Here is a 144,179-nt window from a genome sequence, read left to right as displayed (position 1 = left end):
TTAGGAGTTCTTGTAAAATTTACTAAATTTATATGTATGTATTTCAGATGAATTGGGCTAAAATCTTTGTCTGTGTCAACACAAGTGACTTACTAATTTATTTTGTGTAGAAAGCTTTATAAAACCTGTGACTATGACAAGGAAATTCATGAAAATTCAATGCCAAAGAGTCCGGCCTTGATGTGGTCTTTTTCAAGACTGAAGTTATTGACTAACACCAAGGTCGAGGATCCATTTCCCAAACATTCTGATGGACAGGTGAGAAAACACAGCTGGCTGCCCATTTAACAGCCCTGCTGTAAACACAGGCCAAAGTGGAAAGAATTGAGGGCTCTATTTCTCTGCTTTCTGAGAGAAGATAATCTCTTGCCTTCTACTGCAGCTTACTTATTTTAAATCACTGTGAAATGAAGTTCTCACAACATAAGATGCCCCCACACTCCAGTTATGGACAGGGTTACACGGGAATCAATGTCAGGCACCCGGAGTAGACTCTGAGGTTACCTCTTGCTGGTACTCCTCCTGCTGTGTTCCCCCAGCCACACAGCCCTGTTAGGACCATCTGGGAGGCAAGGGGTTTTTTCTTATTTGTAAAAGTTATAGTAAAGGGTTTATTCCTTTCATTTTAAATGGCAGTTTATATACATACTAGAGGCCCGGTGCATGAAATTCGTGCACAGAGGGGGGTTGTCCCTCAGCCCAGCCTGTACCCTCTGCAATCTGGGACCCCTCAAGGGATGTCCGACTGCCCGTTTAGGCCCGATCCCTGGGATCGGGCCTAAACGGGCAGTCGGACATCTCTCTCACAATCCAAGACTGCTGGCTCCCAACTGCTTGCCTGCCTGCCTTCCTGATTGCCCCTAACCGCTTCTGCCTGCCAGCCTGATCACCCCCTAACCACTCTGCTGCCAGCCTGGTTGATGCTTAACTGCTCCCCTGCCAGCCTGTTTGCCCCCAACTTCCCTCCTCTGCCAGCCTGGTTACCCCTAACTGCCCTCTCCTGCAGGGTTGATCACCTCCAACTGCCCTCCCTTGAAGGCCTGGTCCTTCTCAACTGCCCTCCCTTGCAGGCCGGTGCCTCCCAACTGCCCTCTCCTGCTGGCCATCTTGTGGTGGCCATCTTGTGTCCACATGGGGGCAGGATCTTTGACCACATGGGGGCAGCTATATTGTGTGTTGGAGTGATGATCAATCTGCATAGTACTCTTTTATTAGATAGGATAGAGGCCTGGTACAGGGGTGGGGGCCAGCTGGTTTGCCCTGAAGGGTGTCCCTGATCAGGGTGGGGTTCCCTTGGGGCGTGGGGTGGCCTGAGTGAGGGGCCTGTGGTGGTTTGCAGGTGGGCCACACCCCCTGGCAACGCAAGCGGAGGCCCTGGTATCTGGAATTTATTTTCCTTCTACAATTGAAACTTTGTAGCCTGGAGCAGAGCCAAGCCTGGGGCTCCCTCTGAGGGCCCGCAGCCATTTGTGTTGGGGTTATAATTGAAACTTTGTTGCCTTAAGCGGGTGGGCCCGGGCAGGGTGTGTGTAAAGCTTTGCTTCCCCTGTTGCCGGCGGCAACCCTGGCCTGCTCTCTCAAGCTCCATTCTGCCGCCATTTGTTTGAATTTGTTTACCTTCTATAATTGAAACTTTGTAGCTTGAGTGGAGGCTTAGGCCTGCAACGGCTGGCAGAAAGCTTGGCTTCCTCTGTTACCTAGGAAACCTTGCTCTCTGTGGCTGTAGCCATCTTGGTTTGGGTTAATTTGCATACTTGCTCTGATTGGATGGTGGGCGTGGCTTGTGGGTGTGTTGGAGGTATGGTCAATTTGCATATTTGTCTATTATTAGATAGGACTAGAGGCCCAGTGCACGAAACTCGTGCATGTGGGTGTGTGTCCCTTAGCCCAGTCTGCACTCTCTTCAATCTGGGACCCCTCGAAGGATGTCCGACTGCCCGTTTAGGCCCGATCCCAGTAGTCAGACATCCCTCTTACAATCCAGGACTGCTGGCTCCCAACTGCTCGCCTGCCTGCCTTGCTGATTGCCCCTAACCACTTCTGCCTGCCAGCCTGATCACCTCCTGACCACTCCCCTGCCAGCCTGATTGCCCCTAACTGCCGTCCCCTGCAGGCCTGGGTCCCCCCCAACTGCCCTTCCCTGCAGGCCCGGTCGCTCTCAACTTCCCTCCTCTGCCAGCCTGTTCACCCCTAACTGCCCTCCCCTGCAGGCTTGATCACCCCCAACTGCCCTCCCTTACAGGCCTGGTCTCTCCCAACTGCCCTCCCCTGCTGGCCTGATCGCCCACAACTGCCCTCCCCTGCGGACCATCTTGTGGCGGCCATCTTGTGTCCACATGGGGGCAGGATCTTTGACCACATAGGGATAGCCATCTTGTGTGTTGGAGTGATGGTCAATTTGCATATTACTCTTTTATTAGATAGGATATATGTATGTGTGTGTGTGTATGTGTGTGTGTGTGTGTGTGTGTGTGTGTGTGTGTGTGTTTTCCACCCATGGTTGGGAATCCGTGAATGCTAAGGGCCAACCATGGTTATACAGGGATTTTTGGCTGCACTGGGTGGGGCACCCCTAACCCCAGAATTGTTCAAAGGTCAACTGTATACATACTTGTACACTTACTCTGCAGTATAGTCTTTGTTTTAAAATAATCAAATCCTTTCCAGGAAGTATACTGATGGACAAATATTAAAGATTTTATGAATATAGATTTCATATTCATTCCTAAAACTATCCTTTCCTCTGACTTTCTTCCTTCCTCTATTCCTTTTTCTTCTTAGCTAAATGATCAAATGACTCTCCTGCTATTTTACATTTTGCTGATAAGCAGTTCCTGTAATTAATAACCTTATCTTTCTACATATGAGAAAAACAAATTTAATGCATTTTAATAAGGAGGTTGGAAGGGCAAGGAGACATTTTATTGCCATGTTGATTTTGATAAGACTAGAAATAGCTCAGTGGGCTGATAACTACATATGATAAATAGTATTTATGCACAAATTTTTTTGTTACTCTTGATTTTTTGTTTGTTTATTAATCCTCACCCAGAGGATATTTTTTCATTGATTTTTAGAGAAAGTGAAAGGGTGGTGGAGGGACACAGAGAGAGAAACATGGTTGTGAGAGAGACACATCAATTGGTTGCCTCCCACATGTGCCCCGACCAGGGCAGGATTGAGCCTGCAACCGAGGTACATGCCGTTGACTAGAATCAAACCCACAACACTTCAGTCAGTGGGCCGATGCTTTAACCGCTGAGCAAAACCAGATAGGGCTACTCTTGATATTTCTACTTCAATGTTTTTTATAGATATATTTCTGAATAGCTATATAATGTAGAATTCTTTAACAAGCAAATCTCATTGAATAATAAGATGGTTTTAAAGCACTTTATCTTTTTATCTGATTTTAATCTTGTTTGTAGTTCTCAGCTGACTGACCTGCAGGGCTGAGAATCAGAAGACATGGCTGCAGCTCTCACCAAAATTTGCTCTTGACTCAGAGAAAACAGCCTGATTATGATTTTCTTATCTATAAATTGGGTAGGAGGAGTTAGTCCCAAGAGATCTCTAAAGTCTCTTCCAGATCCAGCATTCTACAGTTGCAGCTAATTCACTTGAAAAAAAAAAAAAAAGCCTATTAAAAATTTACACTTAAAGCTTTTAAAATTAACGATCCTTTGAAATGTGAGTTCCTGGGTCTCCACTTATCTGGGGCTAAATTTTTGTACATCCAAAACGAATACTGGATAAAGCCCATTCCTTTGGTTCCTTTGTATTTGTGAGATTATAATGGGTCCCTCACAGAAAGAGCTCTGTGCAGGGCTCAGAGTGCTTTCTACCCTTATTTCCTATCCACTCATACAGCAACTCCTGTGAAGTGAGTGTACCTGTAATTTCATTCTTCCAGGGGAAAACTGTTGGTGTTGCAGAGTGGTTTGTTACCTTGGGCAGGGCCATTGAGAACCACACAGCTAGAGAGGAGGGTTGGACAAAAATTCCGATGTTCCAGACTGTGGTGATTTTTGTTACAAATCTTGCTTGTGGGGTGTTCCCAGAACAGTTCCCTTCAAGAGCAGAAACTGAGTGAGAATGAGCACCCAGTGAACACTCCTCAGATAGGGTTGCCCTCCAATGAGGGAAGTGGATGGAAGAAAGTTGCCCTGTTTTGTTGGACTGACATGGGAATAGTACCCTCCATTCCCCCATCCTCACATCTGACTTCTTTCCACTCCATTGCATTTCTCATCTTCCATTTGTATTGATACGTGTATTCATTTCTTTCAGGGCAGGGAAAAGATTTAGAATTGTTGTATCCTCCTGCAGTACCCAGCACTGTGTCAGGCTCTCTAATAGTTTGCAATTCTGTGACTCCGTGGGCTCTCAGTAACTACTTGCTGATTGGCTGACTCCAGGAAAAATGAGAAGTTTGGATTTGGTACCCTTTGATAAACTACTTTAGACTCTACCCCATCAGCCTCTTTTGAAAACTGACTCCTTAGTTAATACCTCAGGGTCCTTGTCATCCTTGTTAAAGTGGAGGTCAAGACCCAGGTACTGTGGGCTTTAATTACGGTTTAAGGAAACAATGCCTCCACTTTGGCAGTCTGTCTAATTAGTGATGCTCTTACTGGAAGATTCCAGCAGGTTACCACACGGGGGTTCCTGGCAAGTCTCTACAGCCTTTAAATCCATCTTCAAATAGTGTTAACCACACCCCTTCCAGCTCTCATTCCTTTCTTCAAAGGGCAATGCTTAACCATTACTCAGTGTTACACATTTTTTGAGCTTGTATTTTGAACCATTCACCAGGTGTGATGAAGAAAAACAAGATGTTTGTTGAAATAAGTTGTTTACCACAGTAAATTCTAATGATCAAACAGAGCAATGGAAATTATATTTCTGAGCATTTGGTCATAGCTTCAATAAATAGCCTCTCTTTAAGAGTTTATCGTAAAAGGATTTCACCCACATTTATTCTTTGGCAATTCTGAATATTAAATTTTACTGGTATTTCTCTGAGGTCAGCAAGTTAAGACAGTATCATTATTGATTTCTGCATCATGTTAGAGCAAACATATTTATTTCTCTTTTTTACTCCAAAGAAATAAAATCTTTATGTGCTCTGCATGTGGGGTTAGGGAAAGTCACAGTGAGGGGATTGTTCCAGTCCTTGGTACTGCCTAACCTCAGAGGTAAGGACTGTTATTCTTTCAAGCACTGTCCTCTAGTGGAGAAAATAAATATTAGGGCTTTTATTTATTTATTTTATCTTTATTGTTGAAAGTATTACAGTTGTCCCCTTATTTCCCCCCGGTGACCCCCTCCACCCCACTCCCACCCCCTCCCCTGGTCTTCCCCAGACTATTGTCATTAGTGCTTTTAGAACAAGTGTTGCTATTCAAGTACTGGCTAGCACTTGGGAGATGCCTTCCACTCACCCACCCAGTGCTTCTCCTGGGAGAAACGACCCTTTTAACAATGTGAGTTAAAGTAACTCTTAACGAGAGAAATTCTGACAGCGCATGTACCTTTATTTCTCAGTGTTAGGTCATCAGAAATCACTGAGTAGAGGGGAGAAGGCTTATAGCACAGAATTTGGTAAAATGTAAAGCAATAATATAAAAAGGCATAGTGTCATTATTTTTAAAACCTGTACTTTATTAAAGGAAGATGTCATGTTGACAAACTTGCTATTCTGAAATTAATTGCAATGTGGGACAAACATGCACATTTCTTTTCATGTGCAACTCACGTCTGGCTGGCTATCTAATGGGGTAGTTCAGGGTTTGTCTTTATAAACTTCCCTTTGGGGGTCTAGTGACTATTCATATTTTCCAGATTATTATGTCTTAATTTTATTTGGTGTAATGCCTGACTTTAAAATTAAAAGCGACTATTTATGGGGTCTATCAGTTAAGGCTCTAGGGCATTAGATTCAGACAGACCTGGCTTAGCCATTCATAGTGAGTTGGCCTTTCTACACCTCAGTTTCCCCAAGTGTAAAATGAGGATCACAACAATGCCTTGTTCAAAACACTGAATCATGAAGCTATGACATAATGCGTGAACAATACTTAACACGGTGTCTGGCTCTTCGCAAACAATAAACAGATATTTATTCTTTTAAACATCTTTTGTAGTTTTGTTTTTGTTTTTGGCACGGCACCCAGAGAGCTCTTTATTCCCTAACTAAGCTCCCATTTCCCAATGGAGCGTTTGGGAGACTATTTAAAAGTCGTTACAGAGTTCATTTTTACCAGTTCCAGTCTTTGCTCAGCTGGACTCATGCTCCTTCCTCTCTGTTGAATTTTTATGCTTGACACCTCCTTAGGGGACAGTTTCATATCAGGTGTCATTTCAGATCAAGAAGCCAAAATTTGTGATTGCTTGCATACACTCAAGAGTTTGAACACAGCCAAGCTGACTGTTTCCACTGTCAGTTCCCAAAATAGTGACCCAACCTCCATGCCCAAAGGAGCAGGAACCACAGACTTGTAAAAGGGAGGCTAAGCATGGGAGGGAGCCGTGAGATGTTCGTGGCGTCGCAGATTGTGTCTGATGCTCTGCCAGGTTATAAAAGATTTGGCAGCGCATCTCTGCCATAAACTGCCCCATCCTTCCATAGACCAGGCCAGGGGCAAAGCTGGGGATGTTTGTGCAGGACAGCGATGGCTGACGGGGCTTCAGCATACCACCTCCCCTCTGCTTTTCTCTGAAAGGTGCCCTTGAGTCCTTGCTCATTCATGCTCAGTGTCCTGTGAAAGATGCTGAAGCTGCCACCCCCTGATCCCAGTGCTTCATTAGCGCCGGACCCTGACCTGGCAGTTGACTCTGCCCTGCTCTTTCCCTCATAAACGAAGCTCCAATCGCCCTTGGACTGAAGAAGGGGTGATGGCTGAGGTTAGAACAGGGGTCAAAAATCTACAGAGGAGTCCAATTACCGTTTTTGCAGAGGCAAAGCCCATACAAATTCTCCAAAGACAGGTATGCTGACCTGTGCACAAGATGGGGGAAATCCCGACTGGAAAACAAAAGGAAGGGCACATTGACGCAGACAGCGTCCTGATGTCTTTCTCATAACTGACATCCCGGCACAATTTAGAGAAATGTCAAAGCCTACTATTGTACCTGTCAGAGCGCATGAGCTCCAGCGAGAGCAGGAAAGGGGAGAGCTGAAAGGCCTTCCCGATATTGCGCTAATTCTTGTAGAAAAACGAAAAACGTCTGGCCAGGATGTGACACATTCATGGACACGAACTCCAACTGCTGCATGTGTTTCTATTTTTAAAACAAAATAAAAATAGGCTACTACTTCAGGCTTTCCTCAAGCAAATTGTTCTCCAGAGAGTGGTTTTTCTCCTTGGACATCGCAGGCAGGACTATTATAGCACAGAAATCCGCCTTCAGTCATGGACTTGGTGTCGTTTTCTCCAGAGTAAAAGCAGTTTGAAGATGAGCAAAGAACTAGTTTTAATGATTCAAAACCAACCCTACGTTAGAAATCGCTAAAAGGGAAGAACAGTAGTGATTCTAATAGCATTTTTTTCAGAGGATGGCAAATTACTTGTTGACAGCACAGTGAACTTCATTTCTAGTCATATCTGCAAGGAAGGCTAGGAAATTGAGTATATAGTACTTAAAATACAATTGCCTTCATTACTAGAACTTCATTTCTAGTCAGTTTTCTATCAGCATTATTTCCTCACACTGACAGCTTAGGAACAGTTATACATGCAACAAGTATTATTTTGCAGGTATATTGAGTGCTGAAAAGAAAACAAGAGGATTTTTTTAGAGTGGATCAATAGGAGGAAGTAATTCCCTTTGAAATATCTCTTAGAGATAGATGGAGCCATGTTTAATTATTTAAGAATGGAATTCACCCAAATGCTTCTGGTCTTTGGGAGACATGAGATGTGAAGGAGAACCAAGTACCTGTGAGTACACACAGGAAGCCCACAGTTCAACAGATGGCACGCCTCTGCCTCATCGACTTCCATCCTCTCCTTGATGACAAAATTCGGGGAGGATGAACTGCAAATGTTTTGACCACATTTTGGTGGTTGGGGCCAGCCTTCTTCATAGATCACATCCTGCCCGAGTAAGGGATTCAACACACATGCATCATACAGGATCAAGCAGCTGATGAGCCCAGGTAAGAAATCTGACATGGCTCTTTTTTTGAGCTAAGAGTTTAGGTCCCTTTCCCAGCATCTTCTTACTGTGGCCTTTGTGATCTTGTAATAAAGTGAGCATGGAATTTCATCACATTTAGGGAGCTTCCGTGTTTCATTTCTTTGACTTCCTTTGAAACTTCATGAAACTTTTTCTTCAAGACATTTTTAGTGGCTGAGTCAGGTTTCAGAGAGCCATTCACATGAAGAGCTGAAAATGCATCTTGCAGAAATGAATCAAGGACACAATTCAGGAGGCAGCTCCTTATACAGTTACATTATTCTTTCAGTCAGCAAATATTGATTGAATGCCTACTATGTGCTGGTCATTGTTCTAAGTTCTGGAGATACTACAGTGAATAAAACAAAAACACAACTATTCCTGCCTTCTTAGTCTTTATGTTACAGTATTATTGATTATGATAATTTCCACACTGTATTTGCATTATATAAGAATGCATTTGGCTGCAAGTAAGAGAAAATTCAACCAGTAGTAGTTTAAACAAACAGGCTCTCTTTTTTACTTGGCAAGAAGTCTGGATATAGATTGTCTGGGGATCTATGCATCAGCTTAGCCATATCGTGGGGGATTTAGGTTCTCTCTGTGTTAACACTTTGCCGTGCTTAGCATGATGCTTGTTTCTCATAGTTACAGGATGGTTGCGGCAGCTCCTGGCATTCTGTCTGAGCTCACAGCAGGAAGAAGGGGAGATAGGTGTGAAGCCAGCTGTGTATATGCTTTATTTAAAGAGGTGAGCAAAATTTTCACCAAAACTTCACTAGCATACTTCTACTTATGTTTCATTGCCCAGAACTGTGTCACATTACTACCCATATCTGCAAGGGAGGCTAAGAAATTGAATATATAGTATTTATAATACTATTGCCTTGATAATGAAGGCAATTAAGAAAATAATGGAGTTGGAAAGGGCTATCAAATTAGCTAACCTGCAGCCTAGATCACAACATTGATTATAAAAACAAAACAAAACAGAAAATCCAATGCCATCTTATATAATAAAGAGGTAATATGCAAATTGACCATCATGCCCTCACAAGATGGCTGCTTACGACCAGGTCACCAGGGGGGCTAGTGAGGGATGACCAAATGACTGAACAAGCAGCTGCGTGGGGCAACCAGGCTGATGGGGGGGGGGCTGTGAGGGGCGACCATGCTGGCGGGGGGGGCAGTTGGGGGTGACCAGGCAGGCAGGCAGGTGAGCGATTAGGAGCCAGCAGTCCCGGATTGTGAGAGGGCCTAAACCAGCAGTCGGACATCCCCTGAGGGGTCCTGGATTAGAGAGGGTACAGGGGACACCCCCCCATGCACGAATTTCACGCACTGGGCTTCTATTTTAAACATAAAACTGGTTGATTTTTGAATCTGCTATTTTTTTAAATGTGTGACTAAATGCTTGAATGCCTTGTCAAAAGTACACAGTATCCCACACATAACTGAATGAATGAATGACCTGAGGCAACTGGTACATGCAAAATATTTTCCAAAACTCTGCGTGGACTCTATCCATTGCTTATTTCAGTGAAAATTACTAACATGCCTTAATATAATCTTGATTTTCAAAGTTAGCCTGTTCTTAAAAATTCCATTCAATAATAACTTATCAAACAATGGTTATCAGCCAGGTGCTATACTAGGCCTGGGAGATGCAAAGAAAAATAAGACAAGATTCCCATGCCAAAGGAGCAAATGGTCAAGAATGAGAAAAAGATAAGCTAAAGGTGGCATGGGGATACTAAAGTGAGCCACCTAACGCTGCCTGGAGGAATTAAAGTTTTTGTGAAGAGTGGTGTATGTGCTTTTCCATGGTGTGTGGCAAGGGGGATTGAAAAAAAAGGAAGAGAGAGGCAGTTGGAGGCTTTTCAGGCAAAGGGAGCAGTATGTGAAAATCACAAAGCCATATGAGTACCTGGCAAATATTTTGGTATGGCTGTGTGGTACAGTACAATGTTACCGAATGTTGGAATCCAGCATACCTGCATTTGAATCTCAATTCCGGTTCTTCCTTGTTGGGAGACCTGTTAAGCTCCTGAACATCTCAGTTTCCTCACCTCTAACACGAGAATAAAAATACCTCTGTGACAGGAAATTTGGAGGATGAGGTACAATAATATATTCACAACACAAGACAAAATATGTGCTGTGACTATATTTTGTTGCTGTTATTATTATCGTCTTATTAGCAAGGCTGGACTACTGTTTTGTGAGAGGAATGAGAGACGAGGAAGAAGAGGTCAGCAAGTACAGGGCAGGAAGAACACCTTGCTACAAGGTGGTAGATTGCAAAAGATGGTCCCAAATTTCTCATCGCCCGGGCAGCGCCCCTTGGCAACGTGATGCTGCTGTCCCTTCTATCAGGAGATAAAATCAATTTCTCTAACACCTCTTATCTGGGCAGGTCTTGTGACTTATTTTTACCAACTGAATGTGGAAGAGGCGATATTGTGCAGGCTACAGAGAGCATCCCGCTTCCACTTTTACTCTCTTGGGATCCAGCTGCCTCATGAGAAGACCCCAGCCAGCCTGCTGGAGAGTGCACTCGGAGGAGAACGGAGGCACCCAGCCGCAAGCCCCAGGCAACTGTCATCTGGGCCTGCCAGTCCCTACTCCATCTGCCACCTGACCACGAAATACACAAGTGAGCCCACAAACACACAGGGAGCCCAGACAAGCTGTCAGACCCAGAATTGTGCGCATATCTGTGGTGGTTGTTTTAAGCCACTAAGTTTTGGGGGGTTTGTTAAGCAGCAACACAATGAGAGAGAAGGTTAAGAAGTCTTACTTTATCTAGGAGATGATGAGAAATTATTGAAAGGTAATGACCTCAATAGATTTTTATTTTAGAAATTTCACCTAATGCCAGTACAGTGAATAGGATGTTACTGAAGGCAGGTAGAGAAGATAGGAGATGTTAGGAGAAAGAGTTAAGTAGAATTTTATGAGGGTTCGGAAGATAACAGAGCAGCAGGGATAAAGTGACTTTCATGAGCTTACAGTCTCAGGAGGGTTTAATGCTCTACAGAATCCTTCTTGAAATTCTGAATCAATTTTAAAATATATTTTTAATTGATTTCAGAGAGGAAAGGAGAGAGAAATGGAAATATCAATAATGAGAGAGAATCATTGATCGGCTGTTTCCTGCCAACCCTACTGGGAATCCAGCCCACAACCTGGGTATGTATGCGCCCTGATCGGCTGATTCATTGGTCGATGTTTAACCATTTAGCCACACCGGCCGGGCTCTTAATCATTTTTGAACAAGAAACTTGCATTTTTATCTTTCACTCTGCAAATTGTGTCACCTTTCCTGAGGAAAGAACTCACAGTGACAGCCCTGGGCCCTACGTAAAGTGGATCTGACACAGTATACTTTTTATTGTGGCAGCTTTGAATTGTACAAGGCCTGCGGGTTGCAGTATCCAAGCGAATGCTTGCGTCTTGCAGCGGCAATCAGGCTTTGAATACTCCAGCGCTAACCTTAGTGGCAGTTCCACACAACGGAAAGATCAAGAATAGGAAAAACATTTCTAACCTTCTCTCTCTGAAAAGCTACCCGAATGGCCTTGAATGAGTCCAGCTTTCTCATTCATGAAATAAGGTGGCATTCCTGTCCCAACACAGCTCACAGGATTGTGACAATTAAGCAAACATGTGAATGAAGCACTTTAAATTCCCTGCAAAGGAATGCATTCAACTAAATAGAAGTACTAAAAATAGTTCTAGTGACAACAGTAATCCTCAGGCAGTGTCCTCAGCCCAGGTCTTTCGGAGGTGGCTATGACTGTGGACTCCTTAGAATACTTAGAATCAAAAGGCCCGATGCTTTTCTAAGAGATAAAGAGAAGACAGTAAATACATGAACATTTGATCTGGCTGGATATGTGGTAATATGGCATTGTTTATTTACACTGTGCCAAAGTTTAAATTGTCTGCATTCATTTATTCATTCTTCAAACATTTATTGACTATCCTACCAGGCAGCATTCTAGGTGCTGGGAAAGAAGAATCAATAAGAATCCCTGCCCTCAAGAAATGCAATGTATATACACTAAAGATTGATATAGATATATAAAACACTAAAGGATAATGTGCCAGTGGTAAAACAGAATCATAAACCACATGTTAGTGGAAAACACAGAAAGAAGCTAAAGTGGGTGGAGGAGAGAATAAGGGCTTCCCTGAAGCAGCAACATTAGGTTGCCAGGAATTAATTTTGTCATGTGAAGAAAAAATGGTATCAATAAAGAGTAAATTTTTTAAAATTTCTTTATTGATTAAAGTATCACATAATTGTCCTCATCCCCCCATTCCCATCCCAAACCCCTCCCCACGTATGCCCCCACCCCCTTGTTGTCCGTGTAAATTTTTAAGATTGGAAAATAAATCCAAAATTTGGAAATAATCTGACACTGATGATGCTCTATATGCATATGGGCATTATTATTTTATTTTTTCAATTACAGTTTATATTTAATATTATTTCATATTAGTTTCAAATATACAGCATAGTGGCTAGACAATCATATACTTTACAAAGTGTTTCCTCCAATATTTCCAGTATCCACCGGGCACCATATTATTATAATATTATTGACTATATTTCCTGTGTTGTACTTTACTTCCCCATGACTATTTTGTAACTACCAATCTGTACTTCTCAATCCCTTCACCTTTTTCACCCAGTCTCCCAAACACCCTCACCTCTGACATCTGTCAGTCTGTTCTCTATAAGTCTATTTCTGTTATGTTTATATTATTCTTTAGATTCCAAATATAAGTGAAATCATATGGTATTTGTCTTTCTCTTACTGACTTATTTCACTTAGCATAATGCTCTGAGGTCCATCCATGCTGTGGCAAAAGAGAACATTTTCTTCTTTTTTTTGGCTGAGCAATATTCCATTGTGTAAATATACCACAGCTTTTTTATCCACTCATCTACTGGTGGACACTTGGGCTGCTTCCAAATCTTGGCTATTATAAATAACACTTCAATGAACATGGGGGTGCATATGTTCTTATGAATTAGTGTTTGGGATTTCTTCGGATATATTTCCAGAAGTGGGATCGCTGGGTAATAAGGCAGTTCCATTTTTAGTTTTTTGAGGTAACTCCTTACTGTTTGTTTTCCACAGTGCTGCAGCAGTCTGCATTCCCACCAACAGTGCACGAGGTTCCCCTTTTACCACATCCTCAACAGCACTTGTTGTTTGTTGACTTATTGGTAATAGCCATTCTGACAGGTGTGAGGTGATATCTCATTGTGGTTTTAATGTGCATTTTTCTTATGTTTAGTGACATTAAGCATCTTTTCATATGTTTATTGGCCATCGGTTTTTCCTCTTTGGAGAAGTGTCTATTCAGATCCTTTGCCCATTTTTTAATTGGATTGATTGTTTCTTTTTTTGATATTGAGCTGTATGAGTTCTTTATAAATTTTGGTTATTAACCCTTTATCAGATATGTCATGGAGAATATCTCCTCTCATTTAGTGGGGTGTCTGTTCGTTTTATTGATGGTTTTCTTTGCTGTGCAAAAATGTTTTAGGGTGATATAGTTCCCTTTGTTTATTTTTTCTTTGGTTTCCCTTGCCCAAGGAGATATATCAGAAAAAATATTGTTACATGTGAAGGGAGGGCTCTGAGCAAGTCAGGTGTGTGAGGAAAAAATGTCCTCCTCCCTAAAGCTACACAACTCAGTCTGTTCTGGATTCTGCCTGGACATCCTCTGGAGTTCAAGCTTGGCAGGGCAGGGCCACTAGAGCTGGGAGGGTGAAGCTAGTGGATCTCCCATGGTGGGGGCAGTTCCCATCAGGCCCATTGGAAGGAGGAGGAACAGCCTTGCCCCGGAGCCATACAACTCAGTCTCTAACACCCCCTGAGTCTGCTTGGACCTCTACACCTTGGGCCCAGGCAGCTGACTCCTCCACAGGGTGTGAGCTCTGCAGGCGGTGTGACCGGGTGGGGAAGGTGGGGCTATTGTATTTCCCCAGGCTAGTCCCCCAGGAGGAAAGTGCTCAACTCAAGAAAGATGGCATCTGTGGGTGTTGTGGGAGAGAAACCCAGCACAGGGACCCTGGCAGCTGTTTCTTCAGCGCCGTCCTTGGAGCCACACAACCCAATCCCCCTTCACACGATTCAAGTGCCCAAATAGCCCTCCTTCTGCCAGCCCAGGGTGAGTGGCTGCAAATGAGACTTTGTGTATTGGCCTTTCAAAAAGGTGCCTGGATTTCTAGCAGACTCTTGCCTCTCCCTGACAGACAGAATCCGGCTCATTTTCACAGCCAGATGTTCTGTGGGCTCCTCTTGCTGTCTCTGGTGCTCTGGACTCGGGAGCCTGGCATGGGGTTGAGACTCCAGGGTCCTCAGGAGGGACCTTGACAGCTGAGATATCCCTGCAGCTTCTGAACCGCTGCTTTTGGGTGCTGAACCAGTCCTTTTCACATCTCTACCCTCCCTAGCAGCCGCATTGTGGCTTCTCCGGCAAATCCTTGGTTATTAGACTTCCGATCAGCTAGTCTTCCGTTGGTTGTTCAGGTTGATTGTTCTATATTGTGGTGGTAATTCCAGTTTGGTTTTGGGAGGAGGTGAGTGTAACATTAACCTACTCTGCCACCATCTTGGATCCTTCGGCACTATTTTTTTGTCACTATCATATTGTTTTTGTTTTCTATAAAGCATTTATTTGGTGCTGGGTTTATTGTTTATTTCTTTCTTCATAATTTAATAGTGAGTTGTGTGACTTTGGCAATTCACCCCAGCATCAATGAATGTTTTGAGTTTATTAAGCTTCTGAGCCTTGGTTTCTTCCCAAAAATGAGATTTAGAAATAGGTAATGCATACGGTGGTTTTAAGATTAAAAAAAATTCCCAGACTGATTTTTAAATGAATATATCAGGACTTATACTTGTGAAAATGATAGAAATTTCAATATGGCTACTTACATTCCAATGGTTCCCACTGTTCAAAATATTTTTTGCAAGTATATTTTGGAAGTTATTTTATAACTCGAGGACTTCCATGGGAACAACCCAAGGAATAGGGGGTAATTTTTCCCTAGGAAAATAAATTCCTTTGGAAGTAAAAAATCAGAGTTTTCATCAGGGCTCTATCTTTCTGGCCCTCAATTTCTTCTAAACTAGGTCTATAAGCATGCACCCTGCTTAGCCTAAAGAACCACAAGGTTGGTTCGAATGCTAAGGTTATGTGAAACTGTTATCATGAAGCATAATACAAATATCTTCCTTTGAGGATGAACTCCACTTCATGCTTGAGCCAAAAGTCAGAGTAAATGTCAGGTAAATAAAGCAGAAACTATTTTGGGTCATGAATAAGCAGTGATATATATTTTTTGACAGCTCCTGCCCCAGGTTTATTTATATAAATAGTACAAGAGGACACCAGCACCTTGCAGGCAGTAGTCTGGGGGGTCACACCAGTCCATCCATTCTCACACTGGCAAGCAAAAGGCCTCTATTCTGCTGCCTTCACAGAGGCCTGGGCACCTTTGGGAGCCTGAGCCTGTGCTGGAGCCAGAGCTGCAGTGACAGCCTGGGCCTTAGTTTGAGTCTTGGCCTTGGACTTTTCCAGCAGTGCCTGAGACCTAGGCAATGTGGGCAGGAGCACATTGAGCACATTTCCCAAGCTTGGGGTGAATGGTGTAGGCAGGTCAATGAGCTTGCAGCTGCCTCCCTTTGGGACCTTGGGCCTGACCTCTTTGGGCTTTATGAGGGCCCTGGTCACCTCGACACATGTACTCAGGGCCTTGGTGTTCAGGCCCTTCTTGTGCTTCTTGGCAAAGCACGTGTTCCTCAGGAATATTTACAGTCCATACCCTTGAGGCATTTATATTTTTGTGATCAGGGTTTCTTAGTGTCATTTCTGTGCCATTTTTGGGATTCATTGCACAGAGTGTGGTTCTTTAGCTTGGCCATATCTGCACTGACACCCATGGTTCTGGAAGCACCTGGGACCGGAGCAGTGATTTTTGAGACTGACTTTTTTTTTTTTCAACTTGTGTATATGTTCTGAAGGTAACTCATTGAGGTGACATTTTATAAAGTACAATGGCTTCCTGTTAGTTTGAAGATAAAATATCCAAAGATGACTTTTTTCAGGTGTTACCAATTTAAAAACAACCATACTACCAATACTAGTCATGAGTTATAAAGTGTGCTTTATGTATGATTTCTAAAAAATGACCAAGGATGAAAATAAGTGTTGTAACTAATTTTTACAAAGGAGTGAGCTGGTCCCAAAAAGTCCCAATGATCACTGGTATGAACTTGAACCATTTAAAAAGTGCTTTGTATAGCATTAGCTGGTGTGGTTCAGTTGGTTGAGCATTGTCCCATGCACCAAAGGGTCGCCTGTTCAATTCCTGGTCAGGGCACATGCCCAGGTTGCAGGCTCTATTCCTTGTGATCAGGGTGCGTATGGGAAGCACCAAACAATATTTCTTTCTCATATTGATGTTTCTCTCTCTTCCTCTCTCCCTTCCTCTCTAAAAAAAAATCAATTAAAAATATTTAAAAAAATAAATAAAAGTGCTTGATATAAATCATCTTATTTGAGCCTAATAACAACAGTTTACAGATAAGGAAATGGAGGATTATCTGTAAAATGATACTAGGCCAGTTGTAATCTTCTTGGGTCTTCGATTAGTCGCAGGGAAGAGTTTCCAGTCCCATAAATCCTGAATCTGAAGTCCTCCCATGCTCACACACATCTTCATTGCACTGATGAACTTATTAAAGCTATGTCAAGCTTGTCTCAGTGTCTGGAACTCTCTGAGCAGCCACATTTTCTCACCCTCTCTAGATGCCAGGGATCAGGGTTCATGACATGTTTTAACACATTGGGCTGTTTCATATCATAAATTTCCACCCAGTGACCAGGTGGCATGGTGACGAACGGATCCTTTGTGAGGGTCGGGAATGGGTACAGACATTTGACTTGGTAATTGCCGACCTCTTCCTTCGAGCTCTGGCCTTGAAACGAGGCGCCTGGCGTTGGTGCTCACACCACAGGCTAAACATGTGGATGAGGCAGGGTGTCCAATGAACTCCTGGGCCCCAGCTGCAATTCATCTTGCTCTGGCATGCTAGCGTCCCCCCAAACTCTCTTGTCTTCCTTTCCACTCTCATTCACTTCCTCCTTTTGTCACACACTCTAAGTGTCCACAGATGTCAAGTGTAGAAAAAGACATGTGGTGTTAATGCTTTAGTGCTGGCACAAAGGCACTTCCTGGGGAAGATATGGCCCCTCCCAGTCTGCCCATCTATATTTATCACTGCCCAGTGCTGATTCTTGATTCAAATAGCCTGACAACTTGTGAGCTGGCATGATGCCACCCAGGATATCAGTCAACGGGCCATCTAGCCGTATCAAGTGCGGCTGTTAAGGACAGGAATCCTGGCCAGGAATTTCTTAACTGTTGTCTGTGAAGAGGTTCTACGCATGTTGGCTAGGGAAAACTTCCAAAAATAAAAACTAGATACCGTGGCCATTTGTTTGGACTTTGTGAAAGAGTTATTAGTCATTGTGGGAGGGGACAGGATGGCAGAGAACACAGCATGAAATTAAATCTAATTAATCACTCTGACAGGCAGGCAAGAACTGAGCCCATTCTTCCCAGAACAATCATTGGAAATCTAGGAAATGGGGGTGGGGGAACCACTAACATTTAGCTGTACCAAATTGTGTTTATTTGTTGGGAAACTGGAAAGCCCAGATGAAAATAAGTGCATGGAAAGTAAAGAATGTACCAAAACATGAGGCATGTGCTCACTCTTTCTTAGAATTTAGATGGAAGAGAGTCAGAGTGATGTTTGTTTTAACCTCTGTAATTTACTTACTCCACATGATGTGTGCTAATTTAGACCTTCCAGATGGGAGATCATATTCATGGCTCTTTCAAGTTGGAGCTGTGAGTGGCTTTGAGGGTCATAACCCTTTGAAAGTTGTAAAGTCATTCATGGGGCATTTGAGTAAAACCAAACTCAACTCAATTCCTGCTTTTCCAGGAAAAGTTTTTTTGTGTTTTTTTTTCCCTTTCTATGCCTGTTTCTGAATCTGTTTCAAAGTGATAATAGTAATACAACTTCATGAGATTCTTGTGAAGACTAAATAAGAAATATTAGACATAAAGAGCTGCCTGGCAGCCCTGGCTGGTGTGGTTCAGTAGGTTGAGAATGGTCCTAAGCACCAGAAAGTCACTGGTTTGATTCCAAGTCAGGGCATATGCCTGGGTTTCAGGATTGATCCCCAGTAGGGGGCATGCAGGAGACAATGGATCAATTCTCATTCTTTCTCTCTCTCTCCCTTCTGCTCCCTCTAAAAATCAATAAAAACATATTTTTTAAAAAATATTAGACATAAAGAGCTGCTTGGGGAGAAACCAAGATGGCAGCATAGGGTAAACACCTAATTGTTGCCTACCACAACAATTTTGAAACTACAACTGGAAAACAGAGCAGACATCGTCCAGAACCACCAGAAAGCTGGCTGAGCGGATGCTCTACAACTAGAATAAAAGAGAAAGGGACGCTGAGCTTCGGGAGCTGTGGAGGTGCGGAGATCTGTGAGCACGGAGAGGGTGGGCAGCTGAATACATGACTGGCTTGCTCGAGGCGCGTGGAGAGGGCGGGCACCAAGTGCGCGGCTGGCTTTCTCGTTCGGGAGGAAAACAAAGCCTCCCTATTACACTGATTTCCAGCGCCGGTCAGCGAGAGGCCAGCCTGTCTGGCAGCAGGCAAAACTCGAAAGCAGCCTTCTCTTAGAAGGGCACAGCCATTGTAGCGGGATATGGAAAAGAAGGCCCTCTTAGGGCAGGGCTGACGGAAAATCAAAGCTTGTCTGCACCAACCTGAGACCCCGCCCCATCCAAGCTGAGCACAGAAGCCCTCCCAGTAGCTAGCTTTCTCATTCGCGAGAAAAACAAAACCTCCCGACCGCACTGATATTCACCTCCAGTCAGGGAGAAGCCAGTCTGTCTGGCAACAGGCTAAACTCAAGAGCAGCCTTCTCAGAGGTGCGCGCAGCCATCACCTTGGGACATTAGGGCGGGGCTGACAGGAAACCAAAGCTTGTCTGCACCACCCTGAGACTCCGCCCCATCCAAGCTGAGCACAGAAGCCCTCCCAGCAGAGACACTGCTGATACTCACAGCCAATTAGCTTGGAGATCAACTCCCCCCAGGGATACCAACAACAAGCAAGGCTTAACTACAACAAGACTGCACATACAGCCCACAAAGGGGTGCACCAAGAGGATCCACCCCAGGTAACTGGGGAGGCTGAGCTACTGGGCTCTGCTAAGACACCTAACACACAAAGCAACTCCATCAACTAAGGGAAGCAGCTAAAATGCGGAGACAAAGAGGCAGGCCACAATTAAAGGAAATGGAGGAAAGCAAAAGACTGGATATAGAGTTCAAAACCACGGTTATAAGGTTTTTCAAGAATTTCCTAGAAAAGGCTGATAAATTAAATGAGAACCTCGAGAACATGAAAAGGGATCAACTAGAAATAAAGCATACACTGACTGAAATAAAAAATATTATACAGAGATCCAACAGCAGACTAGAGGATCGCAAGAATCAAGTCAAAGATTTGAAATACCAAGAAGCAAAAAACACTCCTCTGAAAAAGCAAAAAGCAAAAAGAATACAAAAAGTTGAAGATAGTGTAAGAAGCCTCTAGGACAACTTCAAGCGTACCAACATTAGAATTATGGGGGTCCCAGAAGAAGAGAGAGAGCAAGATACTGAAAACCTATTTGAAGAAATAGTGACAGAAAACTTCCCCCACCTGATGAAAGAAATAGACTTACAAATCCAGGAAGCACACAGAACCCCAAACAAAAGGAATCCAAAGAGGACCACACCAAGACACATCATAATTAAAATGCCAAGGGCAAAAGACAAAGAAAGAATATTAAAAGCAGCAAGAGAAAAACAGTTAGTTACCTACAAGGGAGTACCCATACGACTGTCAGCTGATTTCTCAACAGAAACTATGCAGGCCAGACGGGAGTGGCAAGAAATATTCAAAGTGATGAATTGCAAGGACCTACAACCAAGATTACTCCACCCAGCAAAGCTATCATTCAGAATTGAAGGGCAGATAAAGAGCTTCACAAATAAGAAAAAGCTAAAGGAGTTCATCACCGCCAAACCAGAATTATATGAAATGCTGAAAGGTATTCTTTAAGAAGAGGAAGAAGAAGATAAAGATAAAAATTATGAACAACAAATAGGTAACTATCAACAAGTGAATCTAAAAACCAAGGGAATAAAAAATCTGATGAACAGTACTAACTGGTGAATATAATAGAATCAGGGGCATAGAAAGGGAGTGGACTGACAATTCTCGGGGGAAAAGGGGAGTGGGGGGTGCGGGAAGAGACTGAACAAAAAGTGTACACCTATGGAGGAGGACACTGGGGGGAGGGGTAAGGGCAGAGGGTGGGGTAGGAACCTGGTGGAGGGGAGCTATGGGGGGAAAAAAGAGGAACAATTGTAATAATCTGAACAATAAAGATTTATTTTAAAAAAAAACACAAAAAACGAGCTGCCTGGCAGTAAGTTCTCAGTAACTATTAATGAATATCTATTGATCATCGTGACTTTCAACCTTTTTTTATCTCATGACACACATTAACCACTAAAATTCTGCAGCACACCAAAATATATTTTTTGCCAATCTGACAAAAAAAAAGGTATAATTTCATTCACACAAGCTATTGCTATGTTGGCAGTTGTCATTTTTTAAAAATTTGACAATCTGAGGGGAATGAGGTCAGTGCTCCTGACTAAATAGTCAGGTATTGTATGTTTTAAAAATTCTTAAAGCACACCAGTTGAAAATTGCTGCCCTATGCACATGACTCACATAGGCTAGGAGTTTTTGTCTTTGCCTAGCTAAATGTTCTTGTGGATTTTTATGCCTGTTTTCTTTTTCCTGGTCTTGCAGTGGTGCGCTGAAGTCAACTTGTACTGGCTCACAAGAGCCTATTGTTAAATTATTAGGAATTTTGATATCTGCCAATACTAAATTGTAGATGGAAAGCAATATATCCTATATAATCAAGAGCTAATATGCAAATCGTCATCAAGCCCTTATGCCGTAACAGCTCAGACACTCAAGACTGGGGAGAGAGGAATGGGGACCAGCTAGGCACAAATGAGCTCGCGAGAGAGGAATGGGGACAAGCCAGGCTGCAGCCTGGGAGAGAGACAAGCCACAAGTCCCGCAATCCCGGGTGCCAGCAGCTGTGCCTGCAGCCTGGGAGAGGGACAATCTGCATGCCTCACAATCCCCGTGGTCCCGGGTGCCAGCGGCTGCGCCTGCGACCCGGGAAAGGGAGAAGCCACTTGCTAGGCGGTCCCAGGCGCCAGTGCCTGCAGCTATGGCCCAGCGAAGCCACCTGTCCACAGTCCCCTGCAGCTGCAGCTGACCCAGGTGAAGCCGGCCCAGGTCCTGGCTGCCTGTGGCCGGCCAGAGGAAGGGAAGCCAGAGTCCCATGTGCCTGCGACTGGCTGGAGGAGGGAATCCTGGGTCCTGGGTGCCAGGTGAGGCAGAGGCAGTTAGGAGTGATCAGGCCGGTAGGGGAGCAGTTGGGGTAATCAGGCAGGCAGGCAGAGGTGGTTAGGGGCAATCAGGAAGGCAGAGGTGGTTAGGGGCAATCAGGCAGTCTGGCAGGTGAGCAGTTAGGAGCCAGCGGTCCCAGATTGCAAGAGGCATTCGGACATCCCCTGAGGGGTCCTGGATTGGAGAGGGTGCAGGCCAGGCTGAGGGAACCCCCCACATGCACGAATTTCATGTACCAGGCTTCTAGTAATTAAATAAATTATACTTAAAATAAAGCTGGTAAGTACTGAAAACTCACCACTTGCTAATTATTTTACTGCACTTTACTATTATCTACATTCTTACGTTTATTTGTGTCTATTTTATCAGTATGATAAAAATACTGTGAAGAGTGAGCTACTGTGCATCTCTTTCTTGCTTGTGTTCAATGACATACTCTAGTGACTTGAAAAGTGGCTTGAAAACAGACATCCCTCTAGTGGCTTTTGTAGTCCATTGCTCTACAAAACTAGGCAAATACTGTAGTTCAAAACTTTTCCCCCAAAGAGCTAATTATTAAACACTTACCAGCTCACAACTGTCTATGATCATCTAAATATACAAGCCAGTTGATACAAAAAGAATTAACCATTGATTTCAATTGGTTCCTTTGGAATTTAGTTATTTTCAAAATAAGGTATTTATGTATACACAACCTAAATGGAACCACTTCCTACAGTCTTATAGCAAGTCTGTTTCAATTACTTATGGTACTTGTCTAAGGCCTATATTAATTTGAGGTTTTGACATTTTTATTGCTTTCTGTGAAACCATCTCCAAATTCTTAATCTCTTATTTTTCCTCAGAGCCCACTATCATATCTACTTTTACATATAGGCATTTCATAAATATTTGTTGAAAGAATAAAATATATTGCCACTTATAACTTTATCTTTATTAATTACTCACATTAAAAAGTTGGGTTAAATTTAAGTGAGGTCATATAAAAACTTACTCTGATAAACATTTTATGCTCTGTAGGAGTCAACTCTTAATAATGAATCAAACATACAACATATCTCAATGTAATTTTTTCATGAAGTAAAAGAAAATATGCCAAGCAACAAAATTTCCATTTTTAGTGAAATGTATCTTGTATAAAATGTGACACTTTAAAAACTTTAAAATTGGTATTCATTTATCAAACATTTGCTTTCTTTCTGGTTATTTATTTATTTTTTTTAGTATCAACATGTTTGCTTATTCTTGATTTTGGAAAATTACTAAAAAATTCTTAAGTTAGTATTATTTCTCTCCAACTATGTGGAGATAAGTTTTTAAATTAAAACATTAATGTGTAAGTGTGCATCAATGATGATTTGTCTTTAAAATAAATATTAAACCTAGTGCCTGGCACAGATTGGAAATGGAATGAAAAAAGGAAACAGAATGAGATTTACATTTAGAAGATTTGGATTCAATCCCTGATCATCATTTAAATGCTGTCATCTTGGACCAGATATCAGTTAGTCACCTGTAAATTTAGCATAATATGGGTATGTGAACATACCCTGGGTTGTGAGGACTATATGAGGGAGTCTGGCAAGTAGTAGATTCTCTAATAAATACTAATTTACTCTGGTATTATTTAGTGGTGAAATGAGTCCAGATCAACTGGTTATTAAAGAACCTCAGTATATGCAAGCAAAGAAATCTAGAAGACCAACCTTATTTGAATAATTCACTTCCTTAATTCTGTCTGAATAAAAAGATGTGTCCCCTAATTCAATAATCTGATTCTCCCTGGACTCCTTGACCTGACTTCCAAAGTCCTCCCAAATCCCTCTTCACTCTGCTTTTCCTAAGCTTCACTGGTGATCCAACCAAAATGCTCTATTCCAGCCATGCCTGGTCCTCTGTATACTTTGATTCAGCCATTGTTTCTCTCTTTTTTTTTTTTTACCCAAAATGTCATCCTCTCTACTTACGCATGTAGGAAAATGATAATATTTTCCATCACAATTATTCATATAGACTTCTTGGTGATCTTACACCAAGCATGTCAAACTCAAAGGCTAACATGGGCCAAATAAACAAGGTTTAAGTTTATGTGGGCCGCAAAAAAACAAAAGCTTCAATTTTCATAGAAATGTAGGTTTATTTCAGTAGAGACATGCTGAATACAAAGGGCTGAAATAAATGAGTAATTGTTAACATAAAATAATAGAACATTTTAATAAAAATTAATATTTTTCTTGAACATTAACTTACCAGACACTGAATAACTGCACAAATTAATAAGCATAATGCAAATAAACCTATTTTTCTTGTTCTCTGAAAGCAAAATATTTCCTGTTGTGCATACCAAACAAGTCAATCTAAGACTAATGACATGGCTATCGGCTGCTAAAATATTCACTGCTAGTATTAGTAGAGAGATATGGGGCGCGCCTTCGAGTAAGGCACATAAGGGAAATGAATGCAACATGATTATAGTGATCAGTCATTAGCAAATGTTGTAGTTCGTTAATAATTATGTGTAACAGGAGATTGTAAAAATTAAGTTACAAAATTTTGATTAAAACGTTTCTTATATACCCTTAATATTGGCTGCACCGCAAAATTATTTGTTGTGGGCCACGAGTTTGACATGCTTGTCTTACACCATCAGGGCTCACTACTGATTTCTTCAACCTTTGAATTCCTCAAGTCCCTATTAACAACACCTCTCATTGGTGCATTGGTTTTCCAGCCAATTGGTGTGAGTGTATTTATCTCATCACCTAGAGCAGGGGTCCTCAAACTTTTTAAACAGGGGGCCAGTTCACTGTCCCTCAGACTGTTGGAGGGCCGGACTATAGTTTAAAAAAAACTATGAACAAATTCCTATGCACACTGCACATATCTTATTTTGAAGTAAAACAACAAAACGGCAAAAACACCCGCATATGGCCCGTGGGCCATAGTTTGAGGATGCCTGACCTAGAGGGAAAACTCCTTTCATAGTTTTGATTTTCTGTAACTCTCTCATCACCCAGTGCCTAGCACTGTGCAAGGCAAAAAATGCACATTAGTAAATGTTGGGATCTGTATTTGTCTGGTGTCCAATTGGTTCTTTCTCCCCAACTATTTTTTTCTTCCTTTACCTTTTCCTAAATTTGAGAGAAAAATTGAAGTCTGGGAGTTTAATATTCCAGAAATATCTGGTTTTCATCCTATATCCTAATATATAAAAACCCTGGGTCTGTCACATCCACAACAACCTGAGGCTCGACCAACCGGAAGTCAGTCCTGCAGTCAGCGCTGGATTGCCGTGGCGACCCAGCACTGACTGTTGAGGGGGCTGTGAGTCAAGCCTGGAGAGAGGCCTGAAGAGAGAAGCAGGATCTGATCCATAGCCTCTGTGGCAGCTGTTGATCAGCACTTGCCTCTCTCTTTCTCTCCGGGCTTGGCCAGCAGCCACGCCTCCATTTCTCCCCAGGCCTCCACCAGGGCTGCTGATCAGCCCCGCCTTTCTGATCAGGCCCCATTGATAGGCCCAGAGATGCTGACTGGCACAGAAACTGAGAAATCAGAATCAAATTGGCCAGCAGAGGAGGGCAATTGGGGGTGAGATCAGGCCTGCAGGGCAGGGCGGTTAGGGGTGATTAGGCCGGCAGGGGAGGGCAGCTAGGGGGGACCAGGCTTGCAGGGGAGGGCAGTTGGGGCCGACCAGGCCGACAGCGGAGGGCAGTTGGGGGCAATCAGGCCAGCAGAGGAGGGCAGTTGGGAGTGACCAGGCCAGCAGGGAGGGCAGTTGGGGGTGAGATCAGGCTGGCAGGGGAGGGCAATTGGGAGTGAGATTAGGCCAGCAGAGCAGGGCAGTTGGGGGCGATAGGCCGGCAGGGGAGCAGTTAGGTGTTAATCAGGCTGGCAGGGGAGCGGTTAGGGGGTGATCAGGCTGGCAGGAAGAAGTGGTTAGGGGCGATCAGGCAGGCAGGCAGGCAAGCAGTTAGGAGCCAGCAGTCCCGGATTGTGAGAGGGATGTCCGACCGCCTGTTTAGGCCTGATCCCAGGGATTGGGCCTAAACCAGAAGTCAGACATCCCCCAAGGGATCCCAGATTGGAGAGGGTACAGGCTGGGCTGAAGGACACCCCTCCCAAGTGCACAAATTTCAGGCACCAGGCCTCTAGTTATACTACAAACGGCTAATATTCAAATCGACTGTGGAATGACCAGTCACTATGATGCCCACTGACCACATATGCTCAACACAGGAGCTGCCTCTTGGTGGTCAGTGTGCTCCCACAGGGGCAGAACTGCTCAACCAGAAGCCCTGAGCCAGGGTCACGGCTGGTGAGCTCAGCGACAGTGGTGGGAGCCTCTCCCACCTCCGTGGCAGTACTAAGGATGGCTTAGCCATCTGTCAGACATCTCCTGAGGGCTCCCAAACTGCGAGAGGGCACAGGCTGGGCTGAGCCCCGCCCCCCCCAACATGCATGAATTTCATGCACTGGGCCTCTAGTTTAATATAAAACCTTGAGCCTCTGGCTGTTCACAATTAAAATACCATAAGGTCACTAAATACTTCATGAAAGTACATGCTGCAAGGTATTTTTCCTACTAGTGAGTAAGAGCTACTTTTTGCTTATACAAATCTAAGATCAAGATGGATAAATCAATTTGTAATTTAATATCTATTTGATTGGCTCTCTTTACAAATAACTGGATATATCTTAAATTTACTCAGAAACTTTTTGAAAATGAGGAAAGTTTCTAGTTGAATAAATAAATGTAACTAGTAAACAGAAAAATTTAAATTTCATATTTTTTTCTACTCAGTTTCTCATAAAAATTACAGAATATTAGGGTAAAAGTGGGACGGCTAATTAATGTTCATCAATTTATATTTGGTTACATTTATTCTCTTTCTTTTGAGTTGACTTATTTTTCAGACCCCATGGGTTCTGTTTAATTTAGTCTGCTTATAATTCTTTCCTCTTTCAGCCCCTACCATTACCCCAAATCCAGAAAAACACAGAGGAATGATTTGCAATTTTCTTTCCTCTTTCCAACTGACCTCTTCTTTTTCTTTTTCTTTTTCTTTTTCTTTTTCTTTTTCTTTTTCTTTTTCTTTTTCTTTTTCTTTTTCTTTTTCTTTTTCTTTTTCTTTTTCTTTTTCCTTTTCTTCTCCTTCTCCTTCTCCTTCTCCTTCTCCTTCTCCTTCTCCTTCTCCTTCTCCTTCTCCTTCTCCTTCTCCTTTCTTCTTCTTCTTCTTCTTCTTCTTCTTCTTCTTCTTCTTCTTCTTCTTCTTCTTCTTCTTCTTTTTCTTCTTCTTCCCTCCTCTTCTCTCTACCAAGCCCTTAAGATAATCATTATAGAAGTACTATTGTTATCAGTGGAAATGGGATGTCCACTGGTGGAAGTGAGGAATCCCTTCCCCACTGGGTGCTCAAGATCAGGTTCTGAAAATATTTCGAGAAAAAAAATTTTCTCAGAGTCCCACAGGAGGATGAGTGATTTTTATTTGCATGGAATCATATCCCTTGGTTTCCAAAGTCCCATTTCCCTTAATCTGGTCCTGGAAGAGGTATACGGGATTCAGCAGAGCTAGAAGCAGAGCCAGCATCGAAAGTTTCTGTTCCATGATGGAGTTGGAACAGCACTGCTGGGGGCTAATTCCAGCAGGTCATAAATGCAAGAAATTCATCAAAAGGTTGGTGAACCTTGAGGCTTCAGCAGGGTTAAAGATACACATAATTGCCTGCTGGGCAAACAGCTGAACAGCCAAAAGCATTTCCCCAAACCTGAAAATCTGCATATATTATTGCCTACTGCCAGACAGCTGAGGGCAGTTCCCCCAACTTGATACCAAACCTTACCTTTGATATATATATATATATCTGCTTTTCTATAGGGAAAAATGTGTGAATAAAGAGCCCTGGGTACGGAGATAGGGAGAACTTAGTTACTAAAGCTAAGCTCCATCTGGCTCCCCCAAAATGCCTTCCAAATTTATATTTCATGTCTAGTCTCTTTATTAATTTACTTGCAGCCCTTCTCCAGATTCCTGAACCTTTCTAGATGCTGAGAAACACTCCGGCACAGCACAGCATTAGGCTAATTGCAGCCCATTAGTCCACATGGCCCTGGACTATGTGGGCAAATGCAGGGGAGCGTGAGAGTTCCCAAGCCAGGAGTCAAGTGCAACACTCCAAGAGGCAAGAGGGGGAACTACTTTTTTTGAGGAGTTTCAGTATCTCAAATCTTCCCATGCTCACAGTGGCTATGCTTACTCTGGCCAATGACCTGTTCCCAGGTGCAACTAACAAACAAGTACCTTTCCTATGCCACCCAGACTTTACTGGGCCTGGATCTATTTGGCCTTCCCTTTGCTCCTTTCCAGTGAATCATAACTAGGTTATTACAATGGTATCACTCTGAGTATTCTTTTTAGAGAGAAATATATTTTTATTGATTTCAGAGAGGAAGGGAGAGGGAGATAGAGATAGAAACATCAATGATGAGAGAGAGTCCTTGATTGGCTGCCTCCTGCACATCCCTGCTCCCCCACTGGTGATGGAGCCCACAACCTGGGCATATGCCGTGACCAGGAATCATCTGTGACCTCCTGACTCATAGGTCACAATGCTCAACCACTGAACCACCCTGATCAGGCATGAGTACGCTTTTTAAAGTACTGTTTGAGTTTTCTAGAACGATGCAGTTAAAAGAGAAATACAATATAATTAATGTAGACACAAATTCATGCAGATTCAAGTTGGTTTAAAAGAAAATAAACATGCATGCCCAGCAGGTGTGGCTCAGTGGTTGAGCATCGACCTATGAACCAGGAGGTCACAGTTCGATTCCCTGTCAAGGCACATGCCCATGTTGCGTGGGCTTGATCCTCAGTAGGGGGTATGCAGGAGGCAGCCGATCAATGATTCTCTTTAATCATTGATGTTTCTATCTGTCTATCCCTTTCCCTTCTTCTCTGATATCAATAAAAAAATATATTTTTAAAAGAAAATAAACATGGAAAGAGACAAGAAAAAAAAAGATCTTTCATGCAATACAACACTAATGTGATAACAGGAGATACATAGCCTTATGATTCAACCACATCCTTCTTTGCTTTGTGTACTAAGCTTTGCTTACAACTTCATTAATCAAGATGTGTCACCTTCATAAAACTTTATCCATGGTTGAAAAATAGTTTGTGGGAGAGAGTGTAGTAAACATGAATTTGGTATAATCAAAATTCAACTGGTTCCCAACATGTAAATTTTTCATAGCAGATTGAGAGGGCATCTTTAAATGATAATTCCCTTGCTGCTTATGGAATTTGAGCAAGGATAACCACAGGTACTTTGCAGACTTTAATTATTCTGTCCTTATCTGATCAAAAAATCATGAACATGTTCTTTTATAAACATGAGAATTACATAGCAGTCAGTAAGTAGTCTTTTTTTAAAATATATTTTTATTTGTTTCAGAGAGGAAAGGAGAGGGAAAGAGAAAGATAGAAACATCAATGATGAGAATCATTGATCAGCTGCCTCCTGCATGCTCCACACGGGGAATCAAGCCCACAACCCAGGCTTGTACCCTGACCGGGAATCGAACCATGACCTCCTGGTTCATAGGTCGACACTCCACCACAGAGCCATGCCAGCTGGGCAGTAAGTAGTCTTATTGGGGATGTCCAGTGAAATGTAATAAAATGAAGAATTCTGATATCATTTCTTCTTGTTAAATTTGCATCACAGAGTCCCATATTTGTGTGTTTTTCCTTTGCACTAAAAATAAAGTCAAATTGCTTCAAACAAGTCAGTGATTCTAAGCATATAAATGAAATAACAAAATATATATATTATGCTCTTCTCCTTTATAAATTGCTCTGGCTGCATTCTTATTTCCTGCCAATTTGCATCTGTTTAAAATGAAAGTTCTGGCCATTTAGAAGTAAATTTGGCTTACTATTCCTATGACTGCCAAGTAAATTTAGTCCAGCAACTCAAATAGAGGCGCTCCACGTTTTAGAAGAAAATGAGAACAGGAAGAACCGCATCTAGAGCCCCTTCATTTGACTTGTAAATAGGAAATGGAGCAAATCCCTTTCCTCTCCCTTCAAATAAAAGCTGGAAAAGAGACCCTTGGCTACAAACTTAATCACAGTTTTGCAACTGACCACCTCAAAACTTGAGCTGGGTCTTTGCGCAGGTAGAAGAGCAGCCACGGGAAGCCTCCTGTGATTCAGACTCGGGTTGTTTAGTTTCCAGTCTCTCACTTCTAACTCTCCTAATCCTCTATGTAATATCCGTGTCTGTTTCATTTTGTTTAAAAAGGGAGTGTTCATACATAAGAAGCATCTCACTTAAATATGAAGGAAAAGAAAGCTACCTTAAAATATCCTTCATTGTTGTTGTTGTTGTTGTTTTACTAAAAGGAACATGTAAGCCAGAAAATAATTTTTACCAATATTTGGTGTCTTTTTTGGTATTATTAATAAATACTTCAAGTAAAAAAAAAATAACCTATAAGACATTTGGGGAATACAACAAGGGATTAAATTGACCTCTGGTATCTATTTGAATTCCATAAATAATAGTTTCTAAAATGTGAAACCTGGAAATATTTTTAGAAAGGAGTATATGAGAGGAATCCTGAACCACTGAAAATCATGAGCATGTCCCATTTATGGGAGACTTTGATCTATTTATGAAAACAAAGTTTTAACTCAGCTTTTTCTTGCTGTCACCCTGACAGTTGGACCATAAACTCTGCTAGAATCTGTTCTTATTTTATACATTATAAAACTTATTTTACATATTTTTCTTAGAGAAAAAAACTTTCCTTCCCTTATTAAGTCATGCTAATCTGATCTGTTTCACTGCACAGGAGTATATATAACAGGACAATGTTGCCCTCACCAGACCAACTCTGAGCAGCAGGCTCTAGCATGGGCCCCTTTTAAATGAATCATCGATTTCCTCTCAGCAGATCACAAATTTGCTAAATTCCTTGTCGTCCTGTGTGTCATTGGTTTAAGCAACTTCAGCTCATTTCTTTGACTTCTTGTCTGACTTTTCTGTTTTTCACTAACTAGAACAGAAAACACTGGCAACTTAATAAACAATACAAAACAAATAAGCAAACGAACAAAGAAAAAGCTGTAATTGGGCCCTGACTCAGTGTTGTTTTACATTCATGAACAAGTTTGCTAATAGCTGATCTTATGAAACACCATAAACATTGCATCAAATTGATCCTTGTAACTCCTCTCAATCCCCCTTCCTGTGATATTTTTCCTAGTTTTGTTTAATGTGGTCTAAGATGTTCTTATAGTTGTAAATGAATAGATTAGGACATTTGTAGAAATGTTTGACCCTTACAGAAGATGGAGACACTTCGAAGCCAAAGGAATTTTTTCCTGATTTAAAGAAACAAAAATTCTTTAGACAATGAACCATCAAATTAAAGTGTAGGTCTCTTAAAAACAATTTATATTTAAAATTTTCTTTACCAGTTACTACATGTCACATGGGTGCTAATAAAACGTACCTTGCCTAATGTACAGCTGTTATTATTGGGTAAGCTGAGTGAAATGGGAGAATTATGGCCAGCTGCAGAACACATTCATGAATGGCGAGGAAACTAGCAGCTGGTGTTCCGCTTGCTATAAATATTTTTAATTAAAATTTGCCTCCTGGTTTTCAATTTGTGTAATAGCAGGGATTTTTACTTAGTTACTTTAAGGCTAAAGGGATGTCTTTCTATTGAAGAATAGCTTTTTAACTCTTTTATTGTTAATAGTAGTAACTATTAACAATAATGGTGGCATCCTGCCGGTTAAGAAAATGAACTACGTGATGAAACTCTCATTCTTTTCTAGATCTGCACCCAAGAATTTCAAAGTTTTATTTATTTTTTAAACTTCTATTTCCAGATGGAATCCTGCTGTCTACCAGGGCTTCTTATAAAAAGTGAAGAGAGTGAATAGATGTATCTTAGAAATACCTAAATGGGACCTGCATTAGATATTTATCACACACACACACACACACACACACACACACACACACACACTTTCTTACTGAAATTCTTTCTTTTTGGCTTATAGGATTCTCACTCTTCATTCATTGCAAGTTCTCTTTCATCTCATCATCAATTTGCTCTCCAACATTGCTGCTTTCTAGAATCTAGCTCCCCCAGTCACTCCTACTCTGCATGCTCTCAGATATATTAAGCTTCTTTGTGGTATTAACCATGATCTATATACCAAAGAATGTCTCATTCTCTAGCCCTACCTTCCCTCCTGAGCCCCAAGGTATGTCTGGATTCCCCTAAGCACTTAAAGATCATTCATTTCCTCGTATCTGCTTCTAAACTCAATTACTGGCACCAGTGCCCACTACATCACCGAAGCTACAAGCTCCGGAGTCACTTGAGATTTCTCTTGTCCCCTCACATTCTTAACTACATCTGATCAGTCTCCAAGCTCTTATGATTTTACTTCTTAACTCTTTCTCACTTTACTCCACCTTCAGAATTCTGCTGAAATCTCCCGCCCAACACACATTCATCATGTCTCTCTGAGATTAAGTGACATTTCCACAATCTTAGGAATGGACCACTTGCTATTCAAAGATTCATATCAGAAAGAAGGGGCCACACGATGGACAGTTACCTGTAATAGTTTACGGAGGGTCAATTTTATTTTCCGTAGAGGTTTACACATGACCAGAGGGATGGAGAAAAAGACGGAGGTGGACACTGACAGGGGTCTGTTTTTTTTCACAAGGGACATTTTCCTTTCAGTGGCTCAACCCGTATTTGGTACTAGCAGTGGATTTTCATTTCCTTCCGAATGAAATCAATGAAGAGTAGCAAGTAAATGTTCCTTAAAGAAATCCTCGGCGGTCAGAAAACATGTTCTGAGGAGGCCAGCTAATACAGGATTCTCGGAGCCAGAGCAGTGTCACTGTTGCAAGCAGGCTCACACTGCCCCCTGGTGGCCCAGTGAAAAGTAGCACGAGTGCTGCAGTGCTCTGGGTTCTGCCCGCAGTAGAAGCCAACCTTGCACTGAGACACGCTTTCAGGCTTGCCCTTAGGTGGCGTCACGTTCTGTAAGATTCCATGTTTATGGGTGCGTTCCAGGGCAGGTCACTGTCTTGACATTTCTCACTGTAAAAGCTGAGGCCAGTTCCCAGTGCAGTATTTCAGGGAGTATTGATTGGGCGCCTCAGCCATGCCCAGGTCACACCACAGCAAATAAAGGGTTTGAAATAACTTGTCCACCTCCCTGCACTGTGTGCTTGCTTTAAAAAACATTACTATAACAGCCAAAGCATATTTGTGAAATCCTCTTGACCATATAAACAAGAAAATATTTTTTTTTAGAATTAAAATGTTGCATAGCTCTATAATGCCATCTAAATTCATAGTTTTCAAAAAATGGGATTATTCTATATCTCCAGTCAGTTTTTAACTTCATATGAGCAATTATCCCGTCCCTATTGATGTCCCCAAATATGTATTTTACTGCTACACAGTATTCGTTCTAAATCTTGTATGAGTGACCTGCTTCTGTGGTTCCTGCTACCATCTTCCTTCAGCCACCAAATATCTTTTTTTTTTTAACATGGACTTAACCTACAGTCATCTCCAGGCAGTTTCCAAATCTACAATTATTTACAAAACTTCCATAAGCCCTCTGTGCAGACATTTTCTCCTAAGATGCCAGGCTCTTCACACCATATCTGATTGTCCTCATTCAATATAAAGCTACACTAAGGCAAACTGCTACTCAGTTAAATCGCACTTAGGCCTTTGTACAATGTTTGGAATATGGTAAATACTCATCCTTTATAATAAAAGCCTAATATGCAAATTGACCGAATGGCGGAATGACCGGCGGAACAACCAGTCGCTATGATGCACATTGACCACCAGAGGGCAGACACTCAGTGCCGGAGCTTCCTCAGGCCCCAGGCCAGCCAAGGTGGGTGCTCTTAGATGGCCCCCCGATCACCCCACTGGTTGCCCCACATATCGGCCCTGATTGCCGGCCAGCCTAGGGACCCTACCCATGCACAAATTTCGTGCACCGGGCCTCTAGTTACTTAATAAAAAGAAAACACTATGAATCTGAACAAGTTACTTACTCACATTGGCAGAGAACCTTAGCTCTCCATTGAAATGATTTTTCTCTCTTAAGGGCCGAGGCTAAACTGCCTTTCCCAGCCCCTGTGTGGTCACCCCACAGTCATTTGTTTCCAATGCAAGAAGAAAGAGACTCATATGTGCCATTGCATATACCTGGCCCATGATGTCCTCCCTTGTGCATTTTTCCATGGTTTCTACACTTATTCTGATAGATGCAGAAGGCTTTGGTGTCCTAAGGATGAAGAAGTCACATGGTGGGAGAACTCTTATTCCCTGAATGAGCAAGTCTGTTCAAACTCAACTCCCACTTAGCAATGCTTTTTGCAGTCACAGGTAGTGATGTGCTGTGAAATTGTAGGAGATATGTGGTCATGCACCATAAACTGAAATGTAGACCTGGATCAGGTTGGACCTCCAGCAGCCATCAGGCACCAATACACAGCCTTGAGGATGGACAGCAGCTAGCAAGTGCTGGGGCAGAATATCAGATGATGGCCTTGTGTTAGGGTGGACAGTCGACACTCAGCAGGGACTGTCCATGTCTGTAGTTCTCTTCCATGACAATGACAGGAATCAACCTCTTGTCCATACTTGTATCATCCTGGATTTTCTTTTCTGTTTAGAGAAACCCAATGTTAAAAGAACCACTAGCTTTTACTTGAAAAGTGTGTGAACCTGGATGAGTCACTTCCTGTTCTTAGGACACATCTTTGTACCCACATGGTAGACGAAGGGGTGACACCATCAGTAGGATTCTGAAGACCCCGGACTTTGATGCATTCCACCTCCATGTCTTTTTTTTAGCCGTTGCTGAACCACAGATTCTTTTTTCAGAATGACACTTCCTCCCTTGATTTAGAAGTAAGGCAGAAAATCCTTCACTTGCTGCAAAGCATAGAGGCCCTCAGAGCGACTGGATGCCTCAGCGCTTATAGGAAGGCCAGAGGGTGCTCCTAGCACCCCTGCAACATCGACCACAAGGAGCTGGGACCCTAAACTGCTTCCTGGATTCACACAAGTTTTAGCAGTTTCTTGTCTAACCCACCACTGTACAATTACATAACCGAAGCCCTGAAGATACAGGGTGATGTCAAGTCCACTCAGAGGCAGAGCCCTTAGGGCAGTGGTTCTCAACCTTTCTAATGCCGCGACCCTTTAATACAGTTCCTCATGTTGTGGTGACCCCAACCATAAAATTATTTTTGTTGCTACTTCATAACTGTAATTTTGCTACTGTTATGAATCGTAATGTAAGTATCTGTGTTTTCCGATGGTCTGAGGTGATCCTGCTAGCGGTTCTCAACCTGCTGTAGAGCCTAAGACCATCAGAAAACACAGATATTTACATTATGATTCATTAACAGTAGCAAAATGAAGAATGTAAGCCACCCAGGACAGGGTTGAACTCTGCCAATGTGATTAGCTTTGGAAAAGAGAACTGCCTGGACCCCAGCCCACCCCACCCAGGTGCACTCTCTTCCACTGGGAGTATACACTGGTACACACAGTCACACATAACCACTCACATAAAAGGAGAAGGAGTGTTAAGGCCTGGGTTTAGAGTAAGAACAAAGCCTGGGCAGTTGAGAAACACACAAAAAAGAAACAAGTTGGAGACTTCTGTTTCTTCCTTCCAGGACACGACCGCAAGATCTGTACACTATAGTGTGTGTTCACCACTCCAAGTCAAGTCTCTAACACCGTTTATGCCTCCTATACCCTCCTCCACTTCCCCCCATGTCCATGTCCATGAGTTTTTTTTTTCTTTTTTGCTCAAACGCTACACCCACCCCCAGACTCCCAACCCCACCCCAACCCAGCACCTGTAAGCCTGCTATCTATCGGTCTACAAGTCTGTCTCTATTTTGTTCATCAGTTTATGTTGTTCATTAGATTCCACATATGAGTGAGATCATGTGATATTTATCTTTTTCTGACTGGCTTATTTCACTTAGCATAATGCTCTCCAGTTCTATCCATGCTGTTGCGAATGGTAAGAGTTCTTTCTTTTTTACAGCAGCATAGTATTCCATTGTGTAGGTGTACCACAGTTTTCTAATCCACTCATCTGCTGTTTTTGTATCTTAGCTATTGTAAATTGTGCTGCTATGAACATAGGGGTGCATATATCCTTTCTGATTGGTGTTTCTAGTTTCTTGGGATATATTTCTAGAAGTGAGATTACTGGGTCAAACGGAAGTTCCATTTTTAATTTTTGAGGAAACGCCACACTGTTCTCCACAGTGGCTGCACCAGTCTGCATTCCCACCAGCAGTGCACGAGGGTTCCCTTTTCCACCACTAATTTTAAAAGATAGGCTCATGGGACATTACAGAGTGACATGCTATGTATGAAAAAAGAGTGGTTTTCCACCTGGAATTTTCCTTTAAAAATTACCCTTTGCTCAGAAGAAAATCGGTAACCAAAGCTTCCAGAGGTTATTTCATTCCTAACTCAAACATTTTTCTTAAGCACAGAAATGGCCTTGTCTCGGGCTGTGTTACTAAGCAGGCCCGTGCCAGCACAGCACCGATTCCTCCGTGGCCAGCACATTCCACCTTCACCTCCCAAGCTCATGAGGTAGGAGAAAAAGCCCTTCCTTGTCAGGTCCCTTTTAGTGTGAGCAAAGCCAAGATGTGAAGTCCCAGATGGGAGGGCCCCATCCGCATCATGAATTGTGAGTGTATACTCATACCAAGAAACTGATGATTAGGTTGCAGATGATTGAACTGTGTTACAAGCTCAGGGGGAACATTTTCTTTCTTTCTGGTTGCCAATTAGTTTACTGCTGATGCAGCAGGAAGGGACCCTTAGAAAGACTATGCTGATGCTATCGCATTATCCTCTTTCAGTTACATTGTTAGTTGATATAATCTTTTTGTTGTAGTTGGTATTTGTCTTCTTCAATTAGGAGGCAAGCGCCATGAGACCAGCAACCTTATCTGTCTCATTTAGCGTGATATACTCTATGCCTAGAACTGTGCCAGATGTACAACAGAGAGGAAATAAGTTCAATAAATTTATTGAGCATGAATAAGTGAGTAAATGAAGGAATACATGCTGTTTTACCAGGACTTTTATGTAGCTAAAAACTGCATCCTCTAGAAGGAATTACCCTCTCCACTTTAACCACACTATTTCTCATTTTATTTCTCTGAAGGAATCTTCTATTTCATTTAGCAAAGAGAGGACACCAAGAGCTATTTTAAATGATCCTATTTTAAATATTGATAGGTGTTTTGCATATCTATTGCTGTGTAACAAACATCCTGAGAACACAATGGCTTACCACCACCCAATACTTATTAATTCTCCTGCTTCTGCAATCTGGCTGAACAGTCCCTTTGGGCCATGTGGTGTCAACAGGACCTGAAGTGTCTAAGTTGCTTCTTCACTCACTCATGGCCAGAATGTCAACTGGGATGACCGGAACCTCTGAGAGTTGGCCAGGCATGTCTCTGTCTCTCTCCACATGGCCAACTGGGCGTCTCCCAGAGGGGAGGTGTCAGGATAGTTGAACTTCTTGCACTGCAGTCTATTCCAAGAGAGAGTAAGTAGAAGCTGTCAGACGTCCTGAAGGCTTGACCAGGAATTAATAGTCATATTCACAGCATCCTATTGGTCTAAGTAAGTCTCAGAGCCAGTCCAGGTTCAAGGGGGAGGAGAAGCAGGCTCAATCTCTTGGTGTGAGGAGTAGCATGCATGTGCTATAAAGTGAGGAAAGCATTAGTGGTGGCCATCTTTGGAGACTTTTTATCACAAAATGTGGTTCTTGTAGGGTTGCCTTCCTGACTTCCTTAGAATTGCTGTGCCTATGTATCAGCATGTTCCAGGCAGGGATGATGAACACAGCAGTGTATACAGTAGGCAAATATTATATCCGCCCTGCTCTTAACTTCATGCTGCTGATGTGTGTACATTTCTTCATTGCTTTGGTGTGGCAACAACTCCAGCCAAGTCACTATAGCCAGACACATGCCCATCTCTCCTAAATTATGACTAATTATCATTATAATGATTCTTCAGCTTTATTAAACACCTATTTTCTGCAAAATCCAATAAGATTCATAAAGACTTCCTTATCAATCATCACAGCATACCTGTTGAGCGTTTGAATGAGGTAGGTGTATTCTCATTTTAGAAAGGAGAAAGGTGAAACAAAATGAAGTTCTAGGAAGGTTAACCAAAGATACACAGCTGGTCAGCTCAAACGAAGGAAGGGAAGAGGCAATGTGTGTATATGTGAAGATGTGAGGTGTGTGTATGTGTGTGTATGAGAGAGACAGAGACAATGAGGGAAGAAGAGGGGAGGGAAGGAGGGAGGGAGCAAAAGAGGGAGGGAGGGAGGGAGGGAGGGAGGGAGGGAGGGAGGGAGGGAGGGAGGGAGGGAGGAAGGGAGAAAGAGAGAGAGAGAGAGAGAGAGAGAGCACCCTCTGGGGGAAAAAGGAAGAAGAAACATCAAAATTATTTTTGTTTCTTTTCCAATGATATATGGCAACCACTTTAGGGTCTTAATATATTGAAAGATTTCTAGAAGCAACAAACTTAGAAAGCAATAATCAAAGGCTGAACTGTCCTCCCCAATATCATTGTAATGAGGTTCCACCTGTATCAAATTCAAATTTGTTTTGATTCTTTCTAGCTAGCTGTATGTCCTTGGACAAGAGACTGGCCTTCATGTGTTGATGGGAGTGTTCAAAGGTCTATCGTGCACATTAAATGAAAAGAGACATAGCACATCATGTATGGGAAGTACCTCAGAACAGGCACCCAATAAATAAGATCTAAAGTAAGTTTCTTTAATCTTAGGGATATAATTATGTTCATTGAAATAGGGAGATTTTTATAAAAGCCTTCTCTCTTTATTCTCTACCTAGTGATTTTTAAAGATAACAGAATTAACGGAGCTGCATATTAAATGCAGCTGAGTTCGTGCATTTAGACCCAAGTCTGTGTGACCTCACACCAGTCAGGTAATGTCTGTGGGCGTTAGAATCCTCATCTGTAACTCAACGGAGCTGGACCACACTGAGGTTTTTTGCATCTCTGTTATCTGCGGTTCTTTACTCAAGCTATCATTTGTGACCATTTTGCCCTCTAGTGGCAAGAATCAAGGAAAAAAAATTCTTTCTAAGAAGTTTCATTTCCATAACCTTATCAAAATCTGATAAATGTTTTAATAAATGCTTAGGTTTGCTTCAATGTTGTTTTAGTAACTAGGTCTACGGAAAAATGATCGGTTTACGTCAACTTTTATATGGTTTCTGAAGTTAGGATTATGTGAGCACCTTAGCTGGGTGCTGGCTCAGGGTCTCTCAGAAGCTGCAACCCGGGAGTCAGGCAGAGCTGCAGTCATCTGAGCTTGCCAGCTCTCTCACCAGGCCGATGGCAAGAGGCTGCCATTCCTTCCCACGGGGACCTCTTCATAGGGCTGCTCAAGACATGGCAGCTGGCTTCCCCCAGGGCGAGCATCTGAGGGAGAGACAGACAGACAGAGACAGAGAGGCCAAGACAGAAACTGCAATGTCTTTTTCAAACTAATTTAAAAAGTTATATACCATGGATGAATAAACTAGAATTACAAAAACTCAATATGAATAAATCTCAAACAAACCATTCCACAAAAAAGCAAGTTGCACAAGTATATACAGAATATATGTGTATATAAGATTGGGAATATATGTTTTATATGTATACAACTAATATAAATATTTATGTAATTACATGCAAGTTTATTAATGCATAATATGTAAGTATGTCATAAAATACTTAAAGCCTACTTTATCTTGTTTAAAGATTGTGTGTGTGTGTGTGTGTGTGTGTGTGTGTGTGTGTGTGTGTGTGTTAGCCAAACAAACAAGAATATTTATGAAAGTGTAAACACCCAACTTTCATCTGAGGGAAAAGGGGAGGAATGAAATTAGGGAGGTGTGAACAGGGACCTTAATTGGCAATATTTTATGTCTTATGTTTAATTATGACTATGAAAGCATTTGTTATATTAGTCTTTCTGCCTTTCTGCCTTTCTATAAATCATTTAAACATCAAATCATATAGTTATTGCCTCTAGAAGAGAAATCGGACTGTGGAGAGAGTGACTTCATTTTGCATATGCATAAGATTATATTATGCACACCTTTATCTAAAGCTGGAGTAAAAATGACAAAATATTAGCATTTATAAACTATAGGTGGAGGAGTCTTGGATTATGGTTGCATAGTTCCTTGCATTTTTCTTTTTTATTCTTTTTAAATTTAAGAGAAAAAATATAGCCATTTCCTGTAAGGAAATATGCTGCATGAGAGAATAATCATTATCAAAGGGAGATACACCAAGTTATTGCAATTACAGCAGATCACATTTTCATTATCACCACACGTGCCTGGAAGAACATTAAGCAACTTATTAGACCAATTGATGCATGCTTTAAAACCTCACAGCAAATATGAAGAATTATTACCCCCACCTCCCCAAACAAAATTTTAGCCAGTAATTCCTCCATCTATCCTGTGACTGGGCCTACATAACTCTTTAAGTGTGTGGCTTAGTTTGAATAAAATGGTGGCATGGGAATGAGGGATGGTGATGAATAAAACCTGAAAATGTATCAATCCCCTGGATAACTTATTACACTTACTGTGGTTCACTCTGGGGTTTGCTCCTTGGCCAGCATGCAGTCCCCTTCTTTTGGCAGCAGCTCTCAATTTTCCCTTAGGAATCATTCCTTCCCATTCCAGACCCACATGGTCCATATGGGTGTGACCCGCCTCTGAGACTGGCCACTGAGCATATTCCTGGGACTTTTGGTGGAACTCCTAGGGAAAAAGAGACTCCTTCTTTGGGGGATTTAAATCTGGAGCTGCCAGTAGACATCTTGCTTCAGAAGACAACACAGAAAAGCAGAGCCACAACATAGAAGGGGTGTGGCAGGAGGAGAGAAAGAGGGAGAGAAATTGAGGAAGAGCATGAATGTCTTTGACATTGTTAAGGTCCTAGATCCAATTCCCAGCTATGCAGGACAATAAATTTTGTTACTCTTTTTCGTTACTTTGCATTTCAGTAACTTGAAGTCAAAGGAATCTTGAGAAGTATACCTGTATGCAAGGACTAAATCATACCAAAATTCTCATTGTAAAAAGCATGTGCTTAAGTATTAAGGTAAAGGAGTCCCTCTGCCCCCTCAGTCTCTCTTGGGAGCTCCAAGAACAGCAGATTTGAGTGCTCATAGGATCAGGTCCAGGCTAATGACACACTCCTCCCATGCTGCTTTAAGGCAAGAGTCCTCCAGGGCTTTTTGTGTGTTTTTTTAAAAAATATATATTTTATTGATTTTTTACAGAGAGGAAGGGAGAGGGATAGAGAGAAGCATCGATGAGAGAGAAACATTGATCAGCTGCCTCTTGCACACCTCCTACTGGGGATGTGCCCGCAACTAAGGTACATGCCCATGATGGGAATCGAACCTGGGACCCTTGAGTCTGCAGGCCGACGCTCTATCCACTGAGCCAAACCGGTTAGGGCTCCTCCAGGGTTTTTATGAAAGAGCATGGCAGATGTGTGAACCTCTCATCAAATTTTGGGTAAAATGTTATGTACCCAAATATACGTGCTTTTCTGGCCCATAGATTTCATCACAGCAGTAGAGTCACTGGTAAATCAAAAGAGACTAAAATAACTGTTAGGTGATCACAGGCAGAGTGTAGTGTTAAAGTCTGAATTTTCATGTATCTGTGGTGCTAGGGTATTTAATTAGATAATTTGAAACAAAGAATAAGCAATGTCACATTTTGAAATGGTGACATCATACAATGCCTTGTTAAATAGAAACCCATTGCATGTTTTGTTTAAAACCATTCATCTAAACAGTTCATTTCATTGCAGGCCATCTGCAGTTACCACTATCTGAAGGATGGGAGAGGCATACAGATTTAACAATTGACTAGAAATCTCCTTTCTGGAAAAGTTCCTATGTTCTCCCAGTGTCATGTCAACAAATAAAAGATTGTAGTTTGATTGTTCTATTTTCATAAAATAATAATTCTCAGCGGTATCAATACATTTCACATGCCACTGATTAAATCTTGAATATTCATGCATGCATTAAAAAGCCTTCTGTTGCTATGGTGGAACCTAATACCATAAATGTGTCCCAGCTTCTCTTTAGGGAGAAGAATAGTATACTAAAATTAAACCAAAGCTGTTGCTTATCAACAGGAAGAGAAAGAAGAAAGATTGTCCTGGAAATAGCAATCTTTCCCAATAAAATATTAATGTTTCATGGGCCTGGGGCCTGGAGAGACTAATAGTCAAGCGAATGAGTGTCTTTAGACCCCAAGCACCCACTGCATGTACAAGTGCCATTGTTTGTTTGGGTAATGAGACAACAGAATTCCAGAATGACAGGAGCAGAGCTGAGGGAAATTAAGCAGGATTGCCCACTGAGGAGGCCAGCATAAAGAATAGCGAGCGCTGCCCTAAGTAGATAAATACAGCGGAAAATGACCGCTTTCATGGCAGGCCTGGTTAGAAGTGAAGCACTTACTGACCCTTTACAGTAGAATCACAGAAATGAAGACCAGCTATAGATGGAAGTTTCTCAGTCTTGGCACTGTCGACACTTTCGAGTTGGATAATTCTTTTTTGTTGGGGCTGCAAATTCTCTGGCAGTGGCAGCAGCAGAGGTGTGATGGGGGCGTCACCTTCCCCTGATTGCCGGGTCGCCTCCCGCCCCTGAGGGCTCCCAGACTGTGAGAGGGGGCAGGTCAGGCTGAGGGACCCCCCCTCCAGTGCATGAATTTTCATGCACCAGGCCTCTAGTGTTAAAATAAAATGATATAGTTGTGATTGATATATGACTATTGTTACTTAAATTGCAATCCTTTGAAATGTTGCTACACTGAGAGGTAATAGTCAACCTTTTGTTGACTATCATTTTATAGATCTCCCTATGCAGGCACATACACATAGACAGTTTTACATGAACAAAGTCATATGCCTGATGTTTCATAATGAACACCTATCATCTCTAGTCTTTTTTTCCTACTTGCATTTTCTTTCTAATCACCCTCATCCCTAAGATAGGCAGCCTTGAAAGTTTAATGTATTTCTTTCCAAAGAGTTTTTCATTGTAGGATTATACACACACACACACACACACACACACACACAAACTAAATGGCCAGATTATTATGATCTCTGAACACATAATAATCTGTTCATTCAGTGTACTTCTCTTGAGTACCTCATTTATTTCATATCAAAGATACTATAAATTGTGCACCTGATCAGTTTTCCCCTTTGCACTGGCTGGTAGAAAGCTCAGGGCAAATAGGTGGTTGATCTCCAGCAAATGTCTAGAATACTTTTGGTACCCATTTGAGATACAAATACACTGAGTGGCCAGATTATTATGCGTTTAGAGATCATAATAATCTGACCACTCAGTGTGTGTGTGTGTGTGTGTGTGTATAATTAGTAATGTATAATGTAAAATAATAATTATGTATAATTATTATTATATCCAACACATATAACATGACAAAGTATTTAGAACAGCACCTGAAACATTATAGATGCTCAATAAATACTTGTTGAATGAATTACTGATTTGTTTGATAAAAATGGGATAATTATATATGTATATATAATTATTATATAATTTTTAATGTAATTATAATTATGTATATAATTATCCCATCTTTCTGTATCTGGCTTTCATCACTCAATGCCTCTAGGTAATCTCTCCATATATATTTAATTCTTATGAATGGTTGCATAATATCTAATAATCATGAAGGTAACATCAATTTACTTAACTGTATCTCTAATTGATAGTCAAGATGCTTTATTTTTTGCCACTATAAATAATAGCTAATATCTACTGAGTGTGTTCCATATGTAAATCACTTTTTTTTTTAGCAATTTACATCATTAAGTCACTGAGTGAAAGTTATTCTCTCCATTGTAGGAAACTGAATAGGGGTGGGTAAAAATTTGCCCAAGCCTACATAACCAGTAGGCACTAAACTATCAGTGTGGCTCCAAAGTACCTTTCAATGAACTACTTCCTTTTTTGTTGTTGTTAATCCTCAACCGAGGATATTTTTCCATCGACAGAGAGAGAAACATTGATGTGAAAGAGACACGTTGATTAGTTGCCCCCCACATGAGCCCCCACCAGAGCAGGGGATTGAGCCTGAAACTGAGGTACATGCCCTGGACCAGAATCGAACCTGGCACCTTTCAGTCTGCGGCTGATGCTCTATGCCCTGAACTAAACTGGCTAGGGCCTGAACTACTTCTATACAAGACAATAATCAACACAATTGTATATACTTCCTAATGGGATGGTGCTTTATTTCCAGTTGACAGTTTCCCAGCAACGAAATTATTATGGAAGGATATATATATATATATATATATATATATATATATATATATTTACATTGATAGATTGCTTTGTAAAAAGACAGTAACAGTTTACATTTCTACCAGACTGTCTAAGGCTGCTCTTTCCTCTAGCAGATTATCATTAAAAAATATTTTTATTATTTCTTTTTGCCAATCTGGTGGGTGAAAAGTGGTATTATTATATCTACATGTTTTTCTGACAGTGTAATATTTTTATCAACCATTTGGATTTGCTCTTTATTGGTCAGGGTTTTCCAGAGAAACAATAGAGAGAGATTATATTCACATGATTATGGGGGCCTGGGAAGTCCAAAATCTTCAGGGTGGGCCAGCAGCCTGGAGACCCAGAGAACTGTTGCTGTTGCAGCTAAAGTCCAAAAGCTATAAGGCTAAAAACCCAGCCCTCCTGTACCAGAGCTACTAATGGTCAGACTGCCTAGATTTCAAGTCCAACTCACTACTAGGTTTTTCTGGGAATATTGAAGGAATTGCTTCTCACTTTATAACTTTCATCTGCTATTTGTTCTATTATAGGGATTTGTAAATTTTTTTTTTTTTAGCAAATTGTAAGAATATTGGGATGAAATCACTGCCTATAAGACACAGGATAAAAACAAAAATCTTAACATAATCATGTCTTGAGATCTTCTGTCCCTAAGTAACAATTTGTTTTCTACACGTACCTCATCTCATCATCTTTTATAGACGATAAAATCCACAAGGGTGGATTTCAGATCATTGTTTTCCCATTCCACAGATGAGAGGAATTCAACCTATCAAAGACTTCTTCTATTTGTGCTGCAGAAAATATTTTAAATAGCAAGCAATAAGACCAATCATCAGAAGAAGTGTTATCTTTAGTGAGTCTAAGAACTTTGAGATTCCTAGAAGTGTAAAGATTTGTAGTAGTGATGAACCTCACGTCTTGAGGTCAGCTAATATGCAGTGTAGGGGTAGCGTGGAGTCATTTTGGGAAATCTTAGGCGAAGTGAAATACTTCAGAAGTGCTGCTTAGTTACTGTCCTGTTGACTTAGAGAAATATCAAGACCCTAGGAAAATCACTATCAGAAGCAAGGACTTTGAAAACTTACCTTCCATAAAAAGTATCAATCTTGTTTTGTTTTAACTTTAGTTTCTCACTTCATAACTTCGGTTTTTAGGACTAGATATAATGCACATAACGTACCCCGAACAAAGTAATTTCATAATAAATGGGAGTTATTACTGTCACTTCTTGCCATTGAGAACCATATATCCTCATATCAGTACCTTCTCCTCGCCAACCACATATTTGACTATCATATAAGTATTTAGCAAAGGAGTGGCATCAGTGATCGTCACTTAGCACTCTGCGGCCAAACCCTGCAGTCCGTCCTCCGGGGTTGGACTCTGAGGCCATGGGGAAAGTACAGAAAACCCATCTCCAACTTACAATGCTAAATAAACTACAATTCCCAGCATGCAGGCAAACTCCGTGGTTTCAGTGCATCCTGAAAAGGAAGTCCCTGACTCTCCATTGGCAGCAGGAGAAGCGCCGTAGTTGACACAGATCCGCGGGTTCTAGCGTAGGCACGGAGACTGTCCGGAACTCCTCGTCTGAGTTCTACGGCACTCATTTTGGTACAAGGACTTTAGCCGGAAGGATTTAAGAACGGTTCCACTTCCGGTAACACCGGAAGCGATTCGAAGATGGCGACCTCCGAAGGGAACGAGCCAGCGCTAGCGCCTGGGAAAAGTGAATTTCGTAACCAGAAGCAGAAGCAGGAGAACCGAGGTAAGGTGGTGTGAGCACCGAAGCCTGGGTTTGGAGGTTTAGTTGCGATCGTGTAACGCCGCCTCAATTTCTCTGAAATTGAGTACCTATGAGAACTGGTTTTTAGGGTTTTTGGCCTGGCCTGCGAAACCGTCTGGCGGATATAGTGTCGGTCAGGTGTTCCTAACTAATCGCTTTTTGCTAAAGGCCCCCAAAATGAAGGTGTTGCGGAATTCGTCTTTTGTAAAATGATGATTAAGAAATTGCGGAGGGCACACCTTAGACCCGCGGCGATGGCTGCAAGTCTTTGGCCAAATGAGGGATGCCGTGGGAGTAGGAGATGGTTCTGTATTTGAGTTAAGGGCTGATAATAAAGGACACAGACATACTGATGAGGAGATTCAGATTCAGTAGGTCTGGGGTGGAGGCCAAAAATTGCATTTCTCACACTTGCAGTTTATGCTCATGCTGCAGGCCTATGAATGTACTGATATAAGTTACAGCTATTGGATTTAAGAGGTTCCTAAAATCCGGGAGTTTTAATAAATGATATGGAAGATAATTTATGGCCCTTCAGAAGCATTTTGTTTTAGTGAAAGGAAACCTTTATGTCCCCTTACGCAAGTCACTAATCTTTTTAGACTGAATGTCTTCTATAAAATGGGAAGAATAATAGTGGTTCTTCCTACCTTTCATAGTTGTCATGACGAGTATACAGAAATAAGGCTCATGAAAACTCTATAGGAAACCTAAAACCCTATACCAGTGATTATTAACTGAAAGTGTACACCAGAGTATCAGCTTTTTTAAAAAAGTATTTTTTAAATTGATGTCAGAGAGAAAAGGAGAGAGAGAGAGAGAGAAACATCAATGATGAGAAAGAATCATTGATCGGCTGCCTCCTGCACACACCACACGGGGATCATGCCCGTAACCGGGCATGTGCCCTGACTGGAATCGAACTGTGACTTCCTGGTTCATGGGTTGATGCTCAACCACTGAGCCAAGCCAGCCAGGCCACAGTATCAGCTTTTAAAAGTTTTGTGCACATGCAAACATAGTATATATACACACACATACTCAGGCTTCATTTCAGTAAAATTTGAAAGGTTACTTATAGTTAGAATAGCCTTGTAAACAAAATGCTATTTGAGTCTTCAGCTCTAACACAGTGTAGTGCAGTGGAAGTTACTTGAGTACCCACTATCTGTCAGGTGTGTACTAATTAGTGTGGATCCAAGTTGGGTCCTTGCCCTTAAGGAACTTTGCTTTATGAAGCCACAGAAATGTGTACAAGTAGTTTTAATAGTGTGTTGGTAATGATAGAGGCCTGTTCTTTGACTGCTGAGTAATCTAAAAGCATAGGAAAAGGAAGTGCAGAGGGAGTATTGGGAGCTTGTAAATGTATGCGTATAAATGCCCAAAAGTAGGTTAAAATCTGATGTGTAATTTTTTCCTGTAGATGAATCAGAGCTCCTCACTGTACCTGATGGTTGGGAGGAACCAGCTTTTTCCAGAGGACAAACCCAGAGGACTCTTGGAGGGAAGCAGTTTTGCAACTCTGTTCTCAAATACAGAGATTGGCAAAAGTAGGCTCACAGTTGTTCATATGGAAAAAGACATGCAGGTTATGATTATTACAATCACTTTATTAACTCAAAAGAATGTCACAATGCAACTGTAAACTTACCCCTGTATAGAGAAGCTTACTTGAAAGAGTGCTGGCCGTTGGTACAGAAAGCCTTGAATGAACATGTATGCATATTTTATGTATTTCTTTGAGATTTTGCTCTGCTGATACCTTTACTTTTAAGTAAGTATTGTATGCTGGTAGGTTTTTTTAAAATATGTATTTTTTATTGATTTCAGAGAGGAAGGGAGAGGGAAAGAGAGATAGAAACATCAATGATGAGAGAGAATCATTGATCAGTTGCCTCCTGCACACCCCCTACTGGGGATAGAGCCTGTACCCTGGGCATGAGCCCTGACTGGAATTGAACCATGATTTCTTGGTTCATAGGGTGATGCTCAACCATGGAGCCACGCCGGCTGGGCTCTCTCTCTTTTTGGTAAACTCATAGAGATCCAGCCTTACGTTGAATAGTTTATCACTCACTATATTGAAATATTCTTCAGAATATGTTCACATGTCAAAAAATAGCATTTTTATTTGCTTTGTTGAAATCTGGTTCTTTGTACTGAGAGTTGATGCATAATTTTCCAATTATTGCTTTTTTTTGAACTTATGATAATTTGTTTTTTACTTTGTTTGTATTTAGCTAATAGAAACCAGCTTGGAAAAAAGTTGGAAAGGAAAGGAAAATCTATTCTCACCCTAAGGATAAGATGGTGGATTTGAGTTAGGTCCAGGATAGGGAAGCCATATAGCTTTGCATTTTTACCTTAGATGTTAAGTATGGCCTCATATGGATTGATATATATATATATATATATTTAACTAGAGATAATATTTATTACGTTAAGTATAAAGTATTCTAAAATCAAGTAAGTATAATGGTTTCAATTGCCTGACTTTCTATATTCTTGTATGAAGATAATCAAGCATTGTTTTTATTAATTACCCAGCTTCTTCAAGGAGAAAGTTGATAGAATTTTAGAGAGAGATTAATTCCTAGTAATTACTAGTTAGATTAGGATAGGTTATATAAGTATCTAAAATGGAATTAATTTTTAGACAGCTTTTTTGCTCTTTCCTTTTTGTAGCATGTTAATGCAACCCTGGACCTGATCGAGGGCAGCATGACTGTTTGTACAACAAAGAAGACTTTTGATCCATACATCATCATTAGGGCCAGAGACCTAATAAAACTATTAGTAAGGAGTGTTTCATTTGAACAGGTAAATTTGCAGTTACAGAGATTTTACTTTCTTTGTGCCATTAGAGATGATAGATATAGCATTGTCTCTATCCATCCCTTTCCTTCCTCCATAGAGTTTTCATTATTCTGCTTAGATATCAGTGTGGGCTTTGAAAAAAGAAAAAAGTATTTATAAAGACTATCGGTCAAATATTTTCTTTGTTTTTTCAAAAGGCAGTACGAATTCTTCAGGATGGGGTTGCATGCGACATCATTAAAATAAGTTGTTTAGTAAGAAATAAATAAAAGATTTGAAAAAAGAGGATCACAGCTTATTGGTCCCAAAGGATCTACATTGAAGGTACTTTTTATCAGTAGAAAACTTGAGTATCTTCTTTGTCATTAGTTTTTCAGTGTATTTCAACTGAATTTCAACTTATTGTTCTTTTGATATAGGCACTGGAACTCTTAAACTGTTACATTATGGTTCAGGGAAACACGGTATCAGCCATTGGACCTTTTAGTGGCTTAAAAGAGGTGAGAACGACTTACTATGTTGAGTTAATTTTCAGCAGAGAACAAGTTAAATAACTTGGTAATTGTGTTTTTTTTTTAATGATTGTATTGTTTTAGAACGTGCTTTGTTTGATTTCCCATTAGTAAATGCTTTGTACTTCATGGAATTTGAGGGAGTCATTGCTCCTGGACCCTAACATGTTATGGCCAACCTTTGACAATTACAGACATCCATTTTTCAGTTTAGAAGGTCTGCATACCATTACTCCTTCCATTATACATTTTAGATACATGTGCTTAAATATTAGTGAATGAACAGATGTTATTTGCAGGAATGTATACAGCCAGTTGAGGTCAAACTCAAATTTTCTTGTTTGAATTTATTATGTTTTCATGAACATTTATTTTAACTTGTTATGAGGAAATCTGCCAAGCAGATACTGTTCTAATTGGCTCTCTTTGATGCTATTGTCTGGATCTGGCTGTGAGGTCTTGCTTCTTCCTCTCCAGGGCCTTTCATAGAACTCTTTTGGACCTTATTCTTAGAAATGAACTGCTTTTTTCTCATGGGGCAATAATAACTTAAATACATTGAATACTTTGTAATTCTATAAAGTGTAAATATGTTATTCAGTTCTTACAACAGACCCTTGAGGTATCTTCATTTCCACATTGTAAATAAGAAAGCTGAAAGAGGAAAATTAAGTGTCTTTCCCGTATAAAGTGGCAGTCCCATTATTCGAGCCCACATATTTTTTAAAATATATTTTATTGATTTTTTTTACAGAGAGGAAGGGAGAAAGAGAGAGAGTTAGAAACATCGATGAGAGAGAAACATCAATCAGCTGCCTCCTGCACACCCCCTACTGGGGATGTGCCCACAACCAAGGTACATGCCCTTTACTGGAATCGAACCTGGGACCCTTGAGTCCGCAGGCCGACGCTCTATCCACTGAGCCAAACTGGTTAGGGCAAGCCCACATATTCTGACTGAATCCTGCTCTCTTATCCCTAAATTGCAGTTGCAGAGTGTTACACTCGTTCTATATATCACATTTTCGCAGTACAATTGAATAACATTATTGTACTCAAGATTGACTATTATGAAAGATCTAGCAGCCACTGACTGCCGAGGGGGCTACGGATCAGGCCCGGAGAGAGGCCCAGAGAGAGAGAAGCAGGGTCTGATCTGCAGCCCCCGTGGCAGTCAGTGCTGGGTTGGCACTGCAGACGTCTGTCCTGCAGTCAGTGCTGGGTCGCCATAGAAACCGATCAGTCAGAACCAAATCTGGGTGAATTGTGAGGAGCCAATGGCTGCCTAGGAGGCGGAGCTTTTGACACTGACTGGAATAGAAACTGACCATTCAGAACCTAATCTGGGTGAACTGCGAAGGCAGAACCTAAGGTGAGGGCTGAGGAGGGGTTTTAAGGGCAATAGCTGTTTGGTGTAAGGTGTAAGAAAGCTGTTCAATTTTTTAATGACCACTTTGGCAGTATAGTGCATATGGCTGGCTATCAGTCCAGATACAGGGGTTATGTATTTTTGTCTGCCAAGAGCATCTCCTCCTGCTGAAAAAGGCTCCCCCACCCATTTAAGCAAGCCTATCCTATATAATCTATCTATACTACTAAAAGGGTAATATGCTAATTAGACCAGGTCAACCAGCTATCTTCTGGATGTCCGACTTCCTTACGGACAAAGCCATGGTGGTGGGGGATGAGGCAGAGGCAGTTAAGGGTGATCAGGTTGCCAGGGGAGAGCAGTTAGGGGCAAGATCAAGCCTGCAGGGGAGGGCAGTTGGGGGCAAGATCAGGCCGGCAGGGGAGGACCGTTGGAGGTGAGGTCAGGCCTGCAGGGGAGGGCAGTTGGGGGCAAGATAAGGCCTGCAGGGGAGGGCCGTTGGGGGGCAAGATCAGGCTGGCAGGGGAGGGCAGTTAGGGGTGATCAGGCAGGCAGAGGCAGTTAGGGGTGATCAGGCCAGCAGGAGAGGGCAGTTAGGGGCGATCAGGCAGGCTGGCAGAGAGTTAGGGGCAATCAGGCAGGCAGGCAGGTGAGCGGTTAGGAGCCAGCAATGCCAGAGTGCAGTCAGACATCCCCCAAGGGGTCCCCAATTGGAGAGGGTACAGGCTGGGCTGAGGGACTCCCCCCCCCCCCCCCCCCGCCACACACACACACACACACAAATATCATGCACTGGGCAACTAGTATTAAAATATTTCCTCTAATTAACTCTCTTTTAATGTGCATGAATTTCGTGCACCGGGCCACTAGTCTATTATATTTAGAGATGTGATCTTTCAAAATTCTGCCTTTTTCTATTAAATAAAGCCTGGATTATTTCAGATTGTATTGAAACCTTTTTTTTTTTTTTTTTAAACTTAACACTCAGATTATTTATGTTAGCCTTTTGAGAGAAATGTGATATCACTGTGTGCAAAGTTCATGACTGTTCTTGGAAATGTAACCATGGTATAATGAGCTGTTTTACTAGTATTTATGATGGATATTTGATGAACAGTCCACTTAAATTTGGTGATGTTAAGTTTAAAAGTCTCTATTAGATTGATGTGAAAGAACAATTTTGAGTTACATCGGTATATTAAAGATAAAGAGAGCTAGTCATGCATCTGATTCCTGGTTTGCATCCTCTTGTGTACCAATGTCTATAAATTTCAAATGGCATTGACTAGGTGGTTGAGTTCTGTTAAAAAGACCTCTAAATACTATCATATTACTATTTTTTTTAAATATATTTTATTGATTTTTTTACAGAGGGGAAGGGAGAGGGATAGAGAGTTAGAAACATCAATGAGAGAGAAACATCAATCAGCTGCCTCCTGCACACTCCTGCTGGGGATGTGCCCGCAACCCAGGTACATGCCCTTGACCGCAATCGAACCTGGCACCTTTCAGTCCGCAGGCCAACGCTCTATCCACTGAGCCAAACCGGTCAGGGCAAATCTTGTTTAAAAAATTCTACTGGTCATTCATTGAACTAATACTTGGAAAACTTTTAAGTTTTTATGGGGTATTAAATGAAGTATATTTGACCTATAATTTCCTAATTAGTTAATTAAATTAATGAAGCTGGAAGGACTACATGTAATATTCTTCATGAAATATAATTTTGCCCTGGCAAGGTAGCTCAGTTTTTAGAGCATCATCCTGATAACACCAAAGTTGCGGGTTCAAATCCCAGTCAGGGTACATACATACAAGAATCAACCAATGAATCATAAATAAGTGGAACACCAAATAGATGTTTCTTTCTCCCTCTCTCCCTCCCTCTCCCTCCCTCTCTCTCTCTCTCTATCATCAATAAATAAACATTTTTAATATGTAATTTTTAATTATTTTAGCATGCAAGATGGAAAATTGGCATATTAATGAGTAATCTAAGGTACCAAAATATAGAAAATAATATAAGTAAAAATAATATGATTTCAAGTGTGATTTAAGGGGAAAAAATGTAGTTGCATCCAGTTAAATCCAGTAATTGGTTCAGATAGCTAAACTAGAATGCCATTTTTATGTATATATTCACTAATTATTTTTAAAGTATTTTATTATTATTATTTTCTCTTAAAGACATTTCTAACTTTCCTTTAGGCTGATGGCAGGTGCTTTATATTTTATAGCATTACCTTCCAATTATAATAGTATTCTGATTGTACTAAATATATATTCTTTATGTTTTATTTCGTAAAATCTAAAGAATTGTGTTTTTTATTTGTCTAGCTTCTATTGAAACTAAAATTGACATGGCTGCCATCAAGGTAAAGGTTAAGAAAGCAAAGATTAAGAAACTGGGAGCTCTCACAGCTGAAGAAGTTAAGCTTAAGATTGAAGCAGATGAAAAGAAAAGAAAAAAAAGTAATACATACACACACACAACTTGAACTAGAACCTAATAAGCTATCTCTTTTTATAAAGGACTTTTAGATACTAGGGCATTAGTTGCCTTATGTGTAAGAAGTAATACTCTGATTATTTTTTTCTGAATGTGTTTTTTATAAGAGTATTTATATGTATGGCTATTCTTTATAAATATAAATTATTGTATTCTCTATGTATTTTTTGAACAATGTTGTACTAGAGAGCGGTATATATGTCTTTGTGTACTTGGCACCTAATCTGTTCAGGCAGGCTTTGTCTAGCATAATTTTAGGAGTAATTCTTTTTTTTTTTTTTTTTTAATCCTCACCTGAGGATATTTTTCCATTGATTTTTAGGGAGAGTGGAAGAGAGAGGGAAAGACAGAGAGAAACATCGATGTTCTGGGGATTGAGCCTGCAACCCCGGGCATGGACCCTGACCAGAAATGAAATAGTGAACTCCTGGTTCATAGGTCAATGCTCAACCTCTGAGCAACACTGGCCAGGCAAGTCTGTAAACTGGTGTGTTTTTTTTCTGGATTGTATTAGTCCAAAAGAACTAAATGTTTGTACTTGACCAAGATGGTAATAATAGCAGCCAGGATTAGTATTAGTGGACTAACAATGAAAAAGAGAGATAGGTATCTATTACGTAAATATAACGGCCAGTCTGGATACACAATAGAGTAGTAACCTGTGAAACAAACATAAAATATCCTTTTAAACATTGTTTTTCATAATGCAGTAACATAATCCACAAAGACCTTAATGAAACAATTAAGATTTATATACTTACGTGTGAGTTTGTCTCGCTGTGGGCTAGCTGTAAAATCAGAGAGAAGAAAAAAATTAAAAGAGTAGGTACTGGGGAGGCTTTTGTTTTATTTTTAAAAGCCAAGTTTCTAATTATAACCATTAACTGTTGCTTTGGCTTTACTGCAGTGATTTTCAAAGGTTACTTTTTAAAAGATTTTATTGTACTAACTGTACTCACTTGATATTTTTAAAGCATCTTTTATATAAACTAAACTTTTTATGTACCGCTACTGTAAATCATTTTACATACCATATCTAACAGATAATGAATCCAATTAAAATAAAAATTAAAACATTAAATTTTTAAAATAAAAAATATTAGTAATATTGAGTGTGAGCAATTTATTAAAATATTTTCCTGAAAATAAGTTCCTTCCTTAGAAGAATGATACTGTTTATCAGTCAGTAAAAGAGAGAAAGTGGCCTCTCTCATCCATTTCAGTATGTCGGTAAATTACAAATAGGGCCATTTGGCAACCATAGTCATAATTACTCCTCTCCCTTCACTGAGCTTTTATTCAGAATTTGACATTGGAGCACTAGGAAGAAAACTTTGCCTTTTATAGTCAAGACACTTTTTGACACCAGTCCTACTCTAGCTGCTATTGGATCCTGTGGTGGAACCAAAAAGGTGCGGGTCTCTGGGCACCTGTGAGTATCCCTGATCATCACACCTGGGCTTTTCCTATGTTCAGTTACGGTGAAGCTGCTGCTCTAACTTTTCTTGGCAGTTATATCCATGAAATCAATAATGTGATGTGCTACTTACATTTTTTCTGCATATATATTTTTTAAATGTTAACTATTCAACTTAAATATTAAGACAAATGTAACCGTGTGCTAGCTAAAATCCCCTCGTGTTCCATCCAGTATACCCAGCACATTTTGCAAAACCATCCTGATTTGGCTTCTGGGTATTTATTGAGCCTACCAACAGTATCTAGAAGACCACAAAGGATTTTTCCCCAGTATTTCCCATAATTTGTCAGAGAAGGAATCTGTTGAATAAAATATTTTATTCAAACTCTTACCCGCCATGCAAGTTAGTTTGTCTTTTCCCTTCATCTCTCTTAAGAGCCCAGGGTCATTTTATTATTGGACTACAGCCTCAGTTTTCTGAATTTCATTCCACAAGATGAGAGACCATTTCAAGCTGGATCTCCAATATCAAAAGCTAAAACTAGCAATTTTTTGTTGTTGTTATAATTGTGTTACTAATTAGCTAGATTTTTTAAAGGAATTTTTTTTGTTTTTTAAGAAACATGACTCTATAAATGCTTATTTGCAGCCAGAGTAGGTACCGTGGCTACAAAGGTGATTTAAATAGGCATAATTCCTACCTGTTTGGAATTTAGAGTAGGAAAGACAGAAAAATAACCAATGGCAACAATTAAATTACTCTAAATAATTTAAAATAATTGTCTCAGTTTGAATCACTGATTTTAAGAGAATTGATCATGGGCATAAAAATATCACCTAAAAATTTGAACATAAAACAACAAGAATAAACACCAAGAGTAAATTCAAGATTTGGAATTACAGAGAAGAGAAATTTGGGGATAATAGAAAATATTTATTGAGTGCTACTGTATGACAAGTCCATGTTCTAAATATATACAATGTGTGTGTGTGTGTTGTTTTTTTTCTTTGAATTATATTATCATCAACACGTTATTGAGGAAATAGGTCCAGATAACTTTCATTTTGGACATGTGTCTGTCTCCTTATTTTGGCTGCCTCCCTGTGTTTGCTTCCATATATTAGGTAGAGCTGCTACTTCTCTCAGTCTTGGTAGAATGGCCTATGTGTGTAGGTGTCCTGTGGGGTCTAGTGTTGCACTCTCCCTGGGTGCTCTGGGTATGTCCCTTGGGTGGGTTGTGTGTGCCCTCCTGTTGCAGTTGAACTTTGATTGCTGTTGGCACATCCGTGGGAAAGATTGACCCTCAAGCTGATTAGTTATGAGAACTGTCCATGACTACAGTTGAGCTTTTGTGTAGGGGCTGACCCTACAGAGCAGGATTTGCTTTAGCAGGGTTCTGGTGCTTTGTCCTTTGTCCGGTGAGTCTGTCCTTTGTGTTGTTTGTGGAGTGGTGCTCTGGTGGGGTCTGAAGCTGGCCTCCAGGTATGTTGACATGGGGGCCTCTTGGGAGGTGCAGGCCAGGATTAACTGCTGCCTGTACCCTGCTCTGGGCCACCTGGGATGAAGTACAAAGTTGTTTACCACTTGTGCTGGGCTTGGAGGTGCCTGGGAGAGGCTAAACTTCTAACCTAGTCTAGCTGCTGCTAGTGTCGGGCCTGAGGACACTTAGCAAGAGGTATGGGGCACCCGAAGCCAGATGTTGCTTGTTTGGGTTTGTGAGCCTTTGAGAGATTTTAGGAAAGTCCAAAGCATGAGCCAAGAGAGGCCATTTGTGTGGAAAAGCCACTGGAAGCAGCTTAGGTGGGTCCAAAAGTTGGGTGGGTCAGGGTCTGAGGGAACCACCAGGGCAGGGAGAATTGTGTGAGCCAGGTTAATGGAAACTTAGATAGGGTTCCTGCCTGTGCCTGCAGGGGGGGGCGGGGGGCGCTCAATAAGGGAGCAATGGCTTCTGCCAGCCCTTCTCTCTGGGAGCAGGCTGCCCTCTAGCCCTCGCCCTGAAGCCAGATAATTCATTTCCTCCCTGTATGTTTCTGGCACCTTTTGAGCTGCTCTCCAGGGCTGGATGTTAGAGGGAATGAGTCCAAGTAAGTCCACACAGAGCCTTTTAAGAGGAACACCTGGGATTCCAGCAGCTCTCATCTCATTCATCCACAATCTCCACTGGTTCACAGCCAGAAGTTGTGGTGACCTCTTCCCAGCACTGGAACCCTGGGCTGGGAGCCAGGTATGGGGCTGGGACCCAGGCTCCTCAGGGGGACCTCTGCAGTCAAATATCCCTCCTGATTTTTAACCCGCACACATGCGTGGGGGGCCAGGCAGTTCCCCGTCTCCTCCCCTTCTAGTCTCAATGTGGCTCTGTAAATTCTAAATGATCCTATATAATAAAGAGGTAATATGCAAATTGACCCTCACACCCTCACAAGATGGCTGCCCCATGTCATCACAAAATGGCCGCCCCCAAGTTATCAAAAGATGGCTGGCAGGGGAGGGCAGTTGGGGGCAACCAGGCCTGCACGGGAGGGCAGTTGTGGGGACCAGGCCTGCAGGGGAGGGCAGTTTGGGGGGGAACCAGTTCGGCAGGGGAGGGCAATTGGGGGCAATCAGGCCAGCATAGGAGGGCAGTTGGGGGTGATCAGGCCAGCAGGGGAGCAGTTACAGGAGTGATCAGGCTGGCAGGCAGAAGTGGTTAGGGGCAATCAGGCAGGCAGACAGGCAAGTGGTTAGGAGCCAGAGGTCCTGGGTGAGAGGGATGTCCGACTGCTGGTTTAGGCCCGATCCCGCAGAGATTGGGCCTAAACCAGCAGTTGGACATCCCCTGAGGGGTACCAGATTGGAGGGGGTGCAGGCTGAGCTGAGGGTCATGCCCCCCAGTGCATGAATTTTGTGCACTGGGCCTCTAGTACTAAGTTTCAAGCCTATCTAATAAAAGAGTAATATGCAAATTAACCATCACTCCCCTATGCCCACAAAGCCAATCAGGAGCGAGTATGCAAATTAACCCAAGATGGCTACAGCCACGGAGAGAGTAGGAGGGAGGCTTGGGATTTCCTGGCCATGGAGGAAGCCAAGCTTTCTGCCTGCCCTGGCCAGCCCAAGCCTCCACTTAAGGCTACAAAGTTTCAATTATAGAAGATAAATAAATCCCAATAGAAATGGCTGCCGCCATGGAGCGAGCAGAAGGCTTGGCTCCGCTCCAGTCTACAAAGTTTCAATTGTAGAAGATAAATAAATCCCAGATACCAGGGCCTCTGCTTGGGTTGCCAGGGGGCGTGGCCGGCCTGCAAACCACCACAGGCGCCTCGCCCAGGCCGCCCCACACCCCAAGGGAACCCCCACCCTGAACTGGGGCACCCTTCATGGAAAACCAGCTGGCCCCCACCCATGCAGCAGGCCTCTATCCTATCTAATAAAAGAGTAATATGCAGATTGACCATCACTCCAACACACAAGATGGGTGCCCCTATGTGGTCAAAGATCCTGCCCCCATGTGGACACAAGATGGCCACCACAAGATGGCCAGCAGGGGAGGGCAGTTGGGAGGGACCAGGCCTGCAAGGGAGGGCAGTTGTGGGCAATCAGGCCAGCAGGGGAGGGCAGTTAGGGATGACCAGGCTGGCAGAGGAGGGAAGTTGGGGGTGACCGGGCCTCCAGGGAAGGGCAGTTGCGGGGGACCCAGGCCTGTAGAGGAGAGCAGTTGGGGGGGACCAGGCCTGCAGGGGAGGGCAGTTAGGGGTGACCAGGTCTGCAGGGGAGGGCAGTTAGGGGCAAACAGGCTGGCAGGGGAGCAGTTAGGCATCAATCAGGCTGGCAGGGGAGTGGTTAGGGGGTGATCAGGCTGGCAGGCAGAAGTGGTTAGGGGCAATCAGGAAGGCAGGCAGGCGAGCAGTTGGGAGCCGGCAGTCCTGGATTGTGAGAGGGATGTCCGACGGGCAGTAGGACATCCTTCGAGGGGTCCCAGATTGGAGATGGTGCAGGCTGGGCTGAGGGCCCCCCCCCCCCCCCGTGCATGAATTTTGTGCACCGGGCCTCTAGTTATATATATAAGTCTGTCCAGCTAGACTTCACACAGTTTTCAACATTGGTGGTTCTGTAGTTTAGTTGTAATTTTGATGTGTTTGTGGGAGGAAGTGAATACAGCATTTACCTATGCTGCCATCTTGGCTGGAAGCCTGGGCATATTGTTTCTAAAACTATGGTTTTAACTCCTATGCTCTAAAACCTAACTTGTAAAACATAGTCATTTGCTTTGTAGTGTTGTAGCAACATGAAAGGGAAGATTCAGTAAATACTGTATTTTCCGGCGTATAAGACGACTGGGCGTATAAGATTTTCCTGGGTTAAAAAGTTGTTTCATACGCCAGAAAATACGGTAGTCCAATATATCTAATCCATTATACCTAATCCCATCAATATAGTCCAACATACTGTATTTTCCAGCGTATAAAACGACTTTTTAACCCAGGAAAACCTTATACGCCCAGTCGTCTTATACGTCGGAAAGTATGGTATATTGATACTCTGAGAAGAAGTTTGTTGCACTTGGACTACACTTTACCAAGTTCTCTTAACAAAACTGATGTGAGTAAAATAAAGAATGCTTGAACTGGGGAGAAAGGACTGGCTCAGAAACCTGGTCAATAAAGTGTTATTGTTCTTGGAGGGAAGATGAGAGTTAACTGTTTACATCAGGAGAAAGGGAACGGGCATTTAAAATAATTTTGCAATTTTAGACCTGGAAGGGGCCTTAGAAAACACATAAGCAGCGGAACGCTTTTGCCAAACAAAATTTATGCAGATAAACTCGGTCCACTCTGTCCTGCCTCTGTTATAAGAACCCCACCCTGACCCTGGAGCTCTGGGAGTTCAGTGGGTTACAGATGTGGACACTAAAGTACTACACAAAAGGATTTGCACAACTTCAACAGCTTAACTGAGTTTTCTTCATATCATAGAAAAAAATTTAAAAACATAACTGGGATGAAAAGAAATGTGTCTGGAAGAGGAACTTATTAATAAACTTGGCCAGTTATGGATTATTATTTCAAAATTACAAAGCAGAATTTTGCTAGGATGTTTAGTAAAACATCCTTGAAGTTACCTTCAGTGGCTTTCTGCACCATCCTCATTAAAATATTGTTGTTTTGCTAATTTAAGAAGTGCCCCATTACAGCTTCTTTGATTTATTCTCCAGATGAAAATGCAGCCTTGAGTGCCTCGGACAAGTAGTATCACAAAATTCAGAATACTGTTCATTTGGATAGCTTCATTATACAAATGTTTGATCTTGCTGAAATTAGCAAATTTTGGGTCTATAGTTTCCAACACCATAGTCATTTTTGTGTTGTACTGATTAGAGCTAAATAAAAAGGATACTAATTGCTTCTTTAAATTTATATTAAAACTTACAGTCCTAGGACAATAATAAGCCATTGGTTTGATTGCAACCTAATAGCTATTCCTGAAAATAGCTATTAGGATAAAACAAAGGTTTGCATTCTTAACTGTAGACAGCTACAATCGTTTAAACACATTGTATTATGGGTAGATTGTTTCTTTTACTCACCGCACAGATTGTCCAAACAATTGTCATTTTGGGGGCAGGCACTGCAAGTGGATCCTTTTTTATATGGCCAAGTGGGGTAATTTCCTCTATAAGGTAGAAGAACACTGTCCATTAGGAGAGGTTTGTTGTTGTTGTTGTATTACAATTACAATTTACTATGAATCCTTGACTAAACCCATAGGATGGAAGTCCAGATTCAGAGGGTTGGTAAGAGAAGTGGAGAGAGGAAAGCAGAAATGGAAGCCTGTTCATATTTAGAGTTTATTCTGTGTGCCTGTGTCTGTGAACCTATGTCTTGGTCTACATCATTTAATTCTTAAGACAACTCAGGGAGGAAGGTATTTTTATTTCCATTTTATAGATAAGGAAACTAAAGCTCTAAGGGAATTTCTAAAGTGCAGTTTGTGTTTACATAAAAGCTGTGATAGGAATAATAGATAATAATTACTGAGTCTTCCTTATGTGCTAGGCACTGTTCTAAGTCCTAATGAATTAACCTCAGCCCTATGAGGAAGATACGGTTATTTATTTATCCCCATTATATAGCTAGAGGCTGAGGCACAGAGTGCAAGTAATTGATCAAGGTCACAGACTAGAAAGTGAGAGACTATCCAAACATTTTCAATCCCCGTGAAGATCTGCAGAGTATCAGTGCGGAGCTGTGCATTTATTTCAGTGAACTTGCAGGTACACTAGACCTTTTTGGAACTCTGCTTTTAGAAAGAAGTTCTTAATTTTTTATGCCTGGGACCCTTTGGTTGCCTGGTGGGGTCTGTGGACTCTCTGAAAATAATTTTGTTTTTTTTAATGTATAAAATAAATGTTATAGGACTGCTAGTATAAAGGAAACCAATTAAATTGAAAGTTGTTAAAATGGTAAAAATATTTGTGATATAGTAATATGTACTTCTCTATTAAATATTAGATACAATCAAGCAGGGGGTTTAATAGTTATATTAATTTCAAAGCAGTGATGGATAAAAACTATTTTGCGATGATCTACAGCACCCAGAATGTGATATGAAAATATCTGTGATATTTACAAAGATATAGTGCCAATATGAATGCACAGGTATTGCTGATGAAGTGTTCTCTTCATTCATAATGAAATGTTACTTTCAGTAGAGGTTAGTGAAAATAAAGATGTTACTTTTTCTAATCCAAGTTCAGGGACTCCCCTCCCCTAATACTATACTTTTACCTCTGAAGTTAACCCCTTCTTTAGAAACATATTAACATCTCATTTCCCACCCAAAAATATATGTTCTAACTTCGTTTGGCTCCACATTAATTTAGGTTGTTTTGGAAATTAAATTTACCCTCATGCTTACTCTATGCCATGGAAATTAATCAAAGGAATGTAGTAGAGATTCTGATAACAATTATAAAAGATGTCCAAAATGGACATTAATCATCGGAATATCTTTCATTGTTAACACAATACTCATTGAGTGGTTACGTACTTAATAAAATTATTTATGCTACTTCATTTTTTGTCTAATTGTGCATTACACATAATAAAGAAGAGGGGGAAATAAGCTTCAGAAATAAGCTAAAAACGAGGCAGTTGCTATTCTAGGGAAATGGCAGAATTCATCTTGGGAGGAACGGCTGCTGGCAAGGCCTGGATTTGTCTAGCTGGGGAGAGATTAAGACAAAGCGACCTAAAGTACTCTGCCCCATAAAGAAGCAGGAAGTTTTAGGGTTTCCCTTGGTAGCCTGAGAGATAAAGGATCAGGGCCCTGGGGGTCTGCAAAAGAACAAGATTAACATGATAAGGGTCCCCAAGGCAGTGGTGGCTAAAGTATACTGGGTACTGTACTGTTTGATAGTCCACATTGTCCTGTCCTCTACTATATTATAATCTCTTCGGTTACCCAGCATAGCGGCCCAGGGGAATGAAGGAGAGCATTGTGTCTGTGTTTGGGATAATACAGATGAGAGAGACATGAAACTGCCAGGAGGCGAGGGGTCAAAACTGTCCTGAGCAATCGGAAGGAGGTGAGGGTGTGATTCGGAGCTGGAGGACAGGTGTGCCATGCAGAGCAGGGACTCCGGAGCCAGACAGCCAGGGCAGAGCCTGGCTTCGAGGACACTCCCTAACTGAGGGACCTTGGCAGGCAGTTCACCTGTCGGTGCCTCAGTTTTCTTATCTGCAAAGGGGGTAGTAACAAGCTGTCTCAGTCTGTGAAGATTACATCGTTACTTAGAGCAGTGCTCAGAGCATGAGGAGCAGAATACAAGCATATTGACCTGGGACACGGTCATGGTATAACTTTAAGTAAAAAAATAGAAAACATGTATTTCCACGATCTCAGTTTTTTAAATAGGTGTATGACGCATAAGCAGGCATACTTAAACTTTAAAGGAAGTTGGGGGAGAGGTCATGTGTCTTCCTGTTTTCTAAAAGGAGACAAATTATAATTTTTTAAAAGAAGAATTGTCAAAAATAAATGAAATAAGTTATGTACATTGAGAAATTCAAATCAGAGTTATTTTTATTTTGACAATTGTGCAAAATTTCCAAGTTTTCAATAAACCAATAAATATAAAGTAACACCAATCCTCTTATTTTGTGGTGTTATTACCATTTCCAACCCGTGTCCCTGAAAACATTTTAGTCTTGCTACTGTTAAAAATGTACATATGCATTTATGTAGTATTTATAAAGGGTGTATGCACACCCCACAAACACACAGAAAAATGTACCAGAATGTTAATGGAGTAGATTTCTAGGTAGAGGAATTAAGGCTTATATTACTGTTCTTCTATACACTTTATTTCGATTTTTAAAAGTGAAAATAAATACTTGTAAAATAGAGTTAATTTTTTGTTTGTTTTTTTTTTTAGAAAGAGGTTGATTTGAGTACTTACGCTGGTCCGTAGTTGCATATAAAATGTGCAGCATTGGGAAACTGTAAGCCGGTAACTGTAGGACAGAATTGTACTGCACAGCCAACTTTGTAACTATCTGCCCAAACAACCTGAAAGAGAGCGAGAAAGAGAGAGAGAGAGAGAGAGAGAGAGAGAGAGAGAGAGAGAGAGAGAGAGTTAACATTTGATTGTGATTAGGCCTTCATAAACATGGTGAGGTATAGTCACTCTAGTGAGGTAGAACACTTACACCACCAGGGAAGTTTTAGGTGCTCAGAACTCAGGTGGAAACAAGAATTGCAAATTATTATTATTTGGAGGGGGGGGGGGTTGTCTGTGTGTGAAATATATAAACAATAACAAAGATCATTTTTGACAGTTGGTGTAATGAAGAAATAAAGCAGGGTCACAGGATAGGGAGTGACTGATGAGAGGAGGAGGCTGCTTTAATTTGGGTGTTCAGGCAATGTCTCTGGGAAGTGGCATTCCAGCTGAGACCTGAGGAGGAGAGGCAGCACTGAGGAGGACCATGCAGGCCAGCTGTGTGAGGAGGAAGAGCCCGGTGCAGGAGGAGCACGCAGAGTGAGGGCCCTGAGAGGAGAGTGGCTGGGAGAGGAGAACAGCTGGGATCCAGTGGTGGGGGGGTGGGGGGGGGGAGAGGAGATTCAGAGGCAGAAGAGCAGGTCACAGGGAGTCTTGTATGCATGTGAGTCATGGGCCTTTTTCATGTCCTGGAAAGATCCCTTTGGTTGTTCTGAAGTAAATGGACTGAGAAGAGCGAGGGAAGTAAGAGGGCGGAAGTGTGGGAGGCTATCTCGGTGGTACAGAAAAGAGAAGGTCACACTTGGATTGTGGAGTGGAGTTCTTGAGAACTGATCAGGCTCATAGTTCCAGTTAGATATAAAGCTGATAGGATTTCCTTTTGCTTTGTGTAACTATTTTCTCTCTTTTCCGTGTCCAGCACGGCTAGAGAGCGGGTCCAATTCCTGAGTAGAGGCGGTTGGGGATTGAGAAATAAGAGAAAGAAACAAGACACAGAGATAGAAGGAAAAAGCTGGGGCCGGTTGGACCACTGCCCTCTTCTGATGGAGAGACAGTGACCCAGAGCCGATGCAGCGTGTTTATTTTATACCCCCAAATACCAGGAAGTTTCACCAAAAGGTCAAGACAAAGGAGATTATTTGCAATCTTGAGTAGGCCCTGAGCATTCCTGGTGCTTGACTGGATTTAGATATCAAAACCCACTTCCCCACACCATGGGCTGAAATGAAGGTCAAGCTGACAACACCCTTGCCCTTTTGGCAAGGCGTGTTCCCAGGGCGTGGCTTTGCCGACGCCACTGGGTTCAGCTGACAATAATTAAAGAATGCCCATGTGCCTTCCCAGGGGGCCCTCTACAGCTTTGAGTGTGGGGTTAAGAGGAAAAGATACAAATCAAGTTAACGTTTTAGGCTCAAGCAGAATTTACTGAGATGGGGAGAATCACCAAGGAGGAGGATGGGTGGTTGCATGGGTGGGGTTCTGTCCATGTCATGGGAGTTTTCAGATGCCTATCAAATGTCTGAGTGCACACTGAGTCGGCTGCTGGATAGAACCATCTGCAGTGCAGAGATGCAAATATGGAAGACATGTAACTGGATCAGACTACATAGACCAAAATAATAGAAAAGACAAGTGAGAGCTGGGATCAAGCACAACCACCAGCCAGGAGATTGAAAGGAGAGGTCAGTAATGCAGGGAAACCAAGAACAGAGCCAGCTTCAGGGGGAGGAGGGGCCCTGTGATCAGAGGGCTGCATACTTAGTTTAATTCAGTACTGTCACACGTTTTAGTACCTTTAGTGGTACTTTCCCCCTATTTTTGAACAAGGGACTCCACAGTTTTATTTTGTACTGGGTCCCACAAATTCTATAGCTCTTCTTACCATAGTGTTTGGTGTCTCAGAACCTAAAGAAAAAAGGTATCTGGAGCCAAGCCAGCCATTAAAAGTACTGTTTTTTTGTGTTTTTTTTTTTACAGTGATACCATATTGCATTTTAAATTATTTTTACTCAAATTTTTGCAACTCTGTGACAAGAACTGTGCTGAATATGGAGGATGCAAAGGTTAATGGGCTGGAGCCAGTGGGTGCCTTCACAAAATGCCAAGGAAAGCTGTCATCACATAGGGTTTCATGCTGTGCAGGGGAAGCAGAGGGTGCTCAGGGGGTACATAGCATGGGGCCCTGTCTCTCCCCCTCCCCCCCCCCATTAGTGAGGTGGAGCTGAAGCTGAAGCTGGAGGGAATGGGTCTGAGAGAGCCTGGAGAAGTCTTCCAGCAGAGGGCAGCATCCCTGTGAACCCAAGGTGAGAAAGACAAGGCCATTGAGGCTGCAGAACAAGACCAAGTTTAGGTGAAAAAATCAATATTAAAAACCACTCCCTGGGGAGCGAGTATAGGGTGAGGAAAGAGGGGAGCTGAGAATGGAGTCTGAGCTTCTCCAAGGCACAGTGGTGGGGTAGGAGGCTCATAGGGACTTCCTTTACCTCTATAACTTGTTTCTTAAGCCCATTTCTTCTACAAATAACTTCTACCTTTGTGATTTTCCAAATAAATGTTCTCTTATAGTTTGAAAAGAAAAAGGGGTGCTGGATTTTATCAAGTGCTTTTACTGCATCTATTGATATGATCCTGTGGGTTTTATACTTCAACTAGAGGCCCGGTGCACAAAATTCATGCATGGGGGTGTCCCCTCAACCCAGCCTGCACCTTCTCCAATCCGGGACATCCCTCTCACAATCCGGGATCACTGGCTCCTAACTGCTCACCTGCCTGCCTGCCTGATTGCCCCTAACTGTCCCCCCTGCCAGCCTGATCACCCCTAACCATCTCTGCCTGCTGGCCTGATCACCCCTAACTGCCCGCCTCCCGCCAGCCTGGTTGCCCCCAACTGCCCCTCTGCTGGCTTGGTCGCCACATGCAGCCTGCTGTTCGGTCGTCTGCCCAGTTGTTTTGATCGTGACGGCCCCTGGCTTTTTATATATTAGGATTTCTTTATGTGATATCACGTTTATTGATTTGTGAATAGTGTACCAACCTTGCATCCCCAGAATAAATCCCACTTGAATGTGGTTTATGATCTTTTTAATATGTTGCTGGATCTGGTTTGCTAATATATTCTTGAGGATTTTAGCATCTATGTTCATCAGATATATTGGCCTATAATTTTCTTTGTTGTGTCTTTATCTGGTTTTGAAATTAGGATAATGCTTGCCTTGTAACATGAGCATGGGAGTTTCTCCTTTTCTTGAATTTTTTTGGAATAGTTTGAAAAGGATAGTTGTTAATTCTTCTTTGAATGTTTGGTGAAATTAACCTGTGAACCCATCTAGTCCAGGACTTTTATTTGTTGGGAGTTTTTTATTACTGCTTCAATTTCACTGGTTGTAATCTGTCTGTCTATTCAGACTTTTGGATTCTTCCTGATTCAGTTTTAGAAGAATGTATGTTTCTAGGAATTTATCCATTCTGCCTAGGTTGTCCAGTTTGTTGGCATATAGTTGTTCATAATATTTTCTTACAGTCCCTTGTATGTCTTTGGTATCAGTTGTTACTTCTCATTCATTTCTGATTTTATTTATTTGGGTTCTGTCTCTATCTTATTTTTTTCTTGATGAATCTGGTTAAGGGTTTATCAATCTTGTTTATTTTTTTCAAAGAACCACCTCTTGGTTTCATTGATTCTTGTATTTTTTACCCTTTGGTCTTTGAGAAATTTCTTCCAGTGTTTTTGTATGTCAAGTATTCCTAATCTTTGGGTTAAGCTATTGTTCTTTATTCTACTTTCTTTTATATTTCTGGCATATATTTTTATAAGAGTATGAAAATGTCAGTATTCATTTTGTGTTTTAGATGGTCTCTTTTTAAAAAAAGTCAAGTTGTAATGAGCATATAGTAAAAGCCATCCTTTTTATGTGTACAGTTCCAAGAATTTTGTCAAAAGCATATATTCATATGAAGATCTAGAACATTTCCATCACCCCAAAACGTTTCCCTGTGCCCTTTATAGTCAGGCACTATCCCACCCTCCATCCCTAGCAATCGCTAATTTGTTTTTTTGCCTATGTGGTTTTGCTTTTTCCAGAATGTTACACAAATTGGATCATTTTCAATGCAGCTATTGAATCAGGCTTCTTTCATTTAGCATAAGCTAAATTTCCAGATTCATTCATGTTGTTGAGTCCATTAGTAGCCACTCCCTTTCATTGCTGAGTAATATTTGTTTCATGGACGTACCACAGTTAGTGTGTCCATTCAAGTTGTCCTTTTAATAAAAGTTTCATGGGCATTCAGATTCTGGGTTTAATTTCTGGAGTGACAAAGTCCGAGTTTATATTCCAGCTCATATACTCACTGTGTGCTTAGCTTCCTCTTCAATTAAATGAGGATAGCACAACTCCACAGGCTTATTTTGACGTTTTAAACGGGCTAATAAGAAAATGCTTAGAACAGCCTCTAATACATAGCAAGCACTCAGCAAATGTTCATTTTTAATTCTCTTATAATAATTTTTTCTGCTTTAAATTTTTTGAAACTTTTTTATTGTCAGATTCCTATTGCATGCTTTTTTTTTGTCTTTCAATATGGTAGACAAAAAACATAACTATATAAAAAAAAAGAGCTACTCATTGGGAATTTACCCAGTGCCAGGGTAATGTTAAGCACTTTACATGCAACATCATGTTTAACTTCATAACAAGTCAATAAATAGGTATTGCCCTGATTTCTATAGATGAGCATTGGAACCTAATATGCTTGACCTGGCAGTACAATGAGGATAGTCCATGCCCTAAGCAAAATGCCTTCAGTGTGCTTTCCCTTTTAGCAAAACCAGGAAGGACTCTCTTACCTTTCTCACAAAAACACTGCATTTGGGCAACTAAGTGGGGGCAGGCATGTATCTCCCGTCTGGCTAACAACCCCTTCCCACCCTTTCAGTTCTCAGTATGAGTCCATCTGGCTCATTACCAGGAGTATGGTAACCTTGTAACATATAAAAAGCCAGCTAGGAAAACTGGGAAACATGTCACAGTTCCTTTGTTTCTGTGAGAGTAAAAAATAACAAAAATTTCTAGAGGGTTGGGGTGGGGTGGAGAAGGAAATAAACACAAAAATGAGACCAATAGAGGGCATCCTCAACACTGTCAAACCTAAGCTGCCGCCCCGCCCAGATACAGAAGTAAAACTATTTTCAGACTTTACAAAGCTGAACTGTCGGCAACAAAATATATAATGTAAATACTCTGCCATGTTATTATACCAAAATTATTCCACAAGACAAATCATCTTTCATGAAGACAGCTAACGTGTTAGCATTTTAAGAAGTATCATACCTTTGTGAGGTAATAATGGATCTGGATCTATTGTCTTTATACAACCACCCTCCACAAGCCCAAATCTAAAAATAGCTTGCTTTTTATTAGTAGAAGATGACAATAAATGGGAGGTTATAATACCCACTTGAAGTTGTTCCAAGCATGAATTTATTTATTTATTTTCAATTTTTTTATTAAGGTATTATATGTGTACATATCTTACCATTGCCCCCCCCACCCCACTCCCATATATGCCCTCACCCCCCAGAGTTTTGCATCCATTGGTTATGCTTATATGCATGCATACAAGTCCAAGCATGAATTTAAAATGGCAACTGAGTAGTCTTGACTCTCCCAGTGAGGTTTTGTGCAAGCCGAGCCTTCTTCTAATATAACTGGTGGAAAACCGGCTCATGGAAGAAATGCACTCTTTGTTCAGTGCATACTAAATACTAGTGCCTTACTAGATAATTTGCAGACATTGTATTATTTAACCTTTACAACCTGACATCTGAATCCCAGCTCTTCTTCTGACTAAATGACATTGGGAAAACAATGTCTTAACCTTTCTGAGGCTGTGTATTCATATATGGAGATTAGTATTTCTCTCATAGGTTTGTAGTGAGAATTGAATGAATGAGATCTTAGACATAGAGAACTAAGCACCATGCTCACTTAAAAAGTAATTGCTGCCTGGCTGACATGGCTCAGTGGTTGAGTGTTGACCTATGAACCAGGAGGTCATGGTTTGATTCCTGGTCAGGGCACATGCCCAGGTTGCGGGTTTGATCCCCAGTGCGGGGCGTGCAAGAGGCAGCCGATCAGTGATTCTCTCTCATCATTGATGTTTCTATCTCTCTCTCCCCCTCTCCCTTCCACTCTGAAATCAATAAAAATACATTTTTAAAAAGAGTAATTGCTGGTGGTACATCTTCTCAGACCCAGGGGGTTCCTGAACACGCTCCCCAGAATGAGGGCCCCTCTTCTGAAGAGGGGGTAGGATGTCTTCTACAGAGAACAGGTTAGGATCACTCAGCTTGGGCTGTGATACCTGTATGCAATGGAGTGGGTTTTATTGTGTCCAAAATATTGGCCATTCTTTCTCCCCCTGGATGTAAAGGGGACATTTACAAGTAAGCTCAGTTAATTTGGGGAGGGCCATCTCTAAAGTCTCAGATCTATATGATATAAAACCAACTTTTGGCTTTCTGGGATGATAGATATGGAGTGTCTTAACTTGCATTGTTTAAGAGTCTTTTGCCAATGTATCAGCCTTTTGATCTCTACATATTTGGTGTGCTGAGCTACTGGCCATTCTTTTGAAGTACCAGGCTCGTTTGTACAGATTGTACACCTTCCATACCTTCTTAATATTGCCTGGTGTTCTCTTCCCTTTCCTCTCACTTAGTTTTCAAGAACCAACTCATATGTTTCCTGCTGTGTGAACAACTCCTGTGTCTCCACACCTCCCTTTGGCCAGATAAGTGGCTCTGTCCTCTTTGCTCAAGGGCACTCTGTCAGTTTCTCCAAATAGCACTAGCCGCACAGTTTGTTATATGTCCATTCACACATATGCCTCTCTTCAAAGAAGGTCAACTCCTAAGGGTCAGGGCCATTCCCTGCTGAGTCCTTCATTCCCTGGCTCACTCCCCAGGTCTCCTCACTCCTACTTCTCCCTTGTAAAGTGTTAGCACATAAGCTATTGTCTCAAGTTCTGTTTTTAGGAACGCGTACTAAGACGTATGACCAGTGCCTTACAAAGTGCCTGGTGTAGGGTAGAAGCTTAAACGCTGCTTGAAGGAGAGTTGGCCTCCTCAAACTGGCAGTTATTTCTGGAGATTTAAACACCATCATGCACCCTGGCTGGTGTTGTTCAGTGGTTAGATTCCCTATCTAAGGCTTTACCTGGGTTGTAGGCTTGATCCCTATCCCTTATCAGGGAGCGTGTGGGAGGCAACCAATTGATGTATTGCTGTCACATCAAAGTCTCTCTCTCCCTCCCTTCCACTTTCTCTAAAAACCAATGGCAAAATGTCCTCAGGTGAGGATTAACCAAATAAACAAACAAATAAATACAAACACCATAATGCATAATGTTACCAAGTACCACTTGTAGGCAATCCGGATTTAGCTTTCTTGTCCTCTAGGACTTGTGGGAACCCAACAAAATTTATTCCCTGGGTAATTTTATTTGTAAACATAAACCAAAATTGATGGTTTATGGGATAAATTTAGGGGAACCTTACTTATTTTCCAAGAAATGGACATAATGCTACTGATGACTTCATAGCCCCTCCTTGCTTATAGTATGAAATTTTCACTGAAATCTGTCCTGTCCTCATCATACAATCATAATCTCTTTGTATCTGTGCTTACCTTGTTTTACCTATAACAATACCAGTGAAGTCAAAGGCTTTATAGAGCTGACCTCTATTAAGAATTTTTCTAATAACATTTGCTCTTTAAAAACTCTTGTTAGGAATGTTTTTGCCATCCTACCTCATTTCAACACATTCTTGCTCATTCAAACCTGTCCAACATAGATTAAGTCCCTTTAGTTCCTGGTTTAACAAGGACTACCAGGAAATAAACTTAAGTAAACAAAACATGTCCAGCAAGCAGACAGCTCAAGTGGAGTGGGGTGGGGTGAGGTGGGGAGGGATGAGATGGGGTGGGTTGGGGTGGGGTGAGGTTGGGTGGGGTGGGGTGAGGTGAGGTGGGGTGGGATGGGGTGTGGTGGGTATGGAGGGATTGAGCATAAAAGAGAGAGAGCTCATGAACATGGACAACAGTGTGGTGATTGTGGCAGGGGGAGGGGTGTAGAAGAGGGCATAGAGGGGATAAATGATGGAAAAATAAAATAAAGAAACACACACACAGACACACACACCCATGTCCAGTCCAGAAAGTAGCCTATGGAGAAGACTTCGGAAGACACTACCTAGGAACTTCTTCCCATAAAGTTGCCAACATGAGTTAGGGTTAAGGAGCTAAAACCAGCTTGAGTGAAAAACAAAACAACAACAAAATCTCAATGGGAGGCTCTGAATGTTGCTTTGGGACTAATATTGATTTGGGGGCAGAAAAGCCACAGCATTGTTTATACTGTGGCTTTTGGTTTACATGTTGGTCTCTCTCTAGGGGGTGTAATTTTTTTTCCTCCTTTTGTGACACTTGATAAGCTCTTGATCCACATTCAAAAGAATTGGAGAATATGAAAGCATCAATTCTTATTGATACTTCTGTCTGAGAGGCTCATTTCTCCCAATTTTGTAGTTCCAAAACAACGGCCTCACCTTTCATGGAGCACTCGTACTTGACCAGCCACTCTTAAGGCCCTGAGATTGCTTACAAGGGAATAAAGCCCCATGGGAAGAGAGCTGTTATCAAAATCATTCCAAGCCATGGTGGGCCTTCATATGTCACCTATGTCCACTTAACTAAACTGTTCAACCACCAACTCTGCTATTGGACTCTTCCATTTATTTATTTTTAAGAGTAAACCTGTAATCCAGACTCTGTCATATTGACAGCTATACTAGCTTCCTATATATTTTCTTAACACTAGGTTCCAGTTTTGTCCTCACCCATGAAAAGATGGTCTCAAGAGAATACAGCGCAGATGCTTACCTGAGTGTAATGGCCACAGACCTTGCTGCATTCCCGAGTCTTGAAGTCATAGTATTCAACTTCATTGTACCAGCTTGTGATGGCTGAAGACACAGAAAAGATGGACTGAGTCCCACTCCAGATGTTTTCTCCCAGTGACGTGAAATTTGGGTGCAGCAAGTGGGGTGTCTTCAGCTGTACGTTATGTGAAAACTGACATTTTCTTGCCCATGCTTTTGCAATTCGGGCTAGCACTGGGTCCCAGGTCTGCAAAAATAAATATTAAACAACAAGAGGGTCAAGAATGGAATCTATATATGCAACCATGTAACTGGAGTGAGCAAAGTGGGAATTTAAATGGGGAATGAGGTGTGATGACAAGAATAGAGAAGGAACCACTGCACATGGTCCTCTATATAGGCATGGTCTTCAAGTAATAACTAGGACTACTAGAAAGCGCGAGCAACTGATTTCGTGGAATTTAGAATCTGGGTGATTGACACAGACCAACATTTCACGGAAGATCTGTTACAGGTTTCCTGGCTATCCAAAAGTAGAGCAGACCTATGAACACTTTGGTTAGCCAAAATCGGGGTAAAGCGAAAAAGCAATTACCTTAGGACACGTCTTGCTACTGATGCACAAAATAAATGGAAATAAAGCACAAATGCCCACAGACACGGGTCAAACCTTGATGCTGTGACGCCGAGTGTAGCTCCTGGGAGGAGCTTGCCAGGGTGCAAGCTGCCTCTGTACGTACAGCTGGAAACCAACACTGACCACTCCTTTTGCTTTCACTTGTTTTTCATAGAAGGGAAGACCCTCTTCAGGTGTCTTTCAGTTGGACAAAACAGGTAGGGATGTAGGCCTTTTCATAAAGCAAAGTGGCATAAAGAGAACTTTCTAAAAGCAAGAGCTATCCGTATGTGCAAAATACTGTGTGCTGTTTAACATCTTTTAGAAAATTTAATAACCACAATACTTGACACCTTAAGGAGCTCAGAAAGGCTAAAAACAGCTCAAAGCCACAGAACTGGGATTCATACCCAAACTCGAGTGAATCAAAACCTAATGTGTCCCCATCTCCATTTGCTGTCTTCCTGAGAAAGTCAGTACTCTGCTGGCCACAAACGATTACACTTAGAGCCAAACAAACACAAAACCCTCACAAAAATGAAAAGGGAACAAAAGACAAAAAGAGAAGTGCAGTCTATCTATGCCCAGAGGGGAGGAAGTGACCACAAAGAGAAGTAAAATGTATTTGCCCAGCTGTTGACAGATAGATGCACCGGGTTTGTTTTGATCACAGACTGTAAATTTACTGAGCACATTAATCACAAAAACACACACAACACAAACAACAGCATCCAGGGTTACCAAGGATTCACCTCCAAAAATCAGCACACATTAGTTGTTTTTGACTGACTTACGCCACAAACACTGGTATTTTCCTTACCATGTACAGCATATCACTGGCTGCCGGCTTCACCTCTGATCGGAGCTTGTTATGAAAGTGAACACAGTCTTTGATAAACTCTTCATTGTCGATATCTGGTAAACCACTTGCTGAATATGTGTAACTGGAGACCACAGAAACCGTCCAGGCTGTCAGAGCAAGGGTGACTCGCATGCTCGGGCATCTGGCGCGGAGCCACCGCAGGTTCTGTCTGTGCGTGTCTCGGTTTTGCAAAACACAGCCCACTTCAGCTTTGAGAAATAGGAAAGTAGGACACGAGTGACAAGTTTGAAGATATGGGTTTCTCCATATATGGTGTGCTGCTTTTAACCCTGTTTTCAGTGGTTCTCAGTGCACCTATTACAACACAGATTTTTATGAGGCTGAGTCAGACTTTTGTCTGAGTTGGGGGATATTTCCAAAGGAAACTCTGGAATCTCCAGAAATAACAGTTTCAGTTTTTACAGAGGTTCTGCTGGTTAAATAAAAACATATCTCTTACTTGTAGAAATGCTTTTTAAAAACTTCTCTGGGGGGCCCTGGCCAGTGTGGCTTAGTAGGTTGAACATCATCCCTTGCACCAAGAAAGAGGTCCCCAATTCAATTCCTGGTGGAGGCACATGCCAAGGTTTCAGGTTCGATCCCCAGTAGGGGGCGTGCAGGAGGTGGCTGATGGATGTTTCTTCCTCTCCCTTCCTCCCTCTCTCTCTCTCAAAACATTTTTTAAAAAACAACTTTTTTTTTTTTTTTTTGGAGTATGTAGTTAACATCATAACTTGACCTAGATTTGTCCTTTTAAATATATGATGAGCTCTCTTATTTCTTGGGGAGAAATGATGTGTAATTCTTTATACCCCTATATATATCTCTCTCTGATTATATTTTACTAGTAAAATATTTAGGTTCCAAAAGGCTCTAGTCACCCATTACATTGAGAATGAGGATGCCTGGGTGAGAATGGACAAAGACAAAGAATCCAGAAAGGAAGAAAGACTATGATATTTGCCAATCAAATACAAACACATGACTGCCGCTGTGTCTGTGTGATAACACTTCAAACCATAATGACTTGAGATAAGCCAGTTTTATATATGCCAGTGTTGCAAGTTAACTCTATCTACTTCACATCCTCTGAACAATCAGAAACCCACACTCCAAAGACAGGAAGGTTACAGAAATAGACACCACAGTTTGTTCGGTAGATTAGGTAATGTTCAAGAGTGATTTCCTTTGGCGAAATGAGTAGTACTCAGTGATGGTTTGTAAAAAGATGGAACATACCCTCCTGCCGTTGCGTAAAGGAGGTAAAGAAAAAGCCAAGCACAGCACTCCAGAGACCTGTCTCAGAGGCCCCTGTCCCCGGCCTTGACTCAGACCTGACTTCAGACCTGGCCAGTCCTGGCTTCGGAATGAATTTCAAGTGAGCCTCTCCTAGAATTGTATGATTGGAGTGTCCAAGGACAGAACAGGACTGTGTTCTGTTTGCTAATGAATGTTTATATATTTAGCAGCACTTGTCCAAGACTTGCTTTCATACTAGCATACCATCAAATACTGAGGTTCTGGGGGAGGGGGAAATGGCCTTTGATAGACCAGCTCCACTGCATGAGGCTCCCCCTTTTATGAAAAGAGCCCGACTCTGGGGGCCGTGCCAGTTCAGGTCAGTTGGCAGCAGCGATGACAAGCATTGAGCTGGGGTTTTTTATTTTCATATTCATTACCTCACTATCTCTCGCAGTAACTGTGTGAGATATACATTATTATTTGCACAGATGGCAATACTGAGACAAAGGGAGGTTAAGTAATTGGACCAAGAACATGACACTAGTAAGAGGCTAACAGAGGGCCTGTCTGATTGCAAATCCTGTTTCTCGTTGGTAAGAGCACACGTTCTTTAAGTTGTCTGGGTCCAAATCAAGTCCTGTGTACTGGCAGCATGACTTTGTGCTTTTTACTTCCCTGGGCCTTGGCTTCCTTCTCTGTAAAATTGGGATAATAAAAGTACCTCCTTATTGGGTAGATAAGAAATTATTTGTAAAAAAAATCGTAGAAAGTGCCCTGACACACAGTATTGTACAGATGAACTATTATCATCATTGCTTCCCTTCAATCACCCCAGTTATAAGTAGACACAGTACATAGGTACACTGAGAGGACGTTTACCATGGAACATAAGCTCATGGTTAGAAAACTAGATCTTGGCACCATAAAAATTACTGCTCTAGATTCACAGTGGACTTTGATGCAAATTATATCACACATGCAGAGATTCGTTTTGCTAAATGAGGTCACAATTTTATATAATCCTGATTTTTTCTACTTACCATAATCTCATAAGTATGTTTTGGGTTACTGTGACACTTATAAACATTTTGAGGGTTTCACCATGCTTCCTCAAAGGCATACATTGTAATTTACATAACAAGTTAGTGTTGGCTATTCAGATTTCTTTCCATTTTTCTTTATTATAAATAATGCTACTGTGGATATCTTTATACATAAGGCATATTCCATATTTAGTAGGATTGACTCCTAGAAAGAAAATTACTAGATAATGAGCTGTGTTTTAACTATTTCAAATATAGAGTACCCAATTACCCTCTTAGAACTTGAACTAATTTCTATTGCTATCATCATCATATGGGCATTAAGACTATATATTATTTTAAACATCAGAACTCTGTGTATATATGTATCAGGTTGTGCATATTATCAGAGAACCAGAGCCAGATACTAGTTAAAGCAACAAAGATAGATTTTATTCAGAAAATACTGCAATAGGAAAAAGAAACCTCAGCATAAATTGTGCTCAATTCCTAATACAATAAAGACAGCTGGAGATTTACAGCCAAGGGTTAGAGTGGGAGTTGGGGGGGAGGGAAAATGAGTGGATGGAAAATTACTAAGAGCAGTCCAGAGTGATCAGATATCAAGGGTGGGGACTAAGGAATTTGGTTACATATTGAGAGTGATCAGATATCAAGGATGGGAGATATTTTCTCTAAGCTGACATGGCAGGATTCTCGCTGACACTGGTCTATGCAGGTCTGGCAAGGATGGGGGAGGGAGCAAGACTGAGGCCTCCTCCAGAACAGGGCTTAGAGAAATCTGACTAAAGTTTGGTCAAAGAGAGTGTTTTGTCCATATACATAATTAAGTACTTCCTCCTTTTCCTCCCTTTGCATTCTAGGATTAGTTTATAGCCTCTTAACTTTAGCTGACCTCAAGGCATAGTTTCTCCAAAGAAGCAGTCACTGCTGGTGGGAATGCAGACTGTTGCAGCCCTTATGGAAAACAGTATGGAGTTTCCTCAAAAAATTAAATATGGAACTGCCATTGGACCCAGGGATCCCACTTCTAGGAATATATTATAAGAAACCCGAAACACCAATCAGAAAGAATGTATGCACCCCTATGTTCATAGCAATGCAATTTACAATAGCTAAAATCTGGAAACAGCCCAAGTGCCCATCAGTAGATGAGTGGATAAAAAAACTGTGGTACATTTACACCATGGAATACTATGTAGCTATAAAAAAAGGGATCTCTTATCCTTTGAGACAGCATGGAGGGACCGGGAGAGCATTATGTACATGAAATAAGCCAATCAGAGAAAGACAAGTATCATATGATCTCACTCATCTGTGGAATCTAGAGAACAAAATAAATTCTTGGAACAAAGAAGCAGTCACAGTGGAATTCCTAACTGTTGCCCTTGATATGCTGTATCGTTTAACAGGAGAGAGAGCATCCAAACCAAATTTACAAACACTGGGATCAATTCTGCTTTATTCTTAAACAGAGTAGTCGCTTTTTAAGATATGAATTCAAAGGTAATTTTACAATGAGAACTGAGTACCCGACATTTCTAAGCTCTTAAACATTGCTTTACTTTTCCTAGCAATAATTCTCAAAACTTTCTTGAGCATAGACATGTCTCAGAGAGAAATATCTACTGAAGGTTCACATGCTCTTTGCTGCATTTCTTAATTTGTAATGGTCCAAATATGAGTTAGCTCAATTCAGCATATAATCGGCCTGGTGTTCCCTTTTCTGTTTCTCCATGGAGTCATGCTGTTCTGATTTGAGTAAGTTCGTGCTCTGCACTCTCTCAGTTCCTGCAGGGCCTCTCTGCTGGGGTGATTCAGAGGGTGACTCACAGGCTTCAGCAGCCACACTAGCAGCTACTCGGAAGCTGTACAAAGATCTTTGTACAAACGGCAAATTGTGTGCAGGAAAATCAGCTCTTTTGTGGACAGAGAGAGCTGGTGTGCCGTTACCAATAACAACATGCCTTCACCTTCTGCTGGTTAGCTTCTACTCTGTTCAAGACTGAGGAAGTCTAATAGTTGTATGTTGGACTATTCCACCTACTTAGAGGGGAGCTATCTTCTGCCAATTCCTAGGACAGCGATCCACGGCCTTACATTTTTCATCTCATGGCCCAGCGTGTTCTCAGTTACTGTTTACTTCATTGTAATCCTAGAGAGTCTGTATTATAATGCTGCATTTTTGATGAGGAAATTGAGGGCCAGCATTAAGTAATTTGTTCAAGTTCACACAGTTAGTAAAGAAGTGAATTAAACTCAGGGTTATCTTTCTTCTTTATACCAATGACTCACACATCTTGTGCATTAGAATACCCACCCTGTACCAACCCATCCAGTGCTTTTAAGCAGCCGTCCACAGTGTTTCTCAGATATGGCCAGAGTTGGAGGACCGATTTTACATCATGATGATTCTCTGTGCCCTGATGACATCTGCTCTGTGGCTAACTGCTTAGGCTAAAGGCACTCAGTCACTCTCATTCACTGTATCTTGGGATGTTGGGACCCAAATCCTCCCAGCTTTGTACTGCCGCTTCCAGACCATTGCTACACAGCCTTTCCTCTGTGTTTCTTTGAGGGGTATGATATTCATTTATACTGAATTCTGCTTTTGCCATCATCCTCCTCAGGCCTCCCCTACAACTGTCTTTGTCTCCATGTGAATTATCTAACACTCTACCCACAACTCGACTTCATTGATTTGAATAAATAATTCACATATAAATATCTTGGGCCTTACCAGCTGGAGTTGTAGGCAGTTAGACAGCCATGAGCAGAGCAAGGACGGTGGGCCAGGCACAGAAGGTCACCAGGATGGAAAGCGCCAGGTGCCTAGCAAAGGACAATTGTAGGGTGGGACCTCGCCCCCTTCCCGCCCCCAGGGTGACTTTTCCTCCCCTAGAATGTCACTGCCAATGAGGTTTGGAACCCCTGACTTTCCTCCCTAGAGATAACATCTAAGCCTCAATTGTATTTCAGCTCCAGGCCCAAATAAGCAACAAAACCAGCCTCAGGACCAACTGCATGGAATAAAGACCCCCTCTTAGTGTGAACCAATCAGTGGAGACCACAACCCTGAAAGGACACACCTGGAAAACTGCTGAATGTTCTACTGAGATCTACTGGGACCTCCCATAAAATCTCTGCCCTTAACCTTTTGCACTCGGATGTCGAGATTAAAATTACTCTTTGAATGTATCAATAATTTGAAATATAAAAAAAATCCAAATAAATAAGTTTGTATGAAAAGAAACTCCAGTTTTTTTATTCTACTGCCGCGCTTTGTAAAATCTGGGGTATTTAAAAAATTAAATCCCGAGTAGAATAAAGGAATCGAGAAAAAAGCAAGCGAGTGCAAAGGGTTAAAAGCCTTAGGACCTAGGACCCAGCTTGCTCTCCCTCCTTGGAGCACACTCTTGCCTGTCCCTTCCTCTTCCCTCTCCCCCGCTCCCCTCTAGTCACATTACCATCAGCTTCCTCGCCCCCAAGCTGCACGGGTCCTTCTTTACCTCTGTAACGTGTGTCCTCAGCCCATTTCTTCCAGCAATTACTGTTTCTACCTGCACAATTCACCCAGTCAATGTTCTCTTACAGTGTGGGTCTTGCTCTGAATTCTTTCCTGGCCAGAACCCAAGAACTGAGGTTGCTGAACCCAGGTGTGGTCTGACCCGCTTGGTCAGACACCTGGCGCTGTTCCCAAAGCACACAACAGAGTCTGGCTACTTCCAAACTCCACCTGGAAGTGCCCTAGCTCCAAATTCTTACTCTTTGGCCACGGTGTTCTCCCTTCCATCTCTCAAGCACTGGCCCTGCCGCTGCTTCCACATCTGCTGTCCTTATTCCTGGTGACTCACAAGCCTCTCACCTCGTGCTGTTCCTGCGGCCTACACCAGGGCTACTGAGCACCTGAAATGTAGCTGGTCTCAATGGGAATGTGTTCTAAGTGTAAAACATACCCTGGATTTTAGACTTGGTATGAACAAAGGATGCAAAATACCTCCTCAATACTTTTAATATTGATTACATGTTGAAGTGATAATATTTGTGATCTGTTGGATTAAATAAGATCTATTATAAAAATTCATTTCACCTCCTTCTTTTTACTTTTATAATGTATCTACAACAACATTTAAAGTAACCTGTGTGGTTTTCATATATTTCTATTAGACAGTGATGTTTTAAATAAATAATTAATATTAGTATGAATATAGTGACTAACGAAAGTATGGAATGATAGAATTTAGGAATATTTTCAACTAGGAACTTTGTGTATAGACATATACTTAAAATAATATTTTGTTTTTTATAATTCTCCAAACCATATAGTAAATTTAAGTTTCTCATTTACATGAGATTAGAATTAGAAAGAAGTTATTGACAACGCTATCCCCATTATTAGAAGATTCTATAGATTCTGTACTAACATTTTGTTTAATATAATTTTATTGATTTCAGAGAGGAAGAGAAAGGGAGAGAGAGGTAGTATCATCAACAATGAGAGAGAATCATTGATGGGCTGCCTCCTGCATGCCCCTCACTATGGATCCAGTCAGCAACCCGGGCATATGCCCTAACCAGGAATCGAACCATGATCTCCTAGTTCATAGGTTGACATTCAACCACTGACCCACACTGGCTGGGCCTAACATATTCTTGTGTAACAATTAAAATATAGGCCTCTTCATTATCCAAGTATTCATATTCAATTCACCACATTACAAGCTGGCATAGGGCAGCTAAAGCAGTCATCACACAAACACAGAAACATTTGCTAATAAATGTATATTGAGTAATTTCCAATTCAAACATTCCTATTCCCATATCACTAACACTTAATCCTAACAGGAAGACTCAATATCTTTGTAGCTTTCATGTTAATTTCACATACTGTCATCTTACAATACAAGGTAAATGCAATAGAATAAATCAACTGCAACATGAGTGAGATTGCAATTCTTATAAAAGATTTAAGATTTTAGAAATTTATTAAAAAGTTGTTGACATCCCTGGCTGGTGTGTTCAGTGGTTAGAGCATCAGCACATGCGGGAGGCAACCAATCAGATGTGTCACTCTCACATTGATGTTTTTTTTCTCTCTCTCTCTCCCCTTCCATCCCTCCTTTCCTCTCTCTCTAAAAGTCAGTGTAAACAATATTGGGTGAGGATTAAAAAAAGAAAAAAGCTGTTGACGAGTAAAATGTTGACTAGAATTAAATTGGTTAAAAATTTTTTTGGTTAATCCTCACCCGAGGATATTTTTTCTATTAATTATTAGAGAGTGGAATGGGTGGAGATGGAAGAGGAGAAAGATTGAGATTGAGGGAGAGAGAGAGAGTAACATGGATGTGAGAGAGACATCAATCGGTCGCCTTCTGCACACACACCAATGGGGGCCAGGGATCAAATCTGCAACCCAGGTACCTGTCCTTGACTGGGTATTAACCGGAAACCCTTTGGTCCACAGGCCAATGCTCTAATCACTGAGACACACAGACCAGGGCTAAATTGGTTAATATTTGAAGGAGAACAAATAAACAAAATAATGACTTCATTAGTCCTTACAAAGAGAATGATTTAAATGTCAAAGTATTACAAGAATTCTGGGGGAAATTGATAAAGAACTCTGATATATATATTCCTATTTACTTTGAAAGTCAAATGTGAAGTGAAATATGCTGTTTTGTGTTACCACATAACTTTTTAATAAAAAGTTATTCCAATCCCCTCAATCAACATTCATTTTATTCTTTTCTGTTTCTAAGAATTAGTAATTGGTTGCACATCTCACTTAAACATTTGTTAAATATGAGGAAGAAAGAACTCAATTTCCAAATTTTCATTTTGATTTTTCAAAGGAAAATCCCATTTAAGTTTTTTTTCTTTACATTTTATTTTTAATTTTTGATCCTCATTAAAGTATATTTTCTTTAAATAGTCCTGATACCAATTATCTTAAGATAATTGTGATAGATAAATTTTAAACATCATTATACATTTAAACAAGATAAATTTACTTTCTAAGTAAATAAAAATTAAAAAATGAATAAATATTAATAGGTTAGTGCGTATGTTTATGAAGTGTTTACATCATATTGAATAATGCTGCTAGTTAGTCATCATAAGTAAAACTTGTTAGGCATCTGAACATAACTCAAGTGTTTATAGGTAGAAACACAAGATATAAATGGGCAAAGAGATAATGTAACCAATATAATCTTACAGCATTGAGACTTACCCAATCAGTGTTTACACTGTTCAATTGGCTACACATTTTTAGCATAGTTAATGTCTTACATCTAAGAAGAAAATTCTTTTCCACTTGCTCAACCCAAAGAAAATTGTGGTTTCAACCACAATTTTGCTGTTTCCTTTGGACATTTTAGTTCTCCGCTTTCTTTTTCTGTTTCCTTTTTGCAGTTTCTTTGCTAAAGCATCTTCTAAAACATGTTCTGCCAGCTGTGGTTCTGTAGTAGGCAGTTAGAGAGAAAAACAAACAAACTTAAATGGGATTTTCTTTTGAAAAAAATCAAAGTAAAAATTTGGAAATTATTTTCTTTCTTTCTCATATTCAACAAATGTTTAACTGAGATGTGCAACCATGGACTAATTCTTAGAGACAGTAAAGAATAAAATGAGTGTTGATTGAGGGGATAGGCCTGAGCAGAGCAGGAGGATGGGCCAGGGTCATCTGGCTAAGAGCCCAGCTGCCTAGCAACCGGTAAAACTACAAAGCCCTTGAGCAGCCACTCCCTTAAGCATTAGTCACTGGAGATATGTGTAAGCCTCAACTGTATTTCAGCTCCAGGCCCCAGAAAAGCAGCAAAACCAGGCAGAGCTATGCCATGGCTGACATCAGGACCCACCTCAATGACTGGGGACCCCCTGGGAAAGCTGATGAATATTCTATTTAGATCCTCCCCTGAGACCTCAGATAAAAGCCCTGCAGATGAAGGACCCAGCTCAGCTCAGTCTGTGGAGCAGTTCCCCCCCTTTTCCCACTCCCTCCCGCTGGGTGCGTTTTCCTTGCCTTTCTCTTTCTTTTAAGCTCCAAGGACCCTTCTTTTGCTTCTGTAACTTGTTTCCAGAGCCCATTTCTTCTAGGCTCACTTCTTCTGTGACTTTCTAAATAAACTTTCCCTTATGATTTGAGTTCTTTGGCTCTGAATTCTTAGACCTTGGTTCTTGTCTTTTTAAAAAATATATATTTTTATTGATTTCAGAGAGAGGAAGGGAGAGGGAGATAGAAACATCAATGATGAGAGAGAATCATCAATAAGCTGCCTCCTGCATGCCCCCTACTGGGGATTGAGCCAGCAACCCGGGCATGTGCCCTGACTGGGAATGAACCTGTGACCTCTTGGTGCGTGGGTTGACGCTGAGCTGCTGAGCCACACTGGCCAGGCTTGAGCATCCTATATAATAAAAGGCTAATATGCAAATAGACCGAATGGCGGAACAACCGAACAACTGGTCTCTATGATGTGCGCTGACCACTAGGGGGCACATATGGAACATGGCGCGGTGGGATGGTGGAGCAGGTAAGCGGGGGTGCCAGATCAAGGCAGGGCAGTGGTTGCTGTTATCAGGGCGAGCCTCTGGTGGTTACTGAAAATTCTTTGCTCCTGTGCACCGCGGTCCTGCCTGGCGCTCACACCTGCTGCCAGTGCCAGAGCCACTGCTCATACCCACTACCGGCACCAGGCGCCAGTCCTGATCACTCAGTGCCATCAGCAGGTGCGAGCAGCAGCTACCAGCCTGATTGCCCCTGAGGGCTTCTCCACCTCCCCCTGCTCCTGAGGGGCGATCAGCGCAGCAGCCACCACTCAAACCCACTGCTGCTGCCGGCCCAATTGCTCTGCTCTATCAGTGGGTGTGAGTGGGGCTGGTGTTGGGATCAGGGTTGCCGGTAGACAGGGGACCAGTGGCCATGGCAGGAGGGGCCGAGCAGGGGCTCGGAGGATGGGCTGAGACCCGTCCCTGTGCCCACTGCAGCCTCGCGGCCCACAGTTCTTTTCAAGGTGCTCGAATTCATGCACTGGGCCCCTTGTCTTTTCATATGTCTATTGACCATCTGTATGTCCTTTTTTGGAGAATTGTCTATTCAGGTCTTTAGCCTATTTTTAAATTGGATTGTTTTGTTTTTGGTATTGTTTTATAAGTTCTTTATAAATATTGGATATTAAACCCTTATCAGATGTGTCATTGGCAAATATGTTCTCCCATTCAGTGGGTTGTCTGTTTATTTTGTTGATGGTTTTCTTTGCTGTTCAAAAACTCTTTAGTTTGATATGCCCTCTTCCATCCTTCATCCCCTGGCCCCCTGTCTCTATTTTACTTGGTAGTTCAGTTTGTTTATTAAATTCCATAGCCAGGCTGGTGTGGCTCAGCAGTTGAGTGCCAACCCAGGAACCAAGAGGTCTTCAGTTAGATTTCCAGTCAGGGCATATGCTTGGGTTGTGGGCTTGATCCCCAGTAGGGGGCCTGCAAGAGGTAGCCAATCAATGTTTCTCTCTCATTGATGTCTCTGTTGCTCTCTCCCTTCCTCCTCTCTAAAATCAATAAATTAAAAAAAATTTCCATATATGAGTGAAATTTTATGGTACTAGTCTTTATCTGACTGGCTTCTTTCTGATTGAAGAGTCTGAGATTATTTTAAGACTCTTTAATCAGAGTTCTCCAGGTCCATCCATGCTGTTAAAAAGGGAAAATTTTCTTTCTTTTTACAGCAGAGTAGTATCCCATTATGTAAAAACTAGTATCCCTTGTCTAAGTCCATGGGTTATGCATATCTACACTAATAAAAGAGAAATATGTAAATTGACCATACCTCTGCGACACCCACCAGCCAATCATGAGGTAATATGCAAATTAGGAGGACAAAGATGGCAGCGGCCCCGTCCCCCAGCCACTCCAGGTGCAGAGCGGACAGGCAGGGCAGGACACCAGCTATGAAGGGGAAGGCGGGGGTCGAGGGAGCTACAGGAGCAGTGCTCTGGCCTGAGCGAAGTGAAGCCTGTGGCCAGAGTCAGGGAGAAGCCTGCAGACTCCAGTCCGAGTCAGCGAAGAATCCAGCCGGAGCAGACTCTGGCTGGAGTGAAGGCAGAAGGCAGCGGCCAGAGCGAAGGCCTGGGTCCCGAATGCCGGAGGAAAACTGGTGCCGGCAGCCAGGTGAAGGAAGTCCCATTGCATGAATCTTCCATGTCTCTGGTTTATTTTTTTCATCAGTTTATTTTGTTCATCAGATTCCACATATGAGTGAGATCATGTGATACTTATCTTTCTCTGACTCACTTGTTTTACTTTCCAGGTCCCTCCATGCTGTCTCAAAGTGAAACGGAATTTTTAGACTGGAACCTGGATTCTTTGTCCATCAGAGTCGAAGAATGAATCCACAGACAGAGGGTAGTATAGCAAAGATGGAGAGTCATTAAAAAACAAGTATAGACTCCCACGTGGGAAGAGGGAAAGAGTTCCACAGAATAGACTCCCACATGGGGAGGGGGAAAGGGTCCTACTGAGTTCCTTTCCCCTATGGCGTATAAAGTCTGCCAATCCTGGTGCCTTGATATCCCCTCTGATTGGTCACTATTCCCTTAGACTGGTTACTATAGTAACTCCTGGGATCAAAGGTTGAACCTCACATGAGACATGTGAGGTTATCCCCTCCTCCTTCCATATTGTTTTCCTATTCCCTTTGGTCTTTCTTCTTTTCCTTCTGGATGAAGGAATCAGAAACAGAGATTTCAGCGTACTGGCTTAGATGTACAATGTAACCCTGGTCTTACCTAGGACCATATATCAATACTGAAGGGAGAGAAAGATGCAGTGGTGAAAGGTGCTAGGTTAGTAAATCAGTAATAAATGCTGTTATTAGAATATCAGAGCCTCTTGTTGTTATGGATGGTATGAGTGAGTAGGAAATCCTGCTGCTGCCACTGAAAGTTAGGAAAGCTTCATTACATAGGAATCCGGAGTAATCAAAGCTGAAAGACATAGGAAGTTTTAATAATACAGACCCCACCTCCCCCGTGTGGCACAAAAGGAAATTGTACTTCTGAAAGAAGAGAAGTGCTGCAAGGCAGAACATTGGGTTTTTAGACCTAATGACCTTTAATCGAGCTATTCATTAAACACTAATTTGAAATAATAATATGCACCGCTAAAAAAAAAAATCACCCCTATGCTCTTTGCAGCATTATTTACAATAGTCAAGAAGCAGGACAAGTGCCCATCATTAGATGAGTGGAGAAAAAGCTGCAATACATTTATACAAGGGATTACTGGGCTGAGGGACCCCACTGGTGCACGAATTCATGCCCCGGCCTCTAGTAACATATAGTGCATCCATAACTTACACACTTCTAGGGTGGAACTAGCCTACAGCAGCATTTCTTGATCTCTGCACTATGGACATTTTGAACCAGATAATTCTTTGCTCTGGGGCTGTCTTGAGCATTGTAGGATGCTTGCAGCATTCCTGCCCACTAGATACCAACAGTATGTTTCTGGTCATGATAATAAAAAATGTTTCCAGATATTGCCAAATGTCCCAGGGTCGGGGAGGGGTATAGCAAAATTGCACCCCATTATCAGCCACTGGCTTAAGGCAATCATAACCCGTGAAGTTGCCTGGAGAATATGTTAAAGAGTAGATGTAGAAATGTAGAAGTTAGTCATATTGGGAATTGAACATGATACCTTGAAGAATTTCTACTTACGCATCAGAATGTTGAGAAGTTAATTTATCTTCTGTCCTAAGTTGAACCACTTCACAAATCCAAAGTCAGTTTGTTTGTTTTTCATTTTAAAAATGGAAGCAATACTAACTCCATAGCATAGTTTTGAGTATAAAATAATTATGTGAAAACATTTTAGAAGCTACAAAGTGGTATATGAATATAAAATAATAATTTAAAAAAATAAAATCACTATGATAACCAGCCCTTTTATCTACCTAAGAATATTATATTTCTTAAGAGTCTGGGGAGAAAAATGGTTTGCCAGGGCTGACCAGCAGCCCCTGAGCGACAGATGAATGGATTACTCCGACACTGTGAAAAGAGGCTAAGGGACTGGTTATAGCAACCAGACAGCCTCAATTGCCTGCCTCGTTAGGCTTTTATTGCAGTTTTTTATCTTTAGATACAATCAGTAGGGTGAGTAATCTTGGGAGGACACTGTTTGCATTGTCCTCAAGGCAAGGGCACCCAAAATTAGGCATAAAGATTCCAGTAAGCACCCGGGGGTCTGCACAGACTTGTTTGGAAAGGTCAAGGCATAATTAGGGGTGCCCCATTTGACACTCCCCTAAGTCTCCCTTAAGTCGGAAGTCTGATAAACAGGGCAGGTGGCCTTCCACACACTTCCCTTTCCTCAGAATGTCCTCCTTACAAACCTTCCAACCAAGTCTCCTGTGCTTCCCAACAGAGGCTGACTTCATATATACATAATAGAGTTCATTAACATACAGTTTATCCCATTTGATGTATTTTGCTATGTTAGGTATTTTTATTCAGTTCTTTCATTAATATTAGCCGTAAGTAGTTAATTTATATTACTAATTTATGCACTTTTACTATACTTTAAAAATATTTTTATTGATTTCAGAGAGAGGAAGGAATAGGGTGAGAAGGATAGAAGCATCAATAATGAGAGAGCCTCATTGACTGGCTGCTTCCTGCATGCCCCCCACTGCGGAGTGAATCCACAACATGGGCATGTGCCCTGACCAGCAATGGAACAGAGACCTCCTGGTTCATTGGTGACCTCCTGGTTCATGGATTGAGCTCAACCACTGAGCCACACGGACTGGACTTTACTATATTATTTTAAATTAACTACAAGTAAATAATTATTTTTTTAAAGTTTATTTCATCACCTAAAATCAGAAGCAGTCAGATTGCTCAATTGTAACTAAGTAAGCCTTTGACATTTATTAGCCCTTGGTAGCAACACATTATTTAGCCTAATAAAGAATTACAGCAAGGCTTTAATGAAAGATTGCACATAAAGTAGAAATAATAAATTTATCTCCTAACAGCATATACAAGTACCACTTAAACCATTCCAAACATGTATATTACAAAAATAAATAATGATATTTGATGCCCTAACATCACATGGAGAATATCACCACCACCACAATCACCATTGCTAATAGCAACTATGATAGTAATGATAAAAACAGCAAAACCAAAAGTTATCTATTAAATGGTTGTCTTGAACTTGGAATGGTCTTAAATACCTCACAGGTAAATCTTAATGCTTGAGAAATTTATTAACACACATTAAAAATCTTAAAAACACAGAGATAGAAACATATTTAGAAAATGGGAATTTTCTCCTTTATCAGGACAACATAGTGAAATCTTAGTATTTCTATCATCACTTCTTTATATGTTTTTAGTTCCCAAGAGCTTGCCTTCCCATACTTATTAATAAAATACATGTTTTTGTTTGTTTCTTTGTTTTTCAAATTTAAATTTGTTGAATAAGTATGAGAAGGGAATAAAAGGTATTGCAATAGTGGCTTGTACATATTTTTTTCTTATTTGAACTCAAGTTCTTTTTTTTTTAAATGTTGTTTTTTGGTATTATACTTTTGTCCTATGATGGTGGTAATATCTTATCCCTCATCTTTCTAATCCTCCTTGTCTTCATCCTCCTCCTCCTCCTCTTCCTCCTCCTTCTCCTCCTCCTCCTCTGATTTCTCCTCTTCCTCTTCTTCTTCTTCCTCTTCCTCCTCTTCTTCCTCTTCTTCTTCCTCTCTTTTTGTTACCTCAGGGGGAAATGTCATCTGTTCTTCCAATAATATATTTGGAAAATGAGACTGTACTATCAAAACAATTGTGACACATAATGTAAAACTTAGTGTTCTCAAAAAGAAAATTAATAAGCAGAGTGGGTCACACACAAGTGGCCGGGGCACTTCCCATCTTGGATACCAAAAATGATAATCTGTCAATAAAAAAGCAATTGAAAACTGGATTTCACATAAAGTAGTTAAATTGTTCAAGAAACAAAGGACAACAATACATACATGTGGCTTCGTCACGATCTTCATTGCCTAGGGGGAAAAAAAGGAAGTCAATAAAGCATGACATATATTTTGTCTTTCTCTAAAATATAAAATAATTTTTCCAAAAATAATGACATCATTTTCCTAGCTCTCAGGCATCATACTATTATTATATTTGATTTCTGCTGTCCTACCAATACCCAACCATAAAGTCCAATATATCTTCTTTTAGTAAAGTCAGTCTGGCCTGCTACAGAGAACATGAAAGTATAGGAAGAGATGTGAATTCCAGAATTAATTCTGTCTCTAAATCATGTCATATATAAATCATGTTTGCTTTCTCAAGATTGTTATAGGATCAGTAATGTAGGACTCTACAACATCTCTTATTTTCATCTCTCCCCTACACTGATCATTGCAAATTAATCATCAGAATCTACTCACTTTCCTCATTGAATCTTTATTTTCAGAAGCTTTCAGTTGCTCTTCATTTCCTAGCTGGCAAAGTTAACTCTATAGTTTGGTTTTTGCTATCTAGCCCAAAGCTGTCATAATACCTTTCAGGAAATAAATTTTCTTTCCTCTGCTCACCTGGGCATAGAAAGTCAGATAACCTTTCCTGGATTCCACTAGGAAAAAGAGTGGGAGGCTAAATGAGCGCTCACACACAGAGGGCACAGTGGCAACCTGGGGCTTGTCTTGCAATGATAAAACCCTTAGAGAAAAATTTAGAAATCACTATTCCGGCACCTGTGAGATGAACCGAACTTCTGCCGGATTTTTGAGGTTATTTCAACCTTGTGTGCTTGGTCATATTTATTACTATGTATTTTATGTAAACGTTTCTATTTTACAGCTCATTTAAAAAAAATTACTATATAGTCTATATTTTTTTCAGCTTTATTCTGTGTATATCTATTGATTGCTTAGAATAAGCAGTGATGTAATTAGTACATTTCTTTTTTGCATCTTCCTTCATTTCTCATCAGCAATTTTTATTGATTACATTCTTCTTTTACTTTTGCACTTGATCAAATATTTAAGTACATTTATATTTACATCTCTTGTTTTTTTTTTCCATCACCACTTATCTGCCCTCTACACTCTTCCACCTCCCTCCACACCCCCTTGCAATAATCACCATACTGTTGTCTGTGTCCATGAGTTCTTTTTCTTTCTTTTTTTCTCAATCCCTCCACTCCCCAACTAACAACCCTCCTTCCAAGCTGCCGGCCTGCTTTCTATCTCTGAGCCTGTCTCTATTTTGCTTATTAGTTCAGTTTGTTCATTAAACTCCACATATGAGTGAAATCATATGGAACTTGTTTTTTTCTGACTGACTTATTTCACTTAGCATAATGTTATCCAGGTCCATCCATGCTAACACAAAGGATAAAATTTTCTTCTTTTTTACAGCTGAATAGTATACCATTGTGTAAAGGTACCATAGCTTTTCTTTTCCATATATTTTTATTATTGATTTCAAAGAGGAAGGGAGAGGGAGAGAGAGAAACATCAATGATGAGAGATAATCATTGATCGGCTGCCTCCTGCACACCCCACACTGGGGATTGAGTCTGCAACTCGGGCATGTGCCCCAACCGGGAATCGAACTGTGACCTCCTGGTTCATAGGTCGATGCTCAACCACTGAGCCATGCTGGCCAGTCTACCATAGCCGTTTTATACACTCATCTTCTGATGGACACTTGGGCTGCTTCCAAATATTGGCTACTATAAATAACACTGCAATTAACATATATTCTTTTAAATTAGTGTCTTGGGTTTCTTCAGCTAAATTTCCAGAGGTAGAATTGCTGGGTCATAAGGCAGTTCCTTTTTTTTTTTTCTTTTCTTTTGAGGTAACTCCATACTGCTTTGCACAGTGGCTGCACCAATCTGCATTCCTACCAACAGTGTACAAGGGTTCTCTTTCCTCCACATCCTTGACAACCCTTGTTTGTTGATTTATTGATGATAGGTGTGAGGTGATATCTCATGGTTTTAATTTTCCTTTCTCTGATGATTAGTAATGTTGGGGATGGGTTTATTTCTGGGCTCTCTATTTTGCTCCATTGATCTATATGTTTGTGTTTATGTTGTTTTTTTAAAAAAAATTATCTTTATTGTTGAAAGTATTACAGATGTCCCCTTTTCTCCCCTTGACCCCCTCTAACCTGCCCCCCCCCGGCCTTCCCCACACTATTGTCTGTGTCCATGGGTTATGCATATATATATTTAAGTTCTTTGGATAAGCTCTTCCCCTCCCCCCACCATCCCTCTGAGATTCGTCAGTCTGTTCCATGCTTCTATGTCTCTGGATCTATTTTGTTTATCAGTTTACTTCATTAGATTCAACATATGAGTGAGATCATATGATACTTACACTTATTCTTCTCTGACTATTGCTTCATGGTATTTCAAAGGGTAAGAGATCCTTCTTCTTTATAGCTGCACTAGAGGCCCAGTGCATGAAATCCGTGCACAGGTTGGGTCCCTAGGCCTGGCTGGTGGTCAGGGCCAATTAGGTTCCCCGCCTTCCTGCCTCCTCCTTCCCTTGCTGCCCATGCGCCTCCACTGCACAGTTCCCCGCCTCCTTGCCTCCCCCTTTCCTCCTTCCCTCGCTGCCTGCGTTCACCACCACCCACCCCGGTTCCCTGTCCTAGCCCTGGGCCTGGTCCTGATTGGGTGATCAGGACCTGCTGGCCAGGGGTAGGGACTGGGAGGTTGGCCAGCAGGCCCCAATCAGGGCCTGCTGGCTGGGAGGAGGAACAGAGGGAGGGACCTGAGAGGTTGGCCACCAGCCCCAAGGAGGGAGCTGGTCCTCGACCCCCCTGAGAAATGGGCTGCATCTGCCACCACCCACCCCCAGTTCACCGTCCCAGCCTGGAGGCCCAGCCCCGATTGGGAGATTGGGGCCTGCCAGCCAGGGCGAGGGACCAGGAAGTTGGTTAGCAAGCCCCATCGGTGATCTTGCATTGAGCGTCTGCCTCCTGGTGGTCAGTGTGCATCATAGCGACCGGTTGTTCCAGTCATTCCATCTTAGTGGTCGCTTAGGCTTTTATATACACTGAGTGGCCAGATTATTATGACCACCCCATCAGTACTTTGTTGGGCCACCTTTTGCCTTCAATACTGCGGTGATTCTTCTTGGCATTGACTCCACAAGATGTCGAAAGGTGATGCAAGAAATCTGACACCATGCCTGATGAATAGCACTGTCCAGTTCTGTGAGATTTGATGGCTGTGGAACCAGCTGCCTGATGGCTCTTTTAACTTCGTCCCACAAATGCTCAATTGGATTGAGATCTGGTGATTGTGGGGGCCACCTACGCAAGGTAAAGTCTCCCTCATGTTCTTGAAACCACTCCTGCACAATATTACCACCGTGGCATAGCACATTGTCTTGTTGGAAGAAGCCATCTCCATTGGGATGAACTTGATCAGCAACGATACTTAGGTATGTTGTGTTATTCAGACGTTGTTCCATACGGATTAAAGGGCCCAAATCGTGCCAGGAAAACATGCTCCAAACCATAACACTGCCCCCACCAGCTTGAAAGGTTGTACTCATGCATGTGGGGTGGATGCTTACATGCTGTTTCTGCCAAATTCTCACTCTGCCATCTGCATGATGCAACTGGAAACGTGATTCATCAGACCATATGACTTTTTCCCAATGCTCGACTGTCCAATCCTTGTGTCCCTGTGCGAATTGGAGATGTTTTATCTTGGTAACTACAGACAGCAAAGGTGTTCGAACAGGCCTTCGGCTTCCATGTTCCATACGATGCAGTATATGGCTAATTTGCCTACAAACATCAGGTGGTCATAATAATCTGGCCACTCAGTGTATATAGATAGTATTCCATTGTGTAAATGTACCACTGTTTTTTTTATCCACTCATCTGCTGATGGACACTTGGGCTGTTTCCAGATAATAGCTATTATAAATTGCACTGCTATGAGCATAGAGGTACATATATTCTTTCTGATTGGTATTTCAGGTTTCTTAAGATATATTCCTAGATGTGAGGTCACTGGGTCCAATGGCAGTTCCATTTTTAATTTTTTGAGGAAACTCCATACTGTTTTCCACAGTGGCTGTTTCAGTCTGCATTCCCACCAGCAGTGTACTAGGGTTCCCTTTTCTCCACAACCTCGCCAGCATTTGTCATTTGTGGATTTGTTGATGATAGCCATTCTGACAGGTGTGAGATGATACCTCATTGTTGTTTTGATTTGCATCTCTCAGATGATTAGTGACTGAGCATTTTTTCATATGTCTTTTGGCCACCTATATATCCATTTTGGCCCTTTGCTTATTTTTAATTCAATTTTTGTCTTTTGTTAAGTGGTATGAGTTCCTTATATATTTTGGAAATTAACTCCTTATCAGATAAATCATTGACAAATGTTTTTCCATACAGTGGGCTCCCTTTTAATTTTGTTGTTTCTTTTGCTGTGCAGAAGCTTTTTATTTTGATGTAGTCCCATTTGTTTATTTTCTCCTTAGTTTCCCTTACCCTAGGAGATATATTGGCAAACATACTGCTTTGTGAGATATCTGAGATTTTGCTGCCTATGGTTTCTTCTAGGATTTTTATGGTTTCGTGACTTATATTTAAGTCTTTTATCTATTTTGAGTATGGTGTAAGTTGGTGGTCTAGTTTCTTATTTTTGCATGTACCTGTCCATAGTACTTCCAGCACTATGTTGAATAAGAATATGAAAATGTACATCCCTGTATTTTTCCTGATCCTAAAGGAAACACTACTAGTTTTTGCCCTCTGAGTATGATGTTGGTTGAGGGTTTGTCATATATGGCCTTTATTACATTGAGGTATGTTTCCTCTATTCCCACATTGCTGAAAGTTTTTATCATAAATGGGTGTTGGATTGGCTTTCCCTCCTGGGAGCATGCCTAAGCCTTTCCCTTCTGCCCTCTCCCTTTCATTTCCCATCTTCCCCTCTTTACCTTCCTCACTCCCTAGGTCATAGGGCCTTCATTTACCTCTATAACTTGTTTCCTAAGCCCATTTCTTCTATGAATAACTTCTTCTACCTCGTGATTTTCCAAATAAATGTTCTCTTATATGTATTGCTGGATCCGGTTTGCTAATATCTTCCTGAGGATTTTAACATCTATGTTCATCAGGGATATTAGCCTATAATTTTCTTTCTTTGTTGTCTCTTTATCTGGTTTTGGAATTAGAATCATGCTGGCCTTGTAAAATGAGCATGGGAGTTTTTCCTTCTCTTGAATTTTTCAGAATAGTTTGAAAAGGATAAATGTTAGTTCTTCTTTGAATGTTTGGTGTAATTTACCTGTGAAGTCATCTGGTCCAGGACTTATATTTGTAGTGAGTTTTTCTATTACTGCTTCAATTTCATGGGTTGCAATCTGTCTATTCAGGTTTTCTGATTCTTCCTGATTCAGTTTTAGAAGACTGTATGTTTATAGGAATTTATTCATTTTCATCTAGGTTGTCCAATTTGTTGGCATATAGTTGTTCATAATACTTTCTTGCAATTCCTTGTATGTCTTTGGTATCATTTGTTACTTCTCTTTTTCATTTCTGATGTTATTTGGGCCCTTTATTTATTTGGGAACTGATGAGTCTGGTTAAAGGTTTATCTTTTCAAAGGACCAGCTCTTGGTTTCATTGATTCTTGTATTTTTTACCCTTTGGTCTTTGAGAAGTTTCTTCCAGTGTTTTTGTATGTCAAGCATTCCTGATCTTTGGGTTTTCCCCATCCCATACCTTTAATCCTTTATGCTATTCTTTATTCTACATTCTTTTATATTTCTGGTATCTTTTTTCCAAGAGTATGCAAATGTTAGTTAGCATTGATTGTATATTTTAGGTGGTCTCTTTTTAAAGCCAGGTTGTAATTAACATATAGTAAAATCTGTCCTTTTTATGTGCACATGTCAATGAATTTTGTCATGTTGTTGAGCATCCTTATAATCATTACTCTGAACTCTATATTTGATTAATTGCTCACCCTCATTTCAATTAGATCTTCTGGAGAATTCTCTTATTTTTCATTTGGGGCTTCTTTCTTTGTCTCTCCTTTTTTGCTGCATTTTCTTTTTTGTTTCTATGTATTATGTAGATCTGCTGTGAATCCCAGTGTTGCCTTATGTAGTAGGTGACCCGTGGGACCAAGTGATGGACTCTTCCTGATCACCTGATCTGGATGCACTAAGGATTCCCCTTGTGCATGTTATGTGGGCCCTCCTTTTGTAATTAAGTTTTGATTGCTCTTAGCCAGTTTGTGTGTGGGATTGACCCTAGGCTATCTGACTGTGAGGCCCAACCACCAACACAGCGTGCAAGCTTTTGTGCAGGTGCTGATCACCTAGAGTGGAACGTACCTCAGCAGGTTTTTGTCCTGCTGAGATCTTCCTATGGATATGCTGCTGGTGAAGCTTATTGGATCATACTCTGTTGTTGTCTGAAGCTGGCCACTGGGTGTGTTGGTTCTGGGCCTCTTCGGAAGGACTCTGGTGCTGGCCAATGCCAGCTGTTGTCTATGACTGGCCCTGGGCAAACTGTTTGGAGCTATCAGTGATCCACAGATTGTGGCTCCTTCTTCTGGGCCTGGGTGCACGTGGAAAGACCAAGCTGTCCACCAAGGTCTGTTTTGACTAGCACTGGGTCAGGGGCAGATCAGCAGAAGCCTCAACACATCCAGAGATCAGCCTCTGCCTGGAGTCTGTCTGTTAGGCTCACTTAAAGATCCTTTAGTTGTACTCCTCACCAGGGTGTAGGCTCAGGGTGGGGCTATTGCTTTCTCCCAGGCTGATGTCCCATGGAGGGGAATACTCTGCCTGAGAAAGATGGCTCATTCAGTATGGGGAAATGGCTTACCACAGGGATCCCAGCGGCGACCTCTCAGTTCTCTTGCCACCAACTCCAGACCCTCCTCATGCACCTCTAGTCCACTCTGCACTCCCTCCACCAGAGCCCAAGGTGAGTGGCTATGAATGAAATTTTTTTGTGTTGGCCCCTTAAGAGTTTACTTCTGTTTCTAGCTGTCTCTCCCTGGTGGACAATAACACAACCACTGCTTTTCACAGACAGATGTTGTGTGGGTTCCTTTCCTGGTTCTGGAGCTCTTGGCTGGGGAGACCCTCTTGGGGTTTACACCCCAAACTTCTCAGGGGGACCTCCCCACCACACAGCTGCTGACTGTGAGTGTCTATCCAGCCCTTTTGTGCTTCCACGCCTCCTACCAGTCTCACTGGCCTCTTCTGTAAATCGTTGATTTTAAGGTTTCTCTCCAGCTAGTCTCCAGTTGGCTATTCAGGATTATTTTTCTATACTTAGGTTGTAATTCCAGTGTGGTCCTGGGAAGATGTAAGTGTAGCTTCCACCTAATCTGCACCATCTTGGATCCTCCACATCTCTCTTGTTTGATTTATCAGCTTTAAATGATATCTTTTGGCCTCTAGCTCTAAAAGAGGAAGAAATTAAGCATATTTTTTTCCTACCTCTCTCTTCTCCTCCCAAGTTTTATTAATTACATCACTTGTATATCTCCTAAAGTTATCAAATTTATATTTTGCTTTGTAATTATAAGCTTTAGATTTATTTTGGTCTTTATCTATAAATAAAGATTCAATGTTTCTGGTAATTCTTTCAATGAATCATTTTGCTTTTCCATTAATCTCTTCTTTTTGGTGAAAGTCATACTCTAGGAGTTTATAGAGGAAACATTCCTAAGAAAAATACTGCAAATTACTTCTTTTCTCTTTTGAAATAGCTTATCTTTTAGAGCAGTCATTTAAAAAAAGGCTGCTCTTTCAGGAATTAATTGTGAAGCTTTTTCAGGATATAGCTATTAGTTTTCATTTCTTCTTTCAGACATTCTGGTATGTCCTTGAGGGCAGGAATAGAGGTAAAAGTGGGCATAAAAGGCTGTGCAGTTTAGAAAAATCTAAAGATGATACTGTTTCAACCATCCTTTGATAATATAATACTATTCTGGTCAAAGGAACTATATTAACATGATAATGGAAAACTAGTGTTCATCCTAAGCACTATGGGCTTTTTTTTTTTTTTTTTTTCCGTGTTAAAGTTACTTTCTTTGTCTTACTGCATAGAAAATCTGTGCATCTGTCATTTTTGCTACATTGAGAACAAACTACTCCTTGTTGATAAGGCCTTCTCCTTAGAGTTGCTCTACAAAAAAAGAAGAAAATATTTATTTAGAAAAAGTCTCAAATTTTATATTATTTAAGTAATATAATTAACAATTTTTTATCAGTTTATAAAGGTGATATAATTAAAAAAAAGGACTCAAGGAAGTACTCAAATTGGAGATGCAATCTTTCTTCCCCCCCTCAAAAGTCTCTTTTGAAGTAAATTCCGATATCCTTGAAAGAAAATATTGTAATTTAAAAATGATTGAGTTTTAAAGCTTATTTTATCTTAGTTTGTAGCAAAGTTTTCCTTGAAAAAATGGATATTACAGAATGCTTTGTAATTAACTGCTTTCTGTTTGGCACACTTGTATAAGAAGTTGTATTAATTTTCTGAAGAGTTTGAAAAATCCTGAAATGTCTATTGTCTCAAAGACCTAGCTGCATGGATTACTTTGAGATCTACATGAAAAATACATAAATATATAAACAAGTAAATAAATTTAAATGGAATTTTATCAAGTTGGTTTAACCCATTGTATAGACCAGAGGGGAGAATTGAGAAACTATTACATCAATTCCTCAAAGCTAAGTAAGACAAAGAGGCCCAAAAGTAGATAGGAATTGGGAAGCTTATATAAAAGATCTAGGATAAGAAAGATAGAGGAGATAGGTAGGAAAAAGATATTTTTCAGTGAGGGGAGGGGGTCATTGATACTGATCATTAAATAGGATTGCTTATTTACTCAGTGTGTATTAGAAGCTATGAAAACAAACATTAGGCATATAAGTCCCTAGAACTTTTCTTAGACTCATATCTGGCCTTACCTTCAGTATATTGCAACTTATAAGACGTGGGTCCATGTCCTAGATAAGGACATGTTGTCTAGCTGGCCTATTGGGTAACCTTATCTATGTTCAACCCAAAGTTCATTAGAAGACCATTATTCAAATTTTATAGTAGAACTATATTGTTTCAGAAGGAAAACACAACTCTGGTGGTGATGGAAACTTTCATTGCTTACACTAGACCCATTTCTGCCACCACTTTATTCATGAAGGAAGTAATTCAACTCCATGGTTTGACAATCTAGCAATTACAATTTGTAAGCAGATTCTTCTCTTCAAAGTTCTCCAAGTACAGACTCACATAACTGTACATTGTCCATAGAACAATGGCAAGAGAAGATCAAACAGATGTTGATCTTTCCGTCTGATAAAGCCAGAAGTTATACCACATACAACAACCGCTTTCACTTTCACTCTTCCATATATCATTGAGAAATACCACAAAGCTGGCTTCTAGTTTACTGGTACACCTGGACATCTATAGGTCTCCCAAGAAGATTTAAAGAATCTATCCCAGTAAGCTAGAGAAAAATACAATGCAATAAACAGCAAGGAAGATTATCTTTTAGAGATCCTATTTGGGTCTCCTTCTGATACACCTAATGTATTTATCTTTGCCAAAACTCTATGACTATTTTCTAGACTTATTTCAAGTTCAAGAGAAGCACGAATCCTGTTGTTTTCTGCCTCAAATTATCCCTTTATGTGCAAAGCTATGTTACTTTGTATCACTTTCTGTAAAACTCAGTTGGTCATATCTCCTTCACTTCCACTGCTTGGAACTAAAGGACTAGGGACCACAGTTAAACACTGACAAAACTCCTTCGAGGGTGGTGTTATTTTGCTGTACCATCCTCTAATCTGCCCCAAGGTACTATCTTCTTTCTGATCATGCCTCCTTCCTCATTTTGACCCCTGATTCACAATCTTCCTTTCAATCAAAATTGTGCCATTGTCTTAGAATTTGGGACGCAGATGATTACAATATGCTTACGGATGATTTGCCCAATAACTTGGTCTCTCTGTTACTATAATTGGCATTTTGTAGCCACACTCTGGACCTTGTTATCCCCTAAAACTGCTCCATCTCTGAACTCACAAAATCACAAATTACAGCCCTAGCTGGTTTGGCTCAGTGGGTAGAGCATCAGTCTTTGGACTGAAGGGCCCTGGGTTCAATTCTGGTCAAGGGCACATGCCAGGGTTGCTGGCTCGATCCCCAGTGGGAGGCATGCAGGAGGCAGCTGATCAATGATTCTCATAATTGATGTTTCTATCTTTCCCTCTCCTTCTCCTTTCCTCTCTGAAATCAATAATTTTTTTTTTTTTTAAATCACAAATTACACTCACTGCCTGCAACCTCCTGTCCTTCCAGATTGTTCACTTATTTACTTGTCCATTCATTTCACTGGTACTGCAGGTCTATTTTCTCCCTATCCACCCTGTTGTCTCTTCTCTATTTAGCTTAGGTCTCTGCATATTCTCATATTTGCATGTTCAGCTACAAACCTGAAACTCTCGTACACTATTTTCCTTTACAGACACCTGATTAAACCCCAGTCTTGGAAAAAATGAAGGCATCTTACTGTGTGAATGTTCCATATCTGCTTCAGGGCAACTGGGTGCTGCTGGAGCAAAATCATTAAATGAGGTAAAGAATCTATGGTTCCCTACTCAGATTCCTCTCACTTTCCATAATAACTATTTCAAACCTTCCCAATCTTCTAAACCCCATCTTCAAAGTCTTATTCTCAGGACATGCTCTGCCTTACTTCACAGAGAAACATAATGTACTTTAGATTGCAGCTTGAGATGTTTTTTTGGTCACTAAATATGACAAATATACCCACCCCATCTTTCCTTTTTTTTTTCTTCTAATAAAACTAAAGAACTGCTTCTCCTTCTTTCTAAGGTTAATCTCTTGTATGTCTTTATTCTTTATAAATAATTACTTTTATTCTATATTACATACTATATTACATACTTCATGTCAACATTTAAATATACCCACATCATTCCGACTTTAAAAACAAAAGAAAAAATAGTCTTTGAGTCATTACAACCTGGCATCACTTCACTCCACATAAACGGCTCTTCCTGTGCTTATCAATGAAGTTCTCTTTAAATCTGATATTTTTAAATCTTTATTTTGCTTGACCTCTTAGAATTTGAAATTTTAGACAAATTTTCCTTCTGAAAACATTCCCCTCCCCCCATGCCTACTATGATACCATATTCTTGTTGTGTTTTTTTTTTTTTCTTCTGTCTGGCCATTCTTCTTAGGTGGCCCCTGTCATTTTATCTTCCTCTAACTGCCCTTTAATGTTGGCATGATATTCTAGAAGTCCTCTTCCCTTTTCCCTCAGTACTCTCTCACAGACAATCCCATCTACTCCCATGATTTCAATCACCACAGGCACTCCAAATGTTTGTCCTATGCAATGCCTCATCATTAGCTTCTAATCCATATAACCACCTGCTTGCTAAGTGAGAATTTTACAGCCAACTCAAGTTCATTTTGTCCCAAATGGAACTCATCATCTTCCCTCCCAGGAGAGTTAGTGTTCCTCATTGCAGTTAATGGCAATACTATTTATGACTGAGTCATAATCTGAGAAATTCCTTGACTATTTCCTGTCTCTCATTACTTGACCTCCAAATACACCTAATTACCTCCAAATCCTGTTACTAATATCTTCTAAACATCTCTTAAATTCTTCTCCAATATCAATCTAGATATCCTCTGTTGCTATAAAAGTAAATAAATAAAATAAAAGTAATAAATGTATAATATTTCTAAGTATATGATAGAAAGAAGGAAGCAGAAAAAGGCAACCTTAAAGAGGAAAAATGTCTCTATCTTCAGCTTTTCATCTTTCTCTCCAAAGATAACTTCTGTTAACAGTTTCTATTCTTTCCAGAAAATTTTTTTTCACAAAAATTCTTAGTACTTACATATTTGTGATAAAGACTGCTAGCTGTCAATCTAAATATCTTTTGAAATACTGATATAAAAGTATTTTAGCTTGGCATATTAATGATAAGCTATATTTCCCACACTGTATTCCCCAACTTCCCTTGCAATTTATATATGGCTATTTGATCAATTTTATTTTTAAATATATTTTTATTGACTTCAGAGAGGAAGGGAGAGGGATAGAGAGATAAAAACATCCACGATGAGAGAGAATCATTGATTGGCTGCCTCCTGCACGCCCCCTACTGGGGATCAAGCCCGCAACCCAGGCATGTGCCCTTGACCAGAATCGAACCTGGGACCCTTCAGTCCCCAGGTCAATGCTCTATCCACTGAGCCAAACCGGCTAGGGCTGATCAATTTTATATCCAATGAAATGGAAGTGGCAGTGATGTGTACCACTTCCCACTGGTGCTTTAGGAGATGATCAAACTGCCAACATGTTTCTTTTCCTGTATTATAAGCTTGAGCTAGTTCATATCTGTGAAGAAACAAGATGGGGACAACCTGGGTGTTTAAATTACTCGTGGAACAGAACTACCCATCAAACAGACATTTCTTACTTCTATCCTTTGAATCACTACATTCCCCAATAATGTTAGCTGCTGTAACAAAAAGCCTCAATCTTACCTATTATTGTTCTGCATCTTGCTTTTTTCATCTAATAAGTGAGACTTTTCCATATTAGTACACAGAGAAAGACACCAATCTTTTCAATGGTTGCATAATAATGTGCAGTAAATTAATTGTTCAGTCACCTATTCCTGGAGTCATGGGTTTTTTAAATTTCAGTTTTATGTTATTACTAGAGGCCCAGTGCACAAAATTTGTGCATGGGGGGGGTGTCCCTCAGCCCAGCCTGCACTTTCTCCAATCTGGGACCCCTCAAGGGATGTCTGACTGCCTGTTTAGGCCCGATCCAGGTAGGATCGAGCCTAAACGGGCAGTTGGACATCCCTCTCACAATCCAGGACTTCTGGCTCCCAACTGCTTGCCTTCCTGATTGCCCCTAATCGCTTCTGCCTGCCAGCCTGATTACCCCCTAATCACTCCCCTGACAGCCTGATTGATGCCTAACTGCTCCCCTGCCAGCCTGATTGCCCCTAACTGCCCTGCCCTGCAGGCCTGGTCACCCCTAACTGCCCTCCCCTGCCGGCCTGGTCCCCCATCAACTGCTCTCCACTGCAGGTCTGGTCCTTCCAAACCCCCCACCCCTGCTGGCCATCTTGTCACGGCCATCTTGCGTCCACATGGGGGCAGCCATCTTGTGTGTTGGAGTGATGGACAATTTGCATATTACTCTTTTATTAGATAGGATAGAGGCCTGCTGCATGGGTGGGGGCCAGCTGGTTGGCCCTAAAGAGTGTCCCAAATCAAGGTGGGGGTTCCCTTGTGGTGTGGGGCAGCCTGGGCGAGGGGTCTGTGGTGGTTTTCAGGCCGGCCATGCCCCCCAGTGATCCAAGAAGTGGCACTGTTATCTGGGGTTTATTCATCTTCTATAATTGAAACTTTGTAGCCTTGAGTGTAGGCCTTGGCCGGCCAGGGTGGCAGGGAAGCTTGGCTTCCTCCATTGCCCTCATAGAATGTGGGAGTTGGAAGAGGCCTTGAACATCATCTAGCCTATATCCTGAACAGATTGTGAAATAGCCATAGCCAGCCTCTGCCAGGACATGACCAGTAGTGGGGAGCTGATTATCTTACAAGGGAAGAGAGGACTGGGAAGCTTTCATGGAAAGGGAAGAAAGAAAATGTCTGGGAAATACACTGGGCTTTTCTTGTTACTCTCTTTCTAACTCTTTGAGTTGTAGGGTTAGGTAATTTATTACCATTGTTTCTTGTTTTTCGCAGGAGGCTTGTAGAGCTATGAACTTCCCTCTCAAGACTGCTTTCGCTGTGTCCCATAGATTTTGGATTGTTGTGTTTTCATTGTCATTTGTTGCCATGATGTTTTTTATTTCTTCCTTGATCTCTCTGGTGACCCAGTCCTTGTTTAATAGCATGCTGTTTAGTCTCCATGTGTTTGATTTCTTTGAATTGTTTTTATTGTAGTTGATCTCCAGTTTTATGCCACTGTGATCTCAGAAGATGCTTGGCATGATTTCTATCTTCTTGAATTTAAAGAGACTTTTCCTAGGTCCCAGCATATGGTCCATATTTGAAAATGACCCATGTGCACTTGAGAAGAATGTATATTCTGTGGCTTTGATGTGAAATGTTCTGAAGATGTCAATTATTTCCATCTGGTCTAATGAGTTATTTAGGATTGATGTTTCTTTGCTGATTTTTTGTTTAGAAGATTTGTCGAATGGTGATAGTGGGATAATAAAGTCTCCTACTATGAGTGTATTGCTGTTAATCTCTCCCTTAATATCCTCCAGAAGTTTTTTTTTTAATGTATTTGGGTGTTCCTCTTGGGTGTGTATGTTTACCTGAGTTATTTCTTCTTGTTGGATTGCTCCCTTTAGTATTATGAAGTAGCCTTCCTTATCTCTTGTTATGTCCTTCACTTTGAGATCTAATTTGTCAGATATAAGTATTGCTACCCCAGCTTTTTTTTTCATTCACCTGGAAAACCTTTTTCCATCCCTTCACCCTCAGTCTGTGTGCATCTTTTTTCTGAGGTGGGTTTCTTGCAGACAGCAGATATATGGGTCTTGTTTTCTTATCCAATCCGTTACCCTTTGTCTTTTGATTGGCACATTTAATCCATTTACATTTAAAGTTATTATTGATAGGTACTTATTTGTCGCCATTTTTATTCTTTACCCCTGTGTTCCTTCTTCTCTTCATATATATATATTTTACAGCAGACCTTTTAGCATTTCTTGCATTGCTGGTTTGGTGGTAATTAATTTCCTTAGTCCTTTTTTTATCTGTGAATCTCCTGATTTCACCTTCAATTTTGATTGATAGTCTTGCTGGGTACAGTATTCTTGGATTCAGACCCTTCCTTTGCATAACTTTGTATATTTCATTCCATTCCCTTCTGGCCTGATGAGTTTCTGTTGAGAAATCAGTTGCTATTCTGATGGGGGTTCCTTTGTATGTGGCTTTCTGTCTTTGGCTGCTTTTAAGATTCTTACTTTGTCGTTGGTGTTTGCCAATTTAATTATAATGTGTCTTGGCATCAGTCTTTTGGGGTTCATTTTGCTTGGGACTCTGTGAGCTTCTTGGATTTGTGTGGGTTTTATCTTCCCTATATCAGGGAAGTGTTCTGTCATTATTTCTTCAAATAGGTTTTCTATTCCTTGCTCAGTTTCCTCTCTTTCTGGAACCTCTATTATGCGGATGTTGTTTTGTATTGTGTTGTCCCAAAGTTCCCTTAGGCTCTCCTCCTGCTTTTTAATTTTTTTTTTCTAGAAGCTGCTCTAATTGGGTATTTTTTCCCACCTTGTCTTCTAGCTCACTGATGCGGTCCTCTGCTTCTTCTAGTCTCCTCTTGATGCTTTCTATTGAGTTCTTTACAGCAGCGATGTCATTTTTCATTTCTTCTTGGTTCTTCTTCATTTCCTCTTGGTTCTTACTCATATTGTCGAATTTGTCTTCCATTCTTTTCAGCCACCTTATGACAATTTCTCTGAATTCTTTCTCTGACATGTTGCTTGCCTCTATTTTGTTTACTTTGTTTTCTGGTGATGCCTGCTTTTCTTTCATATGTGGGCTGTTTCTTCGTCTCCCCATGGTCTCTCTTCTCCGGATGTCTGGTTATGTAGTTCTCTCTCTCTCCTTTCCATGGTTGAGTATAGATCTCCTCTGAATCCGCTTGTTTGTGCCAAGTGGGAACTGGTGTTCTGGGGCTCGCAGCTGTTTGGTGGTTGCCGCAGTTGAAGCTTTTCAAGCTTCTGATAAGATCCACTTTCCCCCTCAAGATGGCGTGGTCTCCATGTACAAGCCCATAGCTCCGGGAGGGGACCCAGCAGCAGTGGGCCCTGCCTGGTCAGGGGAACCCCGTCCAGCAGTCCCCCACCTTCTCCTGGAATTTATCTATCCCTTAACTCGCCAACAAATACTCCCCGTGTGACCCTCAGCTGTTCTTTCTTTCTGCTCAATACAAGGCTCGGGACCCGTCTCTCTATTCCGCCGCCATTTTTTTTCAATATCTTTTTTATGATAAAAACTTCTATTTGGCAAAAATAAATTACAGTATATATACGGTCAAAAGTAATACATCAAAATGGGAAAATAATTGTAAATGACATAACATGAAAGAGCTAATATTCTTACTTATATAAGATACCCTTGCAATTGGAAAAAAAGTCCAGTAACTTAAGAGAAAAATAGTAAATGTATAGGAGCAGTCAGATCCCAGAATATGAAATTAAAATATTCTGAAACATACAAAAAGATATCTAAACTCATGTAAAATAGGAGATGAAAATTAAAGATATAGTGAACTCATAGCAGTAAATAGCAAAATGTTTGAAAATATGTTAGCGAAAAGTAGTCTCTTTCATATGTTGATATGAAAATAATTTTGTAATAAAAAATGGTGTGACCATGATAGATATTAGTAATATGTACCCAATTAAAGGTACACATGATCTTTGACCTGGTAATTCCATGACTATAAAATTATATTACAGATATTAACTCATGTGAGAATAACATGTCTACCCAAATAATTATGGCTGCAATTAAAATAATAAGCTAAATGCCCATCAAAAGGAGAGCAGTAATTTAAGCATACTTAAATAAACATTTGCACATTCATTAAAAAAACACTGTGTAAATATTTAAAAGTATGTGGAAACTTCCAGTCATATCATTAAGTAAAAATAATTACAGTACATCACAGGAAGTGTAGTTTGATCCTATTGGAATTATGAAGATACACATAGGCACACATACAAAGACTGATATACTCTTGTATAAGCACAGAATATATATTTTGGATAAATATTGGTGAAGATAACTGGAAGGCAGGCTTGGAAACATTACTTTCTCCTCAATACCTTTGAATTTTCTATCATGAATATGTATCAAGTGTTAATCATATTCTTTTAAAACGAACTAAAATTATAATCAATTGAAAGGAACAAGAAAGAGGCTATATCCTATGAGATCCTAAGGTCCAGCAAAAATTGTAATCTGAGAAAAATATATAACTGTAAATATCCTCAATATTAAGTAGTATTAAAGGTAAAGGAATGTTGGATATCTTAACAAAAACAATAACATATCACAACCCTTCCTCCTAAAAAATACTTGGGAGATTGAATGTCTCAGAATAATGAAACAGAAAACAAACAAAAGAATGGGAAAGCATAAATAAATCCACAAATCCTTTGAATGTTCAATAAAATTCATTAAACCCTCATGAGCCACACTAAACAAGAAAGGAATAAAATTTTCAATATTAAGAATTTTTCTACATTTTCTCTTTTTATAATTCTCTCATGCCTTTTTCAAGATAGAACTTGCTCTTTCAATTCTTCCCCATCCCTTTTATGTTCTAATATATTCTATCACTCTCTATTTATTGATGGCTTTCTTTAGCTTATGAAAATGCATTAGCAACCAAAGTTATAAAATATTGATTTTGTTCAGTTTTACACACCTACCTCATACCTTCTTTTCACTGCCAGACATCTATATAGAGTATTCTAAGTTGGCATTATTTTTTAAACTGCAAGTCATGGTTATTAATAGGTCATAAAATCAGATTTAGTGCTTTTCAACCAATATTTTAAAATATGAGGTAGATTAGAATGTTTCACTGTGAATGTAACTGTGAATAAAATATTATTTTATATAACATGTTTTTATTTTATTGTACACAGTAAGGAAGGGTACATATTGCTTTGTAAATATTTTTTTCACTATATACTACATTTCATAATTTTAAGATGCATGCCGTTTCATATTTTAACATCTCTGAAATCAAGATATATCTTAACACTGATGGTGTCTTAAAATCACAGTTGGCCAGGCAGTGAATGCGATACAGTTGTCACTGTGTGTTTGTGAAACTGACATAGCTCTTCATATTGTCATCACTTCAAATGAGTTACATGCACTGTTTGCACTTTATGTACTGAAACAGCTATTCTAAATGTCTAAATGATTACCATATGATATATCTTTGGGTTATGAATTTCGATGTTTGCAGAAAAGCATGGAAAGAGAGAAATCTCAGACATAATAAAAAGATACAGATGAGACAAATTTCAAAAATCTGCCAGCATAGTTCTAGCTTCCTTCTTACCTCACTAGCCTCTCTTTATGCTCCTTTGCTAGCTCTTTTGCCTAAAGTTAAAATGCCTTAGTGATGTTGGGCTTAGTTCCTAGGTCTCTTCTGTTCTGTTTTCCATACTTTCTCACAAGGTAATCTCATTCAGGACTCATTTCTGCCCCAGGACCTTGATTCCTGCCGTTCCCACTGCTGCTTAGAAAGCTGTACTAGAACTTAGTCTGACTAGGTCTTTCTCATGAAGCATTTTTTTTTCTCCATCTAATGTGTCTGAAACAGAACACTTGATCTTCCCTCAAGCTCTGCTCCTCTGTAAATCTTCATTATTTGATTTAATGGAATCATCATTCATCCAATTGCTCAAAGACAGGCATCATCCTTGATTATTCTATCCCATTTACTCCTAAAGTTAAATCTATCAACAGGTATTATTAGCTCCATTTTCAAATATGCTGAGTCTGACCTTTTCTTGCCATTTCCATGCTATGAAAGGCAGGAGCTGTGTCTCTGTACTTGGATGGGTGTTGGCAGGGTTAGAGGAGAGCTTTCCTCCAGGCAGTCATTTCGGGGCACTGGCTCATTTCACTTACGGCTCTGCCACCTTTTGGACATCTGAATCCTCCACCAGATGATTCCTCTATACCCAGCCAGCAGGGAGGCTGGGAATGTGATCTAGCTGTCTTTTCACGAAGTAAAGAAAATGGCACCACCTGCCAGACTGTATTTTCTTAACTATTAAAGAAAATTTTCTTTACTAAATATTTTTGGACATTATAATTTACTTCTTTTAAGAGCCCAGCCTTAGATTCAATTCATTTTCCTCAAACCCAGATCCCTTTCCTTCCCCACTGGCCTCTTTTTCCTTGGAATACACATCTTCTAAGTTTTTAAGCTGACTGCTTCTGAATCTGTATCCAGGCTAATTGCTTTGATTATTTCAAACCTGGTTTTACAACAACTTCTTTCTATTTAAAAATATGGACATGTGTATATTTGGTTAATGCTGCTTTAAAAAAATATTTATTTCCCAACAGACTACAATTGTTTTCAGAATAGACACCATGCAAACATGTGGAATTCTGTTGCTTGATCCACATTGGTGCACCTGCTACAAACTTATGTTTAATTACATAAAAGGCCCGGTGTCATCTGCAGAACACAAAGATGGAGGATAGAAATAAAAATATATATGAAAACAGAAAGCAAATATGTAGGTGATATATCTATAAATTGGTGCTCCTAAAGAACAGAGAAGAATAAATGGAACAGAAATAATAACATAAAATGTTTCTAATTATGAAGATACCCATATAAAGTTAAGATAGGTTATAAGCGAATCAGAAAAAGTGAACTGAAACAATATTTATATATTTAATTTGGCTTCTAAGTATTCTTATCAGCACTGTTTTGGTTTCACTCTTATCTTTTTTTAAATTTTAAAATCAATTTATTAAATTCAATAATGAAAGCTTTCAGAATATTATCCTGAAAATTTTTCATTCTTTCAGGGGCTTCTCATACAGAGCCTCTGGGTAAGAACTCAGTCAACACCCTGAATTTGGCCTTTGACACCCTTAGCAAAGAATCCAGCCACACTGGTGCCTGGGATTATAGCCTACAGAACTGTTTGATAATAAATGGGTGCTGGTTTATGTCACCACACTTGTGGTAATTTATTATTCAATAAGAGAAAACCAAGCAATAGGCTAAAACCCTAATTGAAGATACCACTGTCTGTAGCCTAGCCTATCTAATAAAGAGGTAATATGCAAATTGACCATTGCTCCAACACATAAGATGGCCACCCCCAAGTGGACACAAGATGGCTGCCACAAGATAGCCAGCAGGGGAGGGCAGTTAGGGGTGACCAGGCCAGCAGAGGAGGGCAGTTGGGGGCAACCAGGCCTGCAGGGGAGGGAAGTTGGGGGGGACCAGGCCTGCAAGGGAGCAGTAGGCTTCATTCAGGCTGGCAGGGGAGTGGTTAGAGGGTGATCAGGCTGGCAGGTAGAAGCGGTTAGGGGCAATCAGGCAGGCAGGCAGGCAAGCAGTTGGGAACCAGCAGTCCTGGATTGTTTAGTCTGGGATTGGGCCTAAACGGGCAGTTGTACATCCCTCAAGGGGTCCCAGATTGGAGATGGTGCAGGCTGGGCTGAGGGACAGTCACAAAATTCGTGCACAAATTTCGTGCACCAGGCCTCTATTTATAAATAATCTCCTAATTGTGCTTGCTTCTCCTTTTTTAAAAATTGATTTTAGAGAGAGTAGGATAGATAGATGATAGATAGATAGATAGATAGATAGATAGATAGATAGCTCCACTTATTTATGCATTAATTGGTTCCTTCTCATATGTAACCTGACTAGAGATTGAACTTGCAACCTTGACATATCGGGACCATGCTCTAACTAACTGAACTGCCGGACCAGGGCTTGCTTCCTCTTTGTACCCTTGTTTTCTTATACTCCATTTCTTGACACAACAGCAAGAGCAATCTTTTTTTTCTTTTTTTTTTATTAAGGTATTACATATGTGTCCATATCCCTTATTGCCCCCCTCACCCCACTCCCATACATGCCCTAATCTTCTTATTTTTTTAAGTGTTCTTTTTAAAACATAGATGAGAGCATGCCACTCACTTGCTTAAATCTTTCCAGTGGCTTTGTCATTATTTAGAATAAATTCTAAAATCATTAACATGGACTATGCTATTCTATTTGATGTATCTATCATCTAACTTTCTACCACAACTCCTCCATCTAACCACAGTTATTTATTTCTCAAATATGCTAACTCATTCCAAGCTCAGAGATTTTATACAAGTTCTTACTTCTACCAGAAATACTCCTTAGCCATCTTCTTATCATTTGGCTTTCAGCTCAAATGCCACCTTCTTTTGCAACTACCCTGTCTACATTCTATACTAGTTATTCTCTATTTATCTTGTTTTATTTTGTCTGGCATATTTACTATATAATATTTTTATGTGTTCACTTATTTATTTTTTGTTTCCCTTCCAAGACTAGAGGCTAAATATGGCCAGACTTCTTTGGTCTTGTTAATAGATAGGGCAGAGCCATGCACCTGGTTGCTTATTGCATAAATAAAGACTTGTGCTTCTGAGAAACCTTCCCTCCCCCCACCAGTGCCCAGTTCACTGTTTGAATTTTCAATACCAATCAGTAGTCAACTTTGAAAAGTTTCTCCATGTAATAGGTTTCATTTCAATGCTTCTGGTCTGTAAAAATGAAAAGAAACCTAAAAAGTTTTGTAGTGACTTGACATCCTGCACTTGTTTTGCATGCCTGTGTTTAAAGCCAGCAGAGATTTCCATCAGGAAGGGGCTTTCTGAGTCTAATTTTTACATCACGGTTCTGTTGTTTTCTCTATCTAAGGGAAGACAATCAGTAAATAGTAATTAATATGTTTTGTTTTTCTTTTTGTTCTAGTCCCAGAAGCATTTTATTTGATAGGCATTCCTTTTCAATCCTAGAATGTAATCAATTTGACATGTTGATTGGGATATTTTGTCACTTAGTTGGTCACTTTAACAATATTACTTATAGTATCACATTGACTTGTAAGAAAATGTGGGACTTTCCAACAGAGCTCTCCAGAGATGGAGGCTATTTTTTAAGGTAGTTATTTCCCAACATAAGATTTTCTGGTACAGGGTAAATAATTACATGGTAAGAAAAAATTAAAGTTTCATATGGATAGCCTGACTAAAATACTTTTAAAGTACTCTTCCATCTCTGAGATATTACAATTCCTTATGTGTATGAGATCAGCCCCAATTAATAATGCAACCTTCAAAGAATAGTCAATTAAAAGTGTCCTTCATGTTACAAATCTGATGTATTCCTGAAATAATTCATACAGCATACATTTCAATGCATGTAACCTTATTTTCTTTTGGCTTTTATTATAATATGGGAGTAAATTATTTTGGAAAATAATTCAAATCTCATGCTAATTAGGCTAGATATTGTGAAATAATACTAAAGTTAAAATTTATTTAGGAATCTATACTTGGCTAGTCTATACCTAAAAGTAATATGCCCAAATTATGACTTATTGATTCATTATGGAATTAAAAATATCTAAACTAATAAAAGAGTAATATGCTAATTAGGGTGGACGTCTTCCAGATGACCATCTGGATGTCCTTCTGGAAAAAGTGGCGGCAGCTGCCTGAGGCTCAGGCAAGCTATGGATGGTGGCTGCCACTGCGAGGGCTGGCTTGAGGCTCAGGCAGCTGTATCTGGCTGCGAGGCCCGAGGCTCAGGCAGCCATGGTGGCCTCCAGTGGCAGCAGCAGCTGGGTGATGGGCGCGGCATCTTCCCCTGATCAGCCAGGTCACCTCTGGCAGAGGGAGGCCAGACTGTGGCTTAGACTAGAGGCTGAGGCAGAGGCGGTTAAAGGTGATCAGGTTGTCAGGGGGGCAAGGTAGGGGTGATCAGGCCAACAGGGGGCAAGGTAGGGGTGATCAGACTGGCAGGGGGCAGTTAGGGGTAATCAGACCACAGGCAGACAGAGGCAGTTAGGGGCGATCAGGCAGGCAGGCAGAGGGGGTTAGGGGCAAGCAGACAGGCAATATTGTGAGATATTGTGAGAGGGATTGTGAGAGGGATTGTGAGAGGGATGTCCGATTATGACAGGGATGTGAGAGGGATGTCCGACTGCAGGGATTGGGCCTAAACCGGCAATCGGACATTCCCCAAGGGGTCCCAGATAAGAGAGGGTGCAGGCCGGGCTGAGGGACACCCCCCCATGCAGGAATTTCATGCACCGGGCCTCTAGTTTTAATATAAATTCTTTAACATCTTACATTTATTTTTTATAGTTCACAAAAGACATTTATGAGAATACTAGAGGCCTGATGCATGAAATTCATGAAAGAGTAGGCCTTCCTTCCCCCAGCTGACGGCACTGTTTCCCTCCAGCCACCAGCAGGCACCCAGGACCTGGACTTCCCGCGCAGCCCTGGCTTTATCCGGAAGGTCGTTCAGAAGGATGTCTGGAAGGACGTCCGGTGTAATTAGCATATTACACTTTTATTATTATAGATATTGGAAGTTAGGCAAACTTAAGTTGAAAAATTCTCAATTTATTTATTTTTATATTCTTTTTAAAATTTGAAGTAACTTACCCTGGTGCATAGTTGCATATGAAAATTGCTGCATATTTAATACGTCCAATACTTGAACATGGAGTAACAGCACAACCAACTTTGTAAGACTTGTCCCAAACAAGCTAAAATGAAATTTTCAAGGAAAACATGAAATTTATTCTGCCATATTATAAACAATAATATATTCAATACCCATAGAACCTTTAACTAAATAATTAAAAAATATGAACTATGAATTAGCATGGTTTTAGGGCAGCATTTGCAACACTATAGGTAGAGAAATACTTTAATAGGTTCTACCAATAAGTATCCTTAGGATAAAAAGTTTGAGAACCACTGATCTAGAATAATGCTTTGGAGCCCAAGAAAGGCCCACCTTCTGAATCAATTTTCATCCTTTTATTGAACCTGAGTTCTAGGTTATTGGAAGAGAGGAAGAAGAAAAGAGAGGAGAAATATTTTGAAAGAATAAAAGTTGTAAATAGAAGGGAGAAAAAGAGAGACACTAAGATTAGAGAAGGGGGAAAAAAGAGTAGAGAATAATTGAATGCTATTGCCATTTTTCTTTTGTTGAAGAAATTCCATTATAAAAAGAGTTTGGGCCTTTTATTTAAAAAATGAATAAAGGAGCTTGTTTTTATAAAAGGAAAAGCTGGTATTAAATTGGAATAAAAATAGGAGAATAGTTCAAGATATTCCAGAAATTCTCTGTATGGCTTTAATATTTCTAATACTTTCAAATGACAAAAAAGTACTTGTTTTGTTAACTTCTGTGGGAGGGAGGGGAACCATTTTTGTTTTTTCTTTTTATCCCAAGCCTTTGTGGTTTTAAAAGCATGATTAGTAAAGAAATACAGTGATGCATAAAAAGAATAGAGAATGGAATGACTGCAACAGTTAAATTAGAGTTAGTCAGGTTAAATGCAGGAAACCTAAATGACTAAGATACTATAATTAAGAAGTACAAAATATAGAGGAGTAGGTCAGGGCGTAAAATTTGTTAGTTTACTGAAAGTATGAAGTTATATTAAGACTAGCTTTGATACAAATAAGATAATGAAGAACCATTATAACTTTCTAGAAGAAGAATAAACAGATCAAACATAATGAGAAAGACATGAGTTCAACATGAAAAAAATTCCAAGATTTTAAACTGTACATAAAACATGACATCAGTTTATTGATAGAAAAATAATTATTTTTATTTTATTTATTTTTGTTAATCCTCACCTGAGAATATTTTTCCATTGGTTTTTCAGAGAGAGAGTAGACAGGAGGGGAAGAGACAGATAGGGAGAAACGTAAATGTGAAAGAGACACATCAATTGGTTGCCTCTCGCACGTGCTCCTACTGGGGCCGGGGATAAAGCCTGCAACTGAAGTATGTGCCCTTGCTTGGAATCAAACTCTCAACCTTTCAGTCCTCGGATCAACATTCTAACCACTGAGAGAAACTAGTTAGGGCAAAAAAAAATCATATTTTAAATAAGCTTGGAAGTTCATTTAATAAATTATTGATCCCGGATACAAATATTTATTGAAGACCTAAATAATGTCATGTTGTGTTGAGAAAAAACAGATGAGAAGATCCCTGCCTTTAGTGTGGTATCACATATAGATGATTATCAAACAATGTGACATGTGAAATAATAAATATATGTATAGGAAATAAGTAGTTCAGTATTTTGGGTGTATAAAGTGTAAGGTAGATTATTAGTCATGAGGTAGGAAAAATAATACTATTAATTTGCATTTAAAAAGTTTTAACCAATTAGTTATATAGTAGTATATATACTGATCTGTGCAAAAAATATCGTCTTTCACTTATGTTTATAGTCAATAATTTATAAATAGTTTTCATTTTCTGGTTTCTTTCTTTTTTAAAAAAATAATATTTTATTGATTTTTTACAGAGATGAAGGGAGAGGGAGAGAGAGTTAGAAACATCGGTGAGAGAGAAACATCAATCAGCTGCCTCCGCACACCCACTACTGGGGATGTGCCTGCAACCAAGGTATATGCCCTTGACCGAAATAGAACCTGGGATCCTTGAGTCCACAGGCCGATGATCTATCCACTGAGCCAAACCGGTTAGGGCCATTTTCTGGTTTCTTACTTCCTTTTCCAGTGTACATTATTTTTAGGAAAGTACCTTTCATATTTGGGTATGGACATTAGATTTTCTATATTTAAAATAATGTTTTAATTGTATGGTTCACATAATAGAGATAATTACAGACATTTTGAAAATCTAGGACTGATAAGAACTTTGATTCTATTAGAATTAATAATTTACCATTTGTATTTATTTATAAAGTCGAAACAATAAAAACTTGATAGTAATGCAATTAAGGAGTCTTTTGAATTAATAATATAAAAATTAGATACCTGCATATATCTAGAACAGTCACCAAAGCAAGTGCCATTTCGAAAATGGTACCTTTCCTTCTCTGCAAACCAACTTCTGATAGCAATACTTGCAGTAAATTCATTTTCACGGCCGACCCACATATTTTCACCAATACCATTAAATTTAGGATGGGCCATTTTTATTTCTTCTAAATGAGTATTACGCTCAAACACACATTTTTTTCCCCATGCTCTAGCAGTCCGTGACAAAGCTACATCCCAAGTCTGAAAAAAAGTGCAAAAAGCAAAGAAAACAAAATAATGATGAGTTGTTTTTTTTGTGTGTGTGTGTGTGTGCTCTATCTAATTTATATTCCTTGAGTTCTCATAGTAAGATTTAAGGAAAACAATCCTAACTTTATGTTTATAGGTTTCATTTGTGGAATATCTATAGGGAACTTTATTTTAGATAATCATAAATGAAACAACTATTTTCTGGTACAAAGGACTATGTACAATATATATTAGTAATTAAAAATTCAGATTGTTAGATGATGCAAACGATTATGATACTCTTACATAGAGTCTGTTCAGAACTGTATAATACTCATATGTAGTCTCTTCAGAACATATATATTTATTTTTTCAGAATATATTTTTTATCTCATAATTTTAAAAAATATATATATTTTATTGATTTTTTACAGAGAGGAAGAGAGAGGGATAGAGAGTTAGAAACATCGATGAGAGAGAAACATCGATCAGCTGCCTCTTGCACACCCCCTACTGGGGATGTGCCCGCAACCAAGGTACATGCCCTTGACCGGAATTGAACCTGGGACCCTTGAGTCCGCAGGCCGACGCTCTATCCACTGAGCCAAACCGGTTTCGGCTTATCTCATAATTTTTATTCATAGTAATACAATAATATAAAATATTCATTTAAGAACTATTTATTGAGCACTAATTTTATGCAAAATATTGTGTTTTGAGGAAATAAAGCCTTATGATATTTCCAGAAATGTGAGAAAATTTCACAAGATGCTGCTCCCATATTTCTAGATATTTCTATCTAGAAATATCAAAAAATGTGTACTTTTGTTGTTATTTAAAGCCTCATTAAGTTCATTGTTAAGGATAAGAACAAATACAATACACAAAGAAAAATCAATAGTTGTCAAACCAAAATGCTAAGTACATATGTTTCAGTGTACCTGAAAGTAAGCATTTCTGAAAACTAAGATTTTTTTAGGGTTTTCTCAGCTAATTTCATAGATTATACATACATATAGTATAAAATATATCATAAAAATAAACAAATCAGGCTTTTAGATTACTCTCCAACTACTTTTCTCCCCAAAGCTCATTATTGTTTCAAAAATTGCCTTGTATACATTTCAATTTGTATACATTTCTCTACACGCACTCACACACACACACACACACACACACACTCATATATAAGATACAAGCGGGTATTTTAAATGCATATTCTGTGATTTTTTCCCCTTGCATTATTGTAATAATTCCATACATAATATTATTGGTCTGTGATTTGCAGTTTTCATTTAGAGAGATTGTTCCATATTAACACAACTAGATCTACCTAACTTTTGCAATCACTCCATAGTATTCTATAGTATGAATAGCACATAATAAATGTTACCATTCCACTATTAATAATCTTTTAGATTGTTTCCCATTTGCAAACAATGTTCCATGGATCATCTTTTTACTGCCTTATTTTGTATATTGTTCATACATCACATGCTTACTATGTACCAGGCATTATTGTTTGTTTTAAAAAATATATTTTTATTGATTTCAGAAAGGAAGGGAAAGGGAGAGAAACATCAATGATGAGAGAGAATCATTGATCGGCTGCCTCCTGCACACCCCCTATGGGGATCGAGCCCACAACCTGGGCATATGCCCTTGACCAGAATTGAACCTGGGACCCTTCAGTCCACAGGCAGATGCTCTATCCACTGAACCTAACCAGCTAGAGCATCACTATTGTTTTTTATACGCTATTTAACTTAGTGTTCAGAATATCCTATGAGGTATGCATTATTATTATTTTTTGTTTCACAAAGAAAGTAACTAAAACACAGACAAGTATTTTACCTGTAGTCACATATAACCAATAAATTATGGAGTCTGAATTTAACCCAGAAAGGCTAACTTTCAACTCCAAGTTTGGAAATATTTTACTTTATTCCTTCCCATGACAGTGTGTAAAATAAGTTATGATATTTACAAATTCCTTTGCTCAACCTTGAATAAAATTACAGTTGAAAACAGGCTCAATGTTTTTTCAATTATATAATACAGTGTTATCAGCTATAGTCACTACCCTTTTATCAACCTTTTCCTATTTTCCCACCCTTAGCCCCTGGAAACTACTTTCTTTTCTACTCTACAAGTCACTTTTTTTTTTTTTAGATTCCACATATAAGTGATACCAATGCACTTCTTATCTTTGTTGGGCTTATTTCACTTAGCAAAATGACCTCAAGGTACAACCAAGTTGTTGTAAATGGCAGGATTTCCTTCTTTATCATGGATGACTATTATTCTATTGTATACATACACAACATCTTCTCTATCCATTCATCCAATGATGGACTCTTAGATTGTTTCCCTATCTTGACTATTATAAATAATATTTAAATGAACATGGAAGTACAGAAATCTCTTTGAAATCCTGTTTTCATTTCCTTTGTATATATACCCAGAAGTGGAATTGCTGGATCATATGGCAGCTTTATTTTTAATTATTGAGGAACTAGAGGCCTGGTGCATGAAATTCGTGCACTTGGGGGGTCCCTCAGCCCAGCCTGCACCCTGTTGCAATCTGGGAGCCCTCAGGGGATGTCTGCCTGCGGCTTAGGCCCGCTCCTGGCAGTTGGACATCCTTAGTGCTTCTACGGAGGCGGGAGAGGCTCCCGCCATGGCCACTGCGCTCACTAGCTGTGAGTCCAGTTTCTGGCTGGGCGGTGTCCCCCTGTGTGAGCACATTGACCATCGGGGGCAGCTCCTGCATTGAGCGTCTGCCCCCTGGTGGTCAGTGCATGTCACAGCCACTGGTCATTCTGCAGTTTGGTTGATTTGCATATTAGCTCTTTATTATATAGGATTGCCATATTATTATGGCTTTGCTTCAATTACACTTTCTGTTACTCATCTGAATTCTTTCTCTCAAGCTGACTGGAGCCGAGCCCTCTTTGACTCAGCCAGCTCTCCAGTAACAAAAGGGGAAAAGCTTCATTAGATATGGTAATGATTTCTTGGATATGTCCTGAAAAGCATAGGCAACAAGATAAAAAATAAATTAGATTTTATCAGATTTAAAAACTTTTGCGAATCAAAGGATACTACCAACACAATGAAAAGGAAACCTATGCAATGAGAGAAAACATTTACAAATCATATATTTGATAAGGGATTACTACCCAGAATATATAAAGAATTTCTTCAACTCAACTAACAACAACAAGTCTGATCAAAAATTGAACAAAGGACTTGAATGGACATTTCTCCAAAGAAGATGTACAAATGTCTAATAAGTTCAACATAACTATACATTAGGGAAATGCAAATCAAAACATAATGATGCCTATTAAAATGGATATCTATACTAATAAAAGGGTAATATGTTAATCAGACCAGACATCCTTCTGGACATCCTTCCGGACAAAGCCACGATGGTGGGGGCCAAGGCAGAGCTGGTTAGGGGTGACCAGGCCAGCAGGGGAGGGCAGTTAGGGGGAGCCAGGCAGGCAGGCAGAGTGGTTAGGGGTGAATAGGCAGGCAGGCAGGCAGGTGAGCGGTTAGGAGCCAGTGTTCCCAGATTGCAAGAGGGATGTCCGATGGCCGGTTTAGGCCCTATCCCTGTGGACATCCCCGAGGGGTCCTGGAATGGAGAGGGTGCAGGCCAGGCTGAGGGACCCCCCCTCAACCCTCTATGCATGAATTTTGTGCACTGGGCCTCTAGTACATATATAAAACCCAGAAACTAACAAGTGTTGGCAAGAATATGGAGAAATTACAACCCTCGTGTATTGTTGGTGGGAATGTGAAATGGTGCAGCCACTATGGGAAACAGAATGGCAGTTCTTCAAAAAAATTAAACACAGAGCCCTGGTTGGTGTGGCTCATTTGGTTAAGTGTCATCCCGTGCACTGAGAGGTGGCCAGTTCAATTCCTAGTTGGGACACATGCTTAGGTTTGGGGTTCAATCCCCAGTAGGGGGTGTTTTTGAAGCAGCTGATGGATGTTTCTCTCTCCCTCTCCAAAATCAATAAAAACATATTTTAAAAAGATACACAGAATTTCCATATGTTCCAGCAATCCCAGTTCTGGGTATTGCCCATAGAGGTGAAAGCAGGGAATTGAACACATATTTGTACACACACCCATAGAGGTGAAAGCAGGGAATTGAACACATATTTGTACACACAATAGCCAATGGTGAAAGCAAACGAAATGTACATTGACAGATGAATGGATACATAAACAGTGGTATAAATATACAAAGTAAAATATTTAGCCTTAAAAAGATGGAAATTCTGACACATGCTACAACATGAATGAACCATGAAAATATGATAAATGAAATAAGCCAGTCACAATGAGAAATACTGTATGATTTCTTTGCATAGTCAAATTCATAGAGACAGAAAGCAGAATGGCTATAGCCAGAAACTGGGGGAAGTAGGAAATGGCTTCAATTGGGGAAGATGAATGCTGGTGATGGTTGCACAACAATGTGAATGAACTTAATGCCACAGAACTGTACAATAAAAGATGGTTAAAATGTTAAATTTTATGTTATGAGTATTTTACAACAAAAAAAAACTAAATTTTTTAGTTTAATGACAAGATAGAAGACAAATACTAGATGACAACAATATCATGGACACAGGCAAGGGATTTAGAATTTGTGTTGTAAGATATTTTTAATATTTGGAAGGAAGTTATAGATGTTAACTTTGGACTTTGTAAACTTATATATATATATTAAAACGTTAAGAACAACCAGTAAAAAACAAAGAGAGAAAAAATTGAGGAGGAGAACCAAGATGGCGGCATAGGTAAGCGCCTGTACTTGCTGCCTCTCACAACCACATCAATACCACAACTAAATGGCAGAACAACTACCACCCGAAACCGCGGGAAGGCTGGCTGAGTGGAAGTTCCACAACTAGAGAGGTGAAGAAAGCACATTGAGACTGGTAGGAGGTGCAGAGGCGCGGAAAGTGCTGGCACCTGGATGTGCTGCTCTTTTAATCGGGAGGGAGATATAAGCTCCCACTTGCTCTGAACTCCAGTTCTGGGTGAGGCTGTGGGGGACCCAGGCACATATGGGGAGAAACTGGACTGTCTGGCATCAGGACAGGAACACGAGGGCGGCTTTATCTTAGAGCGGCTTGCAGCAATCATTGTTTCTGCATGGGGGCGTGGAGAACCGGGGACTTCTCTGGTTTAGGGCTGACTGGCAGGTGATTCCCAGAGACCCCACCCCACGCAATTTACAACCCCACCCAAGCTGTACGCATCAGCTTTTGCATATGAATGACCTGTCCTTTCACCTAAAACCTGTCAAACTGCAGCTGGGTCAGAGAGCCTCAGAGCTTCCAAAAGAAGGCCCAAGGCCCTGCCAGCCTTGCTTCACAGCTGGGCCTCGTCTGGGCACTTCCAAACCCCATACAAAGAGGAGGAATCTGCAGATGTCTCTGTAGCTCCTACTGGGTGGCCTCAGGCAGTGGCTAACCTTGCACCTCCTTGGAGATCCAAGAGCCAGTGTACCCAGTGATCAGAGTGAGACCATACCAGATTACAACTTTTCACATCCATAAAAGACACACTCAAGGGGCAGACTCAGTGAGCACCAAAGCCCCTCTGAAGCAAGTCCTGCCCCATAAGGGTGTCTCCTGCACAACAGAGCTTCCAGTGTAGATACAGCTGGTCATCACAGCCAATTGGCCTGGAGGTCAATTCCTCCCAGTGATACCAACAGCAATCAAGGTTTAACTACAAGACTGTGCAAACAGCTCACAAAGGGGTGCACCAAGAGTGTCCACCTCAGGTGACTGGGGAGCTGAGCCACTGGGCCCTATAGGACACTAACCACACAAGGCCACTCTATCAACTCAAGGAGACTTAGCAGCTACCCAGAACATAGAAACAAACACAGGGAAGCAGCCAAAATGTGGAGACAAAAAAACATGTCACAAATGAAAGAAATGGAGGAAAGCAAATATTGGATATAGAGTTCAAAACCACGGTTATAAGGTTACTCAAGAATCTTCTAGAAACCTCCAAGAAATTTAGTGAGACCCTCAAGGATATGAAAAAGGACCAATCAGAAATTAAGCATACACTGACTGAAATAAAGAATAATATACAAAGATCCAACAGCAGACTAGAGGATACCAAGAATCAAGTCAAAGATTTGAAATAGGAAGAAGCAAAAAACACTCAACCGGAAGAGCAAAAAGAAAAAGGAATCTAAATATTTGAAGAGAGTGTAAGGAGCCTCTGGGACAACTTCAAGCATACCAACATTCAAATTATGGGGGTGCCAGAAGAAGAGAGAGAGCAAAATATTGAAAACCTATTTGAAGAAAACTTCCCCTACCTGGTGAAAGAAATAGACTTACAAGTCCAGGAAGTGCAGAGAACCCCAAACGAGAAATCCAAAGAGGACCACACGAAGACACATCATAATAAAAATGCCAAGGGCAAAAGACAAAGAGAGAATATTAAAAGCAGCAAGAGAAAACCAGTTAGTTACCTACAAGGGAGTAAGCATACGACTGTCAGCTGATTTCTCAACAGAAACTATGCAGGCAAGAAGGGAGTGGCAAGAAATATTCAAAGTGATGTATAGCAAGAACCTACAACCAAGATTACTCTACTCAGCAAGGCTATCATTCAGAATTGAAGGTCAGATAAAGAGCTTCACAGACAAGAAAAAGCTAAAGGAGTTCATCACCACCAAACCAGTAGTATATGAAATGCTGAGAGGTATTCTTTAAGAAGAGGAGGAAGAAGAAAAAAGTAAAGATAAAAATTATGAACAACAAATACATATCTATCAACAAGTGAATCTAAAAATCAAGTGAATTAAAAATCTGATGAACAGAATAAACTGGTGAATATAATAGAATCAGGGACATAGAAAGGGAGTGGACTGACAATTCTCTGGGGGAAGGGGATGTGGAGGGTGGGGGAAGAGATTGGATAAAAATCTTACACCTATGGACAAGGACAGTAGGGGGGATAAGGGAATGGGGTGGGTGGGAACTGGGTAGAGGGGAGCTATGGGGAAAAAAAGAGGAACAACTGTAATAATCTGAACAATAAAGATTTATTAAAATAATAATAATAATAATAAATGTGATTTTCAAACCTCTGAAGGAAAAGTTCTAAGGAGACCATATTATTACAATAAACTATTCTATTTACAGTTAATATTTCCATCCTAGCAAAATCTATGGGAAAATACACACCAACTTTTAGAAAGAGAAGAGTGAAAATTTAGGTTGGGACTTTAAAATGTATCCACTACAATATTACTATTAAAATAATCATATGTTAAGATATGTATTGCTGGTACACAAGTGCCTGCTACATTATTTTATACTTTTCTTCATATTTTAAATTAATATTTAGAGATTAGAAATACAGACTCTATAAAAATTGTATTATGTGTTTATTAATTATGAGAAAGAAGGCTAATCTTCTAACTTGTAAAAAACCAGAATTAGCCTGGCTGGCATGGCTTAGTGGTTGAGCATCCACCTATGAACCAGGCTATCATGGTTCAATCCCTGGTCAGGGCACATGCCTAGATTGTGGGCTAGATCCCCAGTGGGGAGCATGAAGGAGGCAGCCAGTCAATGATTCTCTTTCATCAATGATGTTTCTATAACTCTCTCCCTTTCCCTTCCTCTCTGAAATAAAAAAAAAAAAAAAAAAAAAAAAAAACAACAAAAATGCCCTAACTAGTTTGGCTCAGTGGATAGAGCATCAATTGTTTGCTTCCCACACATGCCCTGATGAGGGTCAGGGATTGAGCCTGCAACCGAGGTATGTGCCCCTTGACAGGATTCAAACCCGGGACCCTTCAGTTCATGGGCTGACACTCTATCCACTGAGCCAAACCGGCTAGGACCAAATGATTATTTTTTTGTTGTTGAAGTCAAAGATGAACCTATGTGCCCAGTTTGTGGCGATGTGTTAACAATAATGAAAAAAGCCAACCAGAATCGTCATTATAGCTCAAAACATGCTATACTCAATGAATTGAGAGGCCAAATGTGTCAGGATAAAATCAATATTCTTCAGTGGAGTTTAGAATCACAACAATCTGCTTTTACTAATCCTCCTTGTGACAGGGACAACGTTATTCAGATGAGCTTTGTAGTGAGGGAGCAAATCGCAAAGAAACTGAGGCCTCATGTGAAGGAGAGTTGGTGAGAGAGGGCATGGGGGCTGCTACAGAACTGTTAGCACCAGAGAAATTAAAATTGTTTCAGAGTGTTAGTTTGTCTCGGAGAACCGTCTCAGATGGGATTACTGACAGCACAAGATATTGAAAAAACACTGAAGGATTTCCAATTTTTGTCTCTGGCTTGTGACGAGACAATGACATAACAAATACAACCCATTGGGCCATTTTCATCCATGCAGAGTTTGACACATGAGAGGAACTGCTGTCACTGGAAACCATGCATGGCACTACAAGAGGTGAGCAACTTGAGAGACTTGTCTTAACAATGAAAAAATCTGAGCTAATATTTGAAAAGTGGCCTTACTACTAATAGAATTACAGCCATGATTGGCTCACAAAAAGGGTTAATTGCATTTGTTAAGAAAGAACTGAATCATTTCAGTCTTGATCCAAGTGATTTAATTATATGCCACTGCACCATATACCAAGAAAATCTCTGTGCACAGTCATTGCGGCTCAACAATGTGATGTCAATAGAAGTGTCATATGTAAATTTTGTCAAAAGCAGAGGGTTTAATAGCTGCCAGGTTAAGGAGTTACTGAATGATCTTGACTGAGTACAATGATCTCGTTTATCGCTGTGAAGTGTGGTGGCTGAGTCGCAGGAACATGCTCGTGAGGTTTTATGAACTACAGGATGAAGTCAAGCAGTTCATGGAGATGAAGGGAAAACCTGTCTGGGAACTCAATGATAGCAGGTGGCTGTGTGATCTAGCATTCATGGTGGACATTACCAAGTACCTCTCAGAGCTGAATGTCAAGCTGCAGGGCCCCAACCAGCTTCTCAGCTCCCTGCTTTCAAACGTGAAACCATTTGAAGCTAAATTAAGGCTTTTGGAAAGTGCAACTCAAAAGGAGTAACATGGTGCATTTCCCTATTCTGGAAGGACAAAAGTCTTCTATGACACTTGAATATGCTAGTGAATGTGGGAAACTATGCGGCCATTTAATGAAAGATTCAAGGACATGAAAAGAAAACCAGTGGAACTGAACATCTTTGCTGCACTGTTCAATGTGGAACCCGCTGATGTGCATGATAACCTACAACACGAAATCATTCAGCTACAAAGCGATGATGAGCTGAAAGCTAAGTACAACAACCTCCCGCTGCTTGAGTTCTATACACATTATGTAAGCCAGTGGTCGGCAAACTGCAGCTCGCGAGCCACATGCGGCTCTTTGGCCCCTTGAGTGTGGCTCTTCCATAAAATACCATGTGCGGGCGCGCACGTACAGTGCGATTGAAACTTCGTGGCCCATGCGCAGAAGTCGGTTTTCGGCTCTCAAAAGAAATTTCAATCGTTGTACTGTTGATATTTGTCTCTGTTGACTAATGAGTTTGCCGACCACTGATATAAACAATGATGAATTTCCCACTCTGAGGAGACATGCATTGAAATATGCATCTGTGTTTGGAACAACATAGTGCTGGGAGCAGTTCTTTTCAAAATTTAGCATCACAAAGTGGACTGCGCTCCAGACAGACCTAGGCAAACCTGGAAAAGCGGTTTCGAGTAGCAACATCAATACCAGCTAACCTCACAAGCCTCACTAAAGAGAAGCAGGTCTAGCCAACAGATCAGGAGTTAATTAAATGTTTGACCAAATATAGCAGGCTAATTTTTAAGTTGATAATTTTGTAGGGCCTACAAAAGATGTTATAAATATCCAACTGGCCCTTGGCAGAAAAAAGGGTAAGGTGACTGAGACACTCCCTTGGGTGGATACCGGAAAAAACACATCTCACAATAATTAAGGTAAGCACTATTTTTAAAAGACAAAATTAATGTAAAAACATCCTTGATGGAAAAAAAAAATCACTATTTTAAATAAAAATAAGATCTGGCTTTTCATTTGCATCATCCTGAGACTGCCTCACTTGCCTCGCCCTAATTGAAGACCAGGATCCTGTTGTTTAAATTGATAGTCTTCATCAATATTTTTGTAGATTTTTAAATTAAAAAAATATAAAATGCATTGAACCATCATTTATTCGAATTGAAATCTCAAATTTTACACCTCCGATGAGTGCCTCTACTCATCCTAGTCCCAGCCCTATGTAAATCTTGGTAATAAATGTGTTAAGAAGGCAGTGGTTTTTATTTCTTCAGTGGATAAACTTTACATGTATATATTTTTAAGCCCAAACTGAAACGGCAGCTCCCCACAATCCTTAACCCTCAGAGCAGCGGCCCAGACTTTGCGAGGCCCCGGGGTGCATGGTCAGGACAAGGGTTGTCAGAGGTTCAGGCAACCGCCTCGGGGCCTCACCATGAAGCGCAAGTTAGCCCCTGCGGGCTTGACCTTGCTTCGGAGTTCATTGTGGAGGTTCACGTACTCATTGATAAACTTTACGTCCTCTTCATGCGGCAATAAATCCGCGCTCAAGCCAGAAGTCAGCAGTAGTAGCCAGAGCTCACAGAGCCACAGCTTCAAATCGGCCCCTGGCGTCAGGGGGAGCCACTGGACGTACCAGTCCAGTGCAAAGGGCCTCGGCGCCTCCATGGTCCACCGGCCGCGGACCGGCCAGTGCGCACGCGCTGGCCCGCCCCATGATCTGCCAATCCAGCTGAGGACGCACACAAGGTTGGCCCCGCCCCCGCAGACAAGGTTGGCCCCGCCCCTTGAGGGGAAGCTCTGCCCTTGTGAATGGTGGGTGAAGTTCCCCCTAGCCTGTTGGCTTGCAGAACTCAGGGAAGCTTGAGTCAAATGAGTGCAGGCTCTTCACTAAACTAGTTAATGTAGCTGGATAGTATCCCGAGTTGATTTCTGGTACCAAATGATGTGTCATCGTTTATTAATAAGCCCTCTGTACAGTAAATGCCAATTGCTGAATAATTAACATGCCTGAGAAACCTTATAATTATGCCAGGGTAGATAATCATTCTTTTGTGATATTGATGAAAATTATTTCCCCCCTCCCCCATGCTTACCTGCTGACCTGGGAATTTAATGCAGAGCATGCTCTTTATTTTCCTCGTAGACTGAAAAATATCCTCTTTAAGGTGGACTTCACTGAGATTTTCTCTCAGTGTTTTGCAGGAAATCACAAAATAAATGGAAGATTGGAAGCTCAACATGTAGGTGTTAAACTAAGGATCATAAAATTATCATAAACTTTAAATATTTCCATATTTTCTCTTACCTGAATTTTATAGGCAGCCTGGAATATCAATAACAATGTTCTCTGACAAAATGTCCAGTTCATAGTAAGAACTTATTTTTGTTTTCATTTCTCCTTTCAAACAACAATTACTAGTGTCCTACCAGATTTTGGCCTGTGCTTTTTACAAACAATTTGCTCTAGAAAACTTACTTTAAAGGATATAAGTTCTAGGCACAAAATAAAAGCACACATTTGTTTGGGGGTTCCAATTGCACCCTCCTATATAATAAAAGGGTAATATGCAAATTGACCAAATGGTGGAATGACCAGAACTCCCGCAGACCCTTGCCCTGGCCAGCCGGCCCCTGATGGCCCCCAACTGAATTCATGCACCGGGCCTCTAGTATAACATATTGTGCTTGATAGCATTAAGGAGATATTCAAAATCATTGACACTGGGACAGAATTTTGCCACAAAGAAAGCATTGTAACCGGTTGGTCAAAATATCTAAAAAGAAATGTGCTTATAAAAATTATCTATGGTGTACACCAAGCATGTCAAACTCATGGCTCGCAGGCCACATGCAGCCCACAATGAATATTTTTGCAGCCCAGCTAATATAACGGTAAGTAAGAAACATTTTAATAAAATTCCGTAACTTATTTTTTACAACATCCTTTTTGTGTTTTTTTAAATTTTAAATTTTTTTATTTTTTTATTTTTTTAATAACTTTATTCATTAAGGTATCCCATATTTGTCATCAACCCCCCCCCCATTCCCATCCCAAACCCCCCCACACGCATGCCCCCATCCCCCTGTTGTCCGTGATCACTGGTTAGGCTCATATGCAAGCACACAAGTCCTTTGGTTGATCTATCTCCCTTGTCCCCACCCTCCCCTACCTTCCCTCTGAGGTCTGACAGTCTGATCAATGCTGTTCTTGTTCTTCAGTCTATGTTGTTCATCATTTCCCCTAGATGAGTGAGCTCATGTGATACTAGGAATACACTTATAGGAACCGAAAATGAGACAAGCAATAATGGTTATGCTGAGAGGCAAATGAATCAGTCTATAGTGAGTTTCTTTCTGGGCCAACAGTTCTTTTGAGTCCCGATTTCTATGTCCAACAGTTGTTTATGTGTACATAACAGCAATGATATTTCAGTTCTGGATGGTGGACAAATAGTGATAATGCAGGTCCGACCCTCTCTGGTTTGGTCCTGGGCAATCTGCAGTGACGCACATCTGCTGACTGCTAGTATGGCAAGGCATGGTCAGCGTCTTCCATCTCTGGACTGTTTCTCTTCTGTCTTCATGGCTGGAGCACTCCTGTCAATTCCTCTCTGTTGCAGGAATCCACATGGTCTCGGAGTTGTTTTCTGAAAATATACAAACATATTCTCGACCAAAAGTTAATAAAGGAATATTTTCTATAAATTTGACTTGCGATCCTTTTTCATTTTTTTGCCCAAACAATTTTCCTTTGGCTTGTTTTGACACCATGTATGTTTTACCTGGGTGTCTTGCTGTTAGCATTACAAATGAAAGTTAATTTTCTAAAGTAAAAATTTTCTAGATATAATTTATTTACAGGATATTTTTCCTTACATGATATTCTTCTACTATTCCCCCCTTTTTTCGATGCTTTTGGAAATTTTATGCTGTAATCTTGATAGTTTTTAAATTTTACTTTTTTGCACTAAAATGTGACTGCTTTAGGTTCATTATATGTTACCCAATTTTACCATGAGATGAACTACCAATAAAAATTTTAGTTAACACTTTAGGAACAGCTCTTTTGTCCAGTATAATTGATTTTTCTAGAGTATTTGCTTATTTTGATTGGCCAATTTAAATTAGTCTGAAAACTTGACTACTATTTTACTGTCAAATTTAATACTCTAACAACCATCTTGTTTTACCCTGTAAATATTAGTGGAGAGGATTATTTGCCTTCTTGAGTAGACCTTGAGCATTCCTGGTGCTAGACTGGATTTATATATCATAGATCCCAGTTCCCCGGATCATGGGTGCAAGACATCTCCATCAAGTCTTGTTGCAGTGAGAGGGCATCTGCTGTCGGCCAAGTCTCTGTTACCTGGGTCCCGATTTGAGCTGGGCATGTGAAACTGAGCAGCCATGGGGGCAGGAGATCTCCCTCAGCAGGAGTGAGGGTTCAGGCCCCTGCAAACTTGGGGGTGTGTGAAGGTCTGTGCCCCACCTCTGTTGACCCCCAAGTTCTCTCCTGATGGCCCCTATGCAACTGTGCCTGTCTTAGGTTGTTCCTTCCCTGAGGAATCTTACCCGTCTCTGGCTAACCAGCCATCCTCCGGGGCCAAGCAGGGTGATGTGAGGTTTAGTTCTGTCTCCTTGGTCGCCTATGCCCCCATGGCCTCCATGCCCAGCACCTGCCTTGGGATCCCCTTGCCTGCTGGCAGGGTCCCAGCACAGATCACATATCTTGTGGAACCCAGGTTTCATCTCGAAGGAGGCCCAGCTCACCCCACTGGGCGAGAGACAGATCCATGGTACCAGCCATCACGAGGTTTCAACCTTGGCATGAACAGAAGCTCAGGCAACAGCTGTGGACAATTGGATTGTGACAAGCGGGTCCCTCTTGGCCAAGAGGGCAAGAGGGGCCAATTTAGAATGCTCAGGTGCCTTCCCAGGTACAACATCCTGTTACACATAATTATTAATAACGAACTACAACGTTTGCTGATGACTGATTACTATAATCTTGTTGCATTTATTTTCCTTAGGTACCTTACGGGCAGGTGTAGCATTTCTCTCCACTAATTCTAGCAGTGAATATTTTAGCAGCCGATTGCCATATCATTAGTCTTGGACTGACTTGTTTGGTGTGCGCAACAGGAAATATTTCACTTTTGGAGAACAAGAAAAAGAGGTTTATTTGCATTGTGCTTATTAATTTGTGCAGTTATTCAGTGTCTGGTAAGTTAATGTTCAAGAAAAAATATTTTTATTAAAATGTTCTATTATTTTATGTTAACAACTAGGGGCTCGGTACACAAAATTCATGCACGGGGGGGGGGTGAGTGGGAGGGGGGAGTGTTCCCTTAGCCCAGCCTGCACCCTCTCCAATCGGGGATCCCTTGGGGGATGTCCGACTGCCGGTTTAGGCCCAGTCCCGAGATTTGGCCTAAACCTGAGGTCAGACATCCCTCTTGCAATCTGGGACTGCTGGCTTCTAACCGCTCATCTGCCTGCCTGCCTGATCTCCCCTAACTGCCTCTGCCTGCCTGATCTCACCCCCAACTGCCTTTCCGGCCTGATTTCGCCCCCAAGTGTCCTTCCCTGCCAGCCTGATCTCGCCGCCAACAGCCTTTCCCTGCCGGCCTGATCTTGCCCCCAACTGCCCTCCCCTGCCAGCCTGGTTGCCTCCAATGGCCCTCCCCTGCCGGCCTGATTGCCCCTAACCCCCTGCCAGCCTGATCTCGCCCCCAACTGCCCTCCCCTGCCAGCCTGTTTGCCCCTAACTGCCTCTGCCTCAACCCTCACCACCATGGCTTTGTCTGGAAGGAAGTCGGACATCTGGAAGATGGCCGGTCGACCAGGTCTAATTAGCATATTACCCTTTTAGTAGTATAGATAGATTATATAGGATAGGATTGCTTAAATGGGTGGGGGGGAGGACCTTTTTCAGCAGGAGGAGGTGCTTTTGGCAGACAAAAACACATAATCCCTATATCTGGACTGATAGCCAGCCATATGCACTATACTGCCAAACCAGTCATGAAAAAATTGAACTGCTTTCTTACATCTTACACCAAACAGCTGTTTCCCCTAAAACCCCTCCTCAGCTCCCACCTTAGGTTCTGCCTTCGCAGTTCACCCAGATTTGGTTCTGATTGGTCGGTTTCTATGCCAGTCAGCATCAAAAGCTCCGCCTCCTAGGCAACCATTGGCTCCTGGCACTTCACCCAGATTTGGTTCTGATTGGTCGGTTTCTATGCCAGTCAGCATCTCCGGGCCTATCTCTGGGCCTGATCAAAGAGGCGGAGCTGATCAGCAGCCTCCAGGAGGACCAGAGAGAAACAGAGGTGGGCTGCTGGCGAAGCCAGGAGAGAAAGAGATAGGCACCGCTGATCAACAGCTGCCATGCAGGCTGGGGATCAGACCCTGCCTCTCTCTCTGCAGGTCTCTCGCTGGGACTGATCCATAGCTCCCTCGGCAGTCAGTGCTGGGTCACCACGGCAACCCAGCACTGACTTCAGGTGTTCCCTCGAGCCTTGGTCGTTTCGAACCCTGGCTCATTAGATATATAGATTATTCATTTATTTTAGTCCTCTGTGTTCAGCATGTCTGTATCGAAATAAACCCACCTTTCTGTGAAAATTGAAGCTTTTGATTTTTGCGGCCCACATAAACTAAAACCTGGTTTATTTAGCCAGTGTTAGCCTTTGAGTTTGACATGCTTGGTGCACACAATTGAAAGCAATAGACCTCAGAAGATAGTTTCATTCATGCCTTTAGTCATTTAGTAAATATGTATTACCAGGCAGTGTGTTCTGGGGTTGACAATGATTGGTGGGCAAGACACAGGCTCTGCTTCCAAGTAGCTTACAATTTAGAAAACTAGCAACTCGGTAACTTTTATACCCTGTGAAAAATACCAAGCCTTTCTGGAGAGTGTGATGTCAAGAAAGTAAAGAACACAGGTGAGTGAAACAAAGGAAAAGGCATGTAATACATATGCCAGGAGAGTGGAAAAGGCTAAGAGTATTTTACTGACCAGAGCCTATTTCAGGGGTGAAAATGGCAAGTGCTGAAAGGTGGAATTCTTTTTATGATGTTGATACTGTTATTAGATTATGAAAATTGCTATAGTAAAACATGAGATAAACAAAATAATGCAATCATAGATTACAAAGAAATTTAGGCTGTTTTACTAGTTCCATGTTTTAGACATATTCTCTGACACATCATTGACAGGTGATCATTAAATCCTCTGTTTAAATAATTACACTCACAAGGAAGTCACCGTTTCTCAGGCAGCCCATTCTATTGCTAGACTCCTCACTCAACAAGTATTTCTTTAGGACATCCTGTGTGTCCGAGCTACAAATGCTGAACAAGCTAGACATATCTATCCACATGAAGCTTTTAGTTAAAGGTGTTACAGACAAATCAAACTATTATAGTACCATATTTATTTCAAAATATCCTATGTGTCAGGAGCTATTTTATTTTATTTTTATTGTGGTAAAATAGACATAACAAAATTTACAATTTTAATCATAATTTAGTATAAAAATCAGTGACAGTTACATTTACAGTGCTGTATAACCATCACCACTATCCTATGCTGTTTTAAATGCGTGTCTACTCATTTAAAAAATAAAATAATCCTTAAGATACAGATATTATTATGTTCATTTTAGAGATGGAAAAAGTGAGAAAAAGTGGGAAGATGAACTTTATTTCATTAAAATATAAATAAAGGATAACTGAGAAAGATATTTGGTACAGAAATGTCAAAGGATTAAAATCACTGATGTTTCATTAATGCACATTTAAGAATAATTTAAAATTCCTGAGAAAATGAACAGCACCATTAGAAAAATAAATGAAGGAGGTGAACAACAACAAGAAAAAAACCAACCCGAAAATAATGTGGTGGAAGGTGGTCTCAGGAACTAACCAACAGTTTGCTTCCATTCCAAAGTCAAAACCATGAAATGGAGTATAAATCTGGGAATAGTAATATGAAATTTTGGCTCCTAAACTTACATTACTCTTATATTCTTGAGGTCAATATTTATTTAGTATGGTAATACGTATTGCAACAACTTCTAGAAATCTTCCCTGAAGCGACATTTCCCCAGACTACCTTAATAAGTCTCAAAAAATATATTTGTAAATCTGAGTGCAGTTTATGAAAATATATTTAAGTCTACAAATAATTAAAGAAATAAAAATTAATATAATTTACCTCACACACTTATTGAGAGGATTATATAAATTATATGTAAAGCACTTAGTTGCTTGGAACATTGAAAATATTATTTAACTTTAGGTATTATTAAATTAATACTATTAATAAGTACTACCTCATTTTCATTTATATTGACGAGAGCCAAAATAAATTTTTAACACTTAGCATTTTGCCAGATATATTATTATACATTCTTAATATATACTTGTTGAATTATGATCATCAGTGTGGTCTCACTAGCTACAAGGCACAAATCCATTGTGTGCAACTCCAGTTGAGTACCTGGTGATTTTCACTAGGGGTGAATAGCTTTCCTGAGGGAAAATGGGAGTTCCACAGGGAGTGATGATGATGGGATTTACTTGTTTCCTTTGCTGTAGTGTGTACATCAGGGTAGATATAATTGCAGATTATATTACCTAGTTTTAACTAAAGAAAGAGTCAAAACATGATCATATGTCTTGCAAAAATAGCTGAAAAGATATTGCAGATTATAGTTGTAAAGATATAAATACAAGGAAACAATATCAATCATTTGATTATTGTTTTCATAGCATAAACATCTCTTTTATACATTTTTAAATTCATTTTATGTTATCTTTTTTAGGTTTAACGTTTGTGTATTTTTAAATATATATTGCTTTATTTTAAAAATACACACAATACAAATAATTAATGCTACATATATACTTTTGGTTCAAGCTTAGAGTCACTAACTTCCTGGTTTGTTAAGGAATGCCTTGGGCTTACTGTGTTTTCCTATGTCCTGGGAAACCCCTCAGTCTCAGGCAAATCAGGATTGTTGGTCACTGCAATATTTTTTTTTACTGATAGACTGGATAATCAAAATATTATGGGGACTATATTAAACAATCTCTTCACCATCCTTCCCAAGTGTTAAGAATGGGACAAATCTGGCCCAGTTAAGACTGACAAGCCTGATCCTTTAACCTCCAAACAATAGGCAATTTATGGGAATTTCAAACATAAGTAGGACAAAAGGATTCTTAGAAAATTATACCACTCAAACCCTGAGTTAACAGCCCTCATTAATTTGAAAAGACCAAGCCCAGAGTAGTTTATCTAGTAAATCCAATGTGAGTGAAATAGGAGGGTTACTAACAGTCATTATCCTATACTAGAGGCCTGATACACGAAATTCGTGCAAGGGGCTCAGTGGGGAGCTGGCCTAAGCCTTCAGTCGGACATCCTTGGCACTGCTGCAGAGCGGGAGAGGCTCCTGCCACCGCCACTACGCTCGCCAGATGTGAGCTCAGCTTCTGGCTGAGTGGTGCTCTCCCTGTGGGAGCTCACTGACCACCAGGGGGCAGCTCCTGCATTGAGCATCTGCCCCCTGGTGGTCAGTGCATGTCATAGCGACCGGTTGTTTCGCTGTTGGGCTGAAACCAGTTCTACAACATCCCCCGAGGGGTCCCGGATTGTGAGAGGGTGCAAGCCAGGCTGAAGGACCCCACCAAATCATGATCAGGGCCAAGGAGGGAAAAGGGAGGTTGGCCAGCCGGAGAGGCACCACGGGAGGGATCCAGGGCATGTCCAGCCCATCTCACTCAGTCCTGATTGGCCGGACCCCAGAAACAAGCTAACCTACCAGTTGGAGCATCTGCTCCCTGGTGGTCAGTGGACGTCATAGTAACTGGTTGACTGTCTGCCTCCTGGTGGTCAGTGCACATCATAACAAGCGGTTGAGCGGCCTTAGCGTATCATTAGCGTATTATGCTTTGATTGGTTGAATGGACAACCATACAACCGGACACTTAGCATATTAGGCTTTTATTGTATAATACTGTGGTCGGCAAACTGTGACTCGTGAGCCACATGCGGCTCTTTGGCCCCTTGAGTGTGGCTCTTCCACAAAATACTATGGCCTGGGCGAGTCTATTTTGAAGAAGTGACGATAGAAGAAGTTTAAAAAATTTGGCTCTCAAAAGAAATTTCAATTGTTATACTGTTGATATTTGGCTCTGTTGACTAATGAGTTTGCCGACCACTGATATAGGATAATAAAAGGCTAATATGAAAATTGTCTCCTCAACTGGGAGTTCGGCTGGGAGTTCGACCAGGAGGTGGGGCCAGTCGGCCAACCACCCATGGCCCCTCCTCCTGGCTGGCCTGGCCCAATCGGCCCTGATCAAGGCGGGCTGGCCAGACCCCACCCATGCACAAACTCGAGCACAGGGCCTCTAGTTAAGAATAAGATCTATTTAGAGTAAAATAATTGCAAGTGATACCAGGCCTCTTAAGATATCCAGTCAAGAGTCTATGGTAAGGTGACCAGACATCCCGCTTTTGGCGGGACAGTCCCGATTTTTAACAATTTGTCCCGCGTCCTGCGGCGTTTTAAAAAAGTCCCGATTTTTGGAAAGAATGCACGACAAGCTAGGGAATGGCGGGAGAACGGGAAGGGAATATACGGTTTTCAGTGGCCATGTGGCTATTTAGCCAGGATATGAGTTTTATATTATTTTTGTTAATTTTATAATGTTAAACTTTAATAATAACAAATAATTGTTGAGAACTGATTATTGAGAACTGCTTATCAAAGTTCGCATTGTTGATCAGTTGTTAGAATTCGACCACCATTGTTTGGACTTAATGAACAATGGCAATTTTTGGGATTGTCAACGACGAAAATATTTTGTAACTGTCTCTCAGACGATACACATTGTACTGTGTACTAGTAAGCTAGTTAAACAAGTGATGTCATTACAAATCAGCTATTCAGATAATTTAGGTAAGTAATTTATTTATTTATTTCATAAATACATAAATTTTCTTGAATTTAGCAGACAGTACTCGTATTATTTATATTTTATAGTGGCAGCAAAAAGTCTAGCGCCGGCCTTGAAAGTGACACTTAAGACTTACGTTATGGGAAATTCATGACCTTTTAAACAACGACAGCAATCTACTAAAAAAATTCACTCAAATGAGAAATATGCCAAAGAATAAAATAATACTATACATAATTTTTTATTTATTATATTTGTAAATTGTACTTATGTTGAAATTTAAAAAAATATATTACAATACTATTTTTGCGTTCTATGAAAATTTTTGTTGCTCCATATAGACCAAATTTTTAATCAAGAACCGCCCCCCCCCCCCGGTCAATGGTGTCCCGCTTTACCAATGTTAAAAATCTGGTCACCTTAGTCTATGGTTATGATCACAAGAAGTAGAAAAGACATCTCCTTGGTTCAGATTTTCTCTTATTGCTAATGAAGGGAAATTCCACTAGTAAGTCAGAGGCCCTCCTCCTACCCAGCCTCTGTTCACAGCTTAAGCATAGATAGAACACTCTTCAAATAGACATCCCATTTTCTGAGAACTGTCACTACTGTAACAGGGAATAAAGCTTTATACCAGTCTGACTAACCATGAGATAGAAGTAGAATAAAATGTACTAACAAACTGATAAATGCAATGAACATGCTGACAGTTTCCTTATAAACATATTGCAGGCATCAGCAGTTCTAGACCTTGCTTATACAAAAAACGGCCTTGACTTTGGTTTGATGTAGATTTGGTTTGATGTAGATCATCCAACTGCAGGAATTTGGTTTGAGTAGATCATCCAACTGCAGGTTTGTTGTAGATCATCCAACTGCAGGAATTTGGCTAGCACTGATCAGTTCCATATGTTGACATTAACAATCCATATTGGGACCAGCAAGGACACTGCCTGCTTGTCCACAGCCCCTCCTCCTGATCTCTTTGTTCTGCTTCTCCTCTCCTTCCCTATAAAAACCCCTGCCTACACTGAGATGCTAAGATGGATTTTGGACAAGAGTCTCTCATCTTCTTGAGATGTCGGCACTTGAATAAACCTCTTTCCTTTTTTTACCAGCATTTGTTTCACAAGTTTGGTTTTCGTGGTGGCAGGCAGTTGAACCTTGGTTCTGATTACACTACCAGCACATTCCTGTAGCTATGTCAATTTAATACTCTGACAAATATTTCTTCAAAATCAGAGGATATAATTTTGTAAAAATTTATTTTTCACGTGGTCTGTAGAATTTCAATTAACCTGATTAAAGAAACTTATATGTGTTTGGATGAATAAGGAGTCTGAAGAAGTAAGGGAGTAATTATATTAAAAAATCAGGGATATTTTAATTATTAATGAAAAATTTTAATTAAAAATCTATGAAGACAGCCCTGACTGGTTTGGCTCAGTGGATAGAGTGTCAGCCTGCGGACTGAATGGTCCTGGGTTCGATTTCAGTCAAGGGCATGTACCTTGGTTGCGGGCACATCTCCAGTGGGGGGTGTGCAGAAGGCAACTGATCGATGTTTCTCTCTCATCGATGTTTCTAGCTCTCTGTCCCTCTCCCTTCCTCTCTGTAAAAAATAAATAAAAAATAAAAAAATAAAAATCTATGAAGACAATGCAACCGTTAGAAAAGTATACTCTATAAATGTCAATTTACTATAGCCTATTTAAAAGTACAAGTTGAGGAGTAATTATGAATTAAAATCTTAATGACATAATAAATAGTTTACTGAAATGATAATGACTCCATATAGATGATACCAAATAGCAGTGTGATGGTTAATTTTACATGTCTATGTGGCTAGACTATGTTTGCCAGTGTTTGGTCAAACACTAGTTTAGATGTTGCTGTAATGTGGGTGGCTCCATCCTTTACTCTATGTTAAGAGTAAAGGCAAAGATTCCCTGAGTATTAGTGCCTTCAGATCACAAAATAGGGATTCTGTCTTACTTTTCCAGGTTTTAGACTCAAGACTACAACAGCAACTCTTACATGAGTCTCCATCCTGCCAGCTTGCCCTACAGATTACAGACTTGCTAGCTGCCACATCATGTAAGCCAATTTTTTTTTCTTTTCTTTTTTTAAAAAATATTTTATTGATTTTAGAGAGGAAGGGAGAGGGAGAGAGAGAGATAGAAACATCAATGATGAGAGAGAATGATTGATCGGCTGCCTCCTGCATGCCCCCTACTGGAGATTCAGCCTGCAACTCAGGAATATGCCCTTGGCCGGAATGGAACCTGGGACCTTTCAGTCCAAAGGCCGATGCTCTATCTATTGAGCCAAACCAGCTAAGGTGTAAGCCAATTTCTTAAAATCTTCCCCCTCTCTCTCTCTTTCGCTTTTTATTTCTCTCTTACAATCTCCCCACTGTTGGTTTTCTGGAGAACCCTGACTAACACAGGAAGATTTGAAATGCAAAAAATCACTTGGTTTCATTTTTTAAAAAATAGTTTTATTGATTTCAGAGCTGAAGGGAGAGAAAGAGAGAGAGAGAGAGAGAGAGAGAGAGAGAGAGACATTAATGATGAGAGAATTATCGATAGGTTGCCTCCTGTATGCCCCACACTGGGGATGGAGCCTGCAACTCCAGCATGTACCCTCACCAGGAATCCAACCATGACCTCCTGGTTCATAGGTCTACACTCAACCACTGAGCCATGCCAGCCCGGCGGTTTCATTTTTAAAAAATATTTTCATATGTTTTTATTGATTTCAGAGAAAGGAAGGAAGAGAGAGAGAGATAGAAACATCAATGATGAAAATCATTGATTGGCTGCCTCCTGCATGTCCCCTACTGGGGACCAAGCCCTAAACCTGGGCATGTGCACTGGTTCATGGGTTGATGCTCAATCATTGAGCAATACTGCCCCAGCCACTTGGTTTCATTTTTAAGAATAGCATTAATCACTCAGCAATGTGGAAATTCATAGGTATTTGGTAATGTTTATCAAATAACTCTCAAAATAAGGGGGTGGGGCATCTGTAATATTCTCAAAGATAAAAAATAAAATATGAACTATTAAAAATGCATTTAAAAATAGTTTTTAATATTTATAGCTGAGAGAAGTTGGTGGTTGTTTTAGTTGAGAAGGAAAACATTTAGATAATTTAGTCCAGAGTAGTCAACTACTCAATATAAATGATTTTTTAAAACTGTATTAATGGAATAATCTTTTTTTTGTCTTCAGAAGAAATGCCAGAATTAAGCAATTCTTTGGTTTGTAGAGATGTTTTAACTATACTACAGATAATTTTGTATAGGGTTTTTAAAAGGTATACTATTTGCATTTGCTATGTCTTAAAAGAGTGATTTTAATTTTCAGAACATACTTTTACTTATCAAAGTTTTAATATTTAATTGATTTCCCTTTTTTATTCTGTTCTCATTATTACAAATATTATGACAATAATATAACATGACATGCTATCAGATAATAGCATGTCATGTTATATTAATAATATTTTAATAATATTATTACCTTAATAATATTTTGTTTCTGATTAATGTTTATGGTATTCTTAAAGGAAACTACTGGCATATAAGAAAAAGTATCTGGTATCTGCAATGTTTAGTTCTTTAGATCTACTGTAGTTAAAATGAAAATTTCTAAAGTAGAGAATGCAAATATTGATACATTTAAAATTATAATTAAAAAAACCAAAAACCCTGAGCTCTGGCCAATGACTCAGTTGGATAAAACATTGTCCCATACACTGAAAGGTTGTGGGATCAATTCCAGGTCAGGGCACATACCTCGGTTGCAGGTTTGGTCCCTAGTCAGGGCTCGTATGGGAGGCAACCAGTCCATGTTTCTCACATTGATGTTGCTCTCTCTCCCTCTCCCTTCCTCCCTGTGAAATCAATAAAAAAAAACATATTTAAGAAAATATTGCCAAATAGATTTCTAAAGTGGTTGCAATTAACACTGACACCAGTAGCAGTAAGAGTGTGCTAGTTGCACCATATATTTACTCCTGCTTGGTATTGTCTATATATTTTCTTTTAGTTCTTATGGGGATGTATTAGTACTTTTAATTTACATTTCACTGGAGAATAATGAACTGTAGCATTTTTGCATATGTACTAGTATATTTGCCATCTAAAGACATTTGTACATGAAACTTTCCTTCAAATCTATTGGGTTACCTTTTTCATATTGGCTATGGAACTTATTTATATTTCTAGTTACAGTCCCTTTTCAGTTGCATTTGTTGAACAAATATTTTCCTACTCTGGGGTTGGCTTTACATTCTTTTAATCAGTATTATTAATTTCAGTGTGGACCAGTTTGGCATTCTTTCTGTTTGTTGTTAGTGTCCTTTGTATCTTCTTTCTTAAAAAATATACCTTTTTATTCATTTCTAAGAGAGAGAGGAAGGGAGGGGGAGAGAGAGAAACATCATTGTGAGAGAGAAACATTGATTTGTTGCCTCCTGCACACCCCTACAGTAGATTGAGCCAGCACCCGGAAATGTGCCTTGATTGTGAATCAAAAAAGTGACCTCAGTCCATGGGACAATGCTCAACCAACTGAGCCATACCATCAGGTAAGGGCACCATCAGGTTGGGGCATGTTACCTAGTTTGGGGGTTTGATCCCTGGTTGGGACTCATATGGAAGGCAACTAATGTTTTTCACATTGTTCTCTCTCTCTCTCTCTCTCTCTCTCTCTCTCTCTCTCTCTCTCATCAATAAATATCCTTGGGTGAAGATTTAAAAAAATACAACCTGACATACTTTTTTTTACTATTACCCTTCTTCTATACTGCAATGTTGTACATCTCTTGAATTAAAAACGGTCATTAAATTTAGATAACAGACAAGAGTGTAGAAGTTGTTTTAATAATTAAAATGATAAGACTTACATTTAGGATAAACTATCTTTTATTGTCATGCATGAGAATTTCTCTTACACACAAATAAAAATTAAAACATTCTAAGAAGAATACAAAATATGTACAATATATTACATGCTGTCCACTGTGGTGCTTTCCCCTGTGGATTCCAATTTGGATATTCTGCCAATAAAACACAACAGTTAAGAGCTCAATTTAATTTCAAGGGACCAAAATAATTAAATTAATACTCAGTTTTATACATACCGATAAGCTTTTCACGTTCTTCATTTTCTAAAATAGAAAAAATTGAAGGTATTCATTTGCTTTTTTTGGTTTTTAGAATAAGTTAATCAACTTAAGAAACAAAATTTGGCTTTTTAACTTAAAAAAATGAAAGCTTCATCTCCAAATCCCATTATATTAAAAAATCCGTATAATGCTCCTTGCCAACAATGTCATTTTCACAAATATTTCTAGAATGCCTTTTGCATTGAAGGCATAAAAGCCAAACATAGACAAGACTATATCACTTTATATTTGATACTCTGTCATGCCCATTTAAAAATCTCTGAAAAAGGGAGTCCTTTATGTAGTGTTTTGGTTACACATAGCCTTTTATCAAATATCTGACTCATTTCTGCACTGGCCCTTTTTCCAAATTTTGCTCTATGTCTCTCACCCTTCAAATTATTCTCCTCTATTTACCATTCTATTAGTAATCTGAAGTTTGTTAGGAATTCATGTTATTTATTTATTTATTTATTCATTGATTTTTTTCGAGTGCCTGCTGTGTATTGAGCATGATTCCAGTTTTTGAATATAATGGTTACCAGAACAAAAGTAAAGTTCTTCTCCTTACAGAAAAATAAGAAAAGAAAATCTGTCATCAATTTAAAAATGAATTAAGTAAATAAAAATGAGTAAAAATTATCATTTCACAGTGATTGGTATTATGAAAAAATACACTGACTCAAAAGATAGAAAATAACAAGGAACTTAAATTAATAGCTAAAATTTATTGAGAACTTTATTTTGCACTCAAATCACTTTGTATGACTCTTATTAGTAAATGCTCTTAATCACCTCAGTAAAGCTACCTCACTGCAAGGCCTATACATTTAGCCATTAAACTATATGTCTTGTCTCTCAAAAAGGAAGTCAACAAAACTAAAAGTCGGTTTTCATAGAAACTGATTAACAAAGAAAAGATAAAAAACAAATCAAAATTCATAGGACTTATGTACTTGAAACATAACAGAGCAGTGATAAAAATATAAGAGAATTTCATTAAAACTTGCTATAAAATATACATTTGCTAATTTTGTTCTCAAACCTTAATAGCACATAATATTAAAAGAAATTAAACCAGTTATTTGAAATGTACAAATACACATAACCCAAAACAAAATGGTTTTACAGAAAACCCCCAAACATGGGGAAAAATATCATCAGAATCTTATATAAATTGTAACCAAAATATTAAAAGAAGTAATACTCCTAACTGCCGGGAGCCAATTCCAGCATGTCATAATTACAAGAGTTTTATCAAAAGGTTGATGAGCCCTAGCTGGTTTGGCTCAGTGGATAGAGCGTCAGCCTGCGGACTGAAGGGTCCCAGGTTCGATTCTGGTCAAGGGCATGTACCTTGGTTGCAGGCACATCCCCAGTAGCAGGTGTGGAGGAGGCAGCTGATCAATGTTTCTCTCTCATCGATGTTTCTAACTCTCTATCCCTCTCCCTTCCTCTCTGTAAAAAATATAAAATATATTAAAAATTTTAATAAAATATATTTTTTTAAAAAAAGGTTGATGAAATTTGGGAGCTCAACAAGGGCTGAGTCACATATGTAATTAATTACCTGTTGGAACGGCTGGAAAGGCACTTCCCCCTAACCTGAATAGGATGATTGCTTGCTGCCAGACAGCTCAGGGCATCTTAATCTACACGTTATTGACTCCTGTTGGCCAAACACTGAACAGCTGTAAGCTATTCCCCAATCTGACAATGTTTCTGTACCCTACCTTTTGAAGTGTATTATCTCCACCTTGCCTTAGGATAAATTGTGTTAATAAAAAGCACGGGGTCCTGAGACAAGGAAAAATCTTTAGCTCCTTTAGCTGAAGCTCCTCTGACCCCCAGTGCCTTTCAAAACTATCTTTCGTCTTTGGACTCCTACTTAATCTACACACAGCCTTTCACCAGATTGCTGAACCCTTCTTAATGCTGTGACAAGAACCCTGGCACCAACTTTCAACTTCTTTTATGAGGGTACTTCAACCTTGAAGTTGAAAGCATATGAGAAATGAGAAAGGAAAATTTCAAACCAATGATAATTCTAAAATTAAATAGAAAAACTGTAAGTAAAATGTTACCAAGAATCAAGCCACTGCTTGGTCAGGGCTGCTCAGTGGTTGAGCATTGAACCATGAAACAGGAGGTCATGGGCATTGTGGGCTCAATCCTCAGTAGGGGGTATGCAAAAGACAGCGAGGATCTAAGATTCGCTCTCATCATTGATGTTTTAATCTCTCCCTCTTCCTTCCTCTCTCTGAAATAAGAAAAAAAATTATTTTTTGAAGAAAATAAAGAAATCAAGCCATCTCTAAAAGAAACTTCATGACCAATTTGGATTTATTATGAGAATCAAAGAAGAGTTTAAAATTGGATTTTCAGGCCATAACTTAACTAGCAGAACCTACATGAAAGTATAAATTTCACTGGTTAAGTTATATATATATTAGATATATGTACAGCTTTTTTTTTTATGTCAATCATATCTCAGTAAAGTGGTTTAAAAATAAAATTTTAATATGCCATTTAAAAACAAAATATACATGTTACTAAGGAATCTAAATTGATTTGCAAGGCCTTTACTGAGAAAAGTTTAAAACTTAAAAAATTAAAAACCACCTGTATCTATCTCTTTGCAATAACTTCAAAAAATTAGTGAAATGGACCAGTTTTTAAAAATGTATTTATTTAAAGAGAAGTTCAGAGCACAAATCAATTTTTAAAAATTAAACTTACAAAGTCATACTTTCAAAAACAGTTTTCAAAAAGAAAATATAAAGAAATCCTTTGATAAAGCTTACAATATTAAAGAAACAAATTGGGAATAATTTCAAAAGATGCAGAAAATATTTGGTAAAATTAAACATTCATTCAAGATAGAAGGTCATGGCAAAATAAGGAAAGAGAAAACTATCATAACCTGGCCATTAGGGCTAATTAAAAACAATCTAAAGCAAAAATACATAATGTTGAAACATTGTCCTTAATGTCCTGAACAAGAGAATAGACTCCACTATTATAACTTATGTCCAACATTGCACAGGAAGATTCACTGACTATTAATATTAGTAAAATAAATAACTGATGTAAAAGTTAGATGACAGACCAAATTTGTATTTTTATAGAGAACATTAAGAATATACAAGAGCATTAACAAACTATTAATAAGAGAATTATGTAAGATTCCTGGATAGTAGACTAATATAAAAATAATTTATATTTCTATTAATTAGCAAAAATCAATTAGGAAATATAATTTTAATATGCCATTTATAAACAAAAAATACATGTTACTAAGGAATCTAAATTGATTTGCAAGGCCTTTACTGAGAAAAGTTTAAAACTTAACTAAAAGATGTTTAAAGACTCAAATAAATAATCTTTATTAATATAAATAGTCAATGCTATAAAGAGGTTAACCCTTCTTAAATTTACCTATAAACTCAATGCCATGCCAACACAATTTCCAGGTCTTCTATGGAATCAATGAGCTTATTATAACGTTAATTTCCAAGAGTAAAGGGCCATCAATAACCAAGTAATCTCCAAATAGTTGGAAAAGGAACAAGTTGGAGAACACCTCCTACCAGGTCTCAAAGTTTATTGCAGCCTTTGCACTTTGTGCAGTGCTGTACTGGAGACCATTGTCAATACCCACTTAAGTCTCAGCAATGTAGTCGTTGGGGACAGACAAGAGCGGTCATCAATCACAGCTAGAAAATCCAAATAAAATACAACAAAACAGTGTTTAAGAGCATCAGAGATTCAAAGCAACAAAGACTAGAGGGTGAAGATTTCAGAGCAGGAAATCCATAGAGAGGTGGGCTGATGTTATGAATGTTGCTTTATCTCTGGGGCCATTTTTTGATTGGTGCAGGTCAAGGGCTTTACTCATCGAATATATGGGCTTTACTCTGCATTGAGTAGGTCAGGGTTCAGGTGAGTGGAAATTAGCCCAATGGATATCCATGTTGTTCTCAAGCTACTTTAATTTTGAAGCTGTGAGGGCAAGAGGCTAAATCTTTAGGCTGAAAGCCCTGGAAATAAAAGCAGATATTTTAG

The 144,179-nt window shown here is 40.3% G+C and overlaps 3 protein-coding genes and 1 pseudogene across 6 annotated transcripts; 1 reads left to right on the top strand and 3 right to left on the bottom strand.

Moving 5' to 3' along the window:
- Positions 1-15,672: 15,672 nt before the first annotated feature.
- LOC307101026 (large ribosomal subunit protein eL29-like) lies at positions 15,673-16,133 on the bottom strand (annotated as a pseudogene). The gene has a single exon. The product of its transcript is annotated as a large ribosomal subunit protein eL29-like (transcript).
- A 28,366-nt stretch (positions 16,134-44,499) lies between these two features.
- On the top strand, positions 44,500-53,297 carry KRR1 (KRR1 small subunit processome component homolog). Of its 3 annotated transcripts, XM_079773764.1 has the most exons (6): positions 44,500-46,106; positions 47,548-47,674; positions 48,810-48,944; positions 49,139-49,265; positions 49,361-49,441; positions 53,160-53,297. In XM_079773764.1, the coding sequence occupies exons 1-3, from the start codon at positions 46,022-46,024 to the stop codon at positions 48,832-48,834; spliced, it is 237 nt and encodes a 78-aa protein (XP_079629890.1). In that variant the 5' UTR covers positions 44,500-46,021; the 3' UTR covers positions 48,835-48,944; positions 49,139-49,265; positions 49,361-49,441; positions 53,160-53,297. The 3 variants fall into 3 exon arrangements, 2 of the variants coding, with proteins under 2 accessions (XP_079629890.1, XP_079629889.1); XM_079773763.1 differs by having other exon boundaries at positions 48,810-49,265; XR_013813630.1 differs by having other exon boundaries at positions 44,500-47,712; positions 48,810-49,265.
- Positions 49,501-79,489, bottom strand: GLIPR1 (GLI pathogenesis related 1). The gene is made up of 8 exons (XM_079773762.1): positions 79,445-79,489; positions 78,676-78,767; positions 73,609-73,859; positions 72,174-72,419; positions 63,190-63,299; positions 60,316-60,401; positions 54,093-54,119; positions 49,501-53,990 (listed from the first exon to the last, which is right to left on the bottom strand). Exons 3-8 carry the CDS (start codon positions 73,780-73,782, stop codon positions 53,842-53,844), a joined length of 792 nt encoding a protein of 263 aa, XP_079629888.1. The 5' UTR covers positions 73,783-73,859; positions 78,676-78,767; positions 79,445-79,489; the 3' UTR covers positions 49,501-53,841.
- A 9,086-nt stretch (positions 79,490-88,575) lies between these two features.
- On the bottom strand, positions 88,576-125,627 carry GLIPR1L2 (GLIPR1 like 2; the record flags this gene model as incomplete). The annotated part of the gene is made up of 6 exons (XM_079775474.1): positions 88,576-88,892; positions 88,975-89,001; positions 97,059-97,144; positions 112,271-112,374; positions 114,641-114,886; positions 125,394-125,627. 6 exons carry the CDS (start codon positions 125,625-125,627, stop codon positions 88,576-88,578), a joined length of 1,014 nt encoding a protein of 337 aa, XP_079631600.1.
- Between the last annotated feature and the right edge of the window lie 18,552 nt (positions 125,628-144,179).

Source organism: Cnephaeus nilssonii, assembly GCF_951640355.1.
Source record: "Cnephaeus nilssonii genome assembly, chromosome: 6".
Taxonomy (NCBI): domain Eukaryota; kingdom Metazoa; phylum Chordata; class Mammalia; order Chiroptera; family Vespertilionidae; genus Cnephaeus; species Cnephaeus nilssonii.
Note: the sequence above shows the minus strand (reverse complement) of the source record. Positions and strands in the feature narration are given on the sequence as shown.

What these genes read in the sequence shown, in the direction of transcription:
- KRR1 (XM_079773764.1), top strand. Translation starts at nt 46,022, where the DNA reads ATGGCGACCTCCGAAGGGAACGAGCCAGCGCTAGCGCCTGGGAAAAGT. An exon ending in GCAGAAGCAGGAGAACCGAG is followed by an intron (nt 46,107 to 47,547) that starts GTAAGGTGGTGT and finishes TTTTTCCTGTAG; the next exon opens with ATGAATCAGAGCTCCTCACT. An exon ending in AAATACAGAGATTGGCAAAA is followed by an intron (nt 47,675 to 48,809) that starts GTAGGCTCACAG and finishes TCCTTTTTGTAG; the next exon opens with CATGTTAATGCAACCCTGGA.
- GLIPR1 (XM_079773762.1), bottom strand. Translation starts at nt 73,782, where the DNA reads ATGCGAGTCACCCTTGCTCTGACAGCCTGGACGGTTTCTGTGGTCTCC. An exon ending in TCTGTGGCCATTACACTCAG is followed by an intron (nt 63,300 to 72,173) that starts GTAAGCATCTGC and finishes GCTCTCTTTCAG; the next exon opens with GTTGTTTGGGCAGATAGTTA. An exon ending in ACAGCGAGACAAACTCACAC is followed by an intron (nt 53,991 to 54,092) that starts GTAAGTATATAA and finishes TTTGTTTCACAG; the next exon opens with GTTACTACTCTATTGTGTAT.